We start from the raw sequence: 142336 nt of genomic DNA, 5'->3' as shown, positions 1-142336 counted from the left end.
GCCAAGCACGAGCTTGCGAGATCCTATTGGCGCGTTGTAGCACTCATTTGCATGTTTCCATTAGGGAACGCCTACTCTGTGAAGTGCGCGTGTGCAATAACTCAATTCACCTTTGCACTCAATGGCATTTTTTAAAACTTTAGCAAAGGGTGAAGTCTACAAAACTTAGTCCACTCTGTTCATAACAGATTCTAGTTTTGGGAACAGAAAACTGTATTGAGGTCAAATGTTTCATGGATGGGAAAATGTGCAGAATGTCGGCCAAAATCCATCTCGTTCCATCCTCTCCCACTGCCTGATACTTGGCTTCCTCTCATTTCCATATTTGGTAGTTAGTGGAAACGCCAACCAGATATATTCTAAGAAATATGACATGGGGACATTAATTAAAGCATGTTTGACAGAAAAAGTGTTTAGTGTTTGTACCCTAGCATTATTTTTATAGCATGAACAGCCCATTGTGGATAATTTCCTCCACCCACATCTTATCCCCTGCTTTGGTAACTAACTGACCATTTTTACATTTACAGTCATTTAGCAGACACTCTTATCCAGAGCGACTTACAGCTAGTGAATGCATACATTTTAATACAGGCCCCCCGTGGGAAATGAACCCAGAACCCTGGCGTTGCAAGCGCCATGCTCTACCAACTGAGCTACAGGGGACTACACCTGCATACTGTATATTGGTGGCTACAAATGTTCCTTCCCCCGTTAATCCCACAAATTCCTAGAGTTTGCTGCTAAGAAATGAAGGTTAAAGTTTAACAGAGCAAGTAACCCCATACATCCACCCACCAAACTACAGCACTCAGAACTTTGGTTGTCCATGGAGTGTAATCTTATAACCATGCTGACCAATTTTTTTTAGTTATTAGTTCTACCAAGAGTTTAAGCTAACACGGATTGTGATTGCTGTAAAATGCTTATGAAGGGAAAATACCTGGTTCATTAGAAAATATGACTTGCTCTCGACTAAGAACTGTTTCTAGAAACTAATCTCTTGGCGCAACAGGGACTATTCTACTTCCGTAATTAGCTGGCCACATAAGAACCCACATAAGTGGCGACATAAGAAATTACACTCTAGTTAAAAATACAACTCAGGAAATACACAGTGTGGTCCTGTACAAGATGCATTAGGAACCCCATATCATCCCGACATGAATTTGAACAGACCATTGAAAAGAGACTACAGGATATAGCAGTGCAGGCAGAGGGAATTTTATTGATGGTACAAACAAGGCAGCTCTTCTGAAAACTGAAATTAAATGTACATGATCGTAATGAAGACAAAATACATACGACAAAAAGGCATTCAAGAAATACTTTAGGTCAATAAACTTGATGCCAAAAGCTTCTTTATCAATAAAAGTGTGGATTATTTATCAGCCCCTTGTTTTCACAGTGGTTTGATTACCTGACAGTTACCCTACATTACATTCCCATAAACAGACTGAAGACGACGCAAAGACTGATAATGACCAATTCAAGGCAAAGAAAGTTACAGAAAAAAAGCTGATAATAAAAAGTAATCATAGTACAAAAATCCAACTGCAAGAGCATGTTGGAAAGCCACAAATTAATTCTTATTTCATTGGAAAATGGAAAGAAACATGGAATGTCATGTTACAGGAAAACTATGGGAAGATCTCCCTTTAAAAAACTTTTTTCAATGATGCTACATTTTGCTTAACTTTGGAAGGTACCATTGTTTACTGATATCCATCAGATTTGAATCATACAATTGGAGAAACAATGTTCGTTACGGTGGGTACCAAGGGACAGAGAGACATTATGATTGAATACTTAAAGGAAAGAAAAAACAGACTATTACAATAGTGAAACATCTCCAGAAGGAATTACACAAATTTGAATTTTTTCTTTATTGATGTGTGAATTTTTTTTGTAACCCATTAACTGGAATGACAGCACAACCATGTACATGTAATCCTTTAGGTTATGCTGGGCAGAGAGAGTATACCAATTTCCTCTCAAACAGCTATGTATTTTCTATTAGGTTTTTCTATATACTTTATGCGTAGACACAGCCAGTCTTCTATCGATGAAGATTATTAGAGAGACACGGATTGTGATTTGTGGATTAAATCAGTCAAGAAAATAATTTAATCAGGGAGGGACAAAGACAAGTGAAACAAAACTAATGTCTCTGGGAGGTTGGGCAGATTATGAGGCATAGCTGGAATTGATACATTGAGGTGGACTGAACTACAGTGCCAAAGGATATTTTTTTTTTAAGGGGGGACATTCAGTCAGATAGGGATTAAAAACAAACAAAAAATATTTCTGTTTATATGTAAATCTGCAACAATGCACTAACTTCCCTGTAACACACCCCATTTAGTGTGCTTGGCTACACACACATTACAGGCTGCGGAGGGCCGTGAACCGGTGTTGCTGGGGTACATAGAAGAATATACATGTATATACAGTACAAGGCATTAGAGACAGAAGCAGCTGTCAGAGGTGGCTGCGACGGGGATAGGGCTCTGTATGCTTTATCGGGACGAGGTGATAAATCAGATGGGTCCTGGCCGGTGCTACGCACATCTCGCCTCTGGATCACTGGATCTGGATCCCAAACAATTGTGTCACTTATGATCAGATTTCGTCTATCCATTAGTGAAAGATGTTCCACACATTGTGTAAAGTCAGGTCAGATTATTTTTTACTAATTAAGAAGCATAAATATAATAGCTGTGCGAACTGACACCTGACATTACAAGATTTTGTGGCCATGCTATCATCTGACTTCCAAAAGATTTTAGAGTTTAAAAAAAGTAAATATACAGTCAAACTTACTTCATTCATACCTGTATAAAAAGAGAGAATAAATAGAATCAGTAAACACACTACTCAATTTAGCATACACAGTAGTGTATACAAAATATCAAGTACAAGTACTGCACTACTTTGAATGGCAAAGAGCACTGTGTAAACATAACAATGAGAGAAGGAGAGCAGAGAGAGGGAGAACAGCAAAAAGTAATAATTTCCACACCCCATTGTCAATCCCAACTCCAAACCCTACGGCCGTACCTTTCCGGGAATGTAGTTACGGTCAAGGCTCTCGTCCTGCAAAAACATGTGAAGACAGCGCTCGTTTTGAGCGAGAGGATGACCTGCAATTCTAGAAGAAAACAAGAGAAAGACATTAATTTATTTTAAAAAATATATGCATTTAAACATCTTGCCAACTGTGCATTTAAAAAAATGGTGTCTAGAAATATGACTATTTTAATTATCCACACCAGCAGAAGCCAATCCAAATCAGCCACTACAACACTGTTGCAGGTTTTTTCACATAATTACAAAACATTGATCTTGGTTAGTGCAAAATGTTTATTTTCGCCTGGCATCGGTTGTCTCAAGATGATCCTCTAATGTTTGGTAAATGAAGACCCACCTGTTGATGAACTGCTCAAGACCCACACGTCGCTCTTCGATGAAAGCCTCTTCAAAAATGCCTTCATCCCCACGGAAAGGTAGCTGTCTCTTCAGTGCCTTCCCAGGCAAGGGCGGCACTACAATCTGGAATAAATCAATAGCAATGCATTTAGTCCATAGCCGTTAAAATAGCTGATTAACTTAATCATGATTCATTCATTACATAATTATTACTCTAACTAATGACATTAGTAATGTAATAAGTAACTTATGTAGACATCACCATTGAGGAAAACCCTACTGTAATGATATGTAGATACAGTATATCATAGTCCATCAATATAGGTCCTGTCCAAAACACATTTTACCCAAAAACAAATAACTACAATCTTTCACTCACCTTGCTGTCTCGCTCCAACTCATTCTTCAACCACTCAAAGTCACTGTATCTTCTTCGCACAATAGAATCCTTCAACTTAAAAATCGGCAGGTTTGTCTGCATTTAATGAAAACAGAAACAAGAATATTGAATATTGTCGTCAATAGAGACAGCCAACAAGTAAATATTAACTAACGTTACCGAACCCTGTTAGCCTAAAAGGGCTAGAAAGTTAACGTTAACTCAAAAGCAATTGTAACAACTTCCCTAGCTCACAATGCTAGGTTAGCTAGCTAGCTAGTAGGCCTGTTCTTTATACCTCAGTGAGTAGGCCGGACTAAGTCCTGGGCCTCGATTTTCATCCATCTAACGTTAGCTAACTATAACTAATTACATAGCTGAAAATGTTTGTAGCTTTAGCTAGCTATGTGACGACAGATCTCTATCTTTTGCAACCTACCCGCATACGGACTTCGTAAGTTGTGAAACGGTTCCGCCCGACTCCAACAGTTTGTGGGTCATAAACGTCAATTTCAAGAAAATTGCTGGGGGGACCATAAGCATCCGTCAGGTCCTGAGGCTTTGAATTTAACCGGCGAGTATCAGCCACCGTGGGATCTGACATTTTCCTTGTCCGACAACCCAGTGAGTTCACGTCAGAACACTCAATACTGAGAAATAATTATTAGATCTCCCCTTACATTAGTTTGATGTGGTATGCAAATTTCAATGCGGTGTAAATTAATCTACCCTGATTTAGAGGGCCACCCTGTGCCCTCTCTCGCTACACACACCCAGCCACACTGAGAGAGTTCGATTAAGTGCACCGGGGCTATGGCTCGTGATGTGAACGGGCAAAAGCGGTGTCGAGTAGCGCCCTTTTCAAATCGAACAGTAATCTGCGCCGCTGGGTCATGTATTTTGTCAACAAGGCAACAAGGCAGCATGATGTATCGTTCAGAAACATACATGTCTTTTCCATAAAATATATGCTCGAATTTTCCAACTAGTTTTCATTGGGAAGGCATATAAAGACTTTATGAAAAGCAATAACTTTTCCATGTGAAAACATAGAATTGTACTCATTACTCCACTTGCTTAACCTACTTCATGTTGGTTTTGAGCCGACTTTCGCCGTAGGCCTAGGGTTCTAAAATGAATGCAGTCAAAGTTAATTAATAGCATCCCCACACTGACTGAACCCGCCCAAGTATCTAATGCGATCAGTGATAGGTACGCCCATTGTGGAAATGTCATAAAAGAGATTCAAACGCCTCCAACTCTAGACAAACATATTGTACATGTCATGCAGTATTTTCAGTTGAGGTTTGTTATTTGTCAGATAAACTCATTCCTGGGGGGGGAGGGGTGCACTTCTAATGTAACTCTATGGCAGCACCCAAGGGGCTTGAATTTTCAAGCTCTACCCGTAGATTTTGCGGTAATGTAGTGTCCCCATGAGTGACAGAACACTGATGTGATGATTTGAAGGAGTCAGGTGCAGGAGGGTAAATCACAGAATAACAGGATTTATTCCGGAATACAGAGTTACGCAATAAAGCGTCAAAACAGTCCAGTGCGCAAAACAGGCGACCCGAAACCAAGAAGGCACACAGGAAAATAACCCGGTGATACAAAATACAAGGAGCTCCACCGAGCTTCACTAATCTCACAATATACAATCACACACAAAGACAAGGGGGCAGAGGGAACACTTATACAGGTACTGATGAGGGGATATGAAGCAGGTCTGTGTAATAAACAAGACAAAACAAATGGAATGATAGGCCGGTGACGACGAACGCCGAAGCCTGCCCAAAAACAAGGAGAGGAGTTAGCCTCGGAGGAAGTTGTGATAGGACACCCCCCCCCCCTTGACGCGCAGCTCCAGCAGTGCGCCGACACCGGCCTCGGGGACGACCAGGAGGACGCGGAGCAGGGCGAGCCGGATGGCGACGGTGGAAATCCCACAACAGGGAGGGATCGAGGATATCCCTCACCGGGACCCAGCACCGCTCCTCCGGACCGTACCCCTGCCAATCAACGAAGTACTGAAGGCCCCCCACCGGATGGAGGGGCCTCCCGCACCTCAGACTCCTGGAGCGGACCAGCCACCACCGGCCTGAGGAGAGACACATGGAACGAGGGGTTAATACGATAATCTGGAGGGAGTAATAACCTATAAGTAACCTCATTTATTCTCCTCAGGACTTTGAACGGCCTCACAAACCGCAGGTTCAGCTTCCGGCAGGGCAGGCAGAGAGGCAGATTCCAGGTCGAGATCCAGACCCGATCACCCGGTGGAAGACCGGGGCCTCACTGCGGTGGCGGTCAGCGTTGGCCTTCTGGCGACGCACGGCACGTTGGAGGTGGACGTGGGCAGCGTTCCACATCTCCTCCGCGTGCCGAAACCAGTCACCCACCGCAGGAACCTCGGTCTGGCTCTGATGCCACGGTGCCAGAACCGGCTGATAACCTAAAACACATTGAAATGGTGTTAGGTTAGTGGAGGAGTGGCGGAGAGAGTTCTGGGCATATTCGGCCCACGGCAAGAACACCGACCACTCCCCCGGCCAGTCCTGGCAGTAGGACCACAGGAACCTACCCACATCCTGATTCACCCGTTCTACCTGTCCATTAGACTCGGGGTGAAAACCAGAGGTCAGGCTGACCGAGACCCCCAGACGTTTCATGAACGCCTTCCAGACCCTGGATGTGAACTGGGGACCCCGGTCAGACACTAGGTCTTCTGGCACCCCGTAGTGCCGGAAGACATGTGGGGAGACCGGGCAGAGGAAGGAGGCGGCAGGCTTTGGAAAAGCGATCCACAACGACCAGGATGATGGTGTTACCTTGAGAGTGGGACCATGGCCGTTGTGGAACTGGTAAGGGCTGTAACGTACCCGCTGGAAGGTGCCTAGGTGCGTTACTCTGGGCGCACACAGAGCAGGAGGAGACATACACCCTCACGTCCTTAGCCAAGGTAGGCCACCAGTTCTTTCCGGTTAGGCAGCGCACTGTACGACCGATACCTGGGTGACCAGAGGAGGGGGACGTGTGTGCCCAATAGATCAGACGGTCACGGATAAGAGAAGGCACGTACTGCAGACCAGCTGGACACTGAGGTGGAGATGGCTCTGTGTGTAACGCCCTCTCTATGTCCGCGTCCATCGGCCATACTACCGGCGCCACAATGCAGGAGGCTGGGTGTATGGGGGTGTTGTCTATGGGCCTCTCTTCTGGGTCGTACAGCCGTGACAGTGTGTCTGCCTTCACGTTCTTCGTAACCGGGATGTAAGATAGTGTAAAGTCAAACCAGGTGAAGAATAGGGTTCACCTGGCATGGCGAGGATTCAGCCTCCTCGCTGCCCGAATGTACTCCAGGTTACGGTGGTCCGTCCAGACGAGGAAAGGGTGTTTCGATCACCAACGTCGTAGTTCTGCTCCGCCGGGCTGAGCTTCTTGGAGAAGAAGGCACTGGGGCGGAGCTTGGGTGGCGTGCCCGAGCGTTGAGATAGGACAGCGCCTATCCCTACCTCGGATGCATCCACCTCCACTCCGAACGGTAGTGATGGATTGGGATGGGCCAGTACCGGGGCTGAGGTGAACAGAACCCTCAGGTTACTGAAGGCCCTGTCAGCCTCAGCAGACCAGCGGAGCCGGGACGGCCCACCCTTGAACAGTGATGTGATGGGAGCTGCGACCTTGCCAAAGCCCCAGATAAACCTCAGATAGTAGTTGGCAAAGCCAATAAAGTGGTGCACCTCCTTTACCATGGTTGGAGTCTGCCAATTTCGCACGGCTGAAATGCGATCTCCCTCCATCTCCACACCTGAGGTGGTAATGCGGTATCCGAGGAAGGAGACGAACTGTTGGAAAAACAGACACTTTTCTGCCTTGGCATAAAGGTCATGTTCCAACAGTCAGGCCAGCACTTTGCGAACCAGGGACACATGCTCAGCGCGCGTAGCGGAATACACCAAAATGTAATCGATGTAGACTACACTGCGACCAAGCATGTCCCGAAACACCTTGTTCACAAAGGACTGGTAGACGGATCAAACAGTAAGGCATCACCAGGTATTCATAATGCCCTGTGGGGGTGCTGAATGCTGTCTTCCACTCGTCCCCCTCTCGGTTACACACCAGGTTGTGCACACTCCGGAGATCGAAAGCGCGCACCATGCATTGACTCGATCACAGACGGAATGAGGGGTAGAGGATAACTATAACGTATTGTCCCCTGTGCTTGGTAATCGATGCAAGGGCGCAGACCTCCGTCTTTCTTCTTCACAAAAAAGAAACTTGAGGAGGCGGGTGAAGTGGAGGGACGTATGAACCCCTGGCGCAGGGACTCGGAGACGTATGTCTCCATAGCCTCCATTTCAGCCTGCGACAGGGGATACACATGACTCCTGGGAGGCACAGCGTCTACCCGGAGGTTTATCACGCAATCCCCCGCCTGATGAGGTGGTAATTTGGTCGCCTGCGTTTTGGAAAACGCGTGCGCCAAATCGAGGTATTCTGGGGGTTTCCACCGTAGTTGCACCAACGGAAACACCTAGACACCTACCCTGACACTTTTGCGACCACCCCTTGAGAACCCTCTGCGGCCATGAAAAGGTGGGGTTGTGTAGTGCTAACCAGGGAAGACCTAACACAACAGGGAAATCAGGAGACTCAATAATTTAAAAAAGTGACTTGCTCTCGATGAGTCTCGTGCGTAACCATAGTGACTGGTGCTGTAACTTCCCTAACGAACCTGGACCCTAATGGTCGACTGTCAAGTGCTCTGATGAGGAGTGGAATGGATAGGGGAACCAATGTAATGCCTAGACAATGTGAAAATGACCTGTCCATAAAGTTCCCAGCTGCGCCTGAATCGACCAGCGCCTTACACTGGGGAACTACAATGTAATCAGGAAAGTGGATGGGTAGGGTACAGTGCGTACTCTGAACAAGTGTGGGTGTTCGATACCTGGGGTGATGCGAGAGTGCCCTGCCTGCCGCCTCCAGACCCAAAAGAACCCTGAAGACATCGTGAAGGAGAATGTCCTCTCGCGCCACGAGAGTGACACTGGCGCTGTCGTCCTCTGCTCTCCCGGATCGCCGCTCCACCCAGCTCCATCATCTCGTGATCCAGGACAACTCCAGGCATGTGCTCCTCTCATGCTGACTCCATGGCGGGTGTGTGATTCTGTGATGTGGTGATTTGAAGGAGTCAGGTGCAGGAGGGTAAATCACCGAATAACAAGATTTATTCTGGAATACAGAGTTATGCAATAATGCATCAAAGCAGTCCAGTGCGCAAAACAGGCACACTGAAACCAAGGCACACAGGGAAAATAACCCGGTGATACAAAATACAAGGAGCTCCACCGAGCCTCACTAATCTCACAATATACAATCACACACAAAGACAAGGGGGCAGAGGGAACACTTATACAGGTACTGATGAGGGGATATGAACCAGGTGTGTGTAATAAACAAGACAAAACAAATGGATTGATGAGATGAGATGATGAGCGGCAGTGGCTATAAGGCCGGTGACGACGAACGCCGAAGCCTGCCCGAACAAGGAGAGGAGTTAGCCTCGGAGGAAGTCATGACAACTGAACCAATCACGGAGCAACTAGAGAACATTACCAACCCCTACGCTCCATATTTTCCACTGGCTGCCCCATCACCACAGAAAGCCCTGAGCTAGGCTGAAACATCTGCATTTTGGAGATGCCTTACTCAAGAAAGCAAAAAAGAGACCATGTTTGTATGCGGCTTTATTAGATCTATTTTATTTTTATTTTTTTTTACATTGTTTGCAAATTGATATGGTGACACTTATTAATGCCAAAATAAAATGCAAAGCAGGCACAAAAAAACAAACATTTAAAAAACATTTAAAAAACATTAAAACAACTTTTTTGCGCTGCCCCACCTGCCCTGAATGACGGTCGCCACTGGAATAGGATTACAGGATAGCATGCAACATTAGGAGGCAACGTTTATCACATTTGTTTCAGAGGAAATAGGCCAATAGTCATTTTTATAGCAGTAGCCCCTGCTTGGAAACAACGTTTAAAGAAAATACTATTACAATCAGATTTTAAAAAACTGATAAAAATATACCTTATAGAACAGCGGGGACTGTGAAGAGACACACACAAAGGTAGACACATTGTAATATTGTTGTATGGTGGTATTATACATTTTGTATTGTAGATACATACAAATACAAGCTAGTATAAGATACCATTTTAATTAAAGTATAGGCTAATATTCAACGTGTCACATGTTCACTCTATTGCAACAAGATACAATGTGCAACAGTGAAATTAAAATTTCACAAGGGATTGTTTGTAATATTAAAACTGTCAGCTGAACACTCAATCAATTCCAACCATTTGTAACCCTGTTCCCATCATTTCAGCTGCTAAGATTATTTTTTACATTAGCTTGTATATGCTATAGATATCTATTTTTTTTTTAAATGCCATTATTATACATTATTTAGACATGCACGCTCATACGTATCCTAGCTCATAACGCTACTATATTGTGTGTGGTCAGTTTGTGTAATTAACAGCTTTTTTTCTTCTCGTAACGCAATAGGAGGGTATGTCATTGATGCAATGTTCAGTTGATTTTACGTTTTATTCTCTCTCAAAAATGTATGCATTTAAAAATCTTACAAATGGTTGAACATCAAACAAAATTTTTAGTGATTGGGTATCGTAATATTAAGGATGTTTACATGTAAATATTATCTACCCTTCTCCCTGAAGTGTGCACTCATAAACAAATATGATGGAAACTCCCTTTAGCCCATGCGTACACCAATCTAATACATTTTATCCATGAGTGTAGTGTCTAAACAGTTTATGACTTTGCTGACGTTTGCAAATGGTGTGTTAGAGGAAGTTGACTCAGCTTGCGGAAGCATCTGGAAAGCATTACTAGAGGGGCCCCCTAAAATAGAGGAAGTCTGTTATGTGGCGTCCTGGGATTGGTTTATGGGAAAACCACCCACATCATGTTACAGATTATAAATACCATGGTTGGAACAAAGGACGAGGAGGAACAACATATTAGAGATTGGGTCAGTTGTTCTCCAGATGTCTGCAGGAGTCTGTAAATTGACGCTGAAATCTTTGGTGTAATAAACTATTATAATCAAGGACAGTGTCAGCGGATTTCTTGTCATAAACAGCATCGTTATTTAGATACCACATTAGGGAGAGCAAGTATGGTATTATTTTATGTATCATTAAGGCAAATGTAGGGAGAGGTCAAAGGTAAAATAATAATATTAGTAATAAGCATGGATATGTTGTAAAATTAAAAACCTAAATGCCTTAAAATGTTTATGGATTGAGAACCAGTTGAAGGGTTAATACAGAGCAGAGACATTTATGTGTTTTTCATAAAACTCCCTGCAGCTGGTCTGGGAATGTCAATGACGTGATGGCTGTGTGGAGATTGGAGTAACAATGGAACTAGGGTTATCATTTATGCTTATGACCTGACACATGGCCACATGCACATATGCACATAATCTCAGGGGCCGGGGAGGATGATGAATGATAAATGTTTTATAATGTGTTATGAAATGATAATGGTGAAACAGAATGAACATGTTTGATATTTTATAATCCAGATACATGCTTAAATAAGGAATATAGGCATGGAGTATATGCTGTGTTTTAAATGAATGCATGTGTTCTTTCACAGGGGCTCTTAAACTGTGGCCCATGGGCTTGTTATAGACACATGGTATGCATTACATTCGTTTTTTTAAGAAGGGGCCTAAGCACGCAGCCAATAGAATGATAGAATGAGAGGGGTGGTACAGAACTAAAAAAAAGTTAGGAATGTACGCATGTTTTTTCATTTGTGTGGATATAAGAGATCTCTAAGCCAGAGAGAGACAGTTGTGTTCCATGGAGCAAGCTGGGCTTTGTTATGCAATAAAGTCTAATTCTTGAATTCACAAGCTCCGGTGTCTTGAGAGATATTTTTGAGTTGATTATCTATTAGTCAAATATTTCTACCACGACACAAGTAAGTGCACACCTAGGGGAGAAGGGTAATTAGAACGAAGCCTCTGTAAATCTCACTCAAAACCAGCTCGTTCATTTTCACTTGTGACAGGAAGAGTGGAAGTTGAGGAAGAGCACGTGGACAGGAAATCTGACTGGTCTGTTGGGATGGAGAGGTTGCTCTCAGACTCACTGACGCTGCCGGTTTGGGGAACCAGACGATACTCACGAACAGGACAGACACGCTCAGTGAAGTTAGGCTGGAAGCAAATGTCTTTGGAGCCGTGAAGCCAGGCCTTTAAAGGTAAAGGTTACATGTAATATGTGAGATATAAGATGTGATTTACACTGTAGATAACAGTAACACTTATAAGATACAAAGATTATAATGAAGTGCAATGCATGGGACCAGGGATAAATATTACCTCTACATTGTCATCCAGGTTCTTGCCTGGATTAGGCACAATGGGAATGAGGATGAATCTCAGTCGTTCTCTACAAAGTGATAGGGTCAGTTCAGATTCAGAATATAACTTTTTTCAGAGGAAGAATGGAGCACTATGTCCAAAGGAGATTGATTTAAAAATGTAAACTGTACCCCTTGATTTTAGACTTTATTGGGGGCCTATGTGTGGTGTTAACTTCTGTTGGCAAACCTACCTTTCCCTGTAGACCAGCATGCAGGCCAACATGAAGAGTGTCATGGCACCCACTAATGACAGCACTGGCTTCCACATAGACATTGAGCTGCCAGATATGTCTAGGCCAAAGAGAAAGGTTGACATGACAAAGTCCTGACAGAAGCCTGAGCACAACCTTATAACCATAAAGCGAAGCAGAGATTTTGGATCTATTTACCTGTGATGTTATTTCCTTTCATGGAATCCCATAGAATGGGCTGACTCCATTCACTCCAGAACTCGGACTCGCCACAAATGCTGTTAACTCGTGCTCTCACTTGAAACTCATACCGACTGCTCTTTAAGGGGAAAGGAACAGCATAATTCTGTTCTCTGATCAGAGTAGATGTCTGAAGAAAAGAACAAAGAGAGAGTGGAGGTGAGAGAGAGTTATTTTCAAAGATTTGTCCAGTATTTTGTTGAAAAATGACCATTAGGCTACAGAGTCCAAACAGTAGTCCAACGTCTGAGTCCTGACCCCTCCCCACCTGCCACTTGTTGTTGTTTATTCTGTAGCGCACTTCACTCTCAATGCATTGGTTGTTCTTGCTGTTGTTCCAGTACAGATTCAGCTCTGGGTCTTTGTTCATCTCAACTGACAGGTTGGTAGGAGGGTAAAGCTTCACTAGAAAAAGCATCAAGGAGGGTCAAACGTTAACGACACATCAAATGATGATTGAATATAGGACAAACACACATGCTAAAAAGCCTAAAGTAAGATGACTATTGCTCTTCATGTTTAATGCTGTTCTGTATGTAATGTTATGATTTGATTGAGAAAAAAAACCTACCCATGCTTTTGAGGTTATGGTTCTGCACATAACTTTTGTTCTGATGGACCAGCTTGGTTGTCAGTGTTCTAAACCTGTCAGACTTGTCATAAGACAGTCTACATCCCACAGCATTACTCTTCTCCTGGAGATATGTTGTGCACTCCTCCATATGATCTTTGATGAACCTAAACACATACCATGTGAAAATGATGGATGAGAATTAGGACCAAAGTACGGACATTCAAGATTTGACAGAGATACACTCCCCTCCGTATGTATTTGGACAGTGAAGCAATTATTTATTTTTCTGGCTGTATACTCCAACATTTTGGATTTGAGATCAAATGTTTCAAATGAGGCAACATTACAGAATGTCAATTTTTATTTGAGGGTATTTTCAAACATACTGTATCTGTTTTACCGTTTAGAAATGAGAGCATTTTATGTATCTAGTCCCCCCATTTGAAGAAGTCATAAGTATTTGGGCAAATTCACTATTATAGTAGTCAAAAGTGACTCTACAAACTTGTTGGATGCATTTGCAGTTTGTTTTGGTTGTGTTTTGCGTAATATTTTGCCTATTAGGAACTGAATGGTGAATGATGACTGGAGTAATTTTCTTTCTGTGATAAGATGTTTCTGAACACTTCTAAATTAATCCTGATAATGCCATGATTAAGAAAATAAATCATGAATAATGATGAGTGAGAAGTTTACAGACGCTACAACAAAACATACTAACTTCTCACCATTACCAATAACAGGGGAGGTTAGCATGTGTTAGTGGGTATGATCATTGTGTCACACCCTGATCTGTTTCACCTGTCTTTGTGATTGTCTCCACCCCCCTCCAGGTACAAAACAGGAACTTGTAATAAACTTTTGTTACATCGACACTGTCTGCATCTGGGTCTTCTCCAGAAACATGATACTTTGTGCCTCTGTAACTTTCTCACTCATCATTATTCATGATTCATGTTTATCCATAATCATCATAGCATCCACATTAATGTAGAAGTGTTCGGAAACATCTTCTATTCTTAATTACAATAAAAAGTTACTCCAAAATGACATAATACATTATTCACCATTCAGTTACTATTGTGCAAAATATAATCCGAAATACAACCAAAACAAACTGCAAATGCATCCAACGAGTTTGTAGAGTCACAAGCTTGATGTATTCATTGAGTGCATGGAATATGGGACCAAATACTTAACTTTTGACTACTTTAATACACTACAATTGAATTTGTCCAAATACCTATGATTTCTTCAAATGGGGCGTAATGGCCAAAATAAAGGAAACACCAACAAAGTGTCTTAATATGTACCTTGGCATATATTCTACAAGTGTCTGGAACTCTATTGGAGGGATGTGACACAATTCTTCCACGAGAAATTCCATCATTTGGTGTTTTGTTGATGGTGGTGGAAAACGCTGTCTCATTCGCCGCTCCAGAATCTCCCATAAGTGTTCAATTGGGTTGAGATCTGGTGACTAAGACGGCCATGGCATATGGTTTACATGGTTTTCATGCTCATCAAACCATTCAGTGACTTGTGCCCTGTGGATGGGGGCATTTCCATCCTATTGGGCCATAACCATAGTAGCCAAAATAATGGCCTGCCCAGCATTTCTATACATGACCCTAAGCATGATGGGATATTAATTGCTTAATTAACTCAGGAACCACACCTATGTGGAAGCACCTGCTTTCAATATACTTTGTATCCCTCATTTACTCAAATGTTTCCATTATTTTGGCAGTTACCTGTACATAAAGTGTTCATTTGTAAATGGCAAAACAGATACAGTTTGTACTGTATGAACATACCCTCAAATAAAATGTGTAATTCTGTACTGTCACCTCATATGAAACAAAATGCTGGAGTATAGAGCCACATTTATAATGTTAGCTTCACTGTCCACAAATACATATGGTAAGGAGTGTAATAACAATAATATATTCAGTCATATAGAGAGTCTCAAAGCCCCTTTCATTGTAAGAGGAAAACTCAAACACCTCAATCACCGCCACCAATGTGTAGCACCCAATCACAGTGATGCACGGCAAGCATTTTGCCCAAAGACCTCAACACCCATCACATGTTAAAGGTATGACAGGGTTCTGCCATGCACTAACCTGTTGTTGAAAAAGGTGAAGTTGACCTCTGGGCTCCCCTGTTCACTCCAGATGCAGTTGACATAATCCAGATTAATGATCAGGCAGTTTACTTCTGCAAAAGGAACAGAAATTTAAAATCTTTTTTCAAATATGACATTACACTGAATCCTTTAAAGGGGAGCTGTGGTATGATATCCAGATGAGTTGCATAATTACATTGGGTGCTTACAGATTTTTAAGAGACAAATCAGATAACATATTAAGGGTCTTTACATTCATGTATATCATGACTAGTGTACTTTTCCACCATCACATTGAATTAAATCAATAGTTTTATCAGCATGTGAATGTATATGACAAGATGGATGGCCATGTTACAGGAAACCACAAAGTAGTTGACGTCAATCTCAGACTAGCAGGGGACTTTTTGTGTTGCATCAGCAATAGAAATGCCACATGAAACTTTACTTTTCAGATTATTTTGTGTTTCTAGGATGTTATGTAATAGTTTGATCAAATAAATTGCTTTAATACCTGGTATGAAATGTAATTTGTTTATTATTTGATGACTCCCAAAGAAACAAAAAAAACATAATTTGCTGACACACTTAGTAAATGAACATTGAAAAGAAATTCTAGACAAATGTCAACTGAGCGGAAACCACCATCAACATGAGAGTACATGATAAAATTGTCAGGAGACAATCTAAACCTCACTATCTTATTAACAAAAATACATAAAATTATAATAAATCCTCCAAAGATTCTCCAATATCAAAAACAGTCTCAAAAGTTGAGGGCACATTGGCCGGATGTGTTGTCATAGCACAAGGTCTTAAACAAGTTGAATAAATTAACATTATTTATAAAAAATAAATGTCACAGGTGTAGCATCATTAATACAACAGGAAGATCTTACTGGGGGTGGAGGGAGCCTCATATCCATGGAGAGAGATGAGGAGAAATAACCAGCTTCCAACCATCTTCATGTCAAAATGGATGCCAGTGGGAAGAACGCAGCCAGCTCTGTGCTCATGTATTTGTGTATGGCTGCTCAATGCCTTCGTCTTTAACCCCCTTTAGTTTCACTCTTTTAAACAGCCATGGTAGGTGTGCTACATTTCCTGTTGCACTGGCCACATCCTTTAAATCTATGAAAAACACAGGAAGAGAAACTACAGAAAATAACATTGCAGGGGGATTGTACAGATCCACTAATAATCTACAATTATAAAGTAAATTAACTATGCACAATAAGTAACAGCCAATAGGAAAGCGATTAACACAGAAGATTTGTACATAATTAGATTAGAAATAACACTTAATCCAATGTTTGTTAGTAAAAACAAACATTTAGTATAGCATATCCTTTTCTATTTCAAATAGGCTGTCTATAAATATGCATTGTGGTGATACTGATTAACTTGAAGCAAATGAAAAGTTCCTGTGTACATTTTTTATTTTTATTATAAAAATATATTTAAGTTCCAGTGTTAGTGTCAATTTCACTACTTAAGCTTCAATTAAAATGTTTGTTTTTCACTCTCACTGTGGCCAGAATTCATCAGCTACATCATCTATCTCATTTCTATGGCGTTTCTATCATCTATCTCATTTCTATAGGACAGCGCCTATCCCTACCTCGGATGCATCCACCTCCACTCCGAACGGTAGTGATGGATTGGGATGGGCCAGTACCGGGGCTGAGGTGAACAGAACCCTCAGGTTACTGAAGGCCCTGTCAGCCTCAGCAGACCAGCGGAGCCGGGACGGCCCACCCTTGAACAGTGATGTGATGGGAGCTGCGACCTTGCCAAAGCCCCAGATAAACCTCAGATAGTAGTTGGCAAAGCCAATAAAGTGGTGCACCTCCTTTACCATGGTTGGAGTCTGCCAATTTCGCACGGCTGAAATGCGATCTCCCTCCATCTCCACACCTGAGGTGGTAATGCGGTATCCGAGGAAGGAGACGAACTGTTGGAAAAACAGACACTTTTCTGCCTTGGCATAAAGGTCATGTTCCAACAGTCAGGCCAGCACTTTGCGAACCAGGGACACATGCTCGGCGCGCGTAGCGGAATACACCAAAATGTAATCGATGTAGACTACACTGCGACCAAGCATGTCCCGAAACACCTTGTTCACAAAGGACTGGTAGACGGATCAAACAGTAAGGCATCACCAGGTATTCATAATGCCCTGTGGTGGTGCTGAATGCTGTCTTCCACTCGTCCCCCTCTCGGTTACACACCAGGTTGTGCACACTCCGGAGATCGAAAGCGCGCACCATGCATTGACTCGATCACAGACGGAATGAGGGGTAGAGGATAACTATAACGTATTGTCCCCTGTGCTTGGTAATCGATGCAAGGGCGCAGACCTCCGTCTTTCTTCTTCACAAAAAAGAAACTTGAGGAGGCGGGTGAAGTGGAGGGACGTATGAACCCCTGGCGCAGGGACTCGGAGACGTATGTCTCCATAGCCTCCATTTCAGCCTGCGACAGGGGATACGCATGACTCCTGGGAGGCACAGCGTCTACCCGGAGGTTTATCACGCAATCCCCCGCCTGATGAGGTGGTAATTTGGTCGCCTGCGTTTTGGAAAACACGTGCGCCAAATCGAGGTATTCTGGGGGTTTCCACTGTAGTTGCACCAACAGAAACACCTAGACACCTACCCTGACACTTTTGCGACCACCCCTTGAGAACCCTCTGCGGCCATGAAAAGGTGGGGTTGTGTAGTGCTAACCAGGGAAGACCTAACACAACAGGGAAATCAGGAGACTCAATAATTTAAAAAAGTGACTTGCTCTCGATGAGTCTCGTGTGTAACCATAGTGACTGGTGCTGTAACTTCCCTAACGAACCCGGACCCTAATGGTCGACTGTCAAGTGCTCTGATGAGGAGTGGAATGGATAGGGGAACCAATGTAATGCCTAGACAATGTGAAAATGACCTGTCCATAAAGTTCCCAGCTGCGCCTGAATCGACCAGCGCCTTACACTGGGGAACTACAATGTAATCAGGAAAGTGGATGGGTAGGGTACAGTGCGTACTCTGAACAAGTGTGGGTGTTCGATACCTGGGATGATGCGAGAGTGCCCTGCCTGCCGCAGCCAGACCCAAAAGAACCCTGAAGACATCGTGAAGGAGAATGTCCTCTCGCGCCACGAGAGTGACACTGGCGCTGTCGTCCTCTGCTCTCCCGGATCGCCGCTCCACCCAGCTCCATCATCTCGTGATCCAGGACAACTCCAGGCATGTGCTCCTCTCCTGCTGACTCCATGGCGGGTGTGTGATTCTGTGATGTGGTGATTTGAAGGAGTCAGGTGCAGGAGGGTAAATCACAGAATAACAAGATTTATTCTGGAATACAGAGTTATGCAATAATGCATCAAAGCAGTCCAGTGCGCAAAACAGGCACACTGAAACCAAGGCACACAGGGAAAATAACCCGGTGATACAAAATACAAGGAGCTCCACCGAGCCTCACTAATCTCACAATATACAATCACACACAAAGACAAGGGGGCAGAGGGAACACTTATACAGGTACTGATGAGGGGATATGAACCAGGTGTGTGTAATAAACAAGACAAAACAAATGGATTGATGAGATGAGATGATGAGCGGCAGTGGCTATAAGGCCGGTGACGACGAACGCCGAAGCCTGCCCGAACAAGGAGAGGAGTTAGCCTCGGAGGAAGTCATGACAACTGAACCAATCACGGAGCAACTAGAGAACATTACCAACCCCTACGCTCCATATTTTCCACTGGCTGCCCCATCACCACAGAAAGCCCTGAGCTAGGCTGAAACACCTGCATTTTGGAGCTGCCTTACTCAAGAAAGCAAAAAAGAGACCATGTTTGTATGCGGCTTTATTAGATCTATTTTATTTTAATTTTTTTTACATTGTTTGCAAATTGATATGGTGACACTTATTAATGCCAAAATAAAATGCAAAGCAGGCACAAAAAACCAAACATTTTAAAAACATTTTAAAAACATTAAAACAACTTTTTTGCGCTGCCCCACCTGCCCTGAATGACGGTCGCCACTGGAATAGGATTACAGGATAGCATGCAACATTAGGAGGCAACGTTTATCACATTTGTTTCAGAGGAAATAGGCCAATAGTCATTTTTATAGCAGTAGCCCCTGCTTGGAAACAACATTTAAAGAAAATACTATTACAATCAGATTTTAAAAAACTGATAAAAATATACCTTATGGAACAGCGGGGACTGTGAAGAGACACACACAAAGGTAGACACATTGTAATATTGTTGTATGGTGGTATTATACATTTTGTATTGTAGATACATACAAATACAAGCTAGTATAAGATACCATTTTAATTAAAGTATAGGCTAATATTCAACGTGTCACATGTTCACTCTATTGCAACAAGATACAATGTGCAACAGTGAAATTAAAATTTCACAAGGGATTGTTTGTAATATTAAAACTGTCAGCTGAACACTCAATCAATTCCAACCATTTTTAACCCTGTTCCCATCATTTCAGCTGCTAAGATTATTTTTTACATTAGCTTGTATATGCTATAGATATCTATTTTTTTTTAAATGCCATTATTATACATTATTTAGACATGCACGCTCATACGTATCCTAGCTCATAACGCTACTATATTGTGTGTGGTCAGTTTGTGTAATTAACAGCTTTTTTTCTTCTCGTAACGCAATAGGAGGGTATGTCATTGATGCAATGTTCAGTTGATTTTACGTTTTATTCTCTCTCAAAAATGTATGCATTTAAAAATCTTACAAATGGTTCAACATCAAACAAAAATTTTAGTGATTGGGTATCGTAATATTAAGGATGTTTACATGTAAATATTATCTACCCTTCTCCCTGAAGTGTGCACTCATAAACAAATATGATGGAAACTCCCTTTAGCCCATGCGTACACCAATCTAATACATTTTATCCATGAGTGTAGTGTCTAAACAGTTTATGACTTTGCTGACGTTTGCAAATGGTGTGTTAGAGGAAGTTGACTCAGCTTGCGGAAGCATCTGGAAAGCATTACTAGAGGGGCCCCCTAAAATAGAGGAAGTCTGTTATGTGGCGTCCTGGGATTGGTTTATGGGAAAACCACCCACATCATGTTACAGATTATAAATACCATGGTTGGAACAAAGGACGAGGAGGAACAACATATTAGAGATTGGGTCAGTTGTTCTCCAGATGTCTGCAGGAGTCTGTAAATTGACGCTGAAATCTTTGGTGTAATAAACTATTATAATCAAGGACAGTGTCAGCGGATTTCTTGTCATAAACAGCATCGTTATTTAGATACCACATTAGGGAGAGCAAGTATGGTATTATTTTATGTATCATTAAGGCAAATGTAGGGAGAGGTCAAAGGTAAAATAATAATATTAGTAATAAGCATGGATATGTTGTAAAATTAAAAACCTAACTGCCTTAAAATGTTTCTGGATTGAGAACCAGTTGAAAGGTTAATACAGAGCGAAGACATTTATGTGTTTTTCATAAAACTCCCTGCAGCTGGTCTGGGTGTCACGGTCGTCGTTAATAGAGGAAGCGGACCAAAGCGCAGCGTGTCCAAGAAACATGACTTTATTTAAATAACGTAACCAAAACAAAAGACGACTCAATGAAGTCCAACAGTAACACTGACTGAAAAGGAACAAAAACCCACAAACCAAGGAGAAACCACACAGTTTAAATATGGCTCCCAATCAGAGATAACGAGCCGACAGCTGACACTCGTTACCTCCGATTGGGAGTCATATGACTAATCAAGAACAATCACCAAACATAGAAATGAACAACTAGAATACCCAACATAGAAATACACCCAAACAATGAAAATGAACAACCCTGGCTCAATAATCAAAGTCCATGGAGCCAGAGTGTCACAGTACCCCCCCCTAAAGGTGCGCACTCCGGGCGCACCAGCATACAGTCTAGGGGAGGGTCTGGGTGGGCGTCTGTCCATGGTGGCGGCTCTGGCCCAGGTCGTGGTCCCCACCCCACCTTAGTCACTATCCGCTTCCGTAGCCCCCTCCACCTGACCACCCCCCAATTAAACCCCACTGGATTAAGGGGCGGCACCGGACTAAGGGGCAGCACCGGACTAAGGGGCAGCACCGGACTAAGGGACAGTACCTGACTGGCTGGCTTTGGCGGATCCTGGCTGGACGGCTCTGGCGGATCCTGGCTGGACGGCTCTGGCGGATCCTGGCTGGCGGAAGGCTCTGGCTGATCCTGTCTGGCGGAAGGCTCTGGCTGATCCTGTCTGGCGGAAGGCTCTGGCTGATCCTGTCTGGCGGAAGGCTCTGGCTGATCCTGTCTGGCGGAAGGCTCTGGCTGATCCTGTCTGGCGGAAGGCTCTGGCTGATCCTGTCTGGCGGAAGGCTCTGGCTGATCCTGTCTGGCGGAAGGCTCTGGCTGCTCCTGTCTGGCGGAGAGCTCTAGCGGCTCCGGTCTGGCGGACGGCTCTGAAGGCTCATGGCAGACGGGCGGCTTTGCAGGCTCAGTACAGACGGGCAGCTCCTGCGGCGCTTGGCAGACGGACAGTTCAGACGGCGTTGGGCAGACGGGCAGTTCAGACGGCGTTGGGCAGACTGACAGTTCAGGCCCCGTTGGGCAGACGGCAGACTCTGGCCGTCTGAGGCGCATCGTAGGCCTGGTGCGTGGTGCCGGAACAGGAGGTACCGGGCTGAGGACACGCATCTCAGGGCTAGTGCGGGGAGAAGCAACAGGGCATGCTGGACCCTGGGGACGCACCGTAGGCCTGATGCGTGGTGCCGGAACTGGAGGTACCGGGCTGAGGACACGCATCTCAGGGCTAGTGCGGGAAGCAGCAACAGGGCATGCTTGGCCCTGGGGACGCACCGTAGGCCTGATGCGTGGTGCCGGAACTGGAGGTACCGGGCTGAGGACACGCATCTCAGGGCTAGTGCGGAGAGCAACAACAGGACGCACAGGACTCTGGGGACACACAGGAGGCTTGGTGCGTGGTGTCTGCACTGGTGGTAAAAGGCTGGAGACACGCACCATAGAGCCAGTGCGTGGAGGAGACACAGGGCTCTGAAGACGCACTGGAAACCTGGTGCGTGGTGTAGGTACTGGTGGTACTGGGCTGGAGCGAGGAGGTGGTACCGGAAATACCGGACCGTGCAGGCGTACTGGCTCCCTTGAGCACTGAGCCTGCCCAACCTTCCCTGGGTTGATGCTCCCCGTCGCCCGACCAGTACGGGGAGGTGTAATAACCCGCACCGGCCTATGTGGGCGAACCGGGAACACCATGCGCAAGGCTGGTGCCATGTACGCCGGCCCGAGGAGACGCACTGGTGACCAGCTGCGTGGGACCGGCTTCATGACATCCGGCTCAACACTCAATCTAGCCCGGCCGATACGTGGAGCTGGACTGTACCGAACCGGGCTATGCCTGTGTACAGGAGACACCATGCGCTCAACTGCGTAACACGGTGTCTGCCCGTACTCTCGCTCTCCACGGTCAGTCCAGGGAGTAGGCGCAGGTCTCCTACCTGACTTCGCCATACTCCCTCTTAGCCCCCCCCCAAGAAATTCTTGGGTAGTACCCACAGGCTTCCAGTCTTGCCTCCGTGCTGCCTCCTCATATCGCCGCCTCTCGGCTTTAGCTGCCTCCAGCTCTTCACGAGGACGGCGATATTCTCCCGGTTGTGCCCAAGGCCCCTTACCATCCAGAATCTCCTCCCATGTCCATGAATCCTTTATGGGTGGATATAAATCCTGTGTAGGTGGATCCTGTTGCCGCTTGACACGCCGCTTGGTCCTTTTATGGTGGGTTTTTCTGTCACGGTCGTCGTTAATAGAGGAAGCGGACCAAAGCGCAGCGTGTCCAAGAAACATGACTTTATTTAAATAACGTAACCAAAACAAAAGACGACTCAATGAAGTCCAACAGTAACACTGACTGAAAAGGAACAAAAACCCACAAACCAAGGAGAAACCACACAGTTTAAATATGGCTCCCAATCAGAGATAACGAGCCGACAGCTGACACTCGTTACCTCCGATTGGGAGTCATATGACTAATCAAGAACAATCACCAAACATAGAAATGAACAACTAGAATACCCAACATATAAATACACCCAAACAATGAAAATGAACAACCCTGGCTCAATAATCAAAGTCCATGGAGCCAGAGTGTCACACTGGGAATGTCAATGACGTGATGGCTGTGTGGAGATTGGAGTAACAATGGAACTAGTGTTATCATTTATGCTTATGACCTTATGACCTGACACATGGCCACATGCACATATGCACATAATCTCAGGGGCCGGGGAGGATGATGAATGATAAATGTTTTATAATGTGTTATGAAATGATAATGGTGAAACAGAATGAACATGTTTGATATTTTATAATCCAGATACATGCTTAAATAAGGAATATAGGCATGGAGTATATGCTGTGTTTTAAATGAATGCATGTGTTCTTTCACAGGGGCTCTTAAACTGTGGCCCATGGGCTTGTTATAGACACATGGTATGCATTACATTTGTTTTTTTAAGAAGGGGCCTAAGCACGCAGCCAATAGAATGATAGAATGAGAGGGGTGGTACAGAACTAAAAAAAAGTTAGGAATGTACGCATGTTTTTTCATTTGTGTGGATATAAGAGATCTCTAAGCCAGAGAGAGACAGTTTTGTTCCATGGAGCAAGCTGGGCTTTGTTATGCAATAAAGTCTAATTCTTGAATTCACAAGCTCCGGTGTCTTGAGAGATATTTTTGAGATGATTATCTATTAGTCAAATATTTCTACCACGACACAAGCAAGTGCACACCTAGGGGAGAAGGGTAATTAGAACGAAGCCTCTGTAAATCTCACTCAAAACCAGCTCGTTCATTTTCACTTGTGACAGGAAGAGTGGAAGTTGAGGAAGAGCACGTGGACAAGGAATCTGACTGGTCTGTTGGGATGGAGAGGTTGCTCTCAGACTCACTGACGCTGCCGGTTTGGGGAACCAGGCGATACTCACGAACAGGACAGACACGCTCAGTGAAGTTAGGCTGGAAGCAAATGTCTTTGGAGCCGTGAAGCCAGGCCTTTAAAGGTAAAGGTTACATGTAATATGTGAGATATAAGATGTGATTTACACTGTAGATAACAGTAACACTTATAAGATACAAAGATTATAATGAAGTGCAATGCATGGGACCAGGGATAAATATTACCTCTACATTGTCATCCAGGTTCTTGCCTGGATTAGGCACAATGGGAATGAGGATGAATCTCAGTCGTTCTCTACAAAGTGATAGGGTCAGTTCAGATTCAGAGTATAACTTTTTTCAGAGGAAGAATGGAGCACTATGTCCAAAGGAGATTGATTTAAAAATGTAAACTGTACCCCTTGATTTTAGACTTTATTGGGGGCCTATGTGTGGTGTTAACTTATGTTGGCAAACCTACCTTTCCCTGTAGACCAGCATGCAGGCCAACATGAAGAGTGTCATGGCACCCACTAATGACAGCACTGGCTTCCACATAGACATTGAGCTGCCAGATATGTCTAGGCCAAAGAGAAAGGTTGACATGACAAAGTCCTGACAGAAGCCTGAGCACAACCTTATAACCATAAAGCGAAGCAGAGATTTTGGATCTATTTACCTGTGATGTTATTTCCTTTCATGGAATCCCATAGAATGGGCTGACTCCATTCACTCCAGAACTCGGACTCGCCACAAATGCTGTTAACTCGTGCTCTCACTTGAAACTCATACCGACTGCTCTTTAAGGGGAAAGGAACAGCATAATTCTGTTCTCTGATCAGAGTAGATGTCTGAAGAAAAGAACAAAGAGAGAGTGGAGGTGAGAGAGAGTTATTTTCAAAGATTTGTCCAGTATTTTGTTGAAAAATGACCATTAGGCTACAGAGTCCAAACAGTAGTCCAACGTCTGAGTCCTGACCCCTCCCCACCTGCCACTTGTTGTTGTTTATTCTGTAGCGCACTTCACTCTCAATGCATTGGTTGTTCTTGCTGTTGTTCCAGTACAGATTCAGCTCTGGGTCTTTGTTCATCTCAACTGACAGGTTGGTAGGAGGGTAAAGCTTCACTAGAAAAAGCATCAAGGAGGGTCAAACGTTAACGACACATCAAATGATGATTGAATATAGGACAAACACACATGCTAAAAAGCCTAAAGTAAGATGACTATTGCTCTTCATGTTTAATGCTGTTCTGTATGTAATGTTATGATTTGATTGAGAAAAAAAACCTACCCATGCTTTTGAGGTTATGGTTCTGCACATAACTTTTGTTCTGATGGACCAGCTTGGTTGTCAGTGTTCTAAACCTGTCAGACTTGTCATAAGACAGTCTACATCCCACAGCATTACTCTTCTCCTGGAGATATGTTGTGCACTCCTCCATATGATCTTTGATGAACCTAAACACATACCATGTGAAAATGATGGATGAGAATTAGGACCAAAGTACGGACATTCAAGATTTGACAGAGATACACTCCCCTCCGTATGTATTTGGACAGTGAAGCAATTATTTATTTTTCTGGCTGTATACTCCAACATTTTGGATTTGAGATCAAATGTTTCAAATGAGGCAACATTACAGAATGTCAATTTTTATTTGAGGGTATTTTCAAACATACTGTATCTGTTTTACCGTTTAGAAATGAGAGCATTTTATGTATCTAGTCCCCCCATTTGAAGAAGTCATAAGTATTTGGGCAAATTCACTATTATAGTAGTCAAAAGTGACTCTACAAACTTGTTGGATGCATTTGCAGTTTGTTTTGGTTGTGTTTTGCGTAATATTTTGCCTATTAGGAACTGAATGGTGAATGATGACTGGAGTAATTTTCTTTCTGTGATAAGATGTTTCTGAACACTTCTAAATTAATCCTGATAACGCCATGATTAAGAAAATGAATCATGAATAATGATGAGTGAGAAGTTTACAGAAGCTACAACAAAACATACTAACCTCTCACCATTAATGTTATTTCTGGGATAAGATGTTTCTGAACACTTCTAAATTAATCCTGATAATGCCATGATTAAGAAAATAAATCATGAATAATGATGAGTGAGAAGTTTACAGACGCTACAACAAAACATACTAACTTCTCACCATTACCAATAACAGGGGAGGTTAGCATGTGTTAGGGGGTATGATCATTGTGTCACACCCTGATCTGTTTCACCTGTCTTTGTGATTGTCTCCACCCCCCTCCAGGTACAAAACAGGAACTTGTAATAAACTTTTGTTACATCGACACTGTCTGCATCTGGGTCTTCTCCTGAAACGTGATACTTTGTGCCTCTGTAACTTTCTCACTCATCATGATTCATGATTCATGATTATCCATAATCATCATAGCATCCACATTAATGTAGAAGTGTTCGGAAACATCTTCTATTCTTAATTACAATAAAAAGTTACTCCAAAATGACATAATACATTATTCACCATTCAGTTCCTATTGTGCAAAATATAATCCGAAATACAACCAAAACAAACTGCAAATGCATCCAACGAGTTTGTAGAGTCACAAGCTTGATGTATTCATTGAGTGCAAGGAATATGGGACCAAATACTTAACTTTTGACTACTTTAATACACTACAATTGAATTTGTCCAAATACCTATGATTTCTTCAAATGGGGCGTAATGGCCAAAATAAAGGAAACACCAACAAAGCGTCTTAATATGCACCTTGACATAGATTCTACAAGTGTCTGGAACTCTATTGGAGGGATGTGACACAATTATTCCACGAGAAATTCCATCATTTGGTGTTTTGTTGATGGTGGTGGAAAACGCTGTCTCATTCGCCGCTCCAGAATCTCCCATAAGTGTTCAATTGGGTTGAGATCTGGTGACTAAGACGGCCATGGCATATGGTTTACATGGTTTTCATGCTCATCAAACCATTCAGTGACTTGTGCCCTGTGGATGGGGGCATTTCCATCCTATTGGGCCATAACCATAGTAGCCAAAATAATGGCCTGCCCAGCATTTCTATACATGACCCTAAGCATGATGGGATATTAATTGCTTAATTAACTCAGGAACCACACCTATGTGGAAGCACCTGCTTTCAATATACTTTGTATCCCTCATTTACTCAAATGTTTCCATTATTTTGGCAGTTACCTGTACATAAAGTGTTCATTTGTAAATGGCAAAACAGATACAGTATGTACTGTATGAACATACCCTCAAATAAAATCTGTAATTCTGTACTGTCACCTCATATGAAACAAAATGCTGGAGTATAGAGCCACATTTAAAATGTTAGCTTCACTGTCCACAAATACATATGGTAAGGAGTGTAATAACAATAATATATTCAGTCATATAGAGAGTCTCAAAGCCCCTTTCATTGTAAGAGGACAACTCAAACACCTCAATCACCGCCACCAATGTGTAGCACCCAATCACAGTGATGCACGGCAAGCATTTTGCCCAAAGACCTCAACACCCATCACATGTTAAAGGTATGACAGGGTTCTGCCACTGCACTAACCTGTTGTTGAAAAAGGTGAAGTTGACCTCTGGGCTCCCCTGTTCACTCCAGATGCAGTTGACATAATCCAGATTAATGATCAGGCAGTTTACTTCTGCAAAAGGAACAGAAATTGAAAATCTTTTTTCAAATATGACATTACACTGAATCCTTTAAAGGGGAGCTGTGGTATGATATCCAGATGAGTTGCATAATTACATTGGGGGTTTACAGATTTTTAAGAGACAAATCAGATAACATATTAAGGGTCTATACATTCATGTATATCATGACTAGAGTACTTTTCCACCATCACATTGAATTAAATCAATACTTTTATCAGCATGTGAATGTATATGACAAGATGGATGGCCATGTTGCAGGAAACCACAAAGTAGTTGACGTCAATCTCAGACTAGCAGGGGAATTTTGGTGTTGCATCAGCAATAGAAATGCCACATGAAACTTTACTTTTCAGATTATTTTGTGTTTCTAGGATGTTATGTAATAGTTTGATCAAATAAATTGCTTTAATACCTGGTATGAAATGTAATTTGTTTATTATTTGAAGTTGAGGGCACATTGGCCGGATGTGTTGTCATAGCACAAGGTCTTAAACAAGTTGAATAAATTAACATTATTTATAAAAAATAAATGTCACAGGTGTAGCATCATTAATACAACAGGAAGATCTTACTGGGGGTGGAGGGAGCCTCATATCCTTGGAGAGAGATGAGGAGAAATAACCAGCTTCCAACCATCTTCATGTCAAAATGGATGCCAGTGGGAAGAACGCAGCCAGCTCTGTGCTCATGTATTTATGTATGGCTGCTCAATGCCTTCGTCTTTAACCCCCTTTAGTTTCACTCTTTTAAACAGCCATGGTAGGTGTGCTACATTTCCTGTTGCACTGGCCACATCCTTTAAATCTATGAAAAACACAGGAAGAGAAACTACAGAAAATAACATTGCAGGGGGATTGTACAGATCCACTAATAATCTACAATTATAAAGTAAATTAACTATGCACAATAAGTAACAGCCAATAGGAAAGCGATAAACACAGAAGATTTGTACATAATTAGATATAGAAATAACACTTAATCCAATGTTTGTTAGTAAAAACAAACATTTAGTATAGCATATCCTTTTCTATTTAAAATAGGCTGTCTATAAATATGCATTGTGGTGATACTGATTAACTTGAAGCAAATGAAAAGTTCCTGTGTACATTTTTTTTTTTAAATTGTACAAATATATTTAAGTTCCAGTGTTAGTGTCAATTTCACTACTTAAGCTTCAATTAAAATGTTTGTTTTTCACTCTCACTGTGGCCAGAATTCATCAGCTACATCATCTATCTCATTTCTACAGAAAAAGGGTACAGGCACCGGAAGGCAGTCTGTGGCAGGGCTTTGACACGGAAACATACAGGTGTAGGATCTTAATGTGGTCACCCTGTTGTTGCAAGAACTTTCCTGCACAGCAGAAAATGCAAACTTGTAGTGTATTCAATGTTTAAAAGGGGTTCTGAAGTTTGTAATTTCCACTTAAACATTTCAGACTTGATTTTCCCAAACAAAAAATTTGAAAAACAAACATTTTAATTGAAGCTTAAGTAGTGAAATTTACACTAACACTGGAACTTTTCATTTGCTTCAAGTTAATCAGTATCACCACAAGACATATTTACAGAAAACCCCTACACAAATGTAAATTTTTATAATCCACACAATAATTCCAATTTCCTGTTGCTGCAGGATTAAACTGCTCAAATTAAGATCCTACATCTGTAGACCACAATTTAATCAGACCATACTATCTTGAGCTAGTGTGGTAAAATGTCATGCAGAGAGAGACACATTTTTTAGACACAAAGCTGGTGAACCATAGTTTTGCTTTAATGTAGATTGACATACATTATGTTCTTTGCTACATTTTCCTGATAACTTTTCATAATTTGTTGTATTTTCCCTGTATCACAGTGAAGACTACAACGCCTCCTTTCTTGATTCCGCTTTCACAATATAATAAAAACTCTCAAAAGACCATCCATAAACAGGAAATGACCCAACATCAACTATTGAACCACACCTTGACCACCCAGGTCTCTGATCTACACTCTTAGAAAAAAGGGTTCCAAAAGGGTTCTTCCGGCTGTCCCCATAGGATAACCCTTTTGGTTTCAGGTAGAACCCTTTTGGGTTCCATGTAGAACCCTTTATGGAAAGGATTTTACATGGAACCCAAAAGGGTTCTACCTGGAACCAAAAAGGGCTCTTCAAAGGGTTCTTCTATGGGGACAGCCGAAGAACCCTTTTAGGTTTTAGATAGCACCTTTTTTTCTAAGAATGCACCACCAATTCTCCTCAGCTGGAGTTTGATGCTCTCTTACTCACTACGTCATTCATCCCACTCACTGGTACAGTAGACGTCACGTCAGTATGGAGGACAACATGCCTTCAGGGTCTTCAAATATAACCTTCTAGTATTATACAAAAGCAAATGATCCAACCTGTTTCTAATAAGTAAAGACAGGTTTGCCTGCTCATGAAATGATCATTATTTTCTCTCTCATGATGACAGTGGGTCTTATTGTCATAGATGACTGCCTTTTCCATGGGTTACTTTCTGCCTAGGAACATTCCAGGACGTTTTGCTTTCTGTTAGCTAGTTGTTGGATGCAGATAAGAGAGAACCGTGACTGGTGGCCCTCAGACTGGTCCCTAGGTGACTTGTTATCGAAGCGAGGGTGGCACGATACCCATCTGTCATGCTGTTTCAGTGTTTATTCCGGGCCTGGGCGGTTATGGTGCCAGGCGCTTTGGCAGTGTGGGGCATCACGTCCTCCCATCCTACAAACTGCATCAGCTCCAGATGCCAATAACTTTACATGGCCAACCAGTAGATGATCTGAGCATGGTCTGTGACCAGTACAATGGGTCAGTACCTGTTATAACAGAGCATTAGCCCCTCAGGCCTATGAGCTGTAGTGCTGTTTTACCCCTCATAATTTATTCTGCTGCTCTCATTAGTAGAAGGCATAGTGGTTCAAGTGGTTCTACCAGCTTGATTGGCTTCCCTTGTCCCCAGGCTATTGATATATTTCTTACTCTAGTCTAAGACTCATGCCCTTGCGTTCAGTGTATGGAATCACCTACGGGTATCAAGGGTCCAGTCTCAATAAAAGAGATCCGGCTTTATGGGATTGTGCACCGCGTTGGACTGAAACTGAGGCATGCCAACCAAGCTGACCACAGGAAGGCACTCTCCATTAATCACCACTACCTGACATCTTTTTGGAATGGTAGAAAGCCGAGCTTCCCATTGCCTCTGCGCACTGTCGCAGACTGACAGAGAAAGATAGCGACAGAAATGCAGCAGTTCTCTGGATCTGGATGCGGAATAGAGATGGATGGAGACATCTATGATCTCTATTCTATATTCTATGTTCTATATTCTATGTTCTGTGTTCTATATATGACTACTTCACTTGTCCCTGCAGATTTCTGGATAACCAAGGTACACTCATAATGGACTCATCTGGACTTACATTTTACTTTATTGTACTTCACTGTACATCCCAAGGATGATGAACACAGTTTCAAGACATGATGACATAAGCAGAAGAAAGGGAAAAAACTAACAGATGGAGATGGCTTTTTTAATCGCTGCCTTTATCAAAACCTGTTGTACCGGATGAGACTGAAGTGCTCCTCTTTGATTATGAAACATCCAGTGTGAGAAGAGACTCCATACTGTGGACAACCAAAGAAAAAGAAAGTGGAAAGCAGCTTGTGTATGTACTACATCTGTCAAATTGAGTATTGGTTTAAACAACTTACAGCCTGGTATAAATTGGCCACTTTTATGAACCCTTTTTGAGCCAGCGTATCTACTAACAGGGCCGTGGTTTATCCCTTTGGAATAAATTCTGTTTTAACAAGTTGATTAGATATAAAGGAAAGACAATGTAACAGCCCTTGATATCTAGTGGTCAGTGTTAATTATATTTTCATTATATAAGTTTGTCTTTTTTATAGTATACTGTTTACTTAGTATGTGTTTACTTCACTTGCACAACATTAGGCAGATAATGTGTATGTATGTGCCCTTGTGTGTGGGGGTGGGTGGAGGAAGTGTTTACAGCATAGGGCATGCAACTGGCGCCACCGTTTAGGATCAGGAATCATGCCAGATGTCTTGCGAAACATTTTTAAAACACATAAATGAGGGTTGGTCAATGTCTGTGCCAACTCTACCTTACTCCATCACCCCATGGTTAAGACAACAATTAAAAGAAAATACCATTGAGCAAGTCAATATTTAGTTTTAGATTTCACTTTAAGTATTGAAAGTGTTAGGAGAAAATCAACTTCACGATACAATCCACTATGGTATTGATGAAAGCTACCGTGCCCATTTCTTCTATTGTAACACATTTGTGAAATAGTCAGTAACTGATAGTTTGGTGCCTAAAGTAGAGTGTTTGTAAACAAAGCGGATGAGAGACCCTCCCTGGTGGGAGGTGGCATGTCCAAAAGAGGAGGAGACTCAGGAGAAAGATTAATGACTTGCCACTGGACATTGGTTCAGGAACATGTTCCAGTTCAACCTCCAAAAGTACAAGTGGGCGAAATGCTTGTTGACCGCATGACTGGCATTTGTCTGTGATTACTAGCAAGTGTCCATTCAGAGATTTTGCTAATGTTTCCTCATTTAGGAAATGATCTGGAAGATGCTTGTGATCGAAAGCTCCATAAGACAGAGAGACAGAAGGACAGAATTAATGGACAGAAGAGAAGCAGGTGAGTTACTTCTCTAATTAATTACTCTAATAAACAAACAAACACACCGCCTGACTAAGGTTTTATTTTAGGCATGGGAAACTCAGGAGTGGATTTAGCACTAATTGATCACTAACTGACAAACCATTGTTTATTTGCATTAGAAATGTACAGGATTGTTTTGATCAGATACAGTCAGGTCCATAATTATTGGCATCCTTGATAAAGATGATGAAAAAAAAGTAAAGTATAAAATAAATAATACAAATACTGAGCTATATTGTATGCAAAACAAAATATGGATTTATATTATTTTATACTAATACAGCTGCTCAGAGAAAGAGGTTTTGTTTAACAAGTAATAAAAAACCAAAACCACAAGTTTTCAATGGAGTTCAAGTCTGGAGACAGATGGCCATTGCAAAATGTTGATTTTTGTGGTCAATGAACCATTTCTTTGTGGATTTTGATTAGTGCTTGGGGTTATCGTCTTGCTGGAAGATCCACTTGCGGCCAACTGTCAGCCTCCTGGCAGAGGCAACTAGGTTGTTGGCTAAAATATCCTGGTACTTTTTTAAGTTCATGATGCCGTTGACCTTAACAAGGGCCACTGGACCAGTGGAAGTAAAATAGCCCCATAGGTCCACCACCATATTTTACCGAATCTATGAGGTACTTTTTTTGCATATACTTCTGTTTTTCAACACCCACCACTGGTGTGCATGGCCAAAGAGCTTTATTTACATGTAATTTGACCAAAGCACCAGTTCCAATCCAAGTGCCAATGCCGTTTAGCAAAATCCAGGCGTTTACATTAGTTGGATGACATAAATAGAGGTCTTTGGCCATGCACACCAGTTGTGGGTTTGGCATTGAAGTAAAGATGCATATGCAGAAAGGAACCCCACACCTACTGTAAAATATGGTGGTGGAACTTTGATGTTACGGGGCTATTTTACTTCCACTGGTCCAGTGGCTCTTGTTAAGGTCAACGGCATCATGAACTTTAAAAAGTACCAGGATATTTTAGCCAACAACCTAGTTGCCTCTGCCAGGAGGCTGACAGTTGGCTGCAAGTGGATCTTCCAGCAAGACAATAACCCCAAGCACCAAACAAAATCCACAAAGAAATTGTTAATTGACCATAAAATCAACATTTTCCGGACTTGAACCCCATTGAAAACCTGTGGTTTGAAATTAAAAGGGGAGTCCATAAGTGCAGATGAAGGATATCAAGGATCTGGAAAGATTCTGTATGGAGGAATGGTCTAAGATCCCTCCCAAAAAGGCTCAGTGCCGTTATCCTCGCAAGGTAAGGTATTGAAAGTTATTGAAAGGAGGGGTGCCAATAACTTTGACCGCTATTTACAGTCTTTTTTGCTCGTCTTTATCAAGGGTGCCAATAATTTTGGACCTGACTGTACACAGTCTACAATACTAGTTTTGTCACCTAGAAACCACAACAATATTTACCAGAACAACATTTTGCAAGAGTTAGCTATACCAGATCTGCTACAGCGTAGTAGTTAGTTGCTGTATCTCTGGAAGCAGACAACCAAGACTGGTGGTGATAAGCTAGCATGACGTAGCTGTGACGTTGTTGCCTCCCCTGGTTTACAGTCGCCCTTTATCTCCTCACGAGGTTCCCACTCTTAGCTTCCTTCTGGCGCAGAGATACCAGTGATATGGGCTTTGTTGAGTTTTGTTGTGGGACTAGAAAAAAATGCCTGGAACGTAAAAGAAAGTTATTAACTGGTTCCCATGATTTTAAAATAATGGTTCTGTACTGGAACAGTATGGATCACTTTCGTTCCAGGTTCCGTTTCTGTTCCTTGAAAAATTTATTTATTTTCCGGTTTTCGGTCCTGTTCCCTGAACCCGTTCCAACCCCTGCTCCCTAGGCCCCTTCACTTCCCCTCTCTCTTTAGTTCTCTTTCTTTATTCCTCTCATCTGCATAATATTTTCAGAAATGTTCCCTCTTAATGGTTTGACCCTGCTTGTACCACAGGGTGAGTACGGAGCGTCTGCGGGCCCGGTCCCGTGTTGCAGCTAAGAGCAGGAGGGAGAGAGAGAGCCGTCTGTTTGGGGAGCTGGCAGCATGGCTACCTCTGCCCTCTGGTCTGACTGGCCACATAGACAAGGCTTCTATCGTCAGACTCACACTGGACTACCTGCGCCTGAGAGCACTGCTAGACCATAGAGACAATGCTACAACAGAGACCAGGGTCTGCTCCGACACAGTCCACTTCACCATGCACGGTAACAAAATCCTGTTGAGTGTTTGGAATGATGAGGCTTTTAGAGTGTTGAAGGGTTTAGAAATATAACAGAAGGCATTGTCCTCTGTGTTATTTAGGCCGATACCCAATGGCTGGGCTTTTCTCTGAGGAGACAGTGCTGGAGTCAGCTGTTGGGGGTTTCATGATCTTGGTGTCCCAGAACGGCCAGGTTATCTTCACTACAGGGGACATAAGCACACACACTGGCATCAACCAGGTACAGTCATATTATACTGAACAAAAATATAAACGCAACATGCAACAATTACAACGATTTTACTGAGTTACAATTCATGTAAGGAAATCAGTAAATTGAAATAAATTCATTCGGCTGTAATCTATGGATTTCACATGACTGGGCAGGGGCGTAGCCATGGGTGGGCCTGGGAGGGCATAGGCCCACCCACTTGGGAGCCAGGCCCACCCACAGGGGAGCCAGGCCCAGCCAATCAGAATGAGTTTTTCCCCACAATAGGGCTTTATTACAGACAGAAATACTCCTCAGTTTCATCAGCTGTCCGGGTGGCTGGTCTCAGACGATCCCGCAGGTGAAGAAGCCGGATGTGGAGCTGGCGTGGTTACACGTGGTCTGCGATTGTGAGGCCGGTTGGACGTACTGCCAAATTCTCTAAAATGACATTAGAGGCGGTGTATGGTAGAGAAATGAACATTAAATTCTCTGGCAACAGCTCTGGTGGACATTCCTGCAGTCAGCATGCCAATTGCACGCTCCATCAAAACTTGAGACATCTGTGGCATTGTGTTGTGTGACAAAACTGCACATTTTAGAGTGGCCTTTTATTGTCCCCATCACAAGGTGCACCTGTGTAATGATCATGCTGTTTAATCAGCTTCTTGATATGCCACACCTGTCAGGTGGATGGATTATCTTGGCAAAGGAGAAATTCTCACTAACAAGGATGTAAACAAATTTGTGCACAAAATTTGAGAGAAATAAGCTTTTTGTGCATATGGAAAATGTCTGGTATGTTTTATTTCAGCTCATGAAACGTGGGACCAACACTTTACATGTTGCGTTTATATTTTTGTTCAGTATATGTACATATGTTGAGTGTTCATATTGTAATGAAACTGAAGGGAAAATGGATGACAATAACAATTTTTTTAAACAACAAATGTTGTTATTTCATGTGTAGATGGATCTGATTGGTAGGAGTCTGTTTGACTTCATGCACCACTGTGACCAGAGGGAGGTCAGAGATATCCTCTCAAAAATTATAGGTAAAGGGGACTTCACATATTTTAAACAAGATATTAGTTAGCAAAGAGGCATATTGTTTATCTTCTGTATCGTGTCTTTCTATCAGCTACTGAGGGACGACAGCAGTGTGACTTCCTTCTCCGTGTGAAGAGCACTCTGACCTCTCAGGGTCGATCTGTCAATCAAAGACACACACCTTGGAAGGTCAGTAATTCATGCTAGTTTGAAGCAGAGTGTTAACATGTTGAGTTTTTATTATTCTCTGTTGTTTTTCACTTTCTCTTTTCTCTCTCTCCCTCACACACACACAGGTGATTCACTGCGTCGGGGTTAAGAAACAATCTCACCTTCCAGAGTCAGCCTGTCTTGTCCTATTGTGCCGACCCCTCCCCATCTCACAATGCATCGTCAGGGATGCCAGCTTGAATCACAAGACCTTCCTGAGCGGACACCGCCCGGACATGAGGTTCACCTACTGCCATTCAGGGTACACTCACTAACTCAACAATGATCTGGTGACGCTAATCAAACGAGACGAGTAATACAAGTATATTACATAATACCTTTCTTCCTGTTTTTCATATGATTTTGTATCTAGTGTCAAGGAGCTGACTGGATATACAGAAACAGAACTTCTGGGCCAGTCTGTGTATCAGTATTACCACACGTCTGACTGCCAGCACATTCACAAAGCACACCAGAGCTGTGAGTCACCTCGAATCATGAGGTGTATATAAATATTGTGAATACCACTAGTATGTTCTGACCATGTTAAATGTATATCTGATCATGTGTCTGGGACAGTGCTCTCTAAGGGCCAGGCTACCATGAGCAGGTACCGTCTGCTGCTGAAAGGTGGTGGTTATGTGTGGGCAGAGACGGATGCATCGGTGGTGTACAACAACGAGACTGGGCAGCCCCAAAGTGTCGTCTGCATCAACTACATTCTAAGGTGAGAAGTGATGTTGGGGTCGAGGACCAATGAAAGCATCTAATGAATGACAACTCTTAATATAATAAGTTGGTTAGACTAGATATCTGTTCAGCTGTTTACAAGTAAAATCCCTTGTTCCCTGTGCTACCAAATTGTATGCACCGTATCTGGCGTTAAGCTATTTTCCCTGTCCTTTTCTGTTCACCCTGTCTCCTTGTCTCACCACAGTGATGTGGTGCTACCAGAGATGGTGTTCTCACTGCAGCAAATAGAACCGTTACTGAGGCCCTGTTACCCTGAACTTGAGGTGGGGCCCACCCTGCAGAATGAGGCATGTCTTACAGCAGAGACCCCTGTTAATCTACGCAACTCAACAATACCAACTCCAGGTCTGTCCCTTTAGCTGACAATTAGCCATTGAAAGATACATATTTGCTTTTAACCAAAGAGGTGTTAAGAGACTTGTGGCATTGAATCGTTATGTTCCTCCCAATCTGATCTAGAATACAACGATGAGATCCAAACCTATGAGGGATATGCAGAGCTCAACCTAGAAGATCAAATGAACATGAACTCACGCTCTGTAAGTAGGCCTATCTCTTTGCTCATGGGTAAAACATGAGCTGAAATTGGTTGAATCAACGGTGCACTTTTTCAATCCCTTTTTTAATAGCATATTTCCTCCCTGCAGGAACTATGTGAGCTGGACCTGGACTTGTTGGCTCCATACATACCCATGGATGGAGAAGACTTCCTCCTCACTCCAGTTTTAGATGGGATCTTGGCCATGACAGAAGGCCCTGTTCTTCCACCTGGCTTGGAGGGCCATTGTTCCTTGGGGAAGTTCCCTATATCTGCTGGTTCTTTCACCACACATCAAATGAAAACCTTGCAGATAGAGCCCCCTTGTGACTCAAGGGGGTCACATACGGTCAAAGAGTCAGAGTTTGGGTAAGCACCAGTGTGTGTGGGCACCAGCTTCTAGTCTCAGTCAATAAGCATGTTAAAGGGATAGTTCACCCCATCCAAGTCCAGGTATCGATATTAGCATTTTTCACGCATCATGTTCAAATCATCTATAAGTGACTTTGTTGAGCTTCACAATCAATTTGAGATACTTTTGTATGATTTGGACACAATACGGGAAAAATGCTAATATCGATACCAGTACTTGGATGGGATATGTGCCAGGCAAACTAAACCAAATCATGGATTGCTGTCAAACCTTGTCCATAGACTGCTAACAGGGTAAGGAAACCAATGTGTCATTTTGTAATTTGGGTGAACTATATCTTTAACCATTCTAGCAGTGGCATAATTGTTTCTGATTGTTTTCTTTGGATATAGGGAATCATACCATCATATGCTTGTCTCATTGTTTGCCATTTCGGATGTTTCTTGGTCCTATATAACATTGCTCTTTCTCCAGGGACCATATGAAGTCAGTCTATAGAGGAGGCAGTGATGTATTCAAGGAGGGCACTGACCACGCCGAATGGGAGGGTCTTGTCCTGAACGAACAGTGGAGTGAGAAACACACATCCTGTAGACATCCACAGGTATTCATGACTGCTGCAGCTAGGCTGCCTTACCGGACCGTGGAATACTTCCCCATTCACCCACCAGATGGATCCACTTGCTTGTGTGGACCACCATCAAGGCAAGTGTTGTGGAAATACACACAGCAGCCCAAAACCCTAAGCACAGGCCCTCAGACACCTACCAATCATTTAGACAAGAGGTCAACATGCCATGTTCCTTTCACCCTGCCAGTCCTGAGCAGGCTGGACTGTGAGGTCACTCTGGGACCAACCAGCTGCCTGCTTCAGGGGTCAGAGATCACCTCAGTCCTGGACCAGACCGCCTCCAGATTCTTACACCTCACAACATCGGGCACAAATCAGCTCTCCACCCAACATGCCCATCCTGTGTACGCACCCAGATCAGCTATTGAAGTCAGCTCTGGCACATCGACATCGTACGGTGAATGGATAACATGAACTTGATCCTCACAACACCATTTTTTATTCTGCAACGAATGGTGCCAATCTCTCCTGAACTAGGTCTATATTGTGACTTTTACTGGACAACGTAACTAACAAACGTTGATGCATAGCCTAGTTATTAAATACTGCACTTTATTACAATGATTACAATGATCCAGATTAAAACTGTTGTCTTGTTTTTTTTTTACTGTACAGTGCCCATACAACAGGGTTCTTCAATTCCGGTCCTGGAGGGCCGAAACACCTCTGTTTTTCATCCTCTCCTTCTAATCAGGGGCTAATTCAGACCTGTGACACCAGGTGAGTGCAATTAACTACTAGGTAGAAATAAAAAACAGAAGTGTTTCGGCCCTCCAGGACAGGAATTGAAGAACCCTGCCATACAAGTTACAATCCATTTGAGTTTTTCTTATCCACGCGCATTCTGCAGGTAAAAACTGCCATAGATAGCTAGCTAGCTCTGTTATGCAAAGATGATCTGCTGTTTCAGGCCTATTGCACATCATCCTTCCACGCGCATTCTGCAGGAAAAAACTGCAATAGATAGCTAGCTAGCTAGCTCTGTTATGCAAAGAGTCTCTGCTGTATTAGGCCTATTGCACATCATCCTACCTGACCTACCAGCTACCACCGACCACAACCTTCAAGAGAGGTATTTTTAAGTGAATCTCAGGTCACGAGCTAACATGTTTTTGTTAAAACAAAAATATCTAAAAACAAGTTATTATTTGAACTTCTTTACAACCTTGGCTAGCTAGCTATCAGCTAATGTCAGCTAGCCTTTCCGTCAAAGGTTTTCGCTCGCGCTAGCGGACTAAACTCTACTCCATGGTGAACGTTTCGGTGAAGGAAGTTTATGATTAAACTTTCTTCACCATGGAGTGAAGTTTAGTCCGCTACGATCGCACCTGTCTGGGAGATGACGAGTGAGGCTACTAATCCCACCTCAGCATGTTGTATAAATCCAATGCAACTAAACGTAGTTTTGGAATGGTATATTCACTACAGTAGTAAACGGGTGCAAATACATCGGAAAGCTATGTATAATAGCTAATTATTAACGCACAGGAAATATTTTTCAACGAATAAAATGAAATATTTTCCGAAATGACTCCAACCGACGAGGTGGCCGAGTGGTTAAGGCGATGGACTGCTAATCCATTGTGCTCTGCACGCGTGGGTTCGAATCCCATCCTCGTCGACAGATATATTTTTCACCATTAGGCCTACTTTCGCAAGTGTTCTGATTTATCGATTAGTCTTTACAAGAATAACGTTGTATTATGCATAATAAAGAGTATTTTAATTATAAAGCAAGACAAGTGAAGGCTTTATACAACCTGGTCATATAGTACTCTAAATGAATGCATAATATAACCATTATAATGGCGCAGATATCCGTATAATACGGTATTCATATGAAGTTTTACCAAAATTAGGAAAAATAAGTATAAGGATATGATAACCTATTATAGCACTATCATGTATAGGCTGAGTAAAAGTCCTGATGATTGTGTTTATGTGTAACCTTAAATGGTTAGGAGAAGAGACACCCCAAAAAATGTGTTAGTGGAAGTGATATAGTGTTTCATCTGTATGTCACAGTAGAAAACGTGGAAATATTCATATTTTACAAATGTAGGCTTAGGCACTAACTGCTTGGGGGCGCTATTACCCAATCAAAGACAAAAAGAGGCAGATGAAACAATTTATCTTGGTGTTGGTGGTATATATAAATTATAATGGCGTCTTTTTGTAGCCACCAACTCGGCCATGGTTCGTTGGACAAAGCCTATGGGGAAATAAATTGCGTTTTTGTAAGGTTTTTGGATAAACGCCGAAAATTAGGTCGGTGGTAAACACTTAGGAGATCTTATACATTTTGTTCAATGGGATAATCTTCATCAGCCAACGTCACTTTTTATGAAAGTTGAAGCATTTATGTTATAAAAAAAGCACATAAAGGCTTCATAATTCATAAAGGACATGTTAACTGACTGATATTATCTCATAGAACAAAAACATATAAAATCTCCTAAGCTTAGACCTTATTTTTGGTGTTTATCCCCAAACCCTATTCTTTCCCCTCTTCTTTCCCCATTAATTTTCCCCATAGAAATGGCTGAACGAACCAGAGGTAACTCATTTCTGCTTTTTAGGACTACAAGCTGGCTTGCTCTATTCATCATCCTTTTCACAGCATGAGGTATATCAGTCAAAAAACAGCAATGGTGTATTGTTTTATTAAAATCCAATGCATATTCAGTGCAAAGTATCTAGAAGGACATAAATCAATTTAGGTCTAACTAACAAAAGTGGGTACACATTACAAATGGCAACATATCCAAATATTCGGCAATTGGAGCATTTTGCTTGCACAGTGTTTCTTCTCACCTCAATACAATACATGTTATGGGCTTGATTCTCATCTAGGTTTCTTAAATTAATACTCTGAAGTTTATTCTGTTTATTATGAGTAACCTCAATAACGAGGTCTACAATACATAATATCGTAAACTTTAGCACCTGCTAAATTAATTAACTGTTTAAGACATTTTCTGATGGTGGTGAAATAAGCACTAGTTTTAAAATATGAACCCCTTCCTCTCGACAAAGTAATCTCCCTTGTCTTCACAAGCATTTATCAGATCTTTACAACATAAAAAAAACAGCACTTCATTTATGTTGTCATAATTTTTGAAGCACCAAAATAAGCATTATTTGTAGATGGACTTCAGACAGAGACACTAGAATGTTCCACAGGAGTATGCAGGGGTCCAGTTTCACTGTGATAGCAGCAGAGGCCATCTGATAGGTAGTCTGGATCCTATCCTGTATTTAACCCTTTATTCATCCCCCTCTTCAGAACTGTTCATTTCAAAAGTCAGTATTCCCTCTTGGTCAAGCACGAGATTTTGCCTTGTTCTTGTTCTCTGACTTGGAGGTGATGATCCGGCGGTAACAGTCAGTGATGCTCTTGTTCTGTTCTACAGCACAGCTAGTGCAGTACACAATGCCCAGAGCCAGCATCACCACAATGAAAACACACAGGGGCACCAGGAGTGCTACTAGAAGCCAGCTCTTGTCCTGCTTCCTTTTGTCCTTACTCTCAGGCCGCTCTGCCCCCGATGCAAATGCTGTTGTTTGGGCTGGAGGTGGGACTCTGAGTGTGGTGGTGGCCTTAACCTCAGAGTTACTGTCTGGGGTTTCTACCACTCTCCCAGCCCCCCTGTCGTTCTGGACTGCTTGGTGGTGGCTGTCACTAACCCTGGACACCACTGAGGGATCACCTGCTTGCCTTTGAGTGTCATCATCTTTCTGGGAAGAGGGGCTGGGCGAGGGTGTGACAGTATTCTGAGCGGGCTTTCTCTGTGTGACAACATCCCAGTGTGAGTTATGGTCATCCGACGGCCTGTGAGGAACCGGCGTAGAGGTTGTCTTCTCCTGTGGGGCCTCTGTAAACCAGCCCAGGTCAGTAGGAAGCCTCTCAAGGCTAGTCCGCTCTGTCAGCCACTCCAAAGCTGTGGTGTCGGTAACCCAGTCTGGGAATTCGGGGACCCAGGAGGTGGTTTGGTAGGACGAGGTAGCTGTGGATGAATACTCATGTTCACCCTCTGGAATGGCCATACAGGAATACTGGTCTGACTGCAGCTCGTACCCTGCCTCACAATAGCACTCAAACCCACCCACATAGTTGAGACACTTCTGGTGGCAGCTTGTGGAGGTCTCACACTCATTTATGTCCTGGCATAGGCCTGAATCATCGGGCAGCTCAGTGAAGCCTTGGTGGCAGTGGCAGGCAAAGGAACTAGGGGTGTTCTCACATCTGTGTTCACAGCTGCTGGAATCTTTGCATTCATCAACATCCACACATTCTCCATCTTCATCAGGCTCGTAGCCCTCATTGCAGCGACACTCAAATGTCCCAGGAGCATTTACACAGATATGAGGGCAGGGCACCTGCAGACACTCATCAACATCGAGGCAGTTGCGTCCACCAGGTGCCAGCAGGTAACCATTTGGACATTTGCAGCGGAATCCCTTAGTGGTCTCTTCACAGTCAAACTCACAGTTGGCCGTGCCACAGGAATGGTTCGGCTGGCAGGTCTGGCCGTCCTCTGCCAGTGTGAAGCCTTCAGAACACTCGCAGTAATAGTGTGTGTCTGCATTCTGACAGAAATGCTCACAGCCACCATTTTCCTCTTCACACCAGTCCTGGGGGCCCTCAGAGCAGAGGGGGGCATCCTTTGACCAGCCCACACTCCCATCCTCCCTCAGCATGCAAAGAACAGACTGGTCTCCTACGCTGTCCTCATGGTCTGGGCAGGGCAAGGTGGCTACTGAGCCAAAGGGGATGTGAGTGAGGATGGTGCTGAGCAGGCTGAAAGGGGTGGTATATAGTGCAGGTCCCCCTCCCTCACTCTTCAGAGAAGGGCACATCCCCTGGTAGGTGTAGTGACACATGAATCCATCCACAGCCAGCGAGCAGGAGCCATCCAGCCACTTGAAGTTGTCGTGCTGCTCCCGGGTGTCAGCAGCAGTGTTGACGCTCATGACGACACAGCGGGGCGCGGCACAGGTACTAGGTGAGTCCGCTCTCAGCCAGTTGGTGTACTGTGTGTCCTGTTCACCTGTGATCCATTGGAATCCTCTGAGTGGGCGTGTGGCAGAGCACTGCCTGGGCTGACGATGGAGCCCAATCCACAGTCTGACCCTGGCCCGTGGGCCGCGCTGCTCCACAGACGACAGGAGCTCATGCACCACAGCCGCCTCCTCAGAACTCTTTAGGGTTGCCAGGAAACCACGTTTGTCCTTGCAGAACCATGCAGATTCCCGAAAGGTCTTACGTTGGAAATAGATGGCGTAGCAGCCATCTGCAGTGCAGAGGGCATCTTGCACCTGTAGCTCTTGTCCCAGAGTCCAGGGAGGCCAGCAGGCACACAGCACCGCCAGAAGAGCACAGGAGCGCAAGGCACAGATCATCTTCCCCATCTGTACCATTGTCTTTTCTCACCTACCTACACCTCTCTCTAAGTAATACAATTTTTTTCCCAGCTTAAAAAATAAATAAAAATACTCCACCACTTTTCCTTGAACAAAACACTTCTCTTACATTTAGTCAGAGGCCTTCTCCTGAGCTCCCTGCTTGTCTACCACTTCCTTAGTAGCAGCATTCTAACTGATCTGCAGTAGAAAGAAAATAGAGGAGGGTGGGAGGGAGGAAAGAGGGAGGGAGGGTACGTAAAGGAAAAAGGATTGTATATTTTTGGAAGAGGGGCCGGGTAATGACTGAGTGTGTGGAGCAGGGGGGCTGCTGTGCTGGACGATAGTTTTCTCTTGTGCCGTATGGTTTTGATAGCTTCTCAACCCTGCTACCAACCACCCCACCCACATCAACTACTTGAGCTCCATCCACAATAATGGAAACTGTTTTATTTTCCCAGTTTCTCAGACAGATGAAGAGTGGAAACTCAAAACAAATTCTTGTTTTTGTTCTAGGCACGGTTCTTTCCTATAGTGTAGTCGTTAAGAAAACATTTCTATTCTCTTTCTGATGTATATTCAACCGTGAAAACAAACCGTCTCAGGTACTGAATTCCATGTCCAGCTTCTCGTAAACATCGTCTCTCTTTTTCAAACGTCTGTTGGCTGTTACATTTAGAGAGTTTACGTGTGGCTGGATTTATTCCCCCCAAGATATGATGAATAGATGTTCATTCTTGGCACACTCCTGATGCCTCGATGTGAAACATTGGTAGAGTGTTGGATGATTGGCCCAAGATGTGCGACTACGCAGGTTTACATAATCTGGGGGGAATGGAAAAGTATGCAGACAAATAGTTTCTTAATGTGCAGAGCTTTTTAGGGTCAGGATGAAAAGGAGCAAGGAAGTTCACTGTGGCTTCACCAATACAATAGGCACTGTACCAGTTTACAGGTTATCCAACAGTCACAGAGTTCAAGAAATTGCTGTTTTTGTACTCTTTGTGTATTTTCCAACAGTCTCTAAATTAAGTCCACCTTTGGTTTCCAATACTTTGGGGCTCACTACTGCATCACTGTCGCAGCAGGTAGCCCAGCTTGCTGTTTTTGACCATCCCCGGGGCAAAATACAGTATGTTTCAAACAGTCCGAAATCGTACTGGTCTTTTCCAAGTCTAACAATTCTGGTTCAGGATAATATCCTTCCAGATGGCTACCTGATGGTGTTTTCCATAATGCCTGTAGGCTAGATACAGTACCATGCCGAGGGCTTAGTATAATACACATATAGAGGAATATGTCTTTTGACATCTGGGTGAATTTGTATTGTAGGTTATTTCAGGCACATGACCTTCTGGGATGCCACAGATGTCAAAACACACTTAACAGATCAGTATCAAAACACTGTTTGAATATCGGGGTTCACCTTTCCCCCCACATTTTCTGTCAACAATTCATCTTCATTTTGGAATGACCAATGTGAAGGTCAGGTTAGCCCTTGTCTGTTGACATAGTCATAGGAAACTGATCAATATAGTGTCTGCTCCTCCAATCACTGAAGGTGTAGACCTGTGCCTGTATACTATGTAAGGGCATCTGCTCAGGAAGTTCCAGATGTCTATCAGATTGACCTGCTCTGCTGGCTTGAGTTTCAGTGCAAACAAATAGGAAACTTGAGCCTTATGAGGTCACTTCCTGCTCCAGGTCAACTCTGCAGATCTTATCCAGCATGAATTCCTTTTAATCTAGTTGGTTTTTTACAAGTTCTCCTCTTGATTGTTTTATCAGTGAATACATCCATTCTGCAGCTTGAGCTGCCCCCACCTGGTGTTGATGAACACTTAACAAAAACGAAATCACTTACTTATAATAAGTTAATCAAAGCTAAATAAATAATGTTTGTTAGCTTGACTCGAATAACTGTTTCTTTCACTGATTTGGCAACACTGAATCATTTATCTTTACATAGTTTGAAACTTTGAGTGCTCTGATTGAAGTTATCCTAACACTGGCTGTGGATTGTTCTGTTCTTTGGGATTTGTTGAGCTTGGCTGACATGGCGTACACAATTCACAACGTCAGCAGCATGTATTCCTGTCATGTCATACCAGAGATCCAGAAGCAGCTATGTCTGAACTGTTCAACACAGAGCCCAGTAACAGAAGTAACAGGACTCAAATGTGCTATGGTTTGTGTGAATAAAACCCAGCACGGTGGTTGATTATTAAAATGTATTTTGTAAACTTGGTGTTTCCATGTTGGAATGGCATGTACAGTGTGTGGAGATAACTTTTGATCCTTTTTTAGTCACAAGACTTGTTTCTCCCCCAAACTAAGGCTTGGATCAATCTATGAATTATCTAGCCAGCCAATAGGAACGGTAAAACAATGAAACCACTGAGAGCAGACCTCTGCCCAAGTACACACCAGACTAGACTATTTATCTTTACCCCTCTGGGACACTGACCAAAAATGCAGGGGTGTTCAGCCCCACATCTCTCCTCCTGACCTTACCGTTGCAGTAGCAGCAGGGAGGACACCAGGACATTATACATTTGACCAGCTCTCAAGACAGAGCCCAGAGACCCACAGGGACCTCCCTGGCGCAGCTCTCAGACAGAGGAAAGAAAGATTGTCTGTGGCAGGAAGAGAGTCTTGTGGTAGGGCTTGCTCTGTCTCCCTCTCTGTCTCCCTCTCTGTCTCTCGCTCTGCCTGGCTTTTCAATTAGTCTGCATCAGAGTCTCAGATATGTTAGCTCCTTCTGCTTCCAAAGAGCCAAAATCCAGCCTTAGCCGTTATCAGTGAGGAATTCTGGAGTTGCATTCTGAAATTGCAATAGATAGAACAGACATGGTTATCCAATCAACATCGGAAGATAATCCATTCTATATATTCCACTCCTATGTGAATATGCTGAGAACTAGCATCCTATTGAAAAGGTCCCAGGTGTAGTATAGACTGCCATGACCTCTCTTAACCCCTCACCTCTCTCCTTCTCTTTCTCTCCTCACCATGAATGCATATAGCATGTGTTGCCCTTATTGCTGCTTATGTATAAATCATGTGTTGCCTCTGTCTCTATGGCCCTGGCAGACAGTTTACATCTACCTCAGACCTTGTCTGATGTGCAGTGCAGTGCTAAGGCACAATAGATTAAAAAGTTTCCTTGTAAGTGATTGATGTCTTGCCTTTGTCCAGCTATTCCTACTATATGAACCCTGGAGATATTAAAATAGTTCAGGTACTCAGTCCGGCTCCACCTGTTTTTAGTTGCTCAGTAGACTCTGAGTCTCAGTATTCTCAATTGATCTTTCTAGTTGGTATTTTTAATTTAGTTTTTATTGTCTTTTATTTATAATTTCATATTTGGATATTCTAATTTACGGGTGTCTTGTTCTTAGACTTTTCTGACTAAAGGGCAAAGTTGAGGCTCAAAATCACATCTTGTATAGATGTAAACTGTATCACTGTTTGCTTGTGTTGGTCAGACCGCCCATGTCCTTCACGTTGGCATCCAGGCACCATGCATCAGCCGCCGAGGACTCCCATTAGACATACTGAAACAATTAACTACAGCCATGTGGTCAACTAATGGTAGGGAACAAATTCCCATTGATTTTATGGAGTAAAGGAAAAATAAGATAATTATATCCACGTCTTATACTACCCCTATGTCTCAAACCGTTTGCAATTCATAAGCAAATGTTTTCAGGGTACCACTCTTTCAACAAATACATTGAGCTCCAAAAGTATTGGGACAGTGACAATGTTGTTGTTGTTTTGGCTCTATACTCCAGTACTTTGAATTTGAAATTATACAATGACTATGAGGTTAAAGTGCAGACTGACAGCTTTAATTTGAGGGTATTTTCATCCATATCAGGTGAACCATTTAGAAATTACTACACTCTTTGTATTTTTGTACATAGCCACCCCATTTTGAAATGCATTTGCTGTTTGTTTTGCTTTTGTTTCACATTATTTTGTGCCCAATAGAAATGAATGGTAAATAATGTATCGTGTCATTTTGGAGTCACTTTTATTGTAAATAAGAATATAATATGTTTCTAAACACGTCTACATTAATGTGGATGCTACCATGATTACAGATAATCTTGAATGAATTGTGAGAATTGCTGAGTGAGAAAGTTAATGGGACACAAATATCATCCCCCCTAAGACATGCTAACCTTACAATAACAGGGGAGGTTAGCATTTCTGGGGGGGGGGGGGGGGGGGGATGATACTTAAGCTTCTGTAACTTTGTCACTCACCATTATTCACGATTCATTCAGGACTATCTGTAATCATGGTAGCATCCACATTAATGTAGAAGTGTTTAGAAACATATTCTATTCTTATTTAGAATAACTAGCTGTTATTGGCAGAGGTTTGGAACTCTCTTTCTTATTGGTCTATTAACTAATTTACCGCCTGGTGATGTCACTAGGCAGGCAAAACTCCATCCTACCAAAGCAGGCTGAAATTTCAGTCTTGTCTTTTCAAACAGCTCTTAAAAAGGAAATAATAATAACTTTCAAAATTTCACAGTATTATTCCAACCTCACAGTGTGGAAATATATATATATATATATATATAAAACACAGGAAAATCACATTTTTGACTGCAACGGGCCTTTACTAAAAAAGTGACCAAGCAGTCATTCAACTCTGATCGTGAACAGAAGTTAATGTGTCCATTGTGTAATTCCCTGTTTATTACACCAGGTCCTGCTAATGACTGGGAGGTTTAGAGGTCCCATCAGGGTGGAGTGACAACATAATAGGGTCATAATGTGCTCCCTAAAATAGGACCCTAATTATCACTGTGGGAAATGTCCACACCATAGAATGACATATAAATTATAGGATCTCTATGGTCCACACAGCTAGCTGAGGCTGCTGATATAGTGAGAGTACAAATAAATGTAGCCCCCTGGGCTTCTGCTATCACATATGAGTAGAGGGTACTGGCTATATCTGCCTATAAAATATGACCATATTATAGTGTAATAAGACGTGCTTATGTTTTGAGTGCTGAGATGAAAGCCACCAGAAATGCAGACACTACCCCCCTAGTCTTAACTCTGTTCAGTCTCAATTCTTGCAAAATGAGAGGAAAATGGAGAACCTCCTCTACTTGCAGTGCTCGATACTTCCCAGATAGTTTGAGTGCTTTTTTATCAGGGGGAAAAGACTGAAATCTCTATCCGACACAGTGTGGTATATCTGTTTCCATCATCAATATTTTTAGCTGTCAAGACTTATCTTTGGTGGAAAATTAGGCAATGCTTTATGTTTGTGTATCAGTGGGTGGCTGAGATCTATGAAGATTGTCCTACTTGAGCAGTATACTGATTTGTTCTGTCGTTCAAACTTTCAACCATGAAGAGGTCATTTAAATGTCTGATTATTATCACAACCTCTTTTCAACACAGGATCTTGTCAACACATTTGAGATGGGGCTCTTGCTGAAATGTGTATGTAATCTTTATAGTTCTGTACATGCTGTACTCACAGTTGCACATATTTTATTTCACAACACTGCAGTATGGGATGCAGTGTTTAACGTTTTGTATACTGTAGAGATTTCAGAGGTTTATCATTTCAGTGAGTTACAGTAAGCCTGTTACCTATGCTGTACCAATAATACCGATTTAGGAGATACCACACCAGGTCTCAGGGATGGCTAACTCTGGAGATCCTGTCAGATTGCGACGTGAATGCGGTAGGCGAAGTCAAACACAGGACACCGAGCTACTGGAAACGATACTTTACTAACAAAGTAACCAGAATACAAAACAACCTCCAAACAGGGAGGGGAATACCCGCACACTAGCAACTGCCGAAAATGACGAGAACAATCACACACAACACACAATGAACGACAGAGGGTTAAATAGGGAATACAATACAACATAATAGGAAACAGGTGTACACAATCAAGACAAAACAAGTCAAACACAGAAACATAGATCGGTGGCAGCTAGTACTCCGGGGACGACGAACGCCGAAGCCTGCCCGAGCAAGGAGGAGGAGCAGCCTCGGCTGATTCCGTGACAGATCCCTTCCATCTCCACTGAGTTAGGTAAATCTGCTTTTAGTTTTTTTGCACTTTACTTATGGAATAATCTTCAAAGCGCTCTACAAGTGGAAGAGTTGGTGCCTCTAGGGCAATTCAGACTGCTGATTGAGGACCGTTTTTACTGATGAATGTGTTTGTTTTCTATGTTTTGCTTTTCATGTATAGTGATGTGTATAGTGATGTGTATAGTGTATAGTGTATATTGATGTGTATAGTGTATATTGATGTGTATAGTGTATATTGATGTGTATATTGATGTGTATAGTGTAAATTGATGTGTATATTGATGTGTATAGTGTATATTGATGTGTATATTGATGTGTATAGTGTATATGCCCTGGAGTTTGTCGGGTGAGGTTGTGTCTCTCTCTGGCGGGAGGTAAGCTTGGCTTATATGGCTTATATGGTGTAGAGTAAAGCTTAAACCATGTATTTAGATTGTAGGTAGTTATCGTAGGTTATTGTAGTTATCGTAAGTTATTGTAGGTAAGTATTGTATTCGACTGAGCCCTGTGAAGCACGAGGCTAGCTAACCCACTACCTGGACTAGCTAGCGGGTAGCTACTGGTAACTATTAGCAACTGTGGATAGTTGTTTCACGCTTGAGAGTACCTGTAATTATGCCAGCTAGCTGCCTACCATTCAGCTGTTTTCTAACCTCATTGTCTGAAGCGTTGGCGTTAGGTAGTTAGTAGCTACTGTGCTCGAAATGTAGCTAGCTTGTTGCTACCTGGATAGCTAACTAAACAATAGCTGGAACGACCTAGCGAACAGACGCGAACTGGCTGAGTCGATTCAGTGGCTAGCTTTGCACTTGGCTAGCTAACAGTAGCTGCTAGGGGTAAGTTATAACCTACATTTGTGTTTTGTTTTTACATACTGGTAACCAGAGTCGTTCAAGGGAATTCGGGACATGGGTGACTAGTTAACGTTAGCTTGGCTCTCTCTCTGTGTGTTCGTGCCGTGGGAGGAGGGTTTTTTTCGTTGGCAGAGAGCAATGGCTAGCTAATATGCTAACTATTCTAACTAACTGGCTGAATAAGTTGACGACGGACTCGCTCAAGCTGTCGGGACTAACCCAGAACTTTACACAACGTTAGACACGGACACGAATGATCTGCTTGGCGTGTTGACACACTGGTGGTTTGTTGTGGCCGAGTATTGGTGCTAAACAGTGTTGTTGGAGGCTGGCATGCTAATTGGCTGTGGCGTCATAGGATTCGGTGCCCTGGATGGTTTTCACGGAAGAATACTGTACCAAGTTAGCTAGCTGAATAAACTAAGTTAGTCTATTCCTAGAAAACATTGAACCGCTGTAGTTTACAACAATTATAGTTTCTGAGGTGGAAGTTGGGAGAGTTATATTTGGGTGTTTCAGGGAAACGTAAGTGAGGGAGGCCCCGCTCTCTCGCTTTCCCAGATGTTTAGTTCATTTCATTCCGATCTCCTTTGCATGATTGTAGCCATTTTCTGTAGCCTGTCAACTATGTGCCTGTCTATCCCTGTTCTCTCCTCTCCGCAGAGGCTATACAAATGCTTCACACCACGTGGCTGTTGCCACTCTAACCTGGTGGTCCCTGCACGCACGACCCACGTGGAGTTCCAGGTCACCGGCAGCCTCTGGAACTGCCGTTCTGCGGCCAACAAGGCAGAGTTCATCTCAGCCTATGCTACCCTCCAGTCCCTCGACTTCTTGGCGCTGACGGAAACATGGATTACCACAGAAAACACTGCTACTCCTACTGCTCTCTCCTCGTCTGACCATATGTTCTCGCATACCCCGAGAGCATCTGGTCAGCGGGGTGCTGGCACAGGAATCCTCATCTCTCCCAAGTGGACATTCTCTCTTTCTCTCCTGACCCATCTGTCTATCTCCTCATTTGAATTCCATGCTGTCACAGTCACTAGCCCATTCAAGCTTAACATCCTTATCATTTATCGCCCTCCAGATTCCCTTGGAGAGTTCATCAATGAGCTTGACGCCTTGATAAGTTCCTTTCCTGAGGATGGCTCACCCCTCACAGTTCTGGGTGACTTTAACCTCCCTACGTCTACCTTTGACTCATTTCTCTCTGCCTCCTTCTTTCCACTCCTCTCCTCTTTTGACCTCACCCTCTCACCGTCCCCCCTACTGACAAGGCAGGCAATACGCTTGACCTCATCTTTACTAGATGCTGTTCTTCTACTAATCTCACTGCAACTCCCCTCCAAGTCTCCGACCACTACTTTGTATCCTTTTCTCTCTCGCTCTCCTCCAACACTACTCACTCTGCCCCTACTCAGATGGTAATGCGCCGTCGCAACCTTCGCTCTCTCTCTCCCGCTACTCTCTCCTCTTCCATCCTATAATCTCTTACCTCTGCTCAATCCTTCTCCCTCCAATCTCCTGATTCTGCCTCCTCAACCCTCCTCTCCTCCCTTTCTGCATCCTTTGACTCTATGTCCCCTATCCTCCCGGCCGGCTCAGTCCTCCCCTCCTGCTCCGTGGCTTGACGACTCATTGCGAGCTCAATGAACAGGGCTCCAGGCAGCTGAACGGAAATGGAGGAAAACTAGACTCCCTGCGGATCTGGCATCTTTTCACTTCCTCCTCTCTACATTTTCTTCCTCTGTTTCTGCTGCTAAAGCCACTTTCTACCACTCTAAATTCCAAGCATCTGTCTCTATCCCTAGGAAGCTCTTTGCCACCTTCTCCTCCCTGCTGAATCCTCCTCCCCCCCCCCCCCCTCCTCCCTCTCTGTGGATAACTTCGTCAACCATTTTGAAAAGAAGGTTGACGACATCCAATCCTCGTTTGTTAAGTCAAATGACACCGCTGGTCCTGCTCACACTGCCCTACCCTATGCTTTGACTTCTTTCTCCCCTCTCTCTCCAGATGAAATCTTGCGACTTGTGACGGCTGGCCGCCCAACAACCTGCCCGCTTGACCCTATCCCTTCCTCTCTTCTCCAGACCATTTCCGGAGACCTTCTCCCTTACCTCACCTCGCTCATCAACTCATCCTTGACCGCTGGCTATGTCCCTTCCGTCTTCAAGAGAGCGAGAGTTGCACCCCTTCTCAAAAAACCTACACTCGATCCCTCCGATGTCAACAACTACAGACCAGTATCCCTTCTTTCTTTTCTCTCCAAAACTCTTGAGCATGCCATCTTTAGCCAACTCTCTTGCTATGTCTCTCAGAATGACCTTCTTGATCCATACCAGTCAGGTTTCAAGACTGGTCATTCAACTGAGACTGCTCTTCTCTGTGTCAAGGAGGCTCTCCGCACTGCTAAAGCTAACTCTCTCTCCTCTGCTCTCGTCCTTCTAGACCTATCTTCTGCCTTTGATACTGTGAACCATCAGATCCTCCTCTCCACCCTCCCCGAGTTGGGCATCTCCGGCGCGGCTCACTCTTGGATTGCGTCCTACCTGACAGGTCGCTTCTACCAGGTGGTGTGGCGATAATCTGTCTCCGCACCACATGCTCTCACCACTTGTGTCCCCCAGGGCTCAGTTCTAGGCCCTCTCCTATTCTCGCTATACACCAAGTCACTTGGCTCTGTCATATCCTCACATGGCCTCTCCTATCATTGCTACACAGACGATACGCAATTAATCTTCTCCTTTCCCCCTTCTGATAACAAGGTGGCGAATCGCATCTCTGCATGCATGGCAGACATATCAGTGTGGATGACGGATCACCACCTCAAGCTGAACCTCGGCAAGACGGAGCTGCTCTTCCTCCTGGGGAAGGACTGCCCGTTCCATGATCTCGCCATCACGGTTGACAACTCCGTTGTGTCCTCCTCCCAGAGTGCAAAGAGCCTTGGCATGACCCTGGACAACACCCTGTCGTTCTCAGCAAACATCAAGGCGGTGACCCGATCCTGTAGGTTCATGATCTACAACATTCGCAGAGTACGACGCTGCCTTACACAGGAAGCGGCACAGGTCCTAATCCAGGCACTTGTCATCTCCCGTCTGGATTACTGCAACTCGCTGTTGGCTGGGCTCCCTGCCTGTGCCATTAAACCCCTACAACTCATCCAGAACGCCGGAGCCCGTCTGGTGTTCAACCTTCCCAAGTTCTCTCACGTCACCCCGCTCCTCCGCACACTCCACTGGCTTCCAGTTGAAGCTCGCATCTGCTACAAGACCATGGTGCTTGCCTACGGAGCTGTGAGGGGAACGGCACCACCGTACCTTCAGGCTTTGATCAGTCCCTACACCCAAATGAGGGCATTGCGTTCATCCACCTCTGGCCTGCTGGCCCCCCTACCTCTGCGGAAACATAGTTCCAGCTCAGCCCAGTCAAAACTGTTCGCTGCTCTGGCACCCCAATGGTGGAACAAGCTCCCTCACGACGCCAGGACAGCGGAGTCACTCACCACCTTCCGGAGACACTTGAAACCCCACCTCTTTAAGGAATACCTGGGATAGGATAAAGTAATCCTTCTACCCCCCCTTACCCCACCCCAAAAAAATAAAAAATAAAAATAATAATTGTAAAGTGGTTGTCCCACTGGCTATCATAAGGTAAATGCACCAATTTGTAAGTCGCTCTGGATAAGAGTGTCTGCTAAATGACGAAAATGTAAATAGTGATGTGTATATTAATGTGTATATTGATGTGTATATTAATGTATAATGATGTTTATACAGGGCTCATCTGTGAAAGAGACCTTGGCCTCGGCATGACTCCCTGTCAAAATAAAGGTTAAATAAATAAATGTTCATGTCAAATTATTACATCAGTAAGCTGAAGCAGTAACAACTTCTGTTACGGTGCTTTTCAAAGGGCTATCATTCTTCTTCTCTTAAATAATAATAAATAATGCTGAAGGGAATAATTGCAGTAAGAGAATATTCTGGGTACAAAATGACTCATAGATTATTAATTTACCAGATGAGAAATAGTCTCAGCTTTTCCATATTTCACACTCATCAGCGTGTCTGTCACTGCCTTTCTGAGGGCAGGAAGAAATGGCCGTATCAACGTGAAGGATTATAAAAGGAATATGACTGGATCACGGTAAATGCATTAACAATAGGAGGTGAAAAGGGAATGCCACATGAAAGCTATAGGGGAATCCAAGCCTCAGACTCATGACGACTGCAAGTGGAAGTCCACAGCCTTTCTCTCTAAAGGACAGGGTGGACGGTGGCCTTGAGGCTGGTACTGAGTCACCCTGGGAAATGCAAAAGGACCAAGTTCTCTCTCTACTCTGCTTCTTTTTCTTTTGTCGAAATGGTTAACGGTTGGTTCTGGAATGATATGCAATGGTCGTTGAGCATTATGAAACCCTTTTGTCTATAGTTGATTTGGAGACTATATTGTGCCAGTTGGATTGTACTAGCTATGCATATTTCTTACCTAGTGATTCAACATTGTAGATTTGTAAATATGCCAGATGATAATTGTTTTATTGTTGATGACAGCGTTTGACAGGGCTCTCTTGATTTGATGGACAGTTCTCTCTTGATTTGTTTAATATCTGTATACCTCTAAACCTCTCTCTCTCTGTTACACACAAATCATCCCATAGTCAATTATACTATTTTTGATCTTAGGAGTTTAATACATATAATAGGCAGGGGACATTTATTCATATAGGCAAAATGTTTGTATTTTCTTTTACAAAACACCCAAGCACACAGAAGCATGCACATGCCCACCCCACTGATCTCTGCTTGTGGTCCTGGACCCTCTGCCTGTGGGTCACTAGGATGTCTCTGAGGGCCCTTGGCCTGTGGGTCACTAGGATGTCTCTGAGGGCCCTTGGCCTGTGGGTCACTAGGATGTCTCTGAAGGCTCTTGGCCTGTGAACTGGCTATTAGTGGGGCTTTAGCTCGATGGTTGCCATATGGTAATAAACTCCAGGCAGTCTCCAGTTACTGCTCTGTGATGTGGAGCCTTTGTCCTCGTGCTGTGTTTCCACAGTGCCTCATGAGGACGCTGGAATGAAAGTTTCCTGGACCTCGAGCCTTCCTGAGCAGCCTTCCTGAGCCAGGTTCTCTGAGCCAGGTTCTATCAAAACTGAGAGAATGGAAATAGTGTTCCAGTTTCCAGGCAGAAACCATCTCAACCTTCTGAGTCCATTCAGAGAGTTTTATAGACACTCAAAACAGATAACTGTCGTTTCAACCCCTGTCAATTGATGAATGGCATTCTTATGTGAACCACTCTGTTGTGGAGAAAAGTACATCTTGGGCAGAAACTGACAGCTGCTAAACACATGCCTGACACTCAGGAAGAATGAATCACAATAACCACTGTGTATAAGCCCATTTAGTAGATAAAAATGTACATGGCACAGGGTCATTGTACAGCAGCCTTTGTGCATTGTACCGGACAGTACGGTTTCCAATATTTTCACACATGCAGGAAATGTCTGCTCTTGCACAGCTTGGATAAGTAATTGCCCTGCTTGTATAATACTCCACATTTTAGTGTCTTTTCAATAAATAAAATATTCCTAGTGGCTGATATTCTACCCAGAAGCAGGACTGGAGCCCACTGGTCCACACTGATTATAATGAGCAGGATTAGGGGGACAGAGGGGCAAAAATATACAACTGGAGATTTGGGAACCATTTTAGGGCTGCAAAGCAAGTATTCACAGACAGTTTTGGCAATCTAGGTAAGAAAACAATTTAGCCATTGATCTTAGTATGTTCTGTCTCTAAAGCTTTATGAGAGTATGATTCATAGAATGACACCTCCCACTGTGCTAAAGCTGTGGTAAAATGTCTTTCCCCTGTTCAGACAGTAAAACATGAAGTTATTACCCACTAAGGGGTGTCAGGGGAATGCTACTGGGCAAGCTGAATGGATTTGTTATGGGCATTAAAAATACCCTGGAGACAACAAATAAATATTCCAAGTAGAAAACAGTTATTTTCTTTTTTGAGCAAAGGTCGTGCTGGGAGCTGGAATGCACATTACCCTAAGTATGGTTTTAACAGAATAACGGGCTAAACTCACTAGTATTTTTCAGTGGAATATGAGGCCAAATAGGATAGAGATTGTAGAAATGGTTTTGGACAGACCTGACTAAAGACCCGCAATGGGACACATTAAGATTCTAACAAAGAAAAACGGACGTCAGTGTGCTGCTAACAGTGTATCTTCCTCCACTAACCCTGTCCCCATACCGGGCTCGAACCAGTGATCCTCTGTTCGCAGACACACGTGATCGCCTTCCTTGACAACGTACCAACCGTTTAAGCTATCGAAAAATATCTCTCCCCGCGGACATAGATGGAACCAACCATGTTGCTATGGAGCTGAGGGTGGCATCAGGAGCATGCAGTGTGTAAGCCGGGCGCTAGGCTGCAGATGAGCGCTATGCCATGGAAGAAGGGATCAGTCAGGGGGAAGAGGAGGATCAGGAAGACGACGACACCCAGCAGGTAGAAGAACAGCATCAAGCAGCAGTGTGGATGCTCCAGGGCTGAGCCGATAGGAGGGAGGCCCATGCTGTTACAGAAGGAGTGGCACAGCACTGGCCCCACCAAATGGCCTGAGGAGAGAGACCAAAAACACACCAAGATGGACAGATATAACAGTGTGACAGAGAGAAAAACATTCCGATTTAAATTGAAAGATTGCACCCACAGGTATTCGTCCTGGTTCTTTCACGGGACTTCCTAATTGGCCTAGTAGTAAAGGTATATTTTAACGGTAAACATTTATTACCTTTTAATGTGGAAGGAAATTAACACAATCAGTCGTGATGTTTTCATCTGATTGTCAAACAAATCACTTCAAAAAAGTAAAGTAGGCTACTTGTGCACGTTCCTCCAGCATCCAAACAGTGCACTGTGCACCTGTGATTTTGATGAACGGAAAGAGACATCTGTTACAAAACACCAAAAAGTGTAATGACACACTTTTGTAGCCTGAATTAATTTATGCTTCTTGCTGACAGATTGACCTTTTTTGTACAAATTAAAGTCGGCACAACTGAAAAGGGGCTGAAATACAGATGCAAATACAGCTGTATGTGTCTGTACCGAGCTCACTGGCGCCGGAAACTGAAGGCCAAATTGAAAGAATGTTGCAAGTTCGCTAGTGGCAGGACCCAGTTGATACAATGTTGCAAGTTCTATATCGTGGAGCTCCGCCCCATAGGGGAGCTCTGCTCCTAATGGTTTACCCTCTGCCCTAAGGCAGCAGCAGCCTGAGACAAAATTATGCACACACCTACAGCCAATAGGAGTACAGGTGTCCCTATAAGAGGGGGTGCCTCCCCTCAATCAGCCTCCCTTTTTCTTCAGCGACTGGATGACTAGACTGAAGAGCCAAGAAGAGACGAAGCACGAAGACTCAGGACGAAAACGCCGTTGATATTCCAGTCATCAACGTCGTCTAAATGAGCACACCGGGAGATTTTCCACCCCCAAAAGCTCTTTTCAGAGCTCAGTGCAGATGCACTTCCATGGCGGCCGGTGACCACCACGACTTATGTTTCGTGTGTTTGGGATCCCAGCATGCCAAGGAAGGCGTCTGCAGTCCCCCGAATTGCGCCTCCTGCGCCCTCCTTTCTTTAAAGGAGAGGAAGCAGCGTTGGGCGTTTTTCAGGGAGGACATCCCCCTTGAGGATGTGTTGTCGATACTAGCCTCTGCTTCAGAGGTGTCGTCCGACGGCGCAGACTCGGGGGAAGATGGGGATTTTGAGGAAGGGTCTGGCATTCCAATGGAACAGTCGGACCCCGTCCCTCATACTTTCAAGCCCCCCTTTCCTTTGGAGAGCGAGAGGGCTTGTAGTCCCTATAGCGAAGGGGATACGAGCTCTGAGAGATCAGAAGCTCTCTCTTTCGCTGCAGCCTCTCTGAGAGCGGATTTTCCGGGTCTCATTGAGAGAGCTGCTCAATGGCTGGCAATAGAGCTGCCCCCTCTTCCCTCCGCACCGGAGGTTGATATGATGGAGGGCGGTCCTTATTCCAGGCCAAGGAAGGCGGCAGAGCCAGTGGCTCCTGCCATGCCTTCTTTGGCTAGGTACGTTGGAGGCTCGTGGGAGGCACCTTTAGCGGCGCGTTTGCCTGTAAAAGCGTATCTCCCATTCACGAGAGTGGAAGGAAGGCTTCAGGGTCAGGGAATCCCCAGGTTAGAGAGCGCCATGGCGGCGTATCTCGTACCGGGTTCGAGCCCTTGGCCACGTTGCCATCCCAGAAGGACCGACTCACAGCGTCGCTGTTAGAGAAGTCTTTTGGGTTGGGAGCCCAAGCTGTAGCAGCAGCTAACAACATTGCCCTCTTGGCGGCCTCTCTGTCCCGTTTAACCACGGGTAAGACAGAGATGGCACCGGAGGAGGTGGAGGAGGCGTCCAGAATTTCTGGCGCCATACTCCACCTTACACAGGCGTCCGCAGTCTGCGCAGGGAGATCCATGGCCACTTCGGTGGTCGGGGAACGACACCTCTGGTTGTCTTTGACTTCCATGAAAGAGGCAGACAGGACGTCTCTCTTGAACGCCCCCCTCTCTGACGACGGCCTCTTTGGGGTCGCAGTCAAGGAGGCGACGGAGCGTTTTTCGAAGTTGGAGGAGGAGAAGAAGCAGTTGGCCAAGCACCTGCCGTTGGCAGGACGACTCGGCCCCCCTCCTCCCCAAAGGCCATCTACCTGCGCCCCTCTAAGTAGACCGGGATCTACGACGAGGCGGCGTAATCGGCGTCATCCGGCGGCCACGAGCAGCAAGGGAGCGGGCTCGGCCCTCCCAGCAGCTACGGTAGCCCCACTACAGCCGGCGAGGGAGGTGACGAGGACGCCGACCTGGCCCTCCAAGGGAGGCAAGAGGAGGCGTACGTGACGGGACGCGGGGGAGAGGATGGAGGACGCATCGATGGTGTCGAACGCGCCCACTGTTCCCCCCCACCCTTCGGTTGAAGGGACGGGTGCTGATGTAAATGCTTTTGTTGATGTGTTTAATAAAGAGTTGGCTCCACCTGACTTTGTCAAAAAAGAGCCTCTTTTCCATAATACGTCCGAGAGCGTTCAAATCTCACCCTCTCTTCCTTACCACTCTAAGAGCCGTTCAGCCCACCGAGGGTGCGTTGCTGAACAGGCACTAAGAGTAGGTATCCAGAAGACCTCAATCAGGTCGTCACATCACACTTCACGTATAAGAAGTGCTTTACATAGAAGGCAGCAGTCCCGGTCAGATTCTGACATGAGGACGCAGCCGCTATTTGGGGATGGCGCACTAGTACAGACTAAGGTCTCCACTAGTACGAGCCAGACCCATGCTGCGTTCACGGAGGGCCCGATTACCGCGGTCACCAAGGTGCCCAGAGTATCGGCGCCCCCAGGCATTGTAACACAGCAGCTATCTGGGGACGGCGCATTATCGTAGACCAAGGTCTCGGTTAATGCGATTCAGACCCATGCTACGTTCACGGAGGGCAGGATTACTAGCGTTATGGGTATAACCAAAGTATCAGCTCCCCTGACAGAACGAGCCAGTACTCACCACACTGAGCGTGAATCAACCCACCAGGGGTGCAGAGTTGAACACACACAGAAGGTGAAAGTTAAGAAGGTATCAAGGCGCCGCCTTGTTTTACCTCATAGAGACCTCATACTACAGACTTCTAGGAGTACTGTAGTGAAGGGCTCTGATAGCGAATTGCAGTCACCTAAGATGACGCAATCGCTTGCTGGGGATGGTGCCCTGCCGCAGGCTGTGGCCTCGGTCAGTGCAATTCAGACCCGCGATGCGTTCAAGGAGGGCAGGAATACGACGGTTACGGGTTTAACCGACATCCCTACTCCTCTTTCTTTCTCAGAACGCATTTCCTCTCCCTTTCACGGGAGGCCCACCTTGGGCTGTTCCACCACTTCAATGTTGGGGAACAGTGGCGGTAAGGGCCATAGAGGAATACAGGTCCTTCCTACTGGATGCACCACAGCTTCGCGCCCAGCCACTTTCTCAGCATTGCTGGCAGTGGCGAAGAAGCTGCACCCTCTCACGCTGGCTAGAACAGACGTTGCAGAAGGGTTATGCTCTCCAATTCCACCGGACCCCACCCCCGTTCAGGGGAGTGGTGGAGACGGTGATGAAAACGCCAGACAAAGTGGCCGCTCTGATGACAGAGATTACGGAACTTTTGGCGAAGGAGGCGGTGACAGTAGTTCCCCGGGAGCAAAGGAACAAAGGGCTATATTCGCCTTATTTCCTAGTGCCCAAAAAGACGGGGGGAGTGAGGCCGATTTTGGATTTACGCATTCTCAACGAGAGCATAACCAAACGGCCGTTCCGAATGCTAACGACAAAACGTCTGCTGGAATGTGTCCAGAGAGGGGACTTTTGTACGAGCATAGACCTAAAGGACGCGTACTTTCATGTGCTGGTTCAGCCGCGTCACAGGAAGTTTCTGCGGTTCGCCTTTCAAGGGGTGGCGTACGAATACACGAGGATGCCATTTGGGTACGCCCTGGCACCTCGCACATTTTCCAAGTGTGTGGAGGCGGCATTGGAACCGTTGCATCGTCAGGGAATACGGCTACTAGCCTACCTGGACGACCTACTGGTTCTCGCCCCGTCAGCAGAGCTGGCGATCACTCACACAACACAGACAGTGATGCATCTCACAAGTCTGGGGTTCGCTGTGAATTGGAAAAAGAGCGCGCCCTGGCCCACTCATCAGATTGTCTACCTGGGGATACAGCTAGACACTGTGAGGATGAGGGCTCGAATCTCGGACCCCCGAAGGGTAGCCTTGTTGCTAGCCCTAAGGAAGTGTCGTCCGAATCACACGGTGACGGCGCTGTCGATCATGTCACTTTTGGGTCTCATGTCGTCAGCCCACTCTGTGGTTCCGCTGGGACTCCTGCACATGCGCAGGACGCAGCGATGGTTCGCCCAACTAAGACTAGACCCATTGCGTCAACGTCATCGGTTGGTGGTGGTTCCCCTCTCGCTCAGTGCAGACCTAAACTATTGGAGAAACTCGCGCGTTCTCACGCACGGAGTCCCGATAGGAAAGGTGTCCTCTCACATCCTAGTATTCACGGATGCGTCCCTGACGGGATGGGGAGGGACATGTCAGACACAAGCGATAGGAGGTGTGTGGCCTCAATCAGGTCGTCACATCAACCTCCTGGAGTTGGAAACGGTTCGACTGGTTCTGACCCACTTCGCGTCTACCCTTCGGGGTCGCGATGTGCTGGTCTGGTCAGACAACCGGACCACAGTAGCCCACATAAATCGCCAGGGTGGAGTCAGGTCGCCTGCTCTCCATCGGGCGGCAGAGGAATTGTGGCTGTGGGCTCACGAGCACCTTCGCTCATTGAGAGCAGCACACATTCCGGGCTACTTGAACGTAGGAGCAGACCTCATGTCAAGAGGGGGTCCTCGAGACGACGAGTGGTGTCTGCATCCAGACATTGTTCTCCAGATTTGGGAACAATTCGGGAGAGCCGAGGTGGACCTATTCGCGTCACGCGTGAACGCGCAATGTCCTCTGTGGTTCTCTCTGAGGGAACAGGACGAACCGCCACTGGGAAGGGACGCCTTTGCGCACCAACCGTGGCCGAGAGTTCTCCTGTATGCATTCCCTCCGCTGTCCTGCATTCTCCCACTGCTAGCCAGGGTGAGGTCAGGGGGGCTGTCAGTGATACTGATAGCGCCCGATCGCCCGGGGGCTCTGTGGTTTGCGGAGATGAGTCAGATGTTGATTGCGCCACCTTGGCCAATTCCACATCGACGGGACGCGTTGTCTCAGGCGGCTGGCACGATAGGGAAATTGCCCATAATCGGCCAACCACTGAAGGCCTGGCTGCTGAGAGGGACAGGCTAGAGCGCCGTGGGTTATCTGATGCAGTGATCAGGACCATACAGGGTTCACGTGCCAGTTCCACTTCTAAGATGTATGCCAGTAGATGGAACGTGTTTTCACGATGGTGTGTCACACAAGGTGTGGACCCCATGAGCTGTCAGGTGGAGAGTATTCTCTCTTTTCTGCAGCTCATGTTTGATAAGCAAAAATCGCCTGCCACGATTAGTGTTTGCAGCAGCGATTTCAGCTTGTCATGAGGGTTTTGGCAGAGACAATGTCTTTAGTCACCCTCTAGTGAAACGCTTCCTATTAGGAACGCGGCGACTTAGGCCAACACCTAGAGTCACGCTTCCTCAGTGGGATTTGGCTTTGGTACTCGAAGCGCTATGTAAGTCGCCGTTCAAGCCATTGAATCAAATACCCCTCAAGATGCTGTCTATCAAGACAGCACTGTTGCTCGCTTTGACTACAGCTAAGCGGGTCAGTGATTTGTGTGCTCTTTCGACGAGACCTGACTGCCTGGCCATCAATGGTGACCTGAGCAGAGCAGTGTTACGTCCTAACCCGGCATTTGTGCCGAAGGTTATTAAGAGTTCATATAGGTCACAGACCGTGGAGCTGTGGGCTTTTTCTCCTCCTCCTCATAGAGAGAGGAGTGAGGAGAAGCTCCATCGCCTGTGCCCGGTACGCGCTTTGGCATGTTACGTCGAGCGCACAGCAGCGATTAGGTCATCGCCTCAGTTGTTTGTGTGTCACGGTGCGGCTGCACTAGGTAGACCACTTTCAAAACAGAGGCTGTCTCACTGGCTTTGTGAAGGCATTGAGACAGCTTATGAGGTAGCAGGGCGGAAATTGCCTCAGGGTATCAGAGCTCACTCCACTCGTGGAGTAGCGGCTTCTACTGCCCTTTTTAGAGGAACAGGAGTAGAGGATATCTGTAGAGCAGCATCCTGGTCGACGCCATCTCCATTTATCAGTTTCTATCTCTTAGATATGTCTTCTAATTCTCTGGCTCGATCTGTACTCAGCGTGGCTGAAGGGAGATCTTGAGCAAGAAAGAGAGGAGAAGCAGGACTGTGGACTCAGGTTTCCATCAGGTCCGCTTTGGTTAGGAAGACGTGTTTTTGACAGATGTGTTTTCTAACTCTTTGGCTCGGTCTGTACTCAGCATAGCTGAAGGGAGATCTGGAGCTAGGAAGAGAGGGAAAAGCAGGACTATGGACTGGGTTTCCATCAGGTCCGCTTTGGATAAGAAAACATATTTTGTGACATGAATCCTGACTGACAGGATCAGTACAGTAGAGGCATGCGTTGATTAACAGAATGTGAGGTCATCTATCTGCTTGTTCAGTTAGTATGACTCATGTTTTTGTTCCTGCCCACTAATCTCTGGGATTCCATTGAGTGAGTGAGGCGGTCTACCGCGTTCATAATGTAGAGTGACACTTGATGTCATTCCATTAGTGGTCGGTAGTGTTTTCACAGGATATTGAGGCACATCTATCTGCTAGTACAGATTAGTATGGCTTCTATTCTGGTGATCTTCCCACTAGTCATTGGCATTGCCATTGGACTAGGTGGGGCGGGTTTTTTAACCGATGACGCGGTATATTGTGACGCCCGTAGGGTTTTTTAGTTGCAGTACTGCGGGACTCGGTTGCAGCCATTGCTAGGCTTGACTTTCTCGTTTCGATGGGAAGTGTTAGGCTCGGCAGGGAGTACATTTTGGAGCGCTACGCTCCGCCTTAAACCATTAGGAGCAGAGCTCCCCTATGGGGCGGAGCTCCACGATATAGAACGATTAGTTACCGGAGTGTAACTCCAGTTCTATGAGTGGAGCGGAGCCCCATAGGACTTAAGGCCCTGCCGACCCTCTCTAGTCTCGCTGAAGAAAAATATCTCGGGAGGCTGATTGAGGGGAGGCACCCCCTCTTATAGGGACACCTGTACTCCTATTGGCTGTAGGTGTGTGCATAATTTTGTCTCAGGCTGCTGCTGCCTTAGGGCAGAGGGTAAACCATTAGGAGCAGAGCTCCCCTATGGGGCTCCGCTCCACTCATAGAACTGGAGTTACACTCCGGTAACTAATCGTTCGCTAGTGGCTGGACCCAGTCGATACAATGTTGCAGGTTCGCTAGTGAAAGCTCAAGACAGACAGAGAGAAAGGCAGACAGGCAGAGTAGATAGATGAATGCGATTTGAAAGAACCTAACCCAACTTTCACTGGTTAAAACCATGACAGAGAGGTGAGGTTGTTCTTTTCATTTGGAATAAGCTTTTATTTTGATATTTACCACTGTAGCAGTAAAAAATACGAAAAATAATAATAAGATAATGGTTAAAATCGAGCCCCCCCCCCACAGTTAGACTTTTGTTGCATTTAGGGGAGCTCATGTCTCATTTGACAGCACAGAATGCAGTCACGTGTGCTCATCTGTACATGTGTACACAGACACACATTCACCTGTCCTGATGAATATGAAGGCAGTGTAGGCACCAAACACTGAGGTGTAAGTGAACTGGAACACTACGGGGAATACAGAATTACATCATCACTGTAATTCACTAACAGGACACTGCACATGCTTTTACGATTAATTGGGGAGGGGAGGGGGTATATTTGCATTTGATTGTGTGTTTGTGTATTAAAAGTGTCTGGTTTCAAGGTTTCTGTAAATGTTTGTATGCCTTACATGCAGAGAGCAGGAGAACTGGCAGAGTGTCTTCTTTGAGTTGCAGCTGTTCAATAACATGGTGAAAATGGGCTGCAATGGTTGATGTGAGACAGAGATGGAAACCGTAACAATGGTGTTAATGTCAAGCAGAAGTTGTCAAATAACCTAGGCCTGTCTACTAACGTCTGCATTGCCCTACCCACGCCAAAGAAGAGAGGAGCGATGAAGATGGCAGCGGTGGGTCCAGTGCAGGGTACTAGCGTGGGCAGCATACAGGCCCGGAACACCAGCTCCTCAGTCAGTGGTGCGACCACCTGGTTCCCCAGCCACACCAGGTCCCCCCCACACACCACCCAGGACCTTGGGACTGCAGCAGGGTGAGTATCGTGATGGGGGCAACAAACAACATGCACTCATGCTCATGTCAACACCCACCCACACTGCACAGACTCACTCACACCAGGCCAACTCTGGGGGACATACACACCAACACTAGCAAGAGCATGCTCACAGACATATTGACACTTATACATGCTTGATATAACTCACCGAGGCTTGATTTAATTTATGTGGGGTTATCCATAGCTGACTGGGTCAAGGGCCAAGAAAAAACACCTGAGAGAAGAGTTAGGAGGATGTACTTGTGACCACAAAAGTTGATCAGTGCATAATTGAATAGCAGTATACCAGTAACATACCAGTCAATACCAGTCATCCTGATTTTTGTTTCAGATTTTTAATAGTTATGTTGACATAGTCGATTTTAGATTCAGAGAGTGTGTGTGTGTGTGTGGGGGGGAAATCTAATGTAAAACAGGCCCACTACCATGGTGAGAATGAGGGGTAACGTGGCAGCTGGCACAAAGCCCTCCAGTCCAATGCCCATCATAGCCCACTGGGAGGGGCCCAGCATAAGAGGGAGAGAAGACAATATGAATAGAAATATAGCCTTCAATAAGCCTACTGTACTCATTTCCCACCTACCCAGGAATTTCAGACTCAACTCAAGTGAAGTATGAGTATTACACATAGATCTGCACAAAGACTACAAGATTGTAGAGTAGCTACATTAACACTAATCAATAACTTAATTGCAACTTTGAAAAACATGATGGATGTTGAGGTTTGGTTCTCCTATCTCTGCAATTTACCGTGACGCCCACCCAATCTGCCCAGCGCCTTTTAATCACACTGGGATTATCCCTGTGTACACACACACACACACACACACAGACACACAGACACACACCCAGAGAGACACACACAGGCCGTTAAGCAAATAATGCGCTTTTCTATAGCACTAGTACGCAACATTAGACTATTGACAGACTTCTGTGTCCCAGTCCACACAGTTACCTTGGTAACTTGCCCCACCATAGGTATAAACTGCCGACGTAAGAAAAGTAAACAGTATAGAATGGACACCCTGCATACTCCATCCAGCGCCAACAAACTTGCAACATTGTATCAAAATTCTTATTTACAATGAGGGCGGTGATTGGGAGTCCCATAGGGAGGCGCACCCCAGCCAAACCCGGACGACGCTGGGCCAATTGTGCGCCGCCCTATGGGACTCTCAATCACCGCCGGATTGTGATACAGCCTGAAATCAAACCAGGGTCTGTAGTGACGCCTCTATCGCGAGCTATAGAGCCTTAGACCGCTGCGCCACTCGGGAGCCCTGACATGAGCGTGCACCTGGGTTGTTTCAGTAAACTCTCTTATTTCAGATGGTGTCCAGCTCAAGGTTTCGGTAAACTCTCTTATGTCAGATGGTGTCCAGCTCAAGAGGATTATTGGTAGCCTACTGTATAATAGCTTCATAATAGCTCCTGTCCAGGTTCTGTATTTTGTGATGACTCTGACCTCTGCTGGTCATTACACGTATCACATTCACTTTCAGTAGAAATGTTAGGGTCTGAAAGATATACAAAAAACGATATTTTGAGTCAACACAAAAATGGTAATAATAACAATATACTTTGACTATGGACTGCCATGTCTTCTGGGCGTTAAAAGCATGTTAAATTATCCACAGCAAAGAAGAAATAACTAGCAAAAGCCAAATGATTGAATTAGTGGATAGAAATCAGTTATTTGTAGTTTTAAGGAGATATGTAAAGTAGATAGTACACTACATGGCCAAAATAATGTGGACACCTGGTCGTCGAACATCTCATTCCAAAATCATGGGCATTAATATGGAGTTGGTGCCCCCTTTGCTGCTATAACAGCCTCCACTTTTCTGGGAAGGCTTTCCACTAGATGTTGGAACATTGCTGCGGGGACTTGCATTAGGCCTGGCTCGCAATCAGCGTTCCAATTAATCCCAAAGGTATTTGATGGGGTTGAGGTCAGGGCTCTGTGCAGGCCAGTCAAGTATTTCCACACCGATTTCGACTAACCATTTCTGCATGGACCTCGCTTTGTGCACGGGGGCATTGTCATGCTGAAACAGAAAAGGGCCTTCTCCAAACTGTTGCCACAAAGTTGGAAGCACAGAATCGTCTAGAATGTCATTGTATGCTGTAGCGTTAAGATTTCCCTTCACTGGAACTAAGAGGCCTAGCCTGAACCATGAAAAACACTCCAGTCGACGCTTGGCATTGCGCATGGTGATCTTAGGCTTGTGTGCGGCTGCTCGGCCATGGAAACCCATTTCATGAAGCTCCGGACGAACAGTTATTGTGCTGACGTTGCTTCCAGAGGCAGTTTGGAACTCGGTAGTGAGTGTTGTAACCGAGGACAAATGATTTTTACGCGCCACACGGTTCAGCACTCGGCGGTCCCATTCTGTGAGCTTGTGTGGCCTACCACTTCGCGGCTGAGCCATTGTTGCTCCTAGACATTTCCACTTCACAATAACAGCACTTACAGTTGACCGGGGCAGCTCAAACAGGGCAGAAATGTGATGAAACTGACTTGTTGGAAAGGTGGCATCCTATGACGGTGCCACATTGATAGTTACTGAGCTCTTCAGTACGGGCCATTCTACTACCAATGTTTGTCTATGGAGATTGCACGGCTGTGTGCTCGAGTTTATACACCTGTCAGCAACGGATGTGGCTGTCAATGTGCCCTTGAGCAAGGCACTTAACCCTAATTGCTCCTGTATGTGGCTCTGGATAAGAGCATCTGCAAGAGCCACCCCTGGCTAGTACTGTAATAATGAAAGGTATCTGTTATCAGTCACCAACCAGAGGTCGCCCATATAGTATATTATAGGGAACATGTAAAGCTGTGATGGTACAGCAGCATTGTGACTTGAGATGAGGTCAAATTAAACGCTAAAGTGTTGGACATGCCTTAAATCCCTCCTGTTTATAGCCAGCTTCCACTCCAGAAAGAACCAAATGCTGTTGGCCTTTGGTTATGCACTCATTCATTAGGCAACAGAAATAACATGCAATGATTACACACAGAGAATCAAAACAAACATAAATCACAGTAATAAAACCACCATGTAATAATATTATAATATAGCAATGATTAAAACAGACATTAAAAGATGGACACCATGATAGCAGATTTCCATTTGCCACGTGGTCTCCAGTTTGTGAAAATGGATTTACTTCACCCTGTCCTTAAAAGCATCCTTATTTTTTACCTACATAGTGTTTGTGTGTATGGGCCCAATGAGGTCTAAATCTGATTTCTGACGGATAGATGATACAAAAAGACTCTGGTTTAGCTGACACAATGCGTCTCTTATTTCACATTGTCATCATCAACAGTCAGCAGTGTGACTAGGAACCATAAAGGTCATAAAGGATATTATAAACTGGGTGGTTTGAGCCCTGAATGCTGATTGGCTGACAGCCATGGTATATCAGACCATATACCATGGGTATGACAAAACATTTATTTTTACTGCTCTAATTACGTTGGTAACCAGTTTATAACAGCAATAAGGCACCTCGGAGGTTTGTGGTATGTGGCCAATATACCACGGCTAAGGACTGTATCCAGGCACTCCGCGTTGCGTCGTGCGTAAGAACAGCCCTTAACGGTGGTATATTGGCCACATACCACACCTCCTCGGGCCTTATTACTTAAGTAATATAGTCAACCATAGTTGAAAGAACATCCATGATTTCTTTCAATCACAATGTGTGTTTAAACAGTCTGATACATACAATCATCAGTTTTATGCCTTACAATGCGAACCACATTTTTATATTAAGATGTTTCCACTTCTGTGCATTTCGGTGAATAACAATAGTGAGTTTATTATTTTTTTTATTTTTTTTGGGGGGGACTATTCATTCAGCACAAAACTGTCTTACTCACTCAATTATGGGCATAGGTGAAGATTTAAAAAATGTCAGTCAGTTCTTGAAGATCCCGCCACCTCCACCAGCATATTTTCCTGTTCTGTCAGAAGCACCCCAACTTCAACCCTGTACTGTTAATCTACGCATGGGCCTCTGGGGGTGAGAGGAGGGGGCAGGACAGTCCTAACAGCATCCTCCTCCAGACTGCCTCACTGGGGTGCTGTCAATCTTCAGGTTGTGCTTCTCTCCTCCTGCTGTGGCCCCGGGCCCCATGCGCTTCTTAATCTCAGCCGCCATGGTCATGAAGGATTGCTCCACGTTAGTTGCGTCCTTAGCACTGGTCTCCAGGAAGGGGATGGATAGGGAGTCAGCAAATTCCTGTTTGAGGAGAGTGAGACAGGTCAGTCACCAGTCTGACTAAAGTAGTACAGTGTGTCCCAAACGCATGTCAAAAATGTTATAAATTGATTTGCATTTTAATGAGGGAAATAAGTATTTGACCCCTCTGCAAAACATGACTTAGTACTTGGTGGCAAAACCCTTGTTGGCAATCACAGAGGTCAGACGTTTCTTGTAGTTGGCCACCAGGTTTGCACACATCTCAGGAGGGATTTTGTCCCACTCCTCTTTGCAGATCTTCTCCAAGTCATTAAGGTTTCGAGGCTGACGTTTGGCAACTCGAACCTTCAGCTCCCTCCACATATTTTCTATGGGATTAAGGTCTGGAGACTGGCTAGGCCACTCCAGGACCTTAATGTGCTTCTTCTTGAGCCACTCCTTTGTTGCCTTGGCCGTGTATTTTGGGTCATTGTCATGCTGAAATATCCATCCACGACCCATTTTCAATGCCCTGGCTGAGGGAAGGAGGTTCTCACCCAAGATTTGATGGTACATGGCCCCGTCCATCGTCCCTTTGATGCGGTGAAGTTGTCCTGTCCCCTTAGCAGAAAAACACCCCGAAAGCATAATGTTTCCACCTCCATGTTTGACGGTGGGGATGGTGTTCTTGGGGTCATAGGCAGCATTCCTCCTCCTCCAAACACGGCGAGTTGAGTTGATGCCAAAGAGCTCGATTTTGGTCTCATCTGACCACAACACTTTCACCCAGTTCTCCTCTGAATCATTCAGATGTTCATTGGCAAACTTCAGACGGGCCTGTATATGTGCTTTCTTGAGCAGGGGGACCTTGCGGGCGCTGCAGGATTTCAGTCCTTCACGGCGTAGTGTGTTACCAATTGTTTTCTTGGTGACTATGGTCCCAGCTGCCTTGAGATCATTGATAAGATCCTCCCGTGTAGTTCTGGGCTGATTCCTCACCGTTCTCATGATCATTGCAACTCCACGAGGTGAGATCTTGCATGGAGCCCCAGGCCGAGGGAGATTGACAGTTATTTTGTGTTTCTTCCATTTGCGAATAATCACACCAACTGTTGTCACCTTCTCACCAAGCTGCTTGGCGATGGTCTTGTAGCCCATTCCAGCCTTGTGTAGGTCTACAATCTTGTCCCTGACATCCTTGGAGAGCTCTTTGGTCTTGGCCATGGTGGAGAGTTTGGAATCTGATTGATTGATTGCTTCTGTGGACAGGTGTCTTTTATACAGGTAACAAACTGAGATTAGGAGCACTCCCTTTAAGAGTGTGCTCCTAATCTCAGCTCGTTACCTGCATAAAAGACACCTGGAAGCCGAAAATCTTTCTGATTGAGAGAGGGTCAAATATTTATTTCCCTCATTAAAATGCAAATCAATTTATAACATTCTTGACATGTGTTTTTCTGGATTTTTTTGTTGTTATTCTGTCTCTCACTGTTCAAATAAACCTACCATTAAAATGATACACTGATCATTTCTTTGTCAGTGGGCAAACGTACAAAATCAGCAGGGGATCAAATACCTTTTTCCCTCACTGTAGGTATTGGCGGGTCAGAACGTCTATTTCACCAGCCACGTTGGCGGGTGGTCAATTTGCAGGGCTCTACAGTGCAAGCATTACATTCGCAAATAAAAATAGTCAAAAGTCAAGTATGAAAAATGCTGCAGTAGCTGTTTTCAAAGTATTTCTGCCGTTTAGTTTTATAGCTGCTAATCTCACAAAGAAATACAAATCTATATCCCACCACGCACAGCGACACTGCCTGGCAGGGGAGCTTTGTGCAATGTGCTGATATATTCATTTTTGGAGGCGTTGCTAACAGGCATAAAAGCTGGTCTAATTTACTCAAAAGTTTACAAAGTGAGACTTTGTCCTCCTGTTTCTTGGCTATTTACATTGTTTTGTTCACAAGGTCGGTTGTTTTTCAATGTTAGTTTGAGTCTGCTGCTTCAACTGATAGCGAAGAGACGCTCTAGTCAGATCAAAAATCTCACAGACACACGTGACACTACTCGAGTGGCCCCGTTAACACGGTAATCTCTCGCCCTTAAAGGGGCAGTTGAACATTTTGTCTCTGGTATTTCGATTTAAAACACTCCGGTCACAAAAAAAGTAATGAAATTGAGCAATATACCACGACTTCTTACATTTCTTGTTTTAGAAACATTACAAAGAATGGTGATCTGTTTTTTTGTGTGTTGTTAAAAAATGTAATTATGGCCCAAAGAAAGTTGACTGGTGAAAACATTCGAGTGGCTGGTAGATTTTTTTCATTTACCTGCCACAGTGGCTGGTGGACCAAAAAGTTAATTTTAGGCCCTGATATCAACTACTACAAACTAAGGCTACAGAGTATACTATACCCAAATACTGTGATTAATCTGTTTCAGAGTCCACGTTTCCTGAGGACTCACCTTGGCTGTCGTGTAGTCTACTAACTTCTTGGTGGTGAGGTCACACTTGTTCCCCACCAGCAGCTTGTTGACGTTCTCGCTGGCATAGCGGTCGATCTCCTGCAGCCACTGCTTTATATTGTTGTAAGACTCCTAGAAACAGAGAAAATACCTCAGTTACGTGTTGTCAATAAATGCTGGTTGACTCAAAGATGTTAATGAATCTTCTTTTTGGAAGGGTGTCACTAACCTGATCTGTTACATCATAGACAATGATGATACCATGGGCTCCTCTGTAATAGCTGGAGGTGATGGTGCGAAACCGCTCCTGACCAGCAGTGTCCCACTAAAGACAATAAAAAAATATGTTAATTAGTTAACACACTACATGGCTGCAAGCATGAACTGCAATTAAACTTCCCAGGACAGCTGCCAGAGGTGCTGACTCAACTCACAATCTGTAATTTGATGGTCCTGCCGTCCAGTTCAATAGTTCGGATTTTGAAGTCCACGCCGATGGTGCTTATGAAACTTTCTGTGTAGGTGTCATCCTGAAATGCATAATTTAAAAAACACAGCATTATCAACACACTCACACAAATGGACACACAGTATCCATCCAAACGTTGATGTAAAGCTGAACACTGATCAACATGCCAATAACACTGATAGTTCTTACCGCAAATCGAAGCAGGAGGCAAGACTTGCCCACCCCTGAATCGCCAATCAGAAGCAGCTTGAACAGGTAGTCACTAGGGGGAAAACCAGGTTAGGGAACATTAAATAATATTTAGAGACTAACAAATCTATTCTATCAAGCCCCCAGCATTGACTTTCATCTGGGGAGTTACACTAAGTTCATATGCAACGCTGTCATTTCCATCTGAAATTAGCTGTTATTATAGCTACAGTTGCAAGGGTGTGCAAAGAAATGTCAGAGGAAAACTTAAAATATAGAACGGTAGCAAGAGACCCATAGCTCATCCAACTAACTAGATCAAAATCTTATACCATTTTATGTCAGCATAGCTACAGTGAGGGAAAAAAGTATTTGATCCCCTGCTGATTTTGTATGTTTGCCGACTGACAAAGACATGATCAGTCTATAATTTTAATGGTAGGTTTATTTGAACAGTGAGAGACAGAATAACAACAAAAAAATCCAGAAAAACACATGTCAAAAATGTTATAAATAGATTTGAATTTTAATGAGGGAAATAAGTATTTGACCCCTCTGCAAAACATGACTTAGTACTTGATGGCAAAACCCTTGTTGGCAATCACAGAGGTCAGACGTTTCTTGTGGTTGGCCACCAGGTTTGTACACATCTCAGGAGGGATTTTGTCCCACTCCTCTTTGCAGATCTTCTCCAAGTCATTAAGGTTTTGAGCCTGACGTTTGGCAACTCGAACCTTCAGGTCCCTCCACAGATTTTCTATGGGATTAAGGTCTGGAGACTGGCTAGGCCACTCCAGGACCTTAATGTGCTTCTTCTTGAGCCACTCCTTTGTTGCCTTGGCCGTGTGTTTTGGGTCATTGTTATGCTGGAATAGCCATCCACGACCCATTTTCAATGCCCTGGCTGAGGGAAGGAGGTTCTCACCCAAGATTTGACGGTACATGGCCCCTTTGATGCGGTGAAGTTGTCCTGTCCCCTTAGCAGAAAAACACTCCCAAAGCATAATGTTTCCACCTCCATGTTTGACGGTGGGGATGGTGTTCTTGGGGTCATAGGCAGCATTCCTCTTCCTCCAAACATGGCGAGTTGAGTTGATGCCAAAGAGCTCGATTTTGGTCTCATCTGACCACAACACTTTCACCCAGTTCTCCTCTGAATCATTCAGATGTTCATTGGCAAACTTCAGACGGGCCTGTATGTGCTTTCTTGAGCAGGGGGACCTTGTGGGCGCTGCAGGATTTCAGTCCTTCACGACGTAGCGTGTTACCAATTGTTTTCTTGGTGACTATGGTCCCAGCTGCCTTGAGATCATTGACAAGATCCTCCCGTGCTCTTTGGTCTTGGCCATGGTGGAGAGTTTGGAATCTGATTGATTGATTGCTTCTGTGGACAGGTGTCTTTTATACAGGTAACAAGCTGAGATTAGGAGCGCTCCCTTTAAGAGTGTGCTCCTAATCTCAGCTCATTACCTGTATAAAAGACACCTGGGAGCCAGACATCTTTCTGATTGAGAGGGGGTCAAATACTTATTTCCCTCATTAAAATGCAAATCAATTTATAACATTTTTGACATGCGTTTTTCTGGATTTTGTTGTTGTTATTCTGTCTCTCACTGTTCAAATAAACCTACCATTAAAATTATAGACTGATCATTTCTTTGTCAGTGGGCAAACGTACAAAATCAGCAGGAGATCAAATACTTTTTTCCCTCACTGTATGTATTTAAGGTCTCTTCTTGTTTTACTTGTGTATTTTGTTTTGCGGTAGACGTGTTTGATGTACTGTAGTGATGTAAGTTGTTGATTGCTGATAATTTGTATAACAAATATTTGTGCTTGATATTTGTAATTTGTATTTCGAATAAAAATAAATGTAAAAAAACTAGCTTGCTTGCTACATCTCGTCATCCGGTGTTACTCGGTCTGTGGAGCTAACAAAAACAACACCTAAACATCACCAACTTTACTCACTATTCAGGATTCATGGTGTCCGAAATCTGTGTTTTCTCGGCCCTTGTCTGGGTCACACACTCATCTTCTTGGTAGCTAGCTGCGTTGTTATCGTAGTGGGAAAGAAGACTTGTTGTTGTAGCTAGCTACCGTACAGTAACAAGCTTAGCTAACGTTAGCTCACCAAACCGCGTTTGGCAAATGGTTCTGCAATTTTACGAGCCAAAATGTTTTGTATAGTTTGTTGGTTAGGTAAGTGTTTGATGACTAATCAATTTAGCTAGAATTAGTGTTCTTGCTTTCTTTACCTTGTTGTTTTCCCTTCTGTCTCGCTTTCTTGTCATCATCCCTAGCCTTTTGCGCAGGTGTCAGTGAGTGATGACGTTGAATCGATTTCCTACACAGATGGGAAATGTAGTTCAGCCAAACCCCTTCTAAACGTCCTTCTGGTTCAGCTGGCTCAGGGTTAGGGCTCAACTATGGCCTGTATCAGTACACTGACACAATACACATTGTTTGAATATGTTTTCTCTAATTTGTTGTCATATTATCTTATGTGGTACTTTTTCATGGAGATATGTCATTGTGTTCTGTGAATGAGGAGTCATTTCTGAATATGTCTATTATCTTGATCTTGCACTATTATTTATTACAATTGTTTATGATGAATAAATAAGCATCCTTTGGTGTTTCAGAAAAACTCTTAAAATATATTATTGATCATTCACTGGTTTAAACAAAACATAATGCATATCATTTTTAAAAAGAGGCTTGGACAAAGTAATACTTTATTGTCACATCATTACATTTTCAAATCTACCAATGATTAGTATCAAATAAATCAAATGAAATTACATTTTATTTGTCACATGCTTTGTAAAAAACAGGTGTGGACTAACAGTGAAATGATCACTTACGGGCCCTTCCCAACAATGCAGAGAACAAAAAAAATAGAAATAGTAGAAAAAAATGGAAGAAAATAATAATAATAATATTAATAACACAAGGAATAAATATACAAATAATAACACAAGGAATAATAGTAATCATCATCTATGATAATAGCACATAACATCTAACTAGCCATTGGTAAATGTTGAATCTATTAATACTAGACAATTTGACAGTCTATGCTAAAAATAAAAATAAACCATGGAAAGAACTGCAGTGCCAGGTAATAACAGTGGGACATACATTATTATTTAAAGGATGGTATTTATTGTGCTGTATGTTTTCCAAGTAGGACTACTAACTTCTGTCTACAACTAAAGTTTCATGTTTGTACACTATCCTCTTTTTGTTTCATTTCTGGTTAGATCTGACTGTTCATGCCACTCGTAATATGACACACCTAACACAAACATTTATCATGCACATGTCCAATCCATAAATAAAATAAAGATTGATAAAACACAATTAAAAGTTCTCACCAGAAGTCATCAAGACGTGATACTCTCATAAACCTGAGTCTTTCATCAAACATCTGGGTCCAAAGTAAAACACAGAGCTGATGTTACCAAACCCTCCTGTATACACAGAGCTGATGTTACCAAACCCTCCTGTATACACAGAGCTGATGTTACCAAACCCTCCTGTATACACAGAGCTGATGTTACCAAACCCTCCTGTATACACAGAGCTGATGTTACCAAACCCTCCTGTATACACAGAGCTGATGTTACCAAACCCTCCTGTATACACAGAGCTGATGTTACCAAACCCTCCTGTATACACAGAGCTGATGTTACCAAACCCTCCTGTATACACAGAGCTGATGTTACCAAACCCTCCTGTATACACAGAGCTGATGTTACCAAACCCTCCTGTATACACAGAGCTGATGTTACCAAACCCTCCTGTATACACAGAGATGTTGTTATCAAACCCTCCTGTATACACAGAGATTATGTTACCAAACCCTCCTGTATACACAGAGCTGATGTTACCAAACCCTCCTGTATACACAGAGCTGATGTTATCAAACCCTCCTGTATACACAGAGCTGATGTTACCAAACCCTCCTGTAAACACAGAGGCCTGATTATTTTGTGTCTAACCACCAGACCGTTCATTTCATAGCCAGTTCCACCAAAGCATTCAGGCAAAGTTCTCTTATATTGTTGATGAGATCAGTGAGATGTTTACAGACGTAAAAGTAGACATTATGACCTATACGTCTGAACCGCTTAGCTTCATGGTGGTCTAAAAGTATATGAAACATCTGTACAGTGGGCTTTCTGGCTATTGAATGACAGAGTAAGGCACATTGACAGACTGAACTGGAAAGGTCCTCATTTCTCAATCAAAAGTACTTCATGGATGGGCGACCTTCCCAGAGTCTCTTACCTCGAGATACATTGGGATTGTTTTCTTCAAGTATCTCCAAAAGGGAAGGCACACAGCTCCTTTATTAATGATCAGTCCCAAAATCCCAGTTAAAGATTTATTGCTGTGGTGACAGGTTTGTCTAGGAGTGTTTCATATTGTAGGTTGTTGAGTGACTGAGAGCTTGGTTTAAAGCAGGGATTGGGGAGGTTTAGATATTGATGGGTTGGTATTTAAGGCACTGCCCTATTTGTCATTGTCGTCCCTTCTCTCACTGCAGCACACACTTGTCTTTGTTGCTGAACTTCCTGCGTCTAAGCTCCAGCCCCCGCTCCAGACGCTCATCCTCCTCAACGGCACTGAGGACACACAAACACACACATAAACAACCACGCAGTCCTGCATCGTTTAAAACGTGTGTAGAATATGATGTGTGTTTATGACACTGTGTGTGCATGCTTAGTGTGTCATACTGTATAAGCATATATAAGCACGGATGTATAACAAACAGATGTCCTAGTCTCACCCTCTCTCCTTGGCGTCCAAGTCCCTGACCAGCACGTCCCGCTGGTTGACCAGAGAGACTAGTTCCTGCAGCAGGAGCTCCTCCCGGTGCTGCTGAGCGTTAGTCTTCTGCCACTCTGGAGAGAGGGGGGGGATGAGGGAAGATAGAAAAGTTTGTGGTCATACGCATGTCCATAAAAAAACGGAGTATACCTGAAAATAACAGACAGGCCCACACACTGAATATGACAACGTTTCGAACCACAAGGATCTTCTTCAGGTCAGACCTGGATCAAAACGTTGTCAATAAAGTTGGTAATTTGGAGCATATTCAGTGTGTGGGCCTTTCTGTTCTTCTCAGGGATGAGAGACGATATCATAGTAATTATATATACACACAACTGCTATAGGTCTACAGTCGTCTCACTGGTTGTGTTCAATGTAAACAAGGTTGTGTTTATCCATTGGACTCACTAACCTTCATTGGCCATCATGGCTCTGAGTTCTCTATTCAGCAGCTCAAATCGTTTCTCCAAGTCCTGCTCCTCCTGCCTGTTAAATACAATACATTAAATTACCTGCCCGTGGCTGGGTACACACACAGAACATAATATGGCACATGTAGTCAGATGGCACATTTCAGTTCAAACTATTTCCTAGTAACATAATCATGTTACTTATTCTTAAGAATAATATATGTGTGAGTGGTCTGGTATGTGTCTTACAGCAGCTCCAGGTTGTCCTGTCTCCTGATCAGGGCGTTCTTCTTGTTGACCAGAGTGAACCACTCCTGGATCAGCTTCTCTTCCTCGTCACGGTCGCTACCTGGAGCAAGGACACAAAGTCCACATGGCACCTCAGAGGTTAGACCTTGTATCTACTGAGAAAAGTAGACAAAGGAGCCTGAGGCCTTTGATAAGCACACATAAAGGTAAGCCTGACACTGTTCATGTTTACAGCCCCTTTTTATATCGTTCTGTTTCTCACCTGATTCCATCAGTCTTCTGAGTCTCCTCTCCACGATGCCTGCTCTGTTGTCGATGTGCTTCTGTTCAGTCTCCAGGGCTTGCAGCTCACTCAGCACATACTGACTGGTGTCCTGCAGACGCTGACCATGAAGATACAGTGACACACATTGCCGAAACGGACATGCAAGGACAGACACAGATGAACATAGAGAGATGACAGAGAGAAAACGGTCAGGAGATTAGAGGGAGAAACAGGAATAAAGGCAAAGAGAAATCCAGGAAGTAAACGTCATACAAAACAAAGAGAGATGGATAGGTTACGCCATGGACATCAGTAAACACCCTAAGAGACACAGAGGACTAGAAGGTCCAATGCAGCCATTTTTATCTCAATATCAAATCATTTCTGGGTAATAATTAAGTACCTTACTGTGATTGTTTTCAATTAAAATGGTCAAAATGAACCGAAAATAGCTTCTTAGCAAAGAGTAATTTCTCAACAAGAATTTTGTTAGGACTGTCTGGGAGTGGTCTGACTGGGAGGGGAAAACTGAAAATGTTTAGTTATATGTCACCATGGAAGGCTAAAACTCCATCCCACCAAAACAGGCTCAAATTTCAGGCGTTCTTTTACACTAAAAGGGCATTATCATAATTTTTACAATTTCACAGTATTATTCCAACCTCATAGTGTGGAAATATACACTGAGTGTACAAAACATTAGGAACAGCTTAATATTGAGTTACACCCCCTTTTGCCCTCAGAACAGCCTCAATTCGTTGGGGGAATGGACTCTACAAGGTGTCAAAAGTGTTCCACAGGGATGCTGGCCCATGCTTCCCACAGTTGTGTCAAGTTGGCTGGATGTCCTTTGGGTGGTGGACCATTCTTGATACACACAGGAAACTATTGAGTGTGAAAAACCCAGCAGTGTTGCAGTTCTTGACACAAACTGGTGCGCCTGGCCCCTACTACCATACCTCGTTCAAAGGCACTTACATCTTTTGTGTTGCCCATTCACCCTCTGAATGGCACACACACACAATCCATGTCTCAATTGTCTCAAGGCTTAAACATCCTTCTTTAACCTTTCTCCTCCCGTTCATTGATTGAAGTTGATTTAACAAGTGACATCAATAAGGGATCATAGCTTTCACCTGGATTCATCTGGTCAGTCTATGTCATGGAAAGAGCAGGTGTTCCTAATGTTTTGTACACTCAGTGTATATAAAACACAGGAAAATCACATTTTTGACAGTGAGAGAGAAGGTTGCCTAAACCAAAAGAGAAAAACAAATATAAACAGTCAAGTGAATAATAACGTGACGTCAAGGTAAAGGTTTGAACTGACCAGAGTATCCTCCTCCTGGCTTGGGACACTGGACTCCTGGACTTGTGCTGGGCTCCTTGACTCTGCACACAGACCAAACAGCGAGACTGTATATTAGTATATTTACAACAATAACAACAAATCATTGGAGAATGCAGCCTTTCATATCATGCTTTACGCATTGTCATTTTCTGTTGTCTGCTCATTCAGTTCAGGTAAAGTCTCCCGGTAAACCTCCTACCGGATTCTGAGGAGCCGTTCTTCATCTCTCTGTCTGATACACTTTCAGCTGACTAGACAGGAGACACAAACACAATAGACATGATAGGTGAAGAGAAACATGGCCTGGTTTAAATAGCAAAAGATTGACATATTAATAGAACATCAATCTCCGTTCAAATGCAAGAAAACTGTTTTAAAAGCTGGGAAAATGGGAGAAAAGATACAGACAGTATTCAGAATGTACCTCTGTGCTCTTAGATGTGCTACTCTGTTGTTCCAGCCCATCCCCTTCATCCATGGACTCACTTTTCAGCCGCAAGCGCCTTTTCTTCACCAGGTCGGCGTCTCTCACGTGACCAAATCCTGATTTGGCTGCAGAGGTGTGTGACCTGGGTGGAGGCACGGGGGTCTGTGTCTCTCCCGCTCCCCTATCCAAATCCCCAGCTCCGCTTCCCTTCTCTTCCACTTTTGTCACCCGTTTAGTACGAGGGGGTGGCACTAGGCTCCCATTGGGCTTAGAGGCCTGTTCTGTAGCGCTCTCCTCCAGGGAGATGCTACCTTCCTGTAACTTGCGGGCACAGAAGCGAGCAGCTGCATCCACATCAGAACCCTCACTGCGCAAAGTCACTGCATAGCTGGACTGGCTGCTGTTGTGCTCGATCTGAAGCACACTCAGCTCCTGCCCCATAAAGTGGGTGCGGATCTGACTCAGGTAAGTCATGACGATCAGGCGGTCTGGCACAGAGAGCAGCACCATGTCTGAGGGCTCCAGCAGTCGGGAGATGCCCAGCGCAGCGAAGCCATCAAAGGCCTGAGAGAGAGGGAATGGACAAAAACAATGACTTCTGTGTTCCTTATAGACATTATGTATAATTATTAAAATGTGATAATGCGGTGTAAATATGTCCACGATATGCTCATTGACTTTTTCACCTTCTTGTTGTTTAACTTGATATCGTTGGGTTCCAGTGCCTCAAAATCTCTAAGAAAAACACCAGTAGTTAATAGAAGGACGGAGAGGACATTTTCTACTATTTTCTACTATTTTGTGAGAACTTCTACTCTATTTCCTGTAAGGAGGTGGCATAATTATACCTTTCCTACTTTCAGCTGTAAGGGTTGGTTTAAAGTACATGCGTGGACTAATAATAAAGTTGCTTGACTTTTCACATTCAGACTAGGATCGAATATTGTGGGTGATTTACAGTGGGGGAAAAAAGTTTTTAGTCAGCCACCAATTGTGCAAGTTCTCCCACTTAAAAAGATGAGAGAGGCCTGTAATTTTCATCATAGGTACACGTCAACTATGACAGACAAATTGAGATTTTTTTTCTCCAGAAAGTCACATTGTAGGATTTTTTATGAATTGATTTGCAAATTATGGTGGAAAATAAGTATTTGGTCACCTACAAACAAGCAAGATTTCTGGCTCTCACAGACCTGTAACTTCTTCTTTAAGAGGCTCCTCTGTCCTCCACTCGTTACCTGTATTAATGGCACCTGTTTGAACTTGTTATCAGTATAAAAGACACCTGTCCACAACCTCAAACAGTCACACTCCAAACTCCACTATGGCCAAGACCAAAGAGCTGTCAAAGGACACCAGAAACAAAATTGTAGACCTGCACCAGGCTGGGAAGACTGAATCTGCAATAGGTAAGCAGCTTGGTTTGAAGAAATCAACTGTGGGAGCAATTATTAGGAAATGGAAGACATACAAGACCACTGATAATCTCCCTCGATCTGGGGCTCCACGCAAGATCTCACCCCGTGGGGTCAAAATGATCACAAGAACGGTGAGCAAAAATCCCAGAACCACACGGGGGGACCTAGTGAATGACCTGCAGAGAGCTGGGACCAAAGTAACAAAGCCTACCATCAGTAACACACTACACCGCCAGGGACTCAAATCCTGCAGTGCCAGACGTGTCCCCCTGCTTAAGCCAGTACATGTCCAGGCCCGTCTGAAGTTTGCTAGAGTGCATTTGGATGATCCAGAAGAGGATTGGGAGAATGTCATATGGTCAGATGAAACCAAAATAGAACTTTTTGGTAAAAACTCAACTTGTCGTGTTTGGAGGACAAAGAATGCTGAGTTGCATCCAAAGAACACCATACCTACTGTGAAGCATGGGGGTGGAAACATCATGCTTTGGGGCTGTTTTTCTGCAAAGGGACCAGGACGACTGATCCGTGTAAAGGAAAGAATGAATGGGGCCATGTATCGTGAGATTTTGAGTGAAAACCTCCTTCCATCAGCAAGGGCATTGAAGATGAAACGTGGCTGGGTCTTTCAGCATGACAATGATCCCAAACACACCGCCCGGGCAACGAAGGAGTGGCTTTGTACGAAGCATTTCAAGGTCCTGGAGTGGCCTAGCCAGTCTCCAGATCTCAACCCCATAGAAAATCTTTGGAGAGAGTTGAAAGTCTGTGTTGCCCAGCGACAGCCCCAAAACATCACTGCTCTAGAGGAGATCTGCATGGAGGAATGGGCCAAAATACCAGCAACAGTGTGTGAAAACCTTGTGAAGACTTACAGAAAACGTTTGACCTGTGTCATTGCCAACAAAGGGTATATAACAAAGTATTGAGAAACTTTTGTTATTGACCAAATACTTATTTTCCACCATAATTTGCAAATCAATTCATTAAAAATCCTACAATGTGACTTTCTGGAGAAAAAAAATCTCAATTTGTCTGTCATAGTTGACGTGTACCTATGATGAAAATTACAGGCCTCTCTCATCTTTTTAAGTGGGAGAACTTGCACAATTGGTGGCTGACTAAATACATTTTTCCCCCACTGTATCTGTTTAGTGATTAAGTGCTTACATCTTGTCAGGATAGAAGTGGTGCAGGATGGAACAGAAAGCCAGACCATTACGCCAGGAGGTGTTAAAATTGGTGACCTTCACTCCCTTATAACCCTTTGTAACCTCCTGGCACCACTCCAGTAAAGACTTGCTGGAGGACACAAGACCAGGACTGGGCAGAGGACCAGACATCTGAGGAGGGTGTGAAGGAAAAAGAGAGAGGGACAGAGGGAGAGAGACCTGTTATAGATGACATTCTCATTGACATATTCAATCTTCAGCTGTGTTTTAAATATAATTAACTGTTTATATGCACTTAATCAAATGTACCTCATGGCTGATGACTAACACATCCTTCCCATGGGCTTCGTCCTTGTCCGCCGTGGGAGTGGAGGCCTCTGGGGCAACTTCCTGAAAGACCCCAGGAGAGGGAAGGAGTTTCTTCTTGCTGCGTCGAGGTGGTACAACCGTATCTGATGCTTGACCAGAGGGGACCTCCTTAACTGCTGGGTTCTGTCCATTGGACTGTGGGTCTTCACTGCCTGAGCTGGTAGCTGGATGCTGGATGTTCCCCTGGGTTGTGATGTCTGGTGAGGATGTCTGAGCAGCTTTCTTAGAGCATCTCGTTGGGACAGCCAGGTCACTGGACTTCTTTCCCCCTTCAGCCGTCTCAGATCTATACGGACAGAAATGGGATAAATAAGATGATGGGACAGCAAAGTCAAGTTTGCTGATATGTATAATTTCAGAATACATATCAGATTTCGTTTCAGTTATACACTCCAAAATTATTGGGACAGTGACACATTTTTTGTTGTTTTGGCTATGTACTCTAGCAGTTGGGATTTGAAATGACGCACAAATATCACATCCCCCCCAAAATGCTAACCTCCCCTGTTATTGTAATGGTGAGAGGTTAGCATGTTTTGGGGGTGTGATATTTCTGCGTCTATAACTTTCTAACTCATAATTATTCATGATTCATTCAGGATTATCCATAATCATTGTAGCATCCACATTAATGTTGAAGTATTTAGAAACATATTCTATTCTTATTTACAATAAAAGTGACTCCAAAATGACACAATACATTATTTACCATTCATTTCTATTGGGCACAAAATAATCTAAAACACAACCAAAACAAACAGAAAATGCATCCAACTAATTTGTAGAGTCACACGCTTGATGTAGTCATTGCGTGCTATGAATATGGGACCAAATACTTAACTTTTTACTACTTTAATACACATAAGTGAATTTGTCCCAATACTTTTGGTCCCCTAAAATGGGGGGACTATGTCCAAAAAGTGCTGTAATTCCTCAATGGTTCACCTGATAAGGATGAAAGCTGACAGTCTGCACTTTAACCTCACAGTCATTGTACCATTTCAAATGTAAAGTGCTGAAGCACAGAGCCAAAACAACAACAAAATTGTCGCTGTCCCAATACTTTTGGAGCTTACTGTATATCCTGCAAACAAACAAAAACAGTTTAAGTTAAGCACGGATTAATGTGAATATTATTTAACTGTGCAAGTAGTTACAAGAGCCAGATGACATGATCTAATTAACTTCAAATTGTTCTGCCAACTTACTGTTTATCCACTGATGTATCTACAGTGCACAGAGTAGCATCCTGTTCAATCTCAAGGCCCTCCTCTTCCTCCTCTTCCTCCTCAACCCTTGATTCAGGCACCTTCTTATTGGAGACTGTCTCCACTAATTCAGTCAATAACAAGCACTCCTCTTGGGCAGTGACACATGAAACGGTAGAGAGCGGGCCATTGTCTATTTCAAGTCCTGTGTCAACAGATACCCCATCTGTCCCTGTTTCTGTCCTCAGTATACTTTCCTTACCCTCCATTGGTTCCTTTGAATGGACTCTCAAGTTCACAGCGGAGTCTGATGATGTCATACACTCAGTGGTTGCCACCAGGTCCTCCAGGACCTGTCCCTGATTAGCATCAGTAATAGTCTCTGATGGGTTACTATTTGATGAGGAGGTGGCTATGGTAGAAGGCTCACAAATGATTTCCTGCTGACCTTTCCTTCCATCTAGGTCTAGGTGGTTTGGCTCAGGCCTGTATAGACTGACTTTCTGGGGGATCACTGGTGATGGAGTCTCCTGCTCCTCACTGGCCTCGGAGGCTGGGAGATCTTCTGGGTTCAGAGGGCGGTCTTCATCACGCAAGAAGGGTATCAGGCGTTTTCTGACGCGGGGGGCAGGTACATCTTCTCCTGCCATCTGACTAATCTTAGCCAGCAGCAACTTTTCCTCCTTTATGAGGCTTAGGTCGTCTTTGCGGGGTTCTGTAGGGCTTACGTGAGGGACCTTGGGACATGTAGTAGGTCTTCCAGGTTGAGAGGGGGGTATAGGCCATGGGACCACTGAGTTGACAGAGACATCTTTCTCATCGTCACCCTCCTTTGGTAGATAATACTCGTCATTGGCTCCCTTCTCTTTGGCTGTCACCAGAATGCTATCTGAAGAAGTTGTTTCCATGGCGAGGATTAGTGGTTTTGGAATGTCTTCCTCTTCAGCATCAGTGTTAATGGTCTCCTTTGTTAAGATAGGTGTGCTGCTCTCTTGTGCCATTGCGTCATTATTTGTATTATCTGGTGGAGGGACAGTTTTCTTTTTCTTTTTCTTTGGTGGAGCCAAGCAACTGGCAACAGGCGCTGTGTCTTGACTAACTCTCTCTGGGCCTACTTCCTGAAGAGGCACCGGAGGAGTGATTTTTTTATTTTTGCTGTGACGACAGGGAAGTGGCTCCAGTTCAACGGTTCTGGCAACAGGGCCTGCAGGAGGGGACAACAGTGACATGGCCTGCTGTGTGGATAAACCATCAGGGGGTGTGTCCTCGTGTGGAGCAGGTGGTGACGATGATAACACCCCTGGACTGTGAAACAGAGGTATCGATGTTAGCCATCTGGCATGGCTACAATAGCAATTCAATCAATTCCCCAAAATGCAGACTGCCACACAGTAAACATCAACACGGCAAGCTCACTATCAGCAATGTCCAGTTACATTCCCTGAAAACATTTCACTGGGTTCAGTTTGCAAAAACGTTTACATTCACATGCAAATGCACATTCAGCACTAACATCCAACAATTCAACTTTCTCCTCAGGCATGGTAGTAGATTCTACACACAAATATATAAAAAACACAAGTTCATGAGAAATAACTTTACGAGAAATCTTTACAAGATCACTCAGTATAAGCAAAGAAAATACTGTTCCACTCCAAATGCCTGTGGACAAAAACCAAGTCACAACTTGACAGAGCTCCATTCCTATTGCATGAATAAAATCTGCCTCATTAAACCTTGCAGGAAAGTAGTGCAGAGAGCGACAGGAGCTCAGGCACTTTCCCTCCATCTACTGTATGTACAACTCTGCCAGCCACACTTTGCCCATATCCTCCTGCCCATCTCAAACTCCAACTCATCTGAATCGCTGTCAGAGATGAACACTGGATCATCTCCTTATAGGCTTTAGTGTCGTCAACGATGGGGGTGGCTTCGTTTGTATTTTCTTCCAAGCACTCTTCAAAAGCTATTTCATCCAGCTCTGCTTCTCTCAGCGGTGGGAAATTGTCTGTACGGCTTTTTAATAATTTTTGTTTTCTAGAGGTGGTAACACAGGTGGACGTCCATCCATCTCTGGTTTACCCTTCACAGTCTTCTCTTTCAGTGGTTATGTGATCTCCTTCAGTGGTTCTGTGATCTACTTCAGTGGTTCTGTGATCTCCTTCAGTGGTTCTGTGATCTCCTTCAATGGTTCTGTGATCTCCTTCAATGGTTCTGTGATCTATTTCAGTGGTTCTGTGATCTCCTTCAGTGGTTCTGTGATCTCCTTCAGTGGTTCTGTGATCTCCTTCAGTGGTTCTGTGATCTCCTTCAATGGTTCTGTGAGCTCCTTCAGTGGTTCTGTGATCTCCTTTAGTGGTTATGTGATCTCCTTCAGTGGTTCTGTGATCTCCTTCAGTGGTTCTGTGATCTCCTTTAGTGGTTCTGTGATCTCCTTCAGTGGTTCTGTGATCTCCTTTAGTGGTTCTGTGATCTCTTTCGGGTTGTTCTGTGATCTCCTTCAGTGGTTTCTTTGTGTGGTTTGGTGATCTCTTCTGAGGTTTGGTAGTGTCTTTATGTGGTTTGGTGGTCTCCTTCAGTGGTTCGGCCTCTTGCTCAATTTTGTTGGTTGTGTCCTTGATCATCTCTTGCTCCACAGTAGCTAAACGCAAAGTCTCCACTAAGCTTATCCTGCCAGTCTCTTCAGTTGTAGAGAGCTTTGTTTAATTCTTGTGGGTCCCTTGGACCGGTGATGTTTCTCTTCCATGACTGGGAGTTCCTCTAATGCATCAGAATAGTCTTCAAGTGGTAGGATCTCAAACCCAGATGGAGAGAGTGGTCTTGAGTCTGGTTCTCCTACCCCTCATCATTAGCAGACTGGTCTCATAAACTAGACGTAGCATAGTAAACGTAAATCCGGGATATTCAAATTAGTATGATATGTTATGTTTGGTATGGTTACATAAGACAGAAGGTTACTTAACGCGAGCATCTAGCAACCCAAAGGTTGGGTGTTTCGAATCTCATCACCGACAACTTTAGCATTTTAGCTAATTAGCAACATTGCAACTACTTCCTACTTTTAAGCTACTTTGCAACTACTTAGAATATTAGCTAACCCTTCCCCTAACCCTAACCTTAACCCTTTCAGCTAACCCTTCCCCTAACCTTAACCCTTTCAGCTAAACGTTCCCCTAACCCTAACCTTAACCCTTTAACCTAACTCCTAACCCTAACCCCTAACCCCTAACCCCTAGCCTAGCTAAGGTTAGCCAGCTAGCTAACATTAGCGTTAGCCACCTAGCCACCCATAGCTAACGTTAGCTACAACAAATTGGAATTTCGTAATGTGTTGCAAATTCGTAACATACTGTACATTTAGCAAATCCGTTGCATATTGTACGAATTGCAATTCATAACATATTGTATGAATTGCAATTCGTAAAACAAATCATACGAATTGCAATTCGTAACAAATAATAAGAATTGCAATTCGCAACAAATAGCACAAATTGTAATTAATATCATACGAAATGGATGATGGACATCCACAAATTAAAACATACCATATATGAAACTTAACATATCATACTAAATGGAGTCTCTCGGATTTACATACAGAATAATATGAAATGCTCTGAGACCACATTGTCATTAGACATCGGTCCAGATGGCTGAAGTATAGAAGTCACAGTCTCATAACTAGGGAATGGGGATATTTGAACTATGTTTTTAGGTTACTTTTACAGCAGGCATAGACGATGCAGACTTTAAGAAATACTTCAAGGTGACATTGTTGAACACCTACTACTTGTTCATATTTCCATCCAATCTTTATACATATAGATCTGAAATCTGTAAAAATGGTTTAAACTAACTTTTTGTTATTTAAGCTTCGCATCTTATTGGTAACATGCTTTCACAAGCAAGGGTACTAAATGTCCCTAAAATGCCTGTGGCCATGCTGATCAAAGCTGACAAAGCTGAGCAAGCCTCGGTTGCCTGTCAGACTTACCCTCTGTACAGGCGGTAGGTAGCCTAGTGGTTAAGTGTGTTGGGCCAGTAACCGAAAGGCCGCTGGTTTGAGTCCCCGAACCGACTAGGTGAAAAATCTGCCATTGTGCCCCTGGAGCAAGGCACTTAACCCTAATTGCTCTGGATAAGAGCGTCTGCTGAATGTTTTTTTTTTTTTTTATGTACAGGGCACTCACTAATACTATCATGAAAACATCAAGGCCTTCCTCCCGTACAGCTACAGGAACCTGCTCCAGCCTGTCCAAAACCCGCTCATCTTCCAACACCTCTCTTGTACTAAACTCTGATGTGCTCTCAGAGCTCTTCTTCAACACTGGATCTACCTGCTGCTCATTGTTGGCTTGTCCTGGGCCGAACATGGAGGAACCTGACTGACTTGCACCTTCTTCACTCTCAGTGTTGACAACAGCTAATCTTTCCAGATATCATGGGTGAATTGGGCCTCCTCAGTCGATGATGTGTCAAAGGCTCCTGAACTGTCACAGTCAAAGTAAATGTCTGTTTCTCTATTTTACTTGGAGGGAGATGGGAGGAAAATGCTACAGACACCTGTCTAGATAGGCTGCCACAGATACAGATATGAAATGAGACACTTGATTGGACAGTAGTCTGAAACCAGCACAAGGACTGGAATCCATAGAGTAGGTCATGATTTCTAATAAGGAGAAAATGACTAGTCTCCAGAAAAGTTATAGCCTAAACGCAGTGTTATTGGCACTTTTTGGCGAGCATTAAAACATTTTTAAAATGTCAACACCACCACAAGCATGCATGTCTAGTGTAAATGTACCTAACAGACACTTTATGTCATTCTGTGACGTGTTCAACCCCCAGTAACTTACCCTGTTTGCAAGGTACTCTTTGTTGGCTCCAATGTGCTCATGCCTACTCCCTCTGTCCCCTTCTCCTTAGTTTCCTCCTCTAAAGTAGCCCACAGAGGCCTTTCTGCCTCAGTTACAGCCTCTCTACTGGGAGGACACTTCATATCGTGTGGCCCCTCTTCCTTCTTAACATCTGACTCTCCAGCTGGAGAAATGTCTGCTTCCAATGACACAAGCGTGTCTAACGGCAATGTGCGCTCCATGGTGGAGCTACCGACAGCCTTTGCGGGGAGATCCAGAGGGGGTGTAGTAGACAGTGATATTGATGGTTCACTGTCTTTACTGTTTTCCTCTTCAATCATCTGTTTTACAAGTGATTCAGAAGACTGGGCAGTGGGCTCTGGGGTAGGTGGCATTTGGAGCAGCTCTGATTCATCTGAGATGATTTGCTTGTGACCCTCATCTCTGATAATAGCAGCTTCTGGCTTAACATCTTTGTCTGAGCTGAGAGGGCGAGATGGCAAACATACGGGAAGGACATCAATATTATGGCATAATTAGCCTAGATACAGGGAATATTTACAGATCAGACACACTCAAAATAACTGTAGGACAGGGCCAGGCATCGTCATACATTTGAAGTATTGCCAAGGATAACCACCAGACCATAATTCACACCTATATGGTAATCTTGAACTAGGGTATCCCTGATGTCATCAATTACTCTCAGTGTTATATAGATGCCTTCCTTCCTTCCACACTTACCCTGTCTCCAGTGATTCCACGTCTGGCACTAACATGTTCTCATCTACTTCACCCTGTTCCTCCCTGAGGACTTCGTCTTTGATCATCACCTCTCCAGAGTCCTGCTCTGGTTCCTGATCCTTAGCTTTCTCCTCCAGGGCCTCCCAGAGGGGAACCTCTGCCTGCGCCAGGGCCTTCCAGAGTGGAACCTCTGCCTGCGCCAGGATCTCTGGCAGTTCTACATTCTCCATCGCATCCTCAGCTATGGTGTCTAATGTGAAGCTGAACTGGATCATAGGTTCAAGGACTTCATATTGAGGGGGTTCAGGCATCTTGGGTGTCTCTAAGCTTATTGGAGTAGCATCCATGGTTTTACCCATATAAATTGAATTACTACTGTTTGATAGTACATCTATTTTTACTGTTTTATCTACACTGACACTGCCTGACAAGGGAAACCTTTCTGCTTTTAATGACACATGCTCAGAAGAACTGAAAGAGAGACAGAAGGTGGCATGGAACAGGACATGGAGTGGCACAGAGGAAGAGAGAGTTAGACAATAGAAAGGTTGACAAGGTTAAAGGACATTTCGTAGAGAGGAAACTGTTAATAAGATGTGCTCTCACTTACCGCTCTTTCCGAACACAGTCAGCATCTCCTCTGTGTTCTTCCAAAACGCCTGCATCCTCTTTCGCTGCATTCCATTCAGAACTATGTGACTCCTCTACACTCTTGTTCACTTGAACTTCCAGAGGGGCTGATTTGTGCTCATCAGCTTGTGATAATGAGGCCTTCTCATCCCGGGGTTGATGGTCCATCTGTTTCTTATCATTCTCTTTGGAGCCCATAACCTCCTCAGCCCATGACAGCCTTTTTGCTTTGATTGGCATTTTCTCCAGAGGAGGGAGCTCTTGAGTAGGAATACTAGGCGGCTCAGCTGGTGTGGATGTAGTGCTGGGAGGACCTGCCTTCAGGGCAGCCATGTTTTTCATAATTTCCTTGTATTTGCTGGGAGGACCTGCCTTCAGGGCAGCCATGTTTTTCATAATTTCCTTGTCTTCATCTGACCTGTTGGTCAAAGCAGGCACTGGGCTCTGTTTCTCCTGCTTCTTATCAACGGGCTGCTCTGGGCCTTTGGTGTGCTTCTCAGCTACATCTTCCCATGTGATGTTTCCAATATCTGGAAGTGTCTTTGTGTCAACTGGCCCGTGCTCTACATGGAGCTCTATTGATGTTGGCACTCCAGTCGACTCTGGATCAGCTGCCTGTTCACTACTGTGTGGACAGGGACAATGACGTCAAGGGTCTGAGCATCAATGGAGATATTATTATCAGAAGTGTGTGTGTGTGTGTGCATGCGCGCCCGTGTGTGTGTGTGTGTATGTGTGCACGTGTGTGAATACACTTGCAATGGTAAATATATTTGTGTGTTAACGAGAAACAAAGATGAGCTTTCAATAAATACAAAAATGGTGTCAGTGTAAAATGGTTCAGTATAGTGTTTAGGCTTGTAAGGATGACATGTTATTATATATTGTCACATAAGGATGAGGAAAAACTATGAAACTGCAGCACAGTGTGAGTGTGTACTTGCCTACAGAATGTCACACTTACCCTCCATCCTGATGTTCCATTTCAGTCTTCAAGGTGCTGAATGGCGACCTCTTTATTGCGGCCACTTCTGATGTTTCTTCATCTGCATTGTCCTCCAAAAATAAGTTATCGGCCATGACTGACGGATCAGGCGTCTCTATGATTATGTCATCAAGGTCGAGCTCAGGCTCAGCCAATGGCGGCTTGTCTGCACTAAAAGGTGTTTCACCCGGGGTTGAGGCAGAGGTGTCCTCTGGTTTGGCAGGTTGAGAAGGCACTTCTTTGGTCTCATTGGATTTCTGTTTAAAGTCAGGCTTCTTTTCAGCCAATGGCGTGTTATCAGCACTAAAAGCTCCCAGGATGTTGGTAGAAGGCTCTTTATGGGTAGTGCTCTCAGGTGCTTCTGTCTCTGGGCTAGAGAAAGGCCATGGAGGAGGGAGGGCTGGAATAAGCTCTGCTGAGACTTCTGTGGGAATAGGGCCAGGAACACCAGTTGCTGGGTCGCCATCTTGCCCAGAACTGAGGACAAATATACTTGGTGTCAGAGCTCAGACATTGAGAGCAGGGAGGTTGCAGGTCACACACATTGGCAAGGTCATGAACCAGTAGTGTTAGGGAGGGTTGTGCTTTATAGAAGGTGAAATGAAAGTAGGACTAACAAGACAGAGGGGAGGGGGTGAGTAATTATGGGTATGGATGGAAGCATGCTATGTAGTTGGGTATAAATAGAAAACACAAGATGCTAGAGACCTAGGCCTATTTATGACCTTTATGAGACTACAGCATGTCTCTGCACTGTTGCTGTAAAGCTGAAATCATGGCAATGATTCCTTTCACTCCATAAAACTTTTGCATCCATTGGCATCCATTTTATGGTTAGGCAACAAATTATAGCACCCAATAGAGACGAAAAGGCAATTTTTACATCAACAAATAACTTTCAATTCATTACATTTTCAAAATAAATACATTTACTCAATAGAATTGCATTTTTCAAATAATCTTTCTCAATAACGTTTGTATATTGTCCCATACAATAATCTGTACTCTTACCACACCACTAGACCCCGACTTTGAATACCACTGCCCACTACATCACACAGCAACAACACAGCAACAACACAGCAACAACAGCATTTACAAATCGAAGTGTGAGGTCCAAGCTGACAAGTGGCTGTATGTATGGTATACCATCACTAGGAACTCACCCTTTAATGGTACTGGTATCTTTCAACCCCACAGCTTTCTCAGCAGAGGCTTGTTGGTTGGCGATCATGATGGTGCCAGCGGTCCTGCGGGAGCGAGGAGACTCGTTCCCTCTCAGGGCCAGGGGAACGGTCTCACTGGAGACAGACAGCCTTTGCTGCTCTGACAGTTTCGGCCCTAGAGCAATCAGGGAGTAAAACATTTAGATTATGCTATAATTAAGCAATAAGGCCCGAGGGGGTGTGGTATATGGCCAATATACTACGGCTAAGGGCTGTTCTTAAGCACGACGCAACGCGGAGTGCCTGGATACAGCCCTTAGCCGTGGTATATTGGCAATACCTCTTTAAAGAATACCTGGGATAGGATAAAGTAATCCTTCTAAATTTTAAAAAATGTAATTATAATAATAATCAGAAAAAATATATAAAAAATATTGTAAAGTGGTTATCCCACTGGCTATAAGGTGAATGCACCAATTTGTAAGTCGCTCTGGATAAGAGCGTCTGCTAAATGACGTAAATGTAAATGTAAATGGCAATACACCACAAACACCTGAGGTGACTTATTGCTATTATAAACTGGTTACCAACGTAATTAGAGCAGTAAAAATACATGTTTTTGCATACCCGTGGTATATACCACAGTTTTCAGCCAATCAGCATTCAGGGCTCGAACCACCCAGTTTATAATGCAATATAGTAAATACTGTTTCGATAATTGTATTATATAAAATAATATCTTTATGACTGCATTTGAGTGTTATTCAGGGCTCATACATATCGGTGGTTAGTACACTTTGTACATTAGACTGATAGTGTAAATATAGCGAGAACATGGCAGAATGTCTCACCAAGAGTAGGACTGTGGTATTCCTCTTCTGTGAGAGTCTTCAACTCCCTCTGTATCTCTGTAAAACAAGCACACATACACACATCATGTCATGGGGATAACGTACAATATTATGTTATTTCCATTTAAACATACACATTGCATCAGTGTGTACAACTATGGCATTGTTGACACTCAACCGTGCATAACATGATTTATACAGTATGTAAGTCTTGTCAGAACTGACATTTTACTGGCAGCAGTAACATAATTATCTACTCAATTACAGCTGCAACCGAATGTGACCTACTGTCTACAGACAACAGGGACTTTGTGCAGGATATATTTTTAGCTAAGTACACCACTTCATTGGTACTGTGTCTTCAGCACTGTCACAGGCATTGAAATGAATTTAGTTAAAGCTACATTTGGCCGTAGAATATTGTGGTTGTCTCAGTGCTTTGCCAACGGGCAGTGTAGGGCAAGGGACAAACTGTCCAGAATGGTTTTATTGATGAAACAAGGCTGATGTCTTGGAGCTAGTTGTCCTCCCATGCCCTCCCATGCCCTAATGGTATTCATGCTGTGAGACCTGTTGGTTCAGTACCTGACTGGAAGGCAGGGACAGTAGCAGGAAGCAGAGGGACAGGCTTGGGTAGAGGGTCAGAGAGAGGGGCAACGACTAGGGCAAGTTTATGGTGGGTGTTAGGGTGAGGAGTTGGAGGGTCGTGAGAGAAAATACATTTGACAGGAGGTGAGGACTTAGGGAAGGGGATGGAAGGGGGAGGACAGTAATGGTCACACAGGGCATCCAGGTCTGGGCTAGTCAACAGGGGGACAGGGGCCATGGCATCTCTGGGAGAGGGACAGAAATAGGAGGGGGACAGGCCAGAGGGGCCTGACACAGGCCTGGGCCTCCCCCACTCCCTCTGCCGGACTGAGGCTGAGAGCAGAGAGGTGATGAAGGGGATCGACACAGAGAGAGAGAAAGAGAGAGAGAGAGAGAGAGAGAGAGAGAGAGAGAGAGAGAGAGAGAGAGAGACAGAGAGACAGAGAGAGAGAGAGAGAGAGAGAGAGAGAGAGAGAGAGAGAGAGAGAGAGAGAGAGAGAGAGAGAGAGAGAGAGAGAGAGAGAGAGTGTAGTAAGACAAATATTTATGATTGTAGGTAAACAAAGAAAGAGAAAAATGATATAATTAGTTCAGCAACCAGAATTAAGCAAGTCAGCTTTGGCTCACACTCCAAGATAATACAACTGAAGAGAAGCAAGCTACACAAGCTATAACTTCAGAAGTAACACAAAGTTATCAGCTTTAGCTACCTGGCTCAGGTTTTGGGAGCTGGGGTTTCAGCAGCGGTGGGTCTGGCTGGGATAGGGCAGTAACAGTGTTTTTGCCTTGAGGAGAAGCAGCAGAGGAAAAGATAGAGGGGGAGGAGGGACGCTGATGAGTTGATACAATCTGAGGTCTGAAGACATTTGAACGAGCTGCAGTAGAGGAAGAGGGGGATAAAAGACAGGAGAGGCCAGAAAGATGATAGTGTAAGAAAAACTACAGCATGAGACACTCAAACCTCTATGAGTCCAACTTAAAGACATATAACGGCTAATGTGATAAAGCAGGTGGCCTTTGACCTATGAACTGCCATGTGTCTGGTACCTCTCTGTGGGTCGGAGGGGGGTTGAGAGAGGCCAACACCCCGAGGCTTCAAGTCCACTGCAAGGCCACTCAGAGCCCCCGGGAGACTACTCAGAAAAGACACAGGCGCTAGCAGCAAGAAGAAAAGGAAGTGAAAAGAGGGAAGAACAATAGCAGAAATAGAAAAATAGCAGAAACCAATGAATGAGAGCGATGACTTGGTGGAAAGAGGGATACTACAGATAGGCATGCCTTAAGACGTGCAGTGATGCTACTTTTACTTTTTCTAAACCACAATTTCCTGTTAATAATGCAGAGAACATTTCTGTTATCTTACAGTAACACTGGAAGTCTTCAAAAGTGCCCCTGGTTGATGCTACTAGTGATTTCTATGTTGCTCAAAATCAGTCTCATTAGACAGTCCAGACATTCCAATACCATGCCCTTGCTGGGGGATACTTCTGTTGAACAAAATGTTAAGCAATTCATAGGCAATTCAGGGAGTTCCATCATGCAGATTGAGAAACAAGTGAAGCTTCAGTAAGCACTTGTCAAGGCAGCATCATTCAGTCTATCTGTCTGGCTGCAGGTACCTGAGCAGCTGCTGGGATGGAAGATTTTGGGCAGTGGTTGATAGCGGGTAAAGGCTGGCACTGAGGGAACTGGGGGTCCTAGGGCCACTAATGGCACGGAGGCAGAGGGAACTGATGGAACTGACAGAACTGGTGGAACTGATGGAACGGGTGGAACTGGTAGAACTGATGGAACTGAGGCTGAGGACACTGAGGGAACGGATGGAACTGATGGAACCGATGGAACTGATGGAACTGATTGAACTGAGGCTGAGGACACTGAGGGAACTGAGGGAACGGATGGAACTGATGGAACCGATGGAACTGATGGAACTGATTGAACTGAGGCTGAGGACACTGAGGGAACTGATGGAACGGATGGAACTGATGGAACCGATGGAACTGATGGAACTGATTGAACTGAGGCTGAGGACACTGAGGGAACTGAGGGAACGGATGGAACTGATGGAACCGATGGAACTGGTGGAACTGATTGAACTGAGGCTGAGGACACTGAGGGAACTGAGGGAACGGATGGAACTGATGGAACCGATGGAACTGATGGAACTGATTGAACTGAGGCTGAGGACACTGAGGGAACTGAGGGAACGGATGGAACTGATGGAACCGATGGAACTGATGGAACTGATTGAACTGAGGCTGAGGACACTGAGGGAACTGAGGGAACGGATGGAACTGATGGAACCGATGGAACTGGTGGAACAGGTGAAACTGAGGGCACCAAGGAGACTGGGGGCACTGGTGGCCTGGGGGGCTCAGGGGAGGGTGGCACAGAGTGTGCATGTCTGAAACGGGTTGGTGGATGTGGAGAGGGGGTCGGGGGGACAGGGGCAGTACCAGCTTTGCCACTCTCTTTCCCACAGGCTATCGGATGGAGAGGGGGATGGAGAGAGGGAGGGAGATGAAGATGTGGAAGAGTAGAAATAGAAAAAGATTAAGAGAAGGCGGGAAGGATGATATGACAGGTTGCAAATGAAATGACCGTCATAAATCAGATACAACTTTTTAACTGAAAATTCCAAGAAAACTAGCTAGCTGCATAGCATATAAATTGTTACTGAGGACTACTGTTGCTAATAGAGATGTATCTCTATTACTTTCTTCTTGGCTTTCTGATATCTATGGGGAAAGTATCTGATTCAATGGAAGATTTTGAAGATGTAATGTGGTGACTAACGTAAAATCATATCAAAGAGGATCCATCAGTTCTATATAATGTTTTTAAAAAATTATTCTAAATGATGGTAATTTATACATTTATACATAAAGTATTGTGGTAGGATGATTGGAAAGGAGACCCAAAGGTGGGCAGGAGGGAGAGGAACTGGCAGAGGAACTGGCAGAGAAAGTGGTGAAAGAAAGCGTGAGAAGGAAAAGGTAGGGACAGGAGAGACTAATAAAAAGTTGTGGTAGAAAAGTGAGGATGCCATTATTTATTGGAGAGAAAGGAAGGCAGAATGTACGAGGTATGTATGAGTGTATAATTGAAGTGTACCTGCAGCAGCTTTGCTAATGCTAGCTCCAGCACTGGACCTCCTGTCTTCCTCCTCATCACTCTCGTTGAAGTCGTCAAGGTTACCGATGTCTGTGGGTTTGACACTCATCAGACTGGCCAGACTCTGCATGTCCTCGTCACTGTGGGAGAGTAACACAGCATTGTCACCTTGACACATAATGATGTCATTACTGATGTTATTACCGTAGTATGGGTGGTAATTATGAATCTATCGTTATTGGGATATTATGGGATGGACTCACGTGGCTTTCCCCTCTCTGAGAAACACACAGGACAGGGAGAGCTTCAGAGTTGCCTCCACCACCTTGACAGACAGGGGCTTCAGCTTCAATGTCAGGTCTTGCTGAGTGGGAGTGGCACTGGCAAACTTCTTCATATTCACGTCCACTGCAGCCAACACCTTACGTTGACCCTTTGTCTCCTGCAAAGCAAGCAGCAGGAATACATTCATGAGCGGGCTTTAGTAGTACCATTAGATTATCTTTAATGAAATGTCATATTTCAATGCGGGCCGTTATGAGATATTGTAATTAGATAGAGGTAGAAACTACACTCACACTCTCAATGACAAACGTCCAGTCTTTGTCTTCAAACACATCAGAATGTGGATCCTAGTGGGGTAAATACAGAGATAGAAATGACAGGGGAAAACGACACATGTTGCACACATTTTTGTATGTTATCAATTTACATTAGAAATGTCTAAAGTGTACTCATGTGTACTCATGTACTCATGAATACCCATGGGGTGATATTTACCCTGAAGAGTGTGACGGAGATATCCACGTTTTCAGGTACGGGCCACACCACCATCCCCCTGTAGGGGTTCTTGATGCCCGGCTGCCATCCATGAAGCTAGAGAGAGAAATCAAGGCTACATCAAAACGTGATACAAGTTATAGAAATGCATCCCTGCCATTCTGGTGGGATGAGAGCTGTGCTGTTTTGAGGTAGGTAAAACAGGGTGAGTATTTACCTTGGAGCACATACGCCTATTTCTTCTGGTCCAAACCACCCTCACTTTATCTGGTTGCCTGAAATCATAGAAAAAGGTGATGCATCAAAACATGAGACAAGAGACAGTGAGAAATGCTATAAATTGTTTTGTAGCTTCTTTTAGTCCTTACATAATTCAGCATAAGTTCTCTTCTTTGGATTTTCAATGTAATCATTTCCACAAAAACACTAATATAAACACCAACACACAAGTTCTCTGTTATTTGTTGTGAAACAATTATTTTTAAGAAGAACGGGACTGCTTCCCCAGTCAGAGTCATCCCTGGTGGTTTAGCTCCAAAGAAGAGGTTTGTTTTAAACAACCTGAACAACGCAAGGGAATCATGCCCTAACAGATATTCTATTCCACAACAGATGACGAAGAGGGATAGCAGACAGTAATGGGGATCTTGTGAGAGTCACATGATCACAATCAGCTGAAACCCAATACACACAACCCAAGGGCTGGAAGAGACACAGTGTGTGTGTGTGTGTGTGTGTGTGTGTGTGTGTGTGTGTGTGTGTGTGTATGTGTGTGTGTGTGTGTGTGTGTGTGTGTGTGTGTGTGTGTGTGTGTGTGTGTGTGTGTGTGTGTGTGTGTGAAGCCAGGGACCTTTGCTACTACAGTTCTGTACTACACATCATAGCTTTGGTCCAGAGTTCCTTACAAATGCATTCCTCATTTAACACGTGGACTAATTTCTAACATCACAGAAATGTACTAAATATCTCACACTAGGCCACCTGAAATTACTGTCAAACATAATATGGTGTTCTACATGTCTATTGGTGAAATATCAAAAGTAAATCTCGGAATCGATTTGACATTACATAATGCATTCATGAAATATGTCATAGGCCTACACAAATGTTTGACTGTTTGTCAGATACATTTAATTTACATTTACATTTTAGTCATTTAGCAGACGCTCTTATCCAGAGCGACTTACAGTTAGTGAGTGCATACATTTTCATTGCTATTCTATCTGTCCTCAATGTGTAACATTATACCAGTGTTGTTCTGTCTCCACTGACTGGGAGAAGTTTCCAACCCTTGGTTTGTCAATTGTTTGTTAAAAGGAGAAGTTCTGGCTTCTGGAACACAGGAAGAATGGAAGGAAGCTGCATTATGGCACTGACCTGGCCAATTGCACTGTTTTCTTGAGGCCTCTGGGGGTGTGGTACCTCACAGGAGGAAGGACCCATATTGCACAATCACTTTTAACCTACAGTCCGAAGACCCTCCCATCCTGATTGTTTATGTTATAACAAGCCCCTCCCACTTTATTATAACTATTTAATGTGTATCCAGAATACAGTTGAGCTGTTTGCTCACTAATATTGCTTGTAAATGGTAATACACCTGAAATGTGTTTAACATATTACTATTGTAGGATCTATCTAAACTGAATTGAAGTTCCTCTGGTGCAGGGGACTCCTTACTAACATAGAGAGTTATTGGGCTAATGCAGCCTGTTGAGGAGAACATGGAAAGCAGGGTCAAATTCAGTTCTGTGTCGGGTTTCAGGCTAGTTATAGCAACAGAGAGGAAGGGAGTTGAAAGGGAGCTGAATGGCATGTTTGGGTGGGGAGGGGGTTGCTTTTAAAGCATTATGGCATCATAGGGCACAGAAATAGACTGACAGACTGGGACAGGCAAATCAATTACAACAGGAGAAAGCATGCCCATACTCCTTCCCGAGTTACCAGAGGCCAATATGACTCACACCAAAAGCAGGCCGCTGTGTCATGCTCCAGCTGTCACAAACTCAACCAGAGGCAAGACTGCTCATTTGTTGAGACTGAAGACTTGACCCTGACAGCTGCAACCAGTAGTAAGGCTTTCTCTCAAAAAACCTCCCCCTCATTGGTTCTCATGTTAGAACAGCTTATGACAAAACATGAGATGGACAGTTTGATCGCTCTTCATGTTTGTGTTATTATAAGTGATACCCAGTTCAACTGGAGAGCTTCAAGTTCCTCTGTGTTCACATCAATAAGGATATATCATGGTCCAAACACACCAACACGGTTATAAAGAAGGCACGACAACGCCTTTTCAGGAGGCTGAAAATATTTGGCATGGGCGCTCAGATCCTCAAAAAGTTATACAGCTGCCATAGCCGCAGGAAGTCGTTTCGAGGTGGGGTGCTGCAATTTGTTTTTCGACAGGGACGGGGGACGGGGGACGGGGGACGGGGGGGGGGACGGGGTTGCCCACTCCACAGATATCAGCCTGCTAATACAGGACTATTAAAGGCCCAGTGGTGAACATACATTTTTTTCAAAAACATGTATTTTTATATATATATTTTTTCATTGTGATTTTTCAGGGGGTGCTGCAGCACCCTCAGCACCCCTACTTCCCACGGCTATGACAGCTGCACCATTGAGAGCATCTTGACTGGCTGCATCACCGCTTGGTATGGCAACTGCTTGGCATCCGACCGCAAGGCACTACAGAGGGTAGTCTGTACGGCCCAGTACATCACTGGGGCCGAGCTCCCTGCCATCCAGGACCTTTATACCAGGCGGTGTCAGAGGAAGGCCCTAAAAATGGTCAAAGACTCCAGCCACCCAAGTCATAGACTGCAAGCGGTACCAGAGCGCCAAGTCTGGGACCAAAAGGCACCTGAACAGCTTCTACCCCAAGCCATAAGACTGCTAAACAGCTCATCAAATGGCTACCTGGACTATTTACATTGACACCCTTTTTTTCTCACTGAGTCTCTTGCACTGGCTCTATGCACACTCACTGGACTCTAACCACACACTTACTGTACGGTAGCTAGCTACAGCAACAAGTATTCTTTCCTACTACGATAGCAACGCAGCTAGCTACCAAGAAGATGAGTGTGTGACCCAGACAAGGGCCGAGAAAACACAGATTTCGGACACCATGAATCCTGAATAGTGAGTAAAGCTGGTGATGTTTAGGTGTTGTTTTTGTTAGCTCCACAGACCGAGTAACACCGGATGACGAGATGTAGCAAGCAAGCTAGTTTTTTTTACATTTCTTTTTATTCAAAGTACAAATTACAAATATCAAGCACAAATATTTGTTATACAAATTATCAGCAATCAACAATTTACATCACTACAGTACATTAAACACGTCTACCGCAAAACAAAATACACAAGTAAAACAAGAAGAGACCTTAAATACATACAGTGAGGGAAAAAAGTATTTGATCCCCTGCTCATTTTGTATGTTTGCCCACTGAAAAAGAAATGAACAGTCTATAATTTTAATGGTAGGTTTATTTGAACAGTGAGAGACAGAATAACAACAACAAAATCCAGAAAAACGCATGTCAAAAATTTAATAAATTGATTTGCATTTTAATGAGGGAAATAAGTATTTGACCCCCTCTCAATCAGAAAGATTTCTGGCTCCCAGGTGTCTTTTATACAGGTAACGAGCTGAGATTAGGAGCACACTCTTAAAGGGAGTGCTCCTAATCTCAGTTTGTTACCTGTATAAAAGACACCTGTCCACAGAAGCAATCAATCAATCAGATTCCAAACTCTCCACCATGGCCAAGACCAAAGAGCTCTCCAAGGATGTCAGGGACAAGATTGTAGACCTACACAAGGCTGGAATGGGCTACAAGACCATCGCCAAGCAGCTTGGTGAGAAGGTGACAACAGTTGGTGTGATTATTCGCAAATGGAAGAAACACAAAATAACTGTCAATCTCCCTCGGCCTGGGGCTCCATGCAAGATCTCACCTCGTGGAGTTGCAATGATCATGAGAACGGTGAGGAATCAGCCCAGAACTACACGGGAGGATCTTATCAATGATCTCAAGGCAGCTGGGACCATAGTCACCAAGAAAACAATTGGTAACACACTACGCCGTGAAGGACTGAAATCCTGCAGCGCCCGCAAGGTCCCCCTGCTCAAGAAAGCACATATACAGGCCCGTCTGAAGTTTGCCAATGAACATCTGAATGATTCAGAGGAGAACTGGGTGAAAGTGTTGTGGTCAGATGAGACCAAAATCGAGCTCTTTGGCATCAACTCAACTCGCCGTGTTTGGAGGAGGAGGAATGCTGCCTATGACCCCAAGAACACCATCCCCACCGTCAAACATGGAGGTGGAAACATTATGCTTTGTTTTTCTGCTAAGGGGACAGGACAACTTCACCGCATCAAAGGGACGATGGACGGGGCCATGTACCGTCAAATCTTGGGTGAGAACCTCCTTCCCTCAGCCAGGGCATTGAAAATGGGTCGTGGATGGGTATTCCAGCATGACAATGACCCAAAACACACGGCCAAGGCAACAAAGGAGTGGCTCAAGAAGAAGCACATTAAGGTCCTGGAGTGGCCTAGCCAGTCTCCAGACCTTAATCCCATAGAAAATCTGTGGAGGGAGCTGAAGGTTCGAGTTGCCAAACGTCAGCCTCGAAACCTTAATGACTTGGAGAAGATCTGCAAAGAGGAGTGGGACAAAATCCCTCCTGAGATGTGTGCAAACCTGGTCGCCAACTATAAGAAACGTCTGACCTCTGTGATTGCCAACAAGGGTTTTGCCACCAAGTACTAAGTCATGTTTTGCAGAGGGGTCAAATACTTATTTCCCTCATTAAAATGCAAAATCAATTTATAAATATTTTGACATGCGTTTTTCTGGATTTTTTTGATGATATTCTGTCTCTCACTGTTCAAATAAACCTACCATGTTAATTATAGACTGATCATGTCTTTGTCAGTGGGCAAACGTACAAAATCAGCAGGGGATCAAATACTTTTTTCCCTCACTGTACATATTACCTCAATTACCTCAACTACCTCGTACCCCTGCACAGTGACTCGGTAGTCCTTGTATAGAGCCTTGTTATTGTTTTTTTATTGTGTTACTATTTTTTTTCTTTTTTTCTTTTTAACTCTGCATTGTTGGGAAAGGGCTTGTAAGTAAGTGTTTCATGTTAAAGTCTAGACATGTTGTATTCTGGCACAAGTGACAAATACATTTTGATTTGAATCGATCGATCACCATGATGGGGCTCAACGCTCCAAGGCTCATGTACAGACGTTGTGTCAGATTTCAAATGGTCTGTGTTTTAGTCTAAGTCTGAATCTTATCTGCTAAGAAATAATGATCTAATCAAACTACTGTATAGTACACAATAGCTCTGTTGGAACATGACAAAATACGCAAGGATATGGCATGGCTGGCAGGCCTGTTTGCAAATTACATTGTTGTGTAGAGATCTCCCTTATCATGGTTGATAGAAAATAAGTATGTAGTAACTTTGGGATTCCACTAAGAGTGAAAAGCATTGTTTTAATTGGATCAATCATTAGGCTATTGATTGAGGCCCTTCTCCACTTAAGATCAAAGTAGGCAAAGGGTAGCCTAATTGATGACATGTCTGATGACATCAACACAGATAGCTTAATTAACATTACAAAGAAATACCAACAAATCCAATCATAGTGAAACAAATAAAGTTAGAAGTGATATCACTCTGGAAAACATTTGCCCTGCTTCCCAGTATCTGGTCATGTCATGACATCGTCATCATCATGATACAGATTCTCCTGTCAGCTGAGTGAACTGACATAATGTCTGTCTTTATCAGTCTGACAGTGATGTAATAGGCTTGTGGTAGGGGTAGGAGTATTGATGCCTTTTGTGTGCATTAAATCTACAGTTAGGACTGTGCCCATGGGACACACTCTTCTCACGCCACTTCGATATGAAGTGATTTTCGTTGCAAGTTAGGAGAGTCTTTTTGCAAACCCTAAACATTTTCCTAACCTTAAACTCGGTCTCCTAACCTGCCATGTTAATTATCCTGAACTGCTGCGTAAATTCTAACCTGTTACGACAAAGTCACTTTAGTATCAAAGTGGCGTGAAAATAGTGTTTATCCTGTGCCCATAGCCTACTATAATTACAATAAACGCGGAAATGTAGAGGCTCAATGCGATTTCACAGCCACAAAGTCAAAATTGGCTATAGCGTAAAAGAAAACGTTGGTCTTCATTTATGGTAAGGGTTAAGCGTAAAGTTATCAGTGTGGTTAAGGTTAAAGGTTAGGTTTAAAATAAAATTGTAAGAATATAAATTGTAGAAATAGGCGGGGTTTAGCCATAATTATGACTTTGTGGCTGTGGAAGCTAGTGACGACAGCTAATGCGCTTCTCTTATTCATATTACTGTATCAGAGGAAACAACGAACTAACTACATTTTGCCCTCTTCCTGTAACTGTTGTCACTAGTAAGAAAATGGAATACGGCCCGTTATGGATTTGATCAAATAAATGGAATAGATTCTTGACAAGGATGGCTAAAGCAGCGCCCATGGTGGTAGGCTGCGCAAACCTACTTTTAAAGTATAAGTATTACAAGGAGAAACGCCCTTCATGGGAGCAGATAACGTGAGTCAATAGCATGTTGTGAAAATGAGTTCGTTTAACCTAAAGAAATAACATAACCTACCATTTCTTCGTGCATTCCAACACAAGTTCTTGATAGGACGCCACAAACTGGAATTTTGAAGCTTTCTTGCCAACGCGTTGTAATCTTTTCCAAACCGAAGTCATAATTTAGTTGAGGTATTACAAAGTTTAAAAAAGTAAGTTCCACTTTCTTCTAACTCCTTTCGGGATGGTTGTTCAATGACAGTTCGTGGTGTGTAAAACCGTTGTCTTCAAGCTGACCGTATTCAAAAGGGACAGCCGCAGGTGAAGTTTCATTGAGTTCAGTCACATAAAACTGTCAACATCAACCAAACACATTGAAGAAAAAAACATGTAGCACGGAACTACGGTAATTATTAACTACAGTATTTATAAGCGGAACCGAATCCACTGTCTTGCGCATTTCAACACTTCCACATAGTCAGAAAAGGAACGCCAAATATCCTAAATGAAACTGTTAGTCCACAATGTGCATTCCAGAGTAAAAAGACACTGTCGACAATTCATCCAGGTATATAATAGCTGTCCTTCGCCCAGCCAGGGAAATAAAACTGTCAGATAAAGCCACCATAACACATTTTAGGCTACGTTACACTGACAGTGCAATAAACTCTCCAAGTGGTATCATTTGTTGCGTCTGTATGCTGCAGATAGAGAAGGGGAGCGGTTGCTAAGCATTGATGATGCGGCAGTATGCAAAGTTCCTTAGCTCTATCTTCTTTCTGCCTATCCGTACAACAGTAAACAATAACATTTCAGACTTTGGATTCCGTCCATGGTACGATGCCACTGTCAGTATGATGACCTTTAAGGAGTCAGATGACACTTATCCAACTTTGCTGAAGTTTATTCAAAAGTAATACTTTGCCCTGAATTGTTCACTCAAACTATTCTTGGCGCGCTTCTCTGCAGGATACATTGTATCCATTTGTAAAGTGCTCTTGCGTATTTGACACTTTTATCCTAATATTTTATTTACATTTTAGGAACATCCTTTAATTTCCTTACTTCTCTAAAAGGTTTGTGATTCAGTTTGGGCCAAAGCACATTGGGCAGTAAGATTATGCATGAGTTTCCATGAAGAGAGATGTCCTGTCCCACTGCGTATTCGGAGCAGCCGTGCATAGGGATTTTCCGTAGCTGTGTGGAGTATATTTTTGGAATGAGAGGAGGGTGGGGTGGGTGGACAGAGGCAGCTGGGGATAGAGGACTGTGATACAGCCTACACTTGGAACACAGCAGCTCATGTGTACCTCTCCTTTCCACTTTGCAATAGTATAATAACAACATTGACAGAGATCACAGGCTATAAAAAATCACGGCATGTTATGACTAGGAGTTATGCATTTATTGAGCCTAAGTATATTCAAAACGTCATTACTTAACATATGGAACTTAACAAATAATGTGTTTCCAGTATTCAGGGCAGAGCTCAGTGAAGTAGACAGCTGGCTAGAGCCGAGAGTTTCCTAACTCAACCCCACCTTGTTCTCTGAGACAGAGTGAGTGTTCTGCCAGGGTGCAGCAGCGGATGTGCAAGTCATGACTCAACGTGTTATTTACCTTGACTCAAGCAGCAAACACATCACTATTAATCAGTGTCTGAGAGACATAAGGCCAGGGAATGACCTGCAATGAGAAGATGACTTGTCTAATTTATCTTTGCTCAGACTGTAGGTTAACTATCATAAACTGAGTTGAAGCCACATGAGAAATTGTTTCATGCTCACGCTACAGATGGTTATATCGGTCAGCTAATACAGGACTAGTAAAGGCCCAGTGCACTACTTAATTTTTTTGATTTAATTCAGATTTTTCAGGGGGTGCTGCAGCACTCTCCGCATCCCTACTTCCTGCAGCTATGTGTGGCCTATTTATAGAAATACATGGGACTTTCTAAAAGGAATGTAAAAGCTCTCACCCGTTTTAATGTTCTGTTGCTATATGAATAGTCAAATGAAATGGGAACTGTCTGCCAATGGTAATAAGATATGGTAGGCTGTCATTGTAAATAAGAATTTGTTCTTAACTGACTTGCCTAGTTAAATAAAGGTTAAATAAAATAATAAATAAATATCAGAGACTGTTATTACTTGAAAGATCACATTGAAAGATCTCCCTTATCATGGTTGATAGAAAATAAGTGCTTAGTAACTTTAGGATTCTGCTAAAAATGAAGAAAGTATTGTTTTAATTTGATCCATCATTATTAGGCTATTGATTGAGGCCCTTCTCCTCTTAAGATCAAAGTAGGCAAAGGGTAGCCTAATTAAAGTTACAAATAAATACCAACAAATCCAATCATAGTGAGAGAAAACATTTGTTAGAAGTTATACCACTCTTGAAAATATTTGCCCTGCTTCCTAGTATCTGGTTTATGTCAGGGCATCATCATCATCGTGATGATACAGATCCTGCTGTCAGCTGAGTGGATGGAAGTAATGTCTGTCATTTATCAGTCTGACAATGATGTAGTAGGAATGCAAAAGCTCTCACCCCTGTTTTAACGTTCTGTTGCTATATGAATAGTAAATTAAATAATAATAATAATAATAATAATATGCCATTTAGCAGACGCTACTTACAGTCATGCGTGCATACATTTTTTGTGTATGGGTGGTCCCGGGGATCGAACCCACTACCTTGGCGTTACAAGCGCCGTGCTCTACCAGCTGAGCTACAGAGGACCACAATGATTGAAATGGGAACTGACCACCAATGGTAATAAGAATTCAGAGACTGTTATTACGAAAATACAAACAAAGGTTGCAGTAAAGTGGCCTTGCACTGTGACTATTAGGGAAAGGATAATGGATGTCTGAGGCATGTATGGGGCTTCCTGTTTTCAGTTAGTCATTTCCTGGTGGTTAGTGGATCTATAAAGTAGCTTGCTCAAGGGTAGAGTTGATCTATTCCTGTAATTACCATCAAAAGTTACTTTGTGTTAAGCAGTACACTCTTAGAAAAAAGGGTTCCAAAATGGTTATTCGGCTGTACCCATAGGAGAACCCTTTTTGGTCCCAGATAGAACTCTCTTTGGTCCCAGGTAGAACTATTTTGGGTTCCATGTAGAACCCTCTGTGTAAAGGGTTCTACATGGAACTCAAAAAGGGTTCTACCTGGAACCAAAAAGGGTCCTTCAAAGGGTTCTCCTATGGGGACAGCCGAATAACCCTTTTAGGTTCTAGATAGCACCTTTTTTTCTAAGAGTGTACTTGCCGCTCTGATAAAAATAGACATGGGTTGCCATACAACTTCCCTTTATACTAAATATGATGGCAAGCTAGCAAGATAAATTACCAATGATGTCCGGGTTGTATCCCTCTAACCTTCCTTTACACTAAACATGATGGTGTTTCAAGTTTAAACATTACTTTTATAATGTTTTATTCAAATTCTCTTTCAACCACTAAATAAGTAGAAATACTAGATGCTCAGGTCTAATTCTGTTTGTAAGGAATGCATGATGATGGTATTTGAATGTTTTACATCTACTGTTCTGGACTCCTCCTGCTACCCTGGGGAGAGAACAGGGATCATTGCCTAATAAGCCCATGTGTGGCTGGAATGGTTTGTTTATAATGGCCAGGCAGTCAGAGTGGTGCTCTCATGAATCAAAAACAAGTACAGTCATAGAGCTTGAAAGGGCTAACCAATGATATCAATGGCATCCACATATAACTTCTCCTGTGAGATACTGTAAGTAATAGTTAGATGCAAAAAGGCACCCCCATGGTTATCAAAAAGGCACACTTCCATGGTTATCAAAAAGGCACACTTCCATGGTTATCAAAAAGGCACACTTCCATGGTTACCAAAAAGGCACACTTCCATGGTTATCAAAAAGGCACACTTCCATGGTTATCAAAAAGGCACACTTCCATGGTTATCAAAAAGGCACACTTCCATGGTTATCAAAAAGGCACACTTCCATGGTTATCAAAAAGGCACACTTCCATGGTTATCAAAAAGGCACACTTCCATGGTTATCAAAAAGGCACACTTCCATGGTTATCAAAAAGGCACACTTCCATGGTTATCAAAAAGGCACCCCCATGGTTATCAAAAAGGCACACTTCCATGGTTATCAAAATGCATACTCTGCCGTGAGCCAGAAACACAGGAACAAAAGTACCGTTTTTGGAACTGAAGGGCTTTCTGACTTCACCTTGGGAAACAAAAATGTTCAGGTTTTCTACATATGGAACAGATGCTGATATCTGTCACAACACATTTTGCCATCTAGTGGTTAGAGTATGTCAATAACCCCTTTCCAAACCAATAAATTACAGTTGAGCTGGACCCATAAGCGGACAATTGACGTACTGTAGAGTTATAACTTATAACACATGGTTACTGTCCATCGCATTTGTATTTTTAGGCCAAGCTAATAAAAAAGCTCAATCCATAAACTGCCCATCACAACAAACAATAACGAGTAATACCGACATTGTGTGTATGTGGCTACATGTCTAAGATTACATTCAATCTTAGAATTGTAGAGAAAAAAATAATATTTAGAGAAAAATACATTGTTTTACAATCCTAGGCCTTTGACATCAGACACTGCCACTTAAACAATCTTCAAGCATAGTACAAGTATGATTGGATACCAATGAAATATGTTAAATTAATTAGAGGCATGTTACACCAAATTCAAATACCTCCAATTCATCAGGTATTTCAAATACGGCTTTTGTTTTCAAGATAGGCACAATTAGTCCAAATCAATTAGCAAGGTCTTTTTAATTATGTATTGTATAGTAACAAGGTTGTTGGAGAAAATGTCAGCTCCTTTTGTGATGGAGATAGATCATCAAAATGTCCTTCTGCCAATAACCTAGCTAGGTGGGTACAAGTATAATAAATAATTAAACGGCTATACAGAACAGGAAACAGCTTATATTATGTAAACAGAGGAAAAATATTAGTTGGTTTATAAGGGAATGTGGAAAGACTCTTTGATCAATTGGTCCCGGGAGTTTTGAGTTGGCTGGAGAGTCAGTGAAGTGCCAGGTAGATCCTGAGGTACATTATCACCATAGTTGCCCTCCTCCTCTTCATAATAATCCTCTTCCTCAGAGTAACCATTTTCTGTAGTGATGGTGCTCTCTGACAGCAGAGAGTTGGAGATGTCCTGAAAGGCTCCCTTGTACTCCTGGATGGACTCATAGAGAGACCACAGCTGACAGTGCAGAGACATGTCCAACTGTCTGAGGCCCACCTAGGACACACAACAGGAACGGATAATTGTGTCAATAATCTCATACATTAACTATATAAACGTTGTCAGTTGAATACAAATGAACAAGAACAAATTTAGGTAAATTGAGCTGAAATTGCTGCCCTATTATTTCAGGATGTTCTCTAGATGTGTGCTATTTGCTGACAATAATCAAAGACAAAGCTGTGAGAAATGATCAAAATATTGTGTGTTTTGGTGTTTTGACTTTCCTTTTGTTGTTTTTTACATTTCTGTATGTTTTTAAATTTCTTAAGGACTCTTGTAAGACTAGCCATTGGGCTAAAATAGATCCTAATAAAATAAAATCAACTGATTACAGAATAATGTCCTACCATTTCTTTGCGCAGCGTTGCGTCCAGACGTGCAGGCTTGCTGCGGCCGAGAGAGTCGATCACGCTAGACTTGCTGATGTCGGCCTGAAGGCTTGTCCGTTTACTGTGGACTTTTTCGATGTCCCTCCATGAGCCACCACTGGAGTTAAGGATGCCGCTCAGGCCTTTTGGCAAAGCGGGTAGTCCTTCGATTGAACAGACGCTGCCTGGCCATCCAGGAGGACTCGACTGGAGCCCGTTCATTGTCTACCTCTTTATCAATGTCTATTTAAGAAGAAAAAATATAAGAAAAAAAACTTCTGCTGCTTTTATTATAGGCCAGAAATATTCAATCATAAAGAAAATACGGATTCAATAATGGAAGCGCACTATCATGTGCAGTATGTGATGATTTCAAAATAGTAGGCTATAGCCTAGTCATTATTGTCTCAGATCAGCAATCCACCGATGATGAGCATTTAACAGAACAGGTTGCAAATGTATAGACGGAATGTATAGTTTCAATAAAAAACGTTGCTTCACCTTCACTCCGGTTATTGTATTTCCAACGAGTCCTCAATAGCACAATACAGGCGCCGTTCACACAGCATCCATGTGGATGAAAAATTGCTTTGGCAATGAAAACATAACGTAGGCCTATGTAAATGTTACCAAGATGAATTCATGTCTGATATCCTTGCTTTGTTTCCCACTACGTTTTTCTGTCTCAACTGCGAACCTCGCCCTCGATTAATATCCCCTCCCCGTCCGGTCCCACTTCATCGCAGAGACCCGAGGCGCTGCACCGCTTCCCCGCTGTCAAAACACACTATATTTGAGGATAGAGGAAACAGTATTAGGACGTCCTTAGGAACAATATTGCCGAATAACTAAACTATTATATGTCGAGGCCGGTGTTTTTTTTCATTCTAGCAATACCAAATTCTGCACCTTGACCCATTTCCAAATGCCTTACATCAAGACAAAACCACTGAAAACCATAAATACTGAATTTTCCAATTGTCCCCCACGATTAAATCAGGGAGGGGACTATGGATCTTTCTCCGTCAGTACATTCCTACTTTCGTAACACGTGATCTAAGACAGCACTGGGCCGATTTTGACGAAACTTGGGTGAATGGTGCGTCTTTCCATATAGATCCGGCATTTACAAAATTACACTGATTGGCCCAATGAGGGAAATATAGTAATGAAATGAAATGTGTTAGTCACACGTGATATCGCAATTGGCCCAAGGGGGGGCTGCATCATTCGTGGGGCACGACATGTTTACGGTTGCCTTGTATTTATACAATAACCCCTATACATCTACAATTATACACTATTCCAGTTTTTACAACAAATACACACAGAACTTCGTTCAGTACTACATCACAGCAAATATCATTTTGCATCCATCCAGTCTCTTATCAGAAACATCCTTAATAGTTGTTCCAATACTATTTGTTAACAAGTAGGCAACTCCCACTACTGCCACCACACTACTGAATATTAAAAATATCATCTTCTAGTATAAATAGATTGCTACTATATCTACAACTCCATACAATTACATTACATGGCCACTTTGTCACTCTATTGTTGTGTGGCCACATAAAACAAAAGCCACTTGTTTTAAAATGAAGTAATAACCACAGAGAAAGTATGAATAAAGTGGATGAATTCCAATTTTTATAAACAATTGATGTACATTAATATCAACCAGTCAAACAACACTCAACTATATTTAGTTCAGAGATATTCAACCACTCAGAGGTGCCCATTCTCACCATGCAAGTTGGTGTCAAAACTTTACCCTGAATCCACAGAGAAGCCTTCAAATCAAAAGTAACAGCAATGTTTTAAAAGATGTAACACTACAGGTCCTCAAAATACAAATGATGCATACACAGACAGTTGTCCAAGTTTATTACAATAACCTTTACCGGCAGAGGTGAAGCAGTTCACTTTTGCCACAAAAACCTTTGCAAGGGAATCAAGCTGCTATAACTTCCGGTGTTGCTTATGTGAGCGTGTGTTTATGCCTTGTTTCTGTTTTTAGAATTTCCATCAGTTCAGTCTCATGATTGGTGAAGCTCTTTCAGGCTGCGCAGTGAATCTGCACAGCTGCGGATGAGACTGCACAGCTGGATACTAGCCTCTACTGAGGCTGAGTGCTGGAGCTCCTGTGTGGCCCACCGCAGCTTGTGCAGCACTGCGTCCTCAGCACTGGACAGGGCTGGGTGAGGTGCAAGGGCTACTATGGGGGCTGGCACATGGACTGGCTGGATGGAGGGGGTGGACGCAGGGAGGAAGCTGGGGGTCACGGTGGGTGCAGGGGTGGGGTTTGCTGGTGGAGGTAGGGGTCCTCTCAGTCCTGAAGCAGCCCCCTCACAGTGCTCTGGTCGGGGCTGCCCTGTGATGGAGAGGGGAGCGTCACTGGAGGGGGCTCCATTGTCCAGAGGGAAAGGCTGAGAGGCTAGCTGTCTCTCTCTGACCTGTGACAGGGCAGCCTGGGCATTTAGGGCTGAGAGTGAGAGGACAGTAACAGGAAAGAGAAGGAAATGACAAGAAAAAAAAGTTTAGTTGGAGCAAGAAAATGATTTGTTCAGTTGCAAACTAATGTTAGATGAGTCATAAACTAGGCCCAGTTAGCTCAGGAAACTCCTTTCCTAGCCTGACTACCTACCCATCCACATTGCTCCAGCCAAACGCCACGCCCACTAGTGTTTCTTTATATGGCGCGATCAACAGAGCAGCGAAATTAAATTCAGGATGAGTTGTCAGGCAACTCCTTTCCCCTAGTCATAACAGAAATTCTCCTAGCCCTGCACAGACTCTTACCTGGGTTGTCCTTGTCTACGTCAGAGTCCAGCTCCTGACATGCAACACAGTAGTTCTTCTTCTGCTTGTCCTGAAGGAGAATCGTCTGGACAGGCACAAACGACTAATTATTCAACTCAAGTCCAAATACTACTTAGACGCTCATTACAATCTCCTAAAACAATATCAATCAATCCCTTCATCTTTAAAAATCATTACATAGTACATTTATTTAGTTATAGATCTCACTCAGTAAATATATAACAGGTGGCAAATATATAAACTGGGATGGTCTGGATTATCCCCCACTCACCCCACATTGCTCGCAGCATTCTCCTAACATTTTGTAGCCATTGAGGAGGTAGGCACCCATGAGCTTGCTTATTTTGTCCTGTCGTTCCCGCTGAGCATGAATAACCTTCATCTCAGATTCTGAAGGGGGTGTCCACTCGAAGTCATCGTCGTCTGACAAGAAAACCATGGAGGGTGAGGGGAGGAAACCGACATTCAAACTACCAGAACTCAGTCATATGGACACGGCTGGCTTGCTCATCACGCAGCTAGCTAGTTTATCAAACTGACAGTACAATAACTTAACGCGTTAGTCGATTTCGGTTAACCTAGCAAGCTAGCTGATAGCTACATCAGCTAGGTGATGATAATTTAACTTTTGATAGTGCGCAAACAGTAGTTAGTTAGTTAGCAAGCAAGTATTATGCGACGTCTGTTTGTGCTAACTAATCTGGAGACACCAGTAGACCAACTAACGTTAGTTGACTAACGTTAGCCAATTAGCCATCTACTGTAGCTGGCTAAGCTGACCAAGCTAGCTGTCAAACTGGGCTTCCGGTCAAAACTTTAACTCACAAAAACGTCCATCTGGCATTCTGAAAGACAATTAGCAAAATAAACTTGTGAGATAGCCTACCAAAGTAAAACATAAGCATTTAAGGAAAGCAGCTTGTTTATTTACCTGCATTCAGTGCCATGATTCCACTGCTATGCCTGGTTGCTGCACGCCGTTTCTTTACAAAAAATGTATGCAGCTACACATGCGTCCACTAAGTTTGAAATGTAACGTTATAGGTCTGTTACTGCCACCTGTCGTATTGGAAGACTATAGCTAGCTAGCTAAGAGACAGTACAGTAAAATATATATTTTAAAATAACTAAACCAAGATAGACCACAGCACGTCGTTTCAAATGGGAACAAATTAGTCATAGTGGCAGGTGGGCGGAGCCAAGCACGAGCTACCAAGATCCTATTGGCGTGTTTTAGCATATATTTGCAAATTGCGCGTGTGCAATAACTCAATTCGTCTTTGCACTCCTAAACAACGCATTTTTTTTTTTACAACTTTGGCAAAGAGTAAAGTCTACAAAACATAGTCCACTCTGTTCTTAACATATTCTAGTTTTGGGAACAGAAACATTTATTGAAATCAAATGTTTTATCGATGAGGAAAATTAACAGAATGTCGACCAAAATCCATCTCGTTCCATCTTCTCCCACTGCCGGTCAATGGGCTTCCTCTCACTCCCATATTTGGTAGTGAGTGGAAACGCCAAGTAGATACTTCACATTTATACATCCGGTGAAATATCTGATTAATTGTTCTATCTGTGGTACAGTAAATTAATCAGGAGTGCCAGAGTGCGCTCAGCGTGCCCTCTGGGCGTTCGTAAAATCATAGCGTTGTCAGATTGTCCGTTCATAAATTCAGAGCGTTTCGCTCTGGCCTCACAACGGCGGTCAAGCACCTTAAGCTAACTTGCTAACCATTGCTAGCTACTTCCAGACATAAATGAGAGAACACCTCACTCTGACCATTTTACTTGCCCCAGCAGAGCTGGTTAGGCTGTTTTCATGTTATCCAGAGCGTTGGTGACTGTAACTGTGCTGCTGGCAACAATTTCATAAAGTTTTTTTGCCGACGTTTACTGACACCGGTCATATTCAACAGGTGTTGCCCGTTCGTAAATGTATCAGTTATTCTGCGCTCTGGCACACAGACGAGAGTGCTCTGAAATCGGACTAGATAGCCAGAGTGAATTTACGAACGCGCACAGTATGAAGCTAGGCTGACATCCCTGATCACGCTTGTCGGCGACGTTGGCTAGCTAAGCTCATGCGCACAAACACGTCATCGGGTCTAACCTTTCGGACTGCGCACGTGCAGGCCATCTAATCAAAGGCACTCCTTTAATATAAAGTTGTTTTTCACAAAACTTTAAACTTGTCAGTTTGTCACTTTTACGAGGTTGGAGTAATAACATGTTCAGCTACTTAAGACATTGTCTCGAAAATGTAAATGTAATGAATCTAGGTTGTGCCTTGGTACCCAGTCTTATTTGAGTCAGGAAAGGATGTTCATATGATAGGGAAGATATACAAAACCTAGCAGAGAGCATATCCAACTGACAATCTCTTAGAAAAAAATATTAACTATTGGAACCAAGATTGGGACGGGGGTATGAGCATGCGTGTCTGGGCAGATGAGAGTGAGTCATTGTTTGTGTGTGTCTGTAAGTTGTTGTTCGTATGTATAAATTCGTAAAATCAGTCAAGTAAACACAGTGCCTTCGGAAAGTATTCAGACCCCTTGACTTTTTCCACATTTTGTTTCGTTAAAGCCTTAGTCTAAAATTGATTAAATAAAACATTGTCATCATCAATCTACACACAATACCCCATAATGACAAAGCGAAGACAGGTTTTTATTTTAGCACATTTATTGAAAATAGAAAACTGAAATACCTTATTTACATAAGTATTCAAACCCTTTGCTATGAGACTCGAAATTGAGCACAGGTGCATCCTGTTTTCCATTGATCATCCTTGAGATGTTTCTAAAACTTGATTGGAGTCCACCTGTGGCAAATTCAATTGATTGGACATGATTTGGAAAGGCACACACCTGTCTATACAAGGTCCCACAGTTGACAGTGCATGTCAGAGCAAAAACCAAGCCATGAGGTCGAAGGAATTGTCAGTAGAGCGCAGAGACAGGATTGTGTCGAGGCACAGATCTGGGGAAGGGTACCAAAAAATGTCTGAAGCATTGAAGGTCCCCAAGAACACAGTGGCCTCCATCATTCTTAAATGGAAGAAGTCCACCACCAAGACTCTTCCTAGAGCTGGCCACCCGACCAAACTGAGCAATCGGGGGAGAAGGGCCTTGGTCAGGGAGGTGACCAAGAACCCAATGGTCACTCTGACAGAGCTCCAAAGTTCCTCTGTGGAGATGGGAGAACCTTCCAGAATGACAACCATCTCTGCAGCACTCCACCAATCAGGCCTTTATGGTAGAGTGGCCAGACGGAAGCCACTCCTCAGTAAAAGGCACATGAGAGCCCGCTTGGAGTTTTGCCAAAAGGCACCTAAAGACTCTCAGACCAGACCTCTGATAAAACCAAGATTGAACACTTTGGCCTGAATGCCAAGCATCACATCTGGAGGAAACCTGGCACCATCCCTACGGTGAAGCATGGTGGTGGCAGCATCATGCTGTGGGGATGTTTTTCAGCGGCAGGGACTGGGACACTAGTCAGGATCGAGGCAAAGATGAACGGAACAAAGTACAGACAGATCCTTGATGAAAACCTGCTCCAGAGCGCTCAGGACCTCAGACTGGGGCGAAGGTTCACCTTCCAACAGGACAACGACCCTAAGCACACAGCCAAGACAACGCAGGAGTGGCTTTGGGACAAGTCTCTGATTGTCCTTGAGTGGCCCAGCCAGAGCCCGGACTTGAACTCGATCGAACATCTCTGGAGAGACCTGAAAATAGCTGTGCAGTAACGCTCCCCATCCAACCTGACAGAGTTTGAGAGGATCTGCAGAGAAGAATGGGAGAAAATCCCCAAATACAGTTGTGCCAAGCTTGTAGCGTCATACCCAAGGAGACTCAAAGCTGTAATCACTGCCAAAGGTGCTTCAACAAAGTACTGATAAAAGGATCTGAATACTTATGTAAATGTGCTATTTCAGTTTTTTTTTACATTTGCAAAAATGTCTTACAGCCTGTTTTTGCTTTGTCTTTATGGGGTATTGTGTGTAGTTTGATGAGGGAAAAAAACTATTTAATCTATTTTAGGATAAGGCTGTAATGTAACAAAATGTGGAAAAAGGCAAGGGTTATGAATACTTTCCGAATGCACTGTATACTCTGTATTTGAGGGTATCTAACACATAACTCATGCCCTTGGGGTACCGAGTAGGCCTAGTAGAAAAACATCCACAATGTTGTAACATACAGGCCTATGGTCATCTGGCACTTTAGCTCTGAAAGACACAAGACAATGAATTGTTTTGGTCAAGGGCGCAACTTTCACTGGGGACATTCTGAAATTGCATTTTTACTTTATTTTTATTTTTACTCCTGAGTGGCGCAGTGGTCTAAGGCACTACATCGCAGTGGTAACTGTGCCACTAGAGATCCTGGTTCGAATCCAGGCTCTGTCGCAGCCGGCCGCGACCGGGAGACTCATGGGCGGCGCACAATTGGCCCAGCGTCGTCTAGGGTAGGGGAGGGAATGGCCGGCAAGGAAGTAGCTCAGTTGATAGAGCATGGCGTTTGCAACGCCAGGGTTGTGGGTTCGATTCCCACGGGGGGCCAGTATAAAATATATATATATGTATTCACTAACTGTAAGTCGCTCTGGATAAGAGCGTCTGCTAAATGACTAAAATGTAAATGTAAATTTTGTCTCTCCCAGTTTTATCATTGCACTGTGATACAAAACTCGGCTGAGGTGTGCTTTAGGGCCACTATAGGACCTCAGAGCGGTCGGGTAGGCCGTTTTCCGGTTTGAGCCAGCTGGATTTAGGACTCCACAGACACACAGACACCACAGAGCATGCGGACAGGCTGTGTGAAGGCTAAGCTTCTGAAAGGCTGGTGTGTAGGACCAGCACGGTAGAGATGAACAGAGGCAGCTGCTGTCTGTGTTGCGCTTTTTCTCTGAGTTGTAAAAGCAAGGAGAGCAGAAACTGGCTACTCTTTAGTTGACTGATCTAGCTGGCAAGGTAACTGCTGTTTGACAGAAGAAAAAATTAAAGTTTATTCCCAGTGTAACTGACATTTTACGTTAGCAAATTTTTCATCCCCTCTCAACTGAAGTGAATGAACTACTAGCAGCTAGTTAGCTAGCTAGCATCTACCACAACCAGTTCAGCTCTAGCTAGCAATATCTAACAGCTGTTGTGTGTATGGAAATGTTTTGTAGCCTTTGTTTTGGCCCGTTTCAACAGAAGTACATTTGATGATGTACCATTGTACCATTAGCTAGCAGAGCTAGCCAAAAGTTGGCTAACGTTAGTGAGCTAGCTAGCTAGCTCACTAACTTTAGCTATTATTTTTGCCTCAATCACACTAGACCTGAATCAAACGATGAAACCAGCGGCCAAACGATTGATGACCGATATTCTGATGTTTTTTCAGTGCAATAAGAGTTTTTATTAGTCAGTATAGCAATGTAACATTATTGATCTGTCAGGTTCCCTAGCTAATTCCCTACACTGAATATCATGCACACAGAAATGTAATTATTCTGCTGGAGGTGTAAAGCACAAAAGGGGACATATTTGCATATGTTATGGTCTTGTGAAGGCTGGCTGAATTCTGCCAAAGAGTATGCTCTTCTATCTCAGCATGTCTACAGATTCTCCCATCTCCCTGTTTTTGTTTAATTGGAAATGTTGATACTGGAGACTGTTATCAGAAGAAACTGTATAACCTAGCATTTATAGTGGCTAAGAAATGCATTGCCATTAATTGGGAGGTTGGTTATCCTCCCACAATTGATGGAAAAAATGTCAAGTTATGTATCACTACATTTGATTTATTACAAGATTAAGGGTATACTGTGCAACTTTCATAAGGTCTGGATGCCTTATATGAATACAATACGATAAAAGGAGTCTGCTGGGCTGCTCAGTCCTGGTCCTGCCATACTGTTGGTTGTCACTCTGGCCTTGGCCTAACACCTGAAACCAGTAATGAATGTTTCACTAAGATCCTAAAGCTGAGTGGGGTGTGTTGGGTTGGGGCGCTGCAGGGCCGTGGACCCCTAGGGACAGGAAGGTGTGACCCAGCTATATTGTGTGCAGATAAAAAGAGCTCCACAGTACTATTAGTCCTATGATATGAATTATATGTAGTTTTCCAACTTTTGTTTTCCAAACCTTTCCCTTGAGACATAAAATAAAGATGGGAAGGAAGACTGGTGGGGGTCGGGCGTGCAGGGGCTCAGGCTGGCTGGGCGGTCTGGCAGAAATTGAATGTAGAGGATCTCTTAATAAAGACAATCAAAAGTATTTGTACTTTATTTGTAAGAGTTGTTCATTTGTTATTGGTTAAAGGTGCAACACAATATTGATTATTGGATTATCATTGATCTAGTTCAGTCTTATTAATCACTTAAACATATTTAGCTTGATGACTGGGCATTTTTGCTTACTTTATGTTGTTGTAAATAGAGACGGCTAGAAGGGTCATGGGTCATATTAGATTGTGTAGAAATGCAGGAAATTAGCTTTAGATGCCCCCCAAAAATGGGAGGACCCCCAGACCCCTCACCAAGTTATGCCCCCCCCCCCACTTCTAAAACCAAAGTTGCGCCCCTGGTTTTGGTCGAGAGACTTTTGACACCAAGTTCTACTGTGTAAAACCAAAGCATCAAGTTACGGCAGCAATGCCTGCTGGTTTGGGCTTGGGCTTTGCAATTGCTCCTCCATCAGCTCCTACGTCTTCTCCAACCACACTGTCTTCTTGCCATCCTCCTTGCCACAGACCCTCTATCCAGCGGGCAACACTGTCATCCCAGTCTTCTGGAAGCAGCAGTAAGAGGTAGCCCACCCCGATGATACCTGCTGCAGCCATTCTGACCTGGCTGAGCTGGGGGGCTGCAGCGACATAGAAATCCACCACTGCAGAGACATACAGTAGGGGGTCAGGTGTAGTGGAATGCTGTTTGAGATTCCCACAATGACTTCATGTAAACCTGTATGAAGATCTCTAATGACACCATTGTTTAGCTTGATTTATCGTTTGGGGTTTTATAAACAGATAAATATAATTGTTCTTTCTGTACCTGAATTAGCTGGGATGCTCAGTAACATTCCAACTGAAATAAGGGAGGGGTAGGCAAGCACACTTCCTAGATTCACCAAGACATTGAAAGCTGATGGTGAGAGAGGAGGGATAAGATTGAAGGAAATGTTAGAGTCATTCAAATGAACTAATTTAATATCTGGACAGAAATGAGTGGTGGAGTTTTACCGAGGAGCAGGAAGGCCATCGCGCACAGTGTGTCCCAGGGGATGTAGTGGATTGGAGGCCAGTACTCCACGTGCGTGAGGTAGAGCAGCACACACACCCAGGAGTGGAGGACACAGCTGCATAGCCCCACACAGGACAGCAGAACACTGGCCGTACCCGGCTGCACCTCTCCCACTCGCTTTCTAAACAACACCTTGGAGAAAAAAAAAGAACTTCAGTGAATACTTTGTGCTTATGTCTGCCCACCAAAACAGTTAAGATTTTGGTACAGGAAGAAGACTTAAAGACAAACTCCAGCTATTTTTAAACGTTTCCTGTTGAAAAACAATATCCCACGTATATATACAGTAATGTACACACACTTAAGGGTCAAAAAATATGTTTTACGTAAAATAGTGTTTTTTAGACACAACTGCAAACTTCAAGGAGTAGGCCAATGAAGGAGTTGGTCTGATGGTGCCCTCTGATGTCATCAGCCTCCCTGCTTGCTTGCGGGAACAATAGAGGAGCAATAGAGAACAAAAGAGGAAAGTCCCACCTCGTGCCATGTCATGAGGACACCTGGACCACCTAATGAGATGTTCCTTTTGTTAAGGAAATCAGGTGATTAATGAAGTGAAAAGGAGAATGGAGTAGGACTTTAATGGCGATGACCTTGTACAGGGCAGTGGTTGAAGCTGAGCCTACTCCCAGGGCCACCCCTGTGATTGAGTCGCTATGGAAACCATCAGCATACGCCATCATGACGATTCCTGTGATGGAGAGAATGACAGCCACTATCTGATAGAGAAAAAAGACACAGGAAGACATCACAGCTCAACACTGATGAAAGGGAACACTTTGGCTGTCATTGATTTACTCACCCATAAACAGCACCTTTTAAAGGTTAGGTGCACATTAATAAATTGACCCGAAACTCATCAAAGTCAAGCCCCACGGAGCTGGTCAACAATTACCAGGTGCATTCAGTTCGGTTAAACATTTGCTGCATTGGGTGACGGTTTGTACTGAACGACCCGTTTCCCGCAGCGTTCTTTAACAGCCTTTGATGTGTGTTTGCCCTCCCGTTTGTAACACTTGACTTGGATAGTCCATCTGTAGATGCTCTACAGACTACTGTATCTAATCAAATCAAATCAAATTGTATTAGCCACATGCGCCGAATACAACAGGTGTAGACATTACCGTGAAATGCTTCCTTACAGCCCTTAACCAACAATGCATTTATTTTTTAATAAAAAAGTAAAATAAAACAACAACAACAACAAACAATTGTTGAGAAAAAAAGAGCAGAAGTAAAATAAAATAACAGTAGGGAGGCTATATATACAGGGGGGTACCGGTGCAGAGTCAATGTGCGGGGGCACCGGCTAGTTGAGGTAGTTGAGGTAATATGTACATGTGGGTAGAGTTAAAGTGACTATGCATAAATCCAAGATGGCGAAGTAGTGCAGTTCTGTTTTTGTCGTGTGTCTGTAAATAGCCTGTAAATACCCTGTTTTTTTGTATTTTTCGTACATATTTCCCTATCAGACTTTTCATCCTTCTACAAAATATACTTTCCTGCAACCCGCCTCACTCAATGTGGAACGGATTCTATTATTGACTTACCTTTTATATAAAATCTCCAGTTGAAACTAGCTAGCCAGCTAACTAGCTACTTGCTATTAGCCACAGTTAGCGGTATTTCACCCAGAACATTGGATTATTTTTTTTTCTGCAGGATTAATTTAATCACTGGATATTAATCACCGGATATTCGGCCAGTCTGCACAGCGCGTTATCGACCCAGAACATATCAGTTTTTCTGCCGGAATCACTGAATCACTGGACCTTTAACTCCGGATTCATCGCTACCAGCTAGCTTCAACTAAATGGACGCTGTGGTCTGGCTAATCATCCTGAGCTAGGCCCATCTCCCGGCTATCTACCTCTCTGTCAACCGGACGGGACCACCTAGTGTTGACACGGAGCCCCGCCGATCCTACACGACTGGTCTGCCGACGAAATCGTCTGATGTGGTTACGACGACGTCGACCACGAAGATTCCATCTGCTAGCCCCGGCCCGCTAGCACACGCTAGCCGTGGCCTCTTACCTGCTAGTGCTTTAGCAGCCTCCGAACTATCCTATTGCTGTTCACCGGACCTTATGATAACTCAGCTATACAGCTGATGTCTGCTGGACTGTTCCTTTTTACGGTACTACATCCTGTTTATGTTTAGCCTCAGCCCAAACATGGTTAGCTTATTGTTGTTTCGGTTATTTCTAATTGTACTATTTCACTGTAGATCCCCCAGCCCAGCTAAACCTGCCTTAGATAGCTCCTTTGTCCCACCCCCCATACACGCAGAGACCGACTCAATTGATGCCTCTAGTGATACTATCTCTTTCATTGTTACCCAACGCTTAGGTTTACCCCCACTTTACTCATATCCTTCCATATCCTTGTCTGTACATAATGCCCTGAATCTTTTCTACAACACCCGGAAATCTGCCCCCTTTATTCTATGTACCCAACGCACTAGAAGACCAGTTCTTAAAGCCTTTAGCCGTATCCTTATTCTAGTCCTCCTCTGTTCCTCTGGTGATGTAGAGGCTAACCCAGGCCCTGCAGCCCTCAGTATCACTCCTACTCCCCAGGCGCTATCATTTGCTGACTTCTGTAATCGCAAAAGTCTTGGTTTCTTGCACGTAAACATCAGAAGTCTACTTCCTAAGTTTGAGTTATTCACTGCGTTAGCACACTCCGCCAACCCTGATGTTCTAGCAATGTCTGAATCCTGGCTCAGGAAGGCCACCAAAAATTCTGAAATTTCCATCCCCAACTATAACATTTTCCGTCTAGATAGAACTGCCAAAGGGGGTGGAGTTGCAATCTACTGTAGAGATAGCCTGCAGAGCTCTATCATACTATCCAGGTCTGTGCCCAAACAGTTTGAGCTTCTACTTCTAAAAATCCACCTTTCCAGAAATAAGTCTCTCACTGTTGCCGCTTGCTACAGACCCCCCTCAGCCCCCAGATGTGCCCTGGACACCATATGTGAATTGATTGCCCCCCATTTATCCTCAGAGTTCGTACTGCTTGGTGACCTAAATTGGGATATGCTTAATACCCCGGCCATCCTACAATCCAAACTAGATGCCCTCAACCTCACGCAAATTATCAACGAACCTACCAGGTACAACCCTAAATCCGTAAACATGGGTACCCTCATAGATATCATCCTGACTAACATACCCTCTAAATACACCTCAGCTGTCTTCAACCAGGATCTCAGCGATCACTGCCTTATTGCCTGCGTCCGTAACGGGTCCGCGGTCAAACGACCACCCCTCATCACTGTCAAACGCTCCCTAAAACACTTTAGCGAGCAGGCCTTCCTAATTGACCTGGCCCAGGTATCCTGGATGGATATAGATCTCATTCCGTCAGTAGAGGATGCTTGGTTGTTCCTTAAAAGTAATTTCCTCTCAATCTTAAATAAACATGCCCCATTCAAAAAATACAGAACTAAGAACCGATATAGCCCCTGGTTCTCCTCAGACTTGACTGCCCTTGACCAGCACAAAAACATCCTGTGGCGTACTACCACTACCCCGGCCACCAACTCTGCACCCTCCGCTGAAACTTGCCCATGCCCCCCCCGCTTCTCCTTCACACAAATTCAGACAGCTGACGTTTTGAAAGAGCTGCAAAATCTGGACCCCTACAAATCAGCTGGGCTAGACAATCTGGACCCTTTCTTTCTAAAACTAGCCGCCGAAATTGTCGCAACCCCTATTACTAGTCTGTTCAACCTCTCTTTCATAACGTCTGAGATCCCCAGAGATTGGAAAGCTGCCGCGGTCATCCCCCTCTTCAAAGGGGGTGACACTCTAGATCCAAACTGCTACAGACCTATATCCATCCTGCCCTGCCTTTCGAAAGTATTTGAAAGCCAAGTTAACAAACAGATCACCGACCATTTCGAATACCACCGTACCTTCTCCGCTATGCAATCCGGTTTCCGAGCTGGTCATGGGTGCACTTCAGCCACGCTCAAGGTCCTAAACGATATTATAACCGCGATTGATAATAGACAGTACTGTGCAGCCGTCATCATCGACCTGGCCAAGGCTTTCGACTCTGTCAACCACCGCATTCTTATTGGCAGACTAAATAGCCTTGGTTTCTCAAATGACTGCCTCGCCTGGTTCACCAACTACTTCTCAGATAGAGTTCAGTGTGTCAAATCGGAGGGCCTGTTGTCTGGACCTATGGCAGTCTCTATGGGGGTGCCACAGGGTTCAATTCTTGGGCCGACACTTTTCTCTGTGTATATCAATGATGTCGCTCTTGCTGCTGGTGACTCTCAGATCCACCTCTACGCAGACGACACCATTTTGTATACATCTGGCCCTTCATTGGACACTGTGTTAACAAACCTCCAAACGAGCTTCAATGCCATACAACACTCCTTCAGTAGCCTCCAACTGCTCTTAAACACTAGTAAAACTAAATGCATGCTTTTCAATCGAACGCTGCTGGCACCCGCCCACCCGACTAGAATCACCACTCTTGACGGGTCTGACCTAGAGTATGTGGACAACTACAAATACCTAGGTGTCTGGTTAGACTGTAAACTCTCCTTCCAGACTCACATAAAGAATCTCCAATCCAAAGTTAAATCTAGAATCGGCTTCCTATTTCGCAACAAAGCCTCCTTCACTCATGCTGCCAAACATGCCCTCGTAAAACGGACTATCCTACCGATCCTTGACTTCGGCGATGTCATTTACAAAATAGCCTCCAACACTCTACTCAGCAAATTGGATGTAGTCTATCACAGTGCCATCCGTTTTGTCTCCAAAGCCCCATACGCTACCCACCACTGTGACCTGTACGCTCTTGTTGGCTGGTCCTCACTACATGTTCGTCGTCAAACCCACTGGCTCCAGGCCATCTATAAATCACTGCTAGGCAAATCCCCGCCTTATCTTAGCTCATTGGTCACCATAGCAGCACCCACCCGTAGTCTGCGCTCCAGCAGGTATATCTCACTGGTCATTCCCAAAGCCAACACCTCCTTTGGCCGCCATTCCTTCCAGTTCTCTGCTGCCAATGACTGGAACGAATTGCAAAAATCTCTGAAGCTGGAGACTCTTATCTCCCTCACTAACTTTAAGCATCAGTTGTCAGAGCACCTTACCGATCACTGCACCTGTACACAGCCCATCTGAAATTAGCCCACCCAACTACCTTATCCCTATATTGTTATTTATTTTGCTCTTTTGCACCCCAGTATCTCTATTTGCACATAATCTCTTGCACATCTAGCATTCCAGTGTTAATACTATTGTAATAATTTTGCACTATAGCCTATTTATTGCCTTACCTCCATAACTTGCTACATTTGCACACACTGTATATATATTTTCTGTTGTATTTTTGACTTTATGTTTTTTACCCCATATGTAACTCTGTGTTATTTTTATCGCACTGCTTTGCTTTATCTTGGCCAGGTCGCAGTTGTAAATGAGAACTTGTTCTCAACTGGCTTACCTGGTTAAATAAAGGTGGAAAAAAAAAATAAAATAAAAAAATAATAATTAACAGAGTAGCAGCAGCGTAAAAAGATGTGGTGGGGGTGGGGGGGCAGTGCAAATAGTCCGGGTAGCCATGATTAGCTGTTCAGGAGTCTTTTGGCTTGAGGGTAGAAGCTGTTGAGAAGTCTTTTGGACCTAGACTTGGCACTCCGGTAGCGCTTGCCGTGCGGTAGCAGAGAGAACAGTCTATGACTAGGGTGGCTGGAGTCTTTGACAATTTTGAGGGCCTTCCTCTGACACCGCCTAGTATAAAGGTCCTGGATGGCAGGAAGCTTGGCCCCAGTGATGTACTGGGCCGTACGCACTACCCTCTGTAGTGCCTTGCGGTCGGAGGCCGAGCAGTTGCCATACCAGGCGGTGATGCAACCAGTCAGGATGCTCTCGATGGTGCAGCTGTATAATCTTTTGAGGATCTGAGGACCCATGCCAAATCTTTTCAGTCTCCTGAGGGGGAATAGGCTTTGTCGTGCCCTCTTCACGATTGTCTTGGTGTGTTTGAACCATGATAGTTCGTTGGTGATGTGGACACCAAGGAACTTGAAGCTCTCAACCTGTTCCACTACAGCCCTGTCGATGAGAATGGGGGCGTGCTCAGTCCTCTTTTTTCCCTGTAGTCCACAATTATCTCCTTTGTCTTGGTCACGTTGAGGGAGAGGTTGTTATCCTGGCACCACACGGCCAGGTCTCTGACCTCCCTATAGGCTGTCTCATCATTGTCAGTGATCAGGCCTACCACTGTTGTGTCGTCGGCAAACTTAATGATGGTGTTGGAGTCATGCCTGGCAATGCAGTCATGGGTGAACAGGGAGTACAGGAGGGGACTGAGCACGCACCCCTGAGGGGCCCCCGTGTTGAGGATCAGTGTGGCAGATGTGTTGTTACCTACCCTTACCACCTGGGGGCGGCCCGTCAAGAAGTCCAGGATCCATTTGCAGAGGGAGGTGTTTAGTCCCAGGATCCTTAGCTTAGTGAAGAGCTTTGAGGGCACTATGGTGTTGAATGCTGAGCTGTAGTCAATGAATAGCATTCTCACGTAGGTGTTCCTCTTGTCCAGGTGGGAAAGGGCAGTGTGGAGTGCAATAGAGATTGCATCATCTGTGGATCTGTTGGGGCGGTATGCAAATTGGAGTGGGTCTAGGGTTTCTGGGATAATGGTGTTGATGTGAGCCATGACCAGCCTTTCAAAGCACTTCATGGCTACAGACGTCAGTGCTACGGGTCGGTAGTCATCTAGGCAGGTTATCTTAGTGTCCTTGGGCACGGGGACTATGGTGGTCTGCTTGAAACATGTTGGTATTACAGACTCAGTCAGGAACATGTTGAAAATGTCAGTGAAGACACTTGCCAGTTGGTCAGCACATGCTCGGAGTACACGTCCTGGTAATCCGTCAGGCCCTGCGGCCTTGTGAATGTTGACCTGTTTAAAGGTCTTACTCACATCGGCTACGGAGAGCATGATCACATAGTCATCCAGAACAGCTGGTGCTCTCATGCATGCTTCAGTGTTGCTTGCCTCGATGCGAGCATAGAAGTGGTTTAGCTCGTCTGGAAGTCTTGTGTCACTGGGCAGCTTGCGGCTGTGCTTCCCTTTGTAGTCTGTAATAGTTTTCAAGCCCTGCCAAATCCGACAAGCGTCAGAGCCGGTGTAGTACGATTCAATCTTAGTCCTGTATTGACTCTTTGCATGTTTGATGGTTCGTCGGAGGGCATAGCGGGATTTCTTATAAGAGTCCGGGTTAGAGTCCCGCTCCTTGAAAGCGGCAGCTCTACCCTTTAGCTCAGTGCGGATGTTGCCTGTAATCCATGGCTTCTGGTTGGGGTATGTACGTACGGTCACTGTGGGGACGACGTCATCTATGCACTTATTGATGAAGCCAGTGACTGATGTGGTGTACTCCTCAATGCTATCTGAAGAATCCCGGAACATGTTCCAGTCTGTGCTAGCAAAACAGTCCAGTAGCTTAGCATCTGTGTCATCTGACCACTTTTTTATTAACCGAGTCACTGGTGCTTCCTGCTTTAGTTTTTGCTTATAAGCAGGAATCAGGAGGATAGAGTTATGGTCAGATTTGCCAAATGGAGGGCGAGGGAGAGCTTTGTACAGACTATCAGTAACATTTCAACTAACAATCTACTAACCCCAACCTTAACCTTGACTTGGATAGTCCATCTGTAGATGCTCTACAGACTGCCGTATCTACAGACTATCAGTAACATTTCAACTAACAATGTATAACCCGAACCTTAGCTCTAACCCTAACCTTAACCTTTATCCTTACCCTAAACTTAACCCTTACCCTAACCCTAGCCCTAACCTTAACCCTTACCCTTATTCTAAACCTAACCCTAACCATAACTGTAGCAAGCAGTTGCTGATCAACAGTTAGTTTGTTGATAGTATGACCATCTGTAGAGCATCTGCAGATGGAAAATCCAGACTACCCAAATAAAGTGTGACCCTCCTGTTTGGTGGGTGGGTGTGGCCTGATCAATATGGGTGTGACCATTATACATCTCAAAACTTGTGCAGCACACCATACACAATCGGTCTCTGGGCCGCCATAATCACAACGTGCCTCAACTGGTCGTTCAGTACAGTACCGTTTCCTTTGAATTAAACGACGAACACCGTTCTCTCAAGGGAGATCTATACCTTTGAGAATGTATTTATGGAGGCTTCGATGTGAATATCTGGATGCTTAAAATGAGTATCTACATTTGTAGATGCTTTGTGTAGCACTGTCCATCCACCCCCATCCCCCCTTATCCAGCACTTACAGAGGGGATGCTCTTACCCTTACACCCATGAACCGGTCGTTGAGTCCGATCCAGGAGAGGAGGAAGATGAAGGCCTGGCTACAGCAGAGAATGGCGCTGGCATCGCCCGCTGAGATACGACAAAGGGCCAGCAGGTACAGGTAGCCTGAGAGACTCCACAGCACTGAGAACGGTGCTGCACCCTTCAGGAGCACTCTCACTGTCATGCCGTCCTCCACCAGGAAGCCACTGCACTGCCTGGGATACAGGAAGACGGAGACGCCTGGTGACCTGGTCAACCTCTCTACCAATCCTCTGGATAAACAGCAGGGTTGTTTTTAAGATGTTTGTTTAGCTGCTAGCCTCACACAGATTAAAGCACAAAGCAGCATGTCTTAAATATCTTGTTTGATACAGCGGGTTTGTGGCAATAGGTTTTCTATATTCCCTAAAAAGAAAACCATCCATTTAGTCATTTGCCAAATCCAAAGTTAATGTGAATCCTTCCATTACACTCTATCCAAAATAGAGAATCAATCCAGATGAGTGTTATAACAAATACAAGAGATGATCATGACTTCCTGCCATACAGAGCCTTGCCAACCTTCCCTCAACCTGAAATGGGCCCAACACCTGCCCGTCAGATGACTCTTTAGCTGTTGTTTCACCTGAAGCGGGCTGTGGGCCACTGTCTCTGCTCTGCCCCTAGCAGGTGTCCCAGGTAGTAGAGGGGGAAGAGGAGGAGGTTCCATGTACTGCAGAACCAGATAGTGAAGAAGGGGGCATGGAGTTGTTCCAGAGACTGCTTGGCACTGTGTGTACCCCCTGCCCACGCCAGGGCCACACAGCACCCAAGGACCAGGCCCCACGCAGCTCGACGCATGGCTCTCAGCGGGCAGCGAGCACAGCAGCTCTTACTGTCCTCCTCTCTCTTCTCCTCCACACACTCTTCTGCCTGCTCTCCACCTTGCCCTCCACCCTGTCCTCCACCCTGCCCCCCACCCTGCCCTTCACCCTGCCCCTCACCCTGCCCTCCACCCTGCCCCTCACCCTGCCCTCCACCCTGTCCCCCACCTTGCCCTCCACCCTGCCCTCCACCCTGCCCTCCATCCTGCCCATCTTCAGCCACGGGCTGGGGTCCCCTCTGTCTTTCAGCATGCTCTATATGGCAAAGGCAAAAAGAGATAAACAATTATCCTGTAGAAGACAATAACATAACAGATGCATAAAGATAGAATTCGCCTAAGGGAAAGGGTAATAGAAGAATATAGCCCATTTTACAATTTTACTTCCAAGTTGCCAATTTTTTGTAGAAATATCTAGCGGTTTTTAATTTTCTTCAAGATATCATCTAATTATTCCCACATTACAGTGAGCAACCTGAGGTGTGAGTGCTTTTCCCAAACTGAAGGAATATACAGTATCAGTCAAAAGTTTGGACACACCTACTCATTCAAGGCTTTTTCTTTATTTTTACTATTTTCTACATTGTAGAATAATAGTGAAGACATCAAAACTATGAAATAACACATATGGAATCATGTAGTGTAGTAACCCAAAAAGTGTTAAACAAATCAAAATATATTTTTATTTTTAGCCACCCTTTGCCTTGATGACAGCTTGGGCCAGTATTAAAAAGTATGAAAATGTATGCACTCACTAAACTGTAAGTCGCTCTGGATAAGAGCGTCTGCTAAATGACTAAAATGTAAATGACAGCTTTGCACACTCTTGGCATTCTCTCCACCAGCATCATGAGGTAGTCTCCTGGAATCCATTTCAATTAACCTCTTAAGGATCGGACCTTTTTTTTCAAAAAAACAAAAAGTGTTTTCTATCTTTGAAATGCGAGAGAAAGGGCTACAATATAATATTGCAGTTTAAGTGCAATTTAGATTGTGGCCACAGTGTGTGTGCAAAGTTTCAGATTGATCCAGTGAAGCATTGCAATACTGGACTATTTTGTATCAAGTCTGCCCAAATGTGCCGAATTATCAATTGATACATTTTCAAGTACATAACTATAGAGAACATACAAAAATGACATGGTAATACATAATATAAGTTTACACACTGCCAGGAACATACATGATGGATCATTAGCTTATACACTAACTTTCACACATCTAGATGGCCGGGCGGGGTGGGTGTGGAGCCAGAGACAGCAGGGGTTCAAACTGTAGAACCCAGTTTCTACATTTGAATATAAAAATTGATTTTATCAAACAAACTATGCTACATTTTTATCTCTGGGACCCTTAGGATGACAAATCAGAGCAAGATTAATGAATGTAAGTACATTATTTACCTTCAGAGGTGAATGTATCAAACCAGTTGCCGTGATAAGTTTTTGTTGTTGTGCACTCTCCTCAAACAATAGCATGGTATTCTTTCACTGTAATAGCTACTGTCAATTGGACAGTGCAGTTAGATTAACAATAATTTTAGCTTTCTGCCCATATAAGACATGTGTATGTCCTGGAAAGTTTGCTGTTACTTACAACAGTCAAGCTAATCACATTAGCGCACGTTAGTTCAACCGTCCTGTATACGGGACACCGATCCCGTAGAGGTTAATTTGTGGAATTTATTTCCTTCTTAATGCGTTTGAGCCAATCAGTTGTGTTGTGACAAGGTAGGGGTGGTGTACAGAAGATAACCCTATTTGGTAAAAGACCAAGTCCATATTATGGCAAGAACAGCTCAAATAAGCAAAGAGAAACGACAGTCCACCATTACTTTAAGACATGAAGGTCAGTCAATATGGAACATTACAAGAATTTTGAAAGTGTCTTCAAGTGCAGTCGCAAAAACCATCAAGCGCTATGATGAAACTGGCTCTCATGAGGACCGCCACAGGAAAGGAAGACCCAGAGTTACCTCTGCTGCAGAGGATAAGTTCATTAGAGTTAACTGCACCTCAGAATGCAGCCCAAATAAATGCTTCACAGAGTTCAAGTAACAGACACATCTCAACATCAACTGTTCAGAGGACACTGCGTGAATCAGGCCTTCATGGTCGAATTGCTGCAAAGAAGCCACTACTAAAGGACAATAATAATCAGAAGAGACTTACTTGGGCCAAGAAACACGAGCAATGGACATTAGACTGGTGGAAATCTGTCCTTTGGTCTGATGAGTCCAAATTTGAGATTTTTGGTTCCAACCGCTGTCTTTGTGAGATGCAGAGTAGGTGAATGGATGATCTCCGCATGTGTGGTTCCCAACGTGAAGCATGGAGGAGGAGGTGTGATGGTGTGGGGATGCTTTGCTGGTGACACTGTCAGTGATATATTAAAAATTCAAAGCACACTTAACCAGAATGGCTACCACAGCATTCTGCAGCGATACGCCATCCCATCTGGTTTGCGCTTAGTGTGACTATCAATTGTTTTTCAACAGGACAATGACCCAAAACACACCTCCAGGCTGTGTAAGGGCTATTTGACCAAGAAGGAGAGTGATGGAGTGCTACATCAGATGATCTGGCCTCCACAATCACCCGACCTCAACCCAATTGAGATGGTTTGGGATGAGTTGGACCGCAGAGTGAAGGAAAAGCAGCCAATAAGTGCTCAGCATATGTGGGAACTCATTCAAGACTGTTCGAAAAGCATTCCTCATTCCTGGTTGAGAGAATGCCAAGAGTGTGCAAAGCTGTCATCAAGGCAAAGGGTGGCTACTTTGAAGAATCTCAAATATAAAATATATTTTGATTTGTTTAACAATTTTTTGGTTACTACATGATTCCATATGTGTTCTTTCATAGTTTTGATGTCTTCACTATTATTCTATAAAGTAGAAAATAGTTAAAATAAAGAAAAACCCTTGAATGAGTAGGTGTGTCCAAACTTTTGACTGGTACTGTATATGATATTGTCTACAAGCACTGAAATGGATAGATCATATCTTAATATGCAGTATTACACTGTGATTTGTCACACCTGACCTACATAAATGAATGCACATAAGGTTAGATTTATGCATAAAATTAGAAGAAAGCTATGCAATCTACTTACCCTGTGGAGTGGGCAGCCAAAAGACAGCAGGACCAGTGGAGGGCGAGGGAGACACTTTGGCTGTTCGTTTGTTCATGGCCATCTCTAGTGTCGGCTCTTTTCTGGACAGTGAGTCCTTCTACAGCCATGGGCTCTGGGCTGTAAGCCTGTGATGTGTATGGAGAATTAAGTTCTTAAACTCAGCCAACCCAGAGTGATCTGTGATTACTATGATTACTCCCCCTGCTCAGAGACCATCTAATACCAGGAGGTTGCTTGAAGCCACTAACAGAACTGCAAACGTGTTTAGTGAGACGTGTTTACATATTGCCCTCTGATATTAGTGCTAGTGATGTAGAATACTGTATACCTATCATTTTCCATTGCAGTAAAGCATTGACATATTTACATGGTTTTCTGTGCCTGTGTGCCTGATGTAGAGAACATTATAAAACATGTATTGCTATGAAGACCTGACATTACCTGATGCCAGTTCAGCACCATGGACAGTTACCCTCAATGCACTGCAATGAATGGATGAATACCCAGTCTTAGAAGTATATGTGGTGTTTTTATTTGGTTCAATGACTTATCAGTCAAAAACATACATACATACCACAGAAAAACACAATTCTTTGAAAATCATAAACTGAGTACAACCGGACTCCCTGTTTGTTGGAGTAGTTTAGAAGGGAGATGTATCCGCAAACCAATGAACCCCTTTATACTGAATGTGTTCATTAACCTCCCCATGGTTTTATGTGAGAAGGTCAGAGTGAATGGTTAATTAAGTTACGAGTGAAATTCTATGACTCATACGGATGGCTGGATATCTACATACATTACAGTACAGGCTCACATTGACAAAACCACTCAAATACAACACTAAAATGCATGTAATAGTAAGAGAAATCAAGATTCTTTATTGATGGTTTTTCCTATGAGGTATTCCATTTTCTTCTTTGGTTTGGTCATCATCCTTTCAATCTGGACAGCCATCAACAGCTTTGCTCCATTCAACTTTGCAGTCCCTCATTCCTCATCTTTCTTCTGCTGGGGGAATCTACTCAGCCTCAAGGGTAACATGCATTCTGGGGATTCACAAAACACATGCAATAAATATGGCCGCTGGGTGACTGTCACAGACGACTACAGTGAATGATGGCACATGAACTGAGGCAGTGAACTCTGGTGCTAAAGTAATGTCATAATTAGAATCATTCTATTCAGTCACAGGATCATCTGATTAATCTACAGTTGTTTGAACTTCATTGAAATACAACTGTGGGTGCCTTTATACTAGTGCTATCCAATGCTGCTGATAGTAAGGGCCTGCCCTTTATAAAGACCATAGTTCAACAGCCCTCCAATGAACGGGCACTTCACATCAAAGGTATATCTACTGTACATTAGGGTCTATAAATCTGTTAGATAGAAGCTCACCTTCACTCTCCCACCGGGAGACCTCTGCAGATCATAAAGGAAACAAAGGTCATGAGGTAAGTTCAAAATGTCTTTAAAATGTGCATAATACAAAATGTGCATAATGTTTAATTAAAGCTGAAGACTGCAGCGTATGCTACCAATACGTATTACATTTTTGTTTAGATTCTATAATTTTTTACTCACACATCTGCTCATGTAACGGGGTTCATTATGGTAGAAGGGGAAAAGAGTTTAAAGATTACATTAGTAACATTGAATAGCAACTTTGAATGAGTAGAGAGAGATGTTGCACCCTCACCACATCAGTTATACTTTGACAGAGTTTATTAGACATGGCAAATCCTATTATTCATTGGGTAACTATTAGTTTACCTTGGGGTTTGGGGTTCATGAGGATCAGGGGGAGCTCCACCTGTACGTCACTGGCTGTGAGACCCCCCAATAAGCTAAACGGGAGTGAAGAACATAACTGCTTAGCATTTCATATTTTCCTAAAATTCAATGTGAAACATGGCATTGGCTTACAAGCAAACACGTATTTAATCTAAGACTTACCCTCCTGAAGACACCATCAAGTTGACCTTGATTTTGTAGGAGACCAAGATTCCCAACACTTCCTTATCCATACCATCTCTGATACTGATGAGGAGAAAGTAGAAGAAAGAGATGGACTCAGGTTGTTCCAGTCTAGATTTGAATGTGGTAATGATGTAGACTGCCACTCACATAGTGTTGGAGGCCAGGTTGGTGTCCTCATCCTTCAGTCTGCCGTCCAGCGCCAGACCACGCTTCTCCTTGTTGTCGGCCAGTAGGGGGGTGATGGTAAGGGATTTATCGAATGTGCTATTGGCATCTATTGTCTCTCTGTAAGAGAAGGTTGGAGATGTTAGTGGATCAGGAGAAGAGCACTTCTTAGAAGATGATGAGGAAAGGGTGGGTTTCTGTCTACTTACCCAAACTCTTGACAAAGTACGGTTTTGGTGTATTTGTCCGCGGAGTAGAGCACCACGTCTGTAGTCTGGTCAACTGTAGGAAAGAGCCCACTGTTACCAACTCAAGTATAGTATTTTAGTTCTAACATTCAGCGTCAGTGGTGTCAGACTTACCGGTGACTTTAATTTTTGTCACTGTTTTGGCGGTTTCATTCTTGACTTTGACGTTGACATTGATCGGATCTCCATGGTAATAGATCTGATATCAATATAAGAAAAACAATTCTAATTTTTACAACCCCTTTTTATTATGTATTCTAATACAGTTGCTACAGTATATGCGCTGTTTAACTCACCTCCTTTTCCAGAGAGGCCTCCAGGTGGACAGGCTTGTCAGACATCATGAAGCTCTTGCAGATGTCAGCCTTGGGCCCAGTAGCACCAGTTGCATCTGGGGCAAACTGGATCTTACGGACGATTAGACGGGCAGTGTCTCTACAAGGAAGGACGGAAAAGTGGCAAAGAGGAGGGAGAGAGCGAGAGAGAGAGAGAGAGAGGGAGGGAGAGAGAGAGAGACAGAGAGAGAGACAGAGAGAGAGCGAGCGAGAGAGAGAGCGAGAGAGAGCAAGAGAGAGAGCGAGAGAGAGAGCGAGAGAGAGAGCGAGAGAGAGAGAGGGGAGCGAGAGAGAGAGAGAGAGAAGGAGAGAGAGAAGGAGAGAGAGAGGGAGAGAGAAGGAGAGAGAGAGAGAGAGAGAGAGAGAGAGAGAGAGAGAGAGAGAGAGAGAGAGAGAGAGAGAGAGAGAGAGAGATAGAGACAGAGAGAGGGAGAGAGAGAGAAAGAGAGAGACAGAGAGATAGAGAGAGAGAGGGAGAGAGAGATAGAGAGAGAGAGAGAGAGAGAGAGAGAGAGAGGGAGAGAGAGGGAGGGAGGGAGGGAGGGAGGGAGGGAGAGAGAGGGAGAGAGGGGGAGAGGGAGAGAGAAAGAGGGAGAGAGAAAGAGCGAGAGAGCGAGAGAGAGCGAGGGAGAGAGGGAGAGAGAGAGGGAGAGAGAAAGGGAGAGAGAGGGAGAGAGGGAGAGGAAGGAAGGAAGGAAGGGAGGGAGGGAGGGAGGGAGGGAGGGAGGGAGGGAGGGAGGGAGGGAGGGAGGGAGGGAAAGAAACAATTGTTTTTACATGTAGAGAATTTCCATGTCTTAGTGTGTAAAGTTTTTCAATAAAAGAAGACAAGGATTTGGACAGCTACTCACTTCTTGTCAAGTTTATCTTCTGGGTCTGCCACATCTGCAATGTAGGTCTTGACTTCAAAGTCCACGCCGCAAGCCTAGGTATACACAAAAGGCCAATGTAAATATCATGGAATTTAATATATCTGGGCTAAAAAAAAAAAATATTAGCAAGGCAAGGGCCTACCTTTCCAGCATCATCTGGTCCTGGCTGGAGTGTGACAGAGCAGGGAAGGTTTATGGGAATGTCGAACGTGAAGGCATGGCCCTGCTCTCCTGCCTTCTTGAGAAGGCAGTCATGCATGGGAGTGAGGGTGGGTTTGTGGTCAGCAGGGTACAACTGGAGGTGCTTGACCCAGATGTCTTTCCTGAAGGAAAGTCCAATGACATCCAGGTCCTCACGGCCATAACGGAAGGCACAAGCCAGCTGCACAAAGACTAGAAACCAGGATAAACATGAGCCATTCCGCAGAACTACTAACATTAGCAACTTATCTGTAAAAAATAGTATTGTAAAATAAAATGTACCTTTCTTGCCTCCGAGGTCTGCAGGATCAATTTTCACCACTCCCTCTGTAACAACGATGGGTAGAGATTTGAGAGATTTTCCCCTCAACACAAATGTCTAAAACCTACGATACATAACTGCCAAGTATAAAAGTAAGACTTACCGATGGAGTCCACATTCTGAACATGGTCGACATAGTCTCTCTTACCCAGGTAAAGGGTAAGCTGAAGATAGAAAGAAAAAAATATTGTCAAACACAGAATGTTTCTGGAGCTCATCACATTCATCACCAATAGGTGACACTCTTTATTTCTATGGGGCAAGTAATAGAGAGACAGAAAAGGTTTTCACTTACTGCGCCATTCCCAGAGGTTTTCTTGTATACCCTGAGAAAATATCAAACTAAACGGTCAAACTCAGCAGTATTTAAAAAATGTCTCTGTCTTACTTTAGTGACCAAAGTGGCACATTCTGAAAGGATAAAACACCCAAGGTTTATTTCAAGTAGTGAAAAAACAAAGGTTGATTGGAAGACAAATTAGTACTTAAACGGATTTCTTGACGTATTTGTTAGAGACGTTTTTTTTATTCTGCTCCATTTAACGGATGCCATCAAGCAGGGTTATAGCAGATAGGCCTACATGAAAGAGATAGGGACACGCTTAGAAAAAAAGGTGCTATCTAGAACCTAAAAGGGATCTTCGGCTGTCCCCATAGGATAACCCTTTGAGGGTTCTCCATGGAACCCAAAAGGGTTCTCCTATGGGGGCAGCTGAAGAATCCTTTTGTAACCCTTTTTTCCAAGAGTGTATATAAAATAGAGGATTGTTGCTACCTCTAAGTGGAATTATTCTCAAGTATAGTGAAGATGAGGAGGTACATCTAAGGACATCTACTCTGTGACACCTGAGATAGTCAAAGTTAGATGTAGTGGGTGGGAGAACAGGTTAATTCAATAGATCCATCTGCATCTGGGCTCTCTACTGATTGAGAGGCTCTTTAGGGCAAGGTGTGCTTGCAAACAGCCAATTACATTAGCCAAACAAACAAAACAAAGTTTTACTAGTAATGTAGTAATAGTAAAATAGACCATGTATGACGTTCAATAATGTTGCAATGCTATCAACATGTAGTCTAATTGAAGATCAGGTGGGGGCTTACTTAGACATCTTCCAGCAATTTCAGGAAGATTTCTGTGGAAAACAAAACAAAACGCGTGAGTTCATGAAAATGACAACAAAAAGTGAATCTCAATCCCAATCAGGCATAACCCCTGATTCACCAATGAGTTATGGATGAAAGGATGCTCCATCCATGTTGAGGACTAGGGAATAATCTGGTGGAATGAGATTACAGCATCACTGTTAGTTGTCCTGAGCCAAATCTTGGCTGGGGATTAGCTTTTCGAAGTACTGCTGCTATTGACAACGCTCATCCAATAGACTGCAGAGTCACAGAGACCCTTACAGTAGCTAAAAGTACCTGGGCAGGATTTACAAGGTAGCACATTCTCATGTAATGCTCTATTCTCCTCACGGCTCAAAGTCCATCTAAAAGGAGGGGTTACATCCTACATCCCTGGTGGATTACACATATTGACCAAGCCCCCCCAAAATCATTCACAAGGTCACAAGGTGTCTTATTTTCCTGAAACATTTACAGCGGATAGATGAAGATAATAAAATGAGATCAGAACAGTATCAATACTCATAGAAGGAATAAAAAGAAGAAGAAGAATGATCTCATTTTAGTGGAACCGAAAAAACTACTTTAAGTCCACTATTAACATTTCTCTGGTTTGTATTTTGGGACGGTATCACTTTCTATCCTCAACAATGTTGCTGTCCATGGTCCTGATCTCAATACAAGGACGGTATTCAATCAATTGCAGTGGATTCCTGGATAGTGCTTCCAGAAGTGTCCCAAATGGATACGCCATGCACAGGAGGTTGTTGGCACCTTAATTGGAGAGGACAGGCTCGTTGTAATGGCTGGAGTGGAATGAGTGGAATGGTATCAAATACATCAAACACATGGCTTCGTCCTCCCCTCAGCAGCCTCCACAGACACCATGGTATTGAGGAACATTGAGAGCGGCCTTCTTGAGTTGCATTTGGAGAGTGTTACAGAGAGTGTATAATTTACAGGTAGTAGTTGACTATATTTCAGTAGTCTATAAGAAGTTAAGACTCGACTAGATTGTCAGCATTCAGCTGTCTTTATCAGAGAGCTCTGTTCCACAATGCAATAGTAGCACATTTCTCCTACAAATGGCAGACACTGCCAGTAGGCTACCAGGGATTTAACCCACTGGCATTTCCAGTATCAGATATCAATTAATTACATTGAGTAGCTATATGCCTGAGTGTTGTACATTTTAATGCAATTACAGGAGGGATGATATGTTACTTTTCTATCATTGACCTGAGTGACAAAAATAATCCTTACAACGTAATTCACTTAATACCTTTTACTGTCCCCTACTAAATCTGACTGACATGGGTATTAACAGGGTAGACAGGAAATACCTGTTCTATGATACTATAACATTTGAGGCTCCTAATTAAGGAGTGTGTAATGTTCATTGAAGTGCAACTGTTGTCCCAATGTCGAAATATAAATGGTTTGCTACAAGTTGAAGCATTTACCAACTTATTTTCAACTATATTACAGCGGTAATATCATGTCAGCATCAATTCCGTTTTAAAGCCAGTTGAAAACTGTGTAGGCGTTGAAGTGTCAATTATTCAACCTATTTGCAGCTACAACATCCTCTGTTGTTAGAATGTCCTTTTGATGTCCACAGAGTAAAGCTCTTCCTTCATCCCTCCCACTACAAAACTACAAAGCTGTGAAGCAAAAAGAATGGTGATGTCTTACCTTTTCTTAAAGGTATCAGTGCTCCACTGATGTTCAAATCCCTTGAGCGTTCTGTGGTTAGAGTGTAGTCTCTGACTGTTGACATCACTCTTTATAGCCGGAACTCTGACCCCTCCCCCTCCCCCTTTCTCCTCTTTCAGAAGCTGTTGTCTGTCTCTCAATCCAATTATTCAATCAGAAAACATCTTCTTTTTTTTTCTTCTTTTTTTTTTACAACAAATGGTTTAAAAATACAACAGCCAACAGAAGTAAAATGTGTAATGCACAGTAAATTACTCCCAGGGACAGAGACATGACCCTGATCTATGGTAACTGTAAAACAACAGTGATTCTCTAAAGTCTGTTGTTGGTTCCGTGGCTTTATGCTGAACATCTAATCCTCACAGGGTATTGCACTCTATAGGAAAGAGGCCTACCTTGGTAATTGGCTACAAAACTTTGTAAATTAACTAAACTTTTCGCAATTGAGTGTGAAAAAATATATATTTTGAGTTTGCTAAACATATCTTATAAGTTGTCTACATTACTAGTTTAGTTGAATTAACTTAAATATTGTGTTCATCTAACAATATCTGATTAGTACTGTAATGTGTTCAACTAACAATATCTGCTTAGTGCTGTAATGTGTTCATCTAACAATATCTGCTTTGTGCTGTAATGTGTTCATCTAACAATATCTGCTTAGTGCTGTAATGTGTTCATCTAACAATATCTGCTCAGGCTTGAACTATACATTTTCAGCTGCCTCGTTGGTGCTGGTGAGGGCTCTCCATTGATGCAGAGTGCTGTAGGCTCTGTAAAACCCCTGCAGCCTATTTCCATAGGCATGTGCCTTCCAGCCATGCTTCCAGCAGTCGATGACCAGTCCCTCGTACTTGGGCCTCTTCCTCTTGTACGCCTCCGCTAGACGATCTTCCCAAGGGACTGTCAGTTCCAGAATGATAATGGTCTTTGTGTACTCTGAGACCAGGGTGATATCTGGTCTCAGAGTTGTCTTGACAATGTTCTTGTTCCAGTAGAGGGCGACGCTGCTCAGACTCCGTGGCAACCTCAGCCACCTCCGGAGATAGCTGTTGACCTTCCTCTTCAAGTTCTCGACAGTGGAGATGGGGGCGCTGGAGATAAGCAGAGGCCAGAGTATCCTCAGAAGGATACCGTGCTGATACATCCACACCTTAAACTTGCCAGGCAGTCCAGACCGATCTACCGCTCTCAGCCAGCTCTCCAGCTCTTGACAAGAATCCTGAATTGATGTTGAGTCCTTCAGGCTGCTGTTGAACACCTTGCCAAAGCTCTTCACTGTTTTTTCCGAGATGGTTGGGATCGGCTTACCTGCAATGTTGAAGCGTAATCTTTCCATGACCTTGCCCTTTTTCAGCTCCATGGAACTCGACTTTGTTGGCTTGAAGCTCATCCTGGCCCATCCGATCAGCATCTTCAGCCCTTGCAGAATCCACCTGTAACCTGGCATTGTCTGTAGTGACTGTCAGGTCGTCCATCAAGGTCCTGACTGTCGCAACCCAGATTTGGTTCGGAGGCCCCGGCACTCAGCTTCAGCAGACTTCACAATCATGTTAATCGCCAGGGCAAACTGTCTGTGCCACTCTGTTGTTACTGACCCACTCTGTTGTTACTGACCCACTCTGTTGTTACTGACCCACTCTGTTGTTACTGACCCACTCTGTTGTTACTGACCCACTCTGTTGTTACTGACCCACTCTGTTGTTACTGACCCTGCTGAGACTCTCATGCTGAACCTGTCATAGTAGTCCAGGATAATAATAGGTCGTTTTCCATTGACCCAGGTTTATTAGACAAAAGCAATGTCGCAAAATAAATAATTGCAACATTGTTAATGGA

At 43.9% G+C, this 142336-nt stretch overlaps 12 protein-coding genes across 17 annotated transcripts; 1 reads left to right on the top strand and 11 right to left on the bottom strand.

Annotated features, from left to right (window-relative positions):
* Positions 1-1202: 1202 nt before the first annotated feature.
* Positions 1203-4643, bottom strand: LOC311099971 (sorting nexin-12-like; the record flags this gene model as incomplete). Of its 5 annotated transcripts, XM_084140697.1 has the most annotated exons (6): positions 4248-4612; positions 3809-3904; positions 3428-3552; positions 3061-3151; positions 2812-2834; positions 1203-2592 (listed from the first exon to the last, which is right to left on the bottom strand). In XM_084140697.1, exons 1-5 carry the CDS (start codon positions 4410-4412, stop codon positions 2829-2831), a joined length of 483 nt encoding a protein of 160 aa, XP_083996823.1. In that variant the 5' UTR covers positions 4413-4612. The 5 variants fall into 5 exon arrangements, with proteins under 5 accessions (XP_083996823.1, XP_083996822.1, XP_083996821.1 ...); XM_084140696.1 differs by lacking the exon at positions 2812-2834 and having other exon boundaries at positions 3053-3151; positions 4248-4643; XM_084140695.1 differs by having other exon boundaries at positions 1203-2834.
* A 4916-nt stretch (positions 4644-9559) lies between these two features.
* LOC311099969 (cytokine receptor common subunit gamma-like) lies at positions 9560-18819 on the bottom strand. The gene is made up of 9 exons (XM_084140691.1): positions 18489-18819; positions 16325-16556; positions 15424-15517; positions 13295-13461; positions 12992-13128; positions 12682-12853; positions 12484-12583; positions 12249-12318; positions 9560-12119 (listed from the first exon to the last, which is right to left on the bottom strand). The coding sequence occupies exons 2-9, from the start codon at positions 16392-16394 to the stop codon at positions 11898-11900; spliced, it is 1032 nt and encodes a 343-aa protein (XP_083996817.1). The 5' UTR covers positions 16395-16556; positions 18489-18819; the 3' UTR covers positions 9560-11897.
* Positions 18820-23280: 4461 nt separating this feature from the next.
* On the bottom strand, positions 23281-28776 carry LOC311099968 (cytokine receptor common subunit gamma-like). Its single transcript, XM_084140690.1, has 8 exons — positions 28628-28776; positions 27952-28045; positions 25682-25848; positions 25379-25515; positions 25069-25240; positions 24871-24970; positions 24636-24705; positions 23281-24506 (listed from the first exon to the last, which is right to left on the bottom strand). Exons 1-8 carry the CDS (start codon positions 28695-28697, stop codon positions 24285-24287), a joined length of 1032 nt encoding a protein of 343 aa, XP_083996816.1. The 5' UTR covers positions 28698-28776; the 3' UTR covers positions 23281-24284.
* Positions 28777-32531: 3755 nt separating this feature from the next.
* On the top strand, positions 32532-39318 carry hif1al2 (hypoxia inducible factor 1 subunit alpha, like 2). Its single transcript, XM_084140676.1, has 12 exons — positions 32532-32738; positions 34727-34977; positions 35075-35214; positions 36155-36239; positions 36326-36423; positions 36531-36706; positions 36818-36924; positions 37024-37171; positions 37382-37542; positions 37657-37736; positions 37845-38104; positions 38583-39318. The coding sequence occupies exons 1-12, from the start codon at positions 32638-32640 to the stop codon at positions 39151-39153; spliced, it is 2178 nt and encodes a 725-aa protein (XP_083996802.1). The 5' UTR covers positions 32532-32637; the 3' UTR covers positions 39154-39318.
* A 2068-nt stretch (positions 39319-41386) lies between these two features.
* On the bottom strand, positions 41387-44303 carry LOC311099957 (uncharacterized protein). The gene has a single exon (XM_084140677.1). The coding sequence runs from the start codon at positions 44158-44160 to the stop codon at positions 42061-42063; it is 2100 nt and encodes a 699-aa protein (XP_083996803.1). The 5' UTR covers positions 44161-44303; the 3' UTR covers positions 41387-42060.
* Positions 44304-55778: 11475 nt separating this feature from the next.
* LOC311099863 (CAAX prenyl protease 2-like) lies at positions 55779-66196 on the bottom strand (the record flags this gene model as incomplete). The annotated part of the gene is made up of 4 exons (XM_084140589.1): positions 55779-57732; positions 65453-65515; positions 65740-66075; positions 66175-66196. 4 exons carry the CDS (start codon positions 66194-66196, stop codon positions 57509-57511), a joined length of 645 nt encoding a protein of 214 aa, XP_083996715.1. The 3' UTR covers positions 55779-57508.
* Positions 66197-69105: 2909 nt separating this feature from the next.
* Positions 69106-75705, bottom strand: LOC311099975 (ras-related protein Rab-1A-like). Its single transcript, XM_084140700.1, has 6 exons — positions 75354-75705; positions 73383-73455; positions 73159-73254; positions 72954-73049; positions 72725-72856; positions 69106-70315 (listed from the first exon to the last, which is right to left on the bottom strand). Exons 1-6 carry the CDS (start codon positions 75365-75367, stop codon positions 70121-70123), a joined length of 606 nt encoding a protein of 201 aa, XP_083996826.1. The 5' UTR covers positions 75368-75705; the 3' UTR covers positions 69106-70120.
* Positions 75706-76102: 397 nt separating this feature from the next.
* LOC311099952 (EH domain-binding protein 1-like protein 1) lies at positions 76103-106126 on the bottom strand. The gene is made up of 22 exons (XM_084140673.1): positions 105503-106126; positions 99028-99085; positions 98811-98906; positions 98609-98662; positions 98294-98472; positions 98031-98170; positions 94329-94385; positions 93478-93652; positions 92291-92788; positions 91307-91951; positions 89953-90435; positions 83829-84174; positions 83518-83690; positions 81616-81664; positions 80927-81493; positions 80702-80753; positions 80482-80543; positions 79149-79260; positions 78887-78986; positions 78640-78713; positions 78184-78298; positions 76103-78016 (listed from the first exon to the last, which is right to left on the bottom strand). Exons 1-22 carry the CDS (start codon positions 105604-105606, stop codon positions 77929-77931), a joined length of 4227 nt encoding a protein of 1408 aa, XP_083996799.1. The 5' UTR covers positions 105607-106126; the 3' UTR covers positions 76103-77928.
* Positions 106127-108861: 2735 nt separating this feature from the next.
* LOC311099977 (leucine repeat adapter protein 25-like) lies at positions 108862-112032 on the bottom strand. 2 transcript variants are annotated; one of them, XM_084140703.1, is made up of 3 exons: positions 111583-111982; positions 111061-111324; positions 109728-110707 (listed from the first exon to the last, which is right to left on the bottom strand). In XM_084140703.1, exons 2-3 carry the CDS (start codon positions 111301-111303, stop codon positions 110420-110422), a joined length of 531 nt encoding a protein of 176 aa, XP_083996829.1. In that variant the 5' UTR covers positions 111304-111324; positions 111583-111982; the 3' UTR covers positions 109728-110419. The 2 variants fall into 2 exon arrangements, with proteins under 2 accessions (XP_083996828.1, XP_083996829.1); XM_084140702.1 differs by having other exon boundaries at positions 108862-110707; positions 111061-112032.
* A 677-nt stretch (positions 112033-112709) lies between these two features.
* Positions 112710-115087, bottom strand: LOC311099972 (protein ZNRD2-like). Its single transcript, XM_084140698.1, has 4 exons — positions 114836-115087; positions 114176-114327; positions 113884-113968; positions 112710-113566 (listed from the first exon to the last, which is right to left on the bottom strand). The coding sequence occupies exons 1-4, from the start codon at positions 114849-114851 to the stop codon at positions 113121-113123; spliced, it is 699 nt and encodes a 232-aa protein (XP_083996824.1). The 5' UTR covers positions 114852-115087; the 3' UTR covers positions 112710-113120.
* A 5455-nt stretch (positions 115088-120542) lies between these two features.
* LOC311099963 (solute carrier family 35 member F3) lies at positions 120543-133591 on the bottom strand (the record flags this gene model as incomplete). The annotated part of the gene is made up of 8 exons (XM_084140684.1): positions 120543-120793; positions 120958-121047; positions 121146-121338; positions 121800-121925; positions 129529-129748; positions 130159-130456; positions 130589-130651; positions 133510-133591. The coding sequence occupies 8 exons, from the start codon at positions 133589-133591 to the stop codon at positions 120543-120545; spliced, it is 1323 nt and encodes a 440-aa protein (XP_083996810.1).
* Positions 133592-134520: 929 nt separating this feature from the next.
* On the bottom strand, positions 134521-138765 carry LOC311099862 (arrestin-C-like; the record flags this gene model as incomplete). Its single annotated transcript, XM_084140588.1, has 14 exons — positions 134521-134579; positions 134932-134955; positions 135307-135380; positions 135490-135573; positions 135661-135798; positions 135888-135960; positions 136041-136125; positions 136223-136361; positions 137113-137186; positions 137276-137526; positions 137617-137661; positions 137760-137820; positions 137952-137982; positions 138758-138765. The coding sequence occupies 14 exons, from the start codon at positions 138763-138765 to the stop codon at positions 134521-134523; spliced, it is 1146 nt and encodes a 381-aa protein (XP_083996714.1).
* Positions 138766-142336: the final 3571 nt, after the last annotated feature.

This window comes from Coregonus lavaretus, assembly GCF_964263955.1.
Source record: "Coregonus lavaretus genome assembly, chromosome: 24".
Taxonomy (NCBI): domain Eukaryota; kingdom Metazoa; phylum Chordata; class Actinopteri; order Salmoniformes; family Salmonidae; genus Coregonus; species Coregonus lavaretus.
Note: the sequence above shows the minus strand (reverse complement) of the source record. Positions and strands in the feature narration are given on the sequence as shown.

Bases quoted from the DNA above. Each gene is read 5' to 3' on its own strand.
- LOC311099969 (XM_084140691.1), bottom strand. From the start codon at position 16,394: ATGAAGATGGTTGGAAGCTGGTTATTTCTCCTCATCTCTCTCCATGGA. The intron at 13,462-15,423 runs GTTAGTGCATGG...GTATGTGTTTAG, and splicing joins TTCACCTTTTTCAACAACAG to GTTCATCAAAGATCATATGG. The intron at 12,120-12,248 runs GTAATATTTATC...TTACCTTTAAAG, and splicing joins ACCTGGATGACAATGTAGAG to GCCTGGCTTCACGGCTCCAA.
- LOC311099968 (XM_084140690.1), bottom strand. From the start codon at position 28,697: ATGAAGATGGTTGGAAGCTGGTTATTTCTCCTCATCTCTCTCCAAGGA. The intron at 24,971-25,068 runs GTAAATAGATCC...TCTTTGGCCTAG, and splicing joins GAAAGGAAATAACATCACAG to ACATATCTGGCAGCTCAATG. The intron at 24,507-24,635 runs GTAATATTTATC...TTACCTTTAAAG, and splicing joins ACCTGGATGACAATGTAGAG to GCCTGGCTTCACGGCTCCAA.
- hif1al2 (XM_084140676.1), top strand. From the start codon at position 32,638: ATGTTTCCTCATTTAGGAAATGATCTGGAAGATGCTTGTGATCGAAAG. The intron at 36,707-36,817 runs GTACACTCACTA...TTTTGTATCTAG, and splicing joins TTCACCTACTGCCATTCAGG to TGTCAAGGAGCTGACTGGAT. The intron at 37,172-37,381 runs GTGAGAAGTGAT...GTCTCACCACAG, and splicing joins TGCATCAACTACATTCTAAG to TGATGTGGTGCTACCAGAGA.
- LOC311099957 (XM_084140677.1), bottom strand. From the start codon at position 44,160: ATGGTACAGATGGGGAAGATGATCTGTGCCTTGCGCTCCTGTGCTCTT.
- LOC311099975 (XM_084140700.1), bottom strand. The intron at 72,857-72,953 runs GTTAGTGACACC...CTCTGTTTCTAG, and splicing joins TCTATGATGTAACAGATCAG to GAGTCTTACAACAATATAAA. The intron at 70,316-72,724 runs GTGAGTCCTCAG...CTCCTCAAACAG, and splicing joins TAGACTACACGACAGCCAAG to GAATTTGCTGACTCCCTATC.
- LOC311099952 (XM_084140673.1), bottom strand. From the start codon at position 105,606: ATGACTTCGGTTTGGAAAAGATTACAACGCGTTGGCAAGAAAGCTTCA. The intron at 98,171-98,293 runs GTGAGTCCATCC...ACTCTCCCACAG, and splicing joins CTCAGAGAGGGGAAAGCCAC to TGACGAGGACATGCAGAGTC. The intron at 90,436-91,306 runs GTAAGTGAGAGC...TCGCCCTCTCAG, and splicing joins GACTGTGTTCGGAAAGAGCG to CTCAGACAAAGATGTTAAGC.
- LOC311099977 (XM_084140702.1), bottom strand. From the start codon at position 111,303: ATGAACGGGCTCCAGTCGAGTCCTCCTGGATGGCCAGGCAGCGTCTGT. The intron at 110,708-111,060 runs GTAGGACATTAT...TGTGTGTCCTAG, and splicing joins CAACGCTGCGCAAAGAAATG to GTGGGCCTCAGACAGTTGGA.
- LOC311099972 (XM_084140698.1), bottom strand. The intron at 113,969-114,175 runs GTGAGTGGGGGA...GTGCCTGTCCAG, and splicing joins AATGCTGCGAGCAATGTGGG to ACGATTCTCCTTCAGGACAA. The intron at 113,567-113,883 runs GTAAGAGTCTGT...TCTCACTCTCAG, and splicing joins CGTAGACAAGGACAACCCAG to CCCTAAATGCCCAGGCTGCC.